General features: G+C 42.7%; 1 protein-coding gene across 1 annotated transcript; it reads right to left on the minus strand.

Annotated features, from left to right (window-relative positions):
- Positions 1 to 24,989: 24,989 nt before the first annotated feature.
- LOC140467066 (uncharacterized) lies at positions 24,990 to 100,185 on the minus strand. Its single transcript, XM_072563126.1, has 16 exons — positions 100,051 to 100,185; positions 97,421 to 97,473; positions 95,326 to 95,398; positions 84,560 to 84,653; positions 82,497 to 82,569; positions 79,988 to 80,015; positions 77,038 to 77,178; positions 76,120 to 76,251; positions 74,437 to 74,584; positions 69,416 to 69,465; positions 63,147 to 63,197; positions 58,167 to 58,267; positions 52,248 to 52,373; positions 43,572 to 43,676; positions 40,528 to 40,650; positions 24,990 to 25,617 (listed from the first exon to the last, which is right to left on the minus strand). Exons 1-16 carry the CDS (start codon positions 100,183 to 100,185, stop codon positions 25,485 to 25,487), a joined length of 1,566 nt encoding a protein of 521 aa, XP_072419227.1. The 3' UTR covers positions 24,990 to 25,484.
- Between the last annotated feature and the right edge of the window lie 43,994 nt (positions 100,186 to 144,179).

Genomic DNA, 144,179 nt, shown 5'->3' on the forward strand with positions numbered 1-144,179 from the left:
AAAAATTGATTTTGAAAGCCAAACTTTGATTAATGGACCAACTCATAATCATCAACCATTTCAACTGCTAACCTTGCTGTATTAATTCTCTGCTCTTCCACATGAGTTCGCACTAATTCAGGAAGTGAATTTTTGAACTCCTCCAAAATAACCGTCTGAGAACGTCATAGGTTTGCTCTATTTTTAATGCCCTCATCCACCTATCAAAATCACTCTGTTTGATCCTTTCAAACTCAATGTAGGTTTGACCAGGTCCCCTCCTTAGATTCCTGAAACATTGTCTGTAGGCTTCTGGTACAAGCTCATATGCACTTAAGATCGCTTTTCTCACCTCTTCTTATGCGCCAGATACCTCCTCTGATAGTGAAATGAATACCTCACTAGCTCTACCTATAAGTTTTGTTTGGATCAACAAAACTCACATGGTCACTGGCCACTGCATTTGTTTAGCCACCTTTTCAAATGAGAAGAAAAAGGCTTCCACATCCTTCTCATCAAATTTGGGCAACACTTGAATATATTTCTCACCAGGCCTTTGGCTTGCTCATCCTCATTCTCTTCCCTCACTACCTCTGGCTAACCTCGGCCTTCAGCTCCATCCTTTTAAACTGCCTTTCCTGTCGAGTGTCAATGTCTGAACTTCAAACTCCCTCTCACTCTTCCTTTCCTCTATCTCCTTTCCTCTCTCCCTCTCGTTCTCTCTTTCGCTTCTCTCTCTCTTTCTCTCTCTTTTTCGTTATGTTCTGCTTGGGCCTTTCGTTCTTTTTCTCTTTCCTCTGCTTTTAATCATAATTCAAAGTGTTTCATTTTTGTTGCCCTTTCCTTGTCTTTTGCTTCCAACTCAACCTGCTTCATTTTCAACTGAACTTTAGTCATCTCTAAAGATTCTGATGGTGTTTCCAGCAATTTCAAATGCTGAGCTCTTGCTGTAATTATCTCTCATTTCCTCATGGAAGGAGGCAACTCCAACTCCAGATTGTCTGCTCATTCCAGCAGCTTGGCCTTTTCCAAAGCTCCCAGAGTCACTTCTTCCAACCCCAGAAAACTCTTGGTGACTGAAAGAACCATTACTACGCCAAGCACTGTTTAAACCAACCAATTTCAACACCTGGAACAAAAGACACTAACACTTACCACTCGCTGCCTTCGAGTCCAACCCCAACCTATTCCAAATTGGAACTATAGAACAAATCCAGCAAACATTCCCCAGTCTCTTATGGACCAGTCCAGACCCCCTCAAAATATTTCAAGAAAATAGCCCAGACCCTAACTTTGCGAATTGTTTTAAGCAGGTGGAAGATGGATATTCCAGGAGGGATACAGCTGGCCCAAAAACTTAGTTTTAAACAAAACAGAATTTATTAACAAGATTGCTGAATGAAATACAAACAAAGGAGAACAGAACATAGAATAATGTAACCTATCCGAAAACCCAACACATTATCCCAACTTAATGATGCTGTTCCAAATTCCTGCAACAATCCCCATAAACACCCATTGGCAAAAAAGGTAAACTCAAATACAAGGTCTTACAGGAGAGAGAGAAATGGCGGAGAGATTCAGCATGGAACACTTTCTTCCATGTAGCTGTTTCTTTGACCAGCAGCCTCAAAAAACTGACTGTTTTCTCTGAACAGCCAGACTGCTAAAACCCAAACCATACTAAACCAAACCAGAAAAAAGCTGAGCTGGGAGCACTGTCCACTCCCCTTTCCTTGTACAAGTGTTTTTTTTTAACTTAAAAGCTTCTTCAAGTAGATCAAGCCAGACATTTCAGAACCTGTGCCTGATAAAACATTTTTGAAAACAACCAAAGACAACACAACCTTGCTAAAGGAGCAGCATCATCACAATATCCAAATGGCTAGTTCTCTCTGTATTCCATGCGATCTAACCTTGCTAACTAGTCTACCATGAGGACGCTTGTCGAACGCCTTACTGAAGTGCAGATAGATCCACCATTCTGTCCTCACCAATCCTCTTTGTTACTTCTTCAAAAAACTCAATCAAGTGATTTCCCATACACAAAGCCATGTTGAGTATCACTAACCAGTCCTTGCCTTTCCAAATAAATGTAAATCCTATCCCCCAGTTCTCCCTCCAACATCTTGCCCACCACCGATATCAGGCTCACTAGTCTGTAGTTCCTTGGCTTTTCTTTACCACCTTTCTTAAATAGTGGCACCACGTTTGCCAACCTCCAGTCTTCCAGCACCTCACCTGTGACTATTGATGATACAAATATCTCAGTAAGAGGCCCAGCAATCACTTCCCTAGCTTCCCACAGAGTTCTAGGTTACACCTGATCAGGTTCTGGGGATTTATCCACATTTATATGTTTTAAAACATCCAGTACTTCTTCCTCTGTAATATGGACATTTTTCAAGATGTCGTCATCTATTCCCCCACACTCTATATCTGCCATGTCCTTCTCCACAGTAAACACTGTTGCAAAATACTCGTTTAGTATCTCCCTCATCTCCTGTGGTTCCACACATATATTATAAGTGAGAGATTTACATAGCACTGCGCTGCACAGCAATTTGTCCGTCCCCTTGACTGATGACTGCTGACAATCATGACAAGCTTCCTGCCTTTGTGCTTGCACTTACGAGCAAACCAAAACAGAAGTATTGTGTGCCTTTAATGTGTGGCTGAAGAGAGTAGTATTGGCTATTGAATTGGAGCTTTATTTTAATATACAAATTCTAGGCGATTTGATCCAAATATTGAAGCACAAAAATGATCATTGCTATGAGGTCACAGATGATAAGTAGAGTTTGATAAGAAGTCACCACAAGCAGAGACTGGAAACCACAGAAACAATGTTCATCTGATATATGCAGACATTGAGACAGATGTGGTTCCACTTGAACCAACTGAAAGCAGAGAGCATTGAGAATAAATCCAACAAATGATTCATCACAATCAGAAAAGAAATCAATGAAGAGCTGATTGAATCATTGGAGAAGGACTGAACAAAATAGAGTTTTGCAAAGAGATCGACTGTCAAACAAATAAATATAGACAGAGAGGCAGTATCATGTTAACTACAAGTTTGGGAGACTAATTAATCTAAACCAAACCTATTGGCAAGCAAAGATACAAAGATGGGGCTAGCTGATGTCTAGTCACACAGAATAAAGCAGATAAATATGTCAGTTAACTGTCAGAAGTTGGACAGATCCACATGCAAAGAGTAAGAGGAGGTTGAATGCTGACAATTGCTTTCTGGTGGGGGTGCTCAGAGTTTTAAACGATGGTAAAATGCATGAACATCGAAAACCTGAAACTGAATGGGAATTTAGAATTGCAGAAGAAATTAGTTCACTTCTGGGGTAAGCAAGATTACTCAACTAGCAAACTATTCTCGTGAGCTCTGCAATCTCTCAGCATAGATTAGAACTGAGATATCTTGCAGTTACAACTCTTTGAGGAGCCGAGTATCTTGACATTAACATTTCAGAAATTGATTTCAAGGATGGGAAATGACTGAGGAGCATGCCAGCACTGCAGAAGAGGTATAGTAAACATTTAATTTTGGAGTTACAGAGTTTCCTTCTCTAAGGAGCATCAGTATGCGTCATCTGGCTGGAAACAGAAGCTGGAAGCAGTTCATGTCTTTCAGGTCCATAGGTTGTTGAAGCAAATAAGGAAGATGCCTCGAGGCCTCCAGAAAATTTCTAACTGAGAGGCACCCACTCAGTATTTGGTCTACAAGGAATGAACTATTTACAATCTTCTCCAATTTCACTGAGACATTATGGATAGGGCTCTGCCTGAAGAATTTCAAATGACCTCATCTGATAGTGGAGGTCAAAGATTTCATTTTCAAATGCCAAATCACACCAACTGCACCACAGTGCTTATACAATTGTTGATATAGCACACTCCATCAATTACTGACCTACTCTATCAACCACAATTGATACATAGCATCTGAAAGCACCTCAACAAACCTAGCAATGCTGCAAGACTCACCCCCACACCCCACAATTGCACACATTACCAGTTATTCAGTCATAACAGACATATTACCCAATATATTGCAACTGGCACACATATATTGACTCACTTTCCTCTCCCTTGCAGGACAAGGTAGCACATAACTAAAAATATAAGAAGGTAAGCAGCAGGGGACAGGCAAGGCACTATGTGCTAACCCCAACAGAGGAATGGTGATCTCCATTATTGGTGTGGTTATCACTGAGACTATAACTGACAGTGAAAGGGCTGAAAACATTGAGACTGATGGTATCCTTATACCTAACTCTTCTTCTCAAATCCCACTTCCCTTTTATCCATCATCTCTTCTCAGTTACAAGTAGGTGGTTAAGCACCAACCTCTGATTTTCATGAATCACCTCTCACAGCAATCTTGTACACTGCTCCTTTCTGGTACCCAGTAACCAGGGCAGTTTATGGAAACCAAGAACTGGAGGAATAGGATATGATGATCAAGAATCAATACAATTCAGTTGCTCCTACACTGACAACTACCTGGTCAGATATTGGCATTGTGAGAACTTTAGGGGTTAGCGCAGAGGAGCAGCGCCTAAGTGTGGAGCCACTGGGCACGATCTGAAAGCATCTAGGGTAGCATATATGTTCAGTCCTTGTTGGAGTGAATTAAGGAAGAACAAGGAACATTTGGGGGGTGTACAGGGAGATTAATTCAGGGATGAAGGATTCATTTTGCATGGACAGTGAGAAATATGGCTGATTTTCCTTCAGGCATAAAAGGCCAAATGGAGACATAAAGTTTTGAAAAACATGAAGGGTTTTGATAAATTAAATAACTTGGATAAAGTAGAAATTGTCTCCAGTGGTTGAGGAATTAATAACCAGAGGATACAAATTCAAGGTGTTTGACAACAGAACCAGTGATGACAGGAGAATAAATATTGTAAGGTATTGAGTACTGTTTGCATGCATTTGTTGGATTAAAAATGTATAAATTTCTAATTTTTACAAATCTAATATAGTTTCCCATTAGCATTAAACTGAAATTTGCAGTTTAAACTCTGTCAGCCATAAGCAAGTTTTTTTAAAATAAAGTGCCCTATAAAAGAATTGATTAATTCAGAACTAGTTGTAGCTGGATCCTGGTGAAGTGAGCCATTTAGGTGTGAGGCATAACATCCTGTCATACTGAGGCTACAGGAGCAGGTCAGAGGCTAGGAACACTTTTGCTAGTAACTCATCTCCTGATTCCCCAAAGCCTGTCCACCATCTACAAGATACAAGTCAAGACTGCGATTGAATACACCCACCTTTGCCTGAATGAGTGCAGCCCCAACAACACTCAAGAAGCTTAATACCATCCAAGACAAAGCAGCTCTCTCAATTGGTACCACATCCACAAACATCTACTCCCTCCACTATCAAAGCTCAGTAACAGCAATGTGCCCTATCTACAAGATAAACTGCACAAATGTACCAAAGATTCTCAGATAGCACCTTCCAAACCCACAATTATATCCATCAAAAAGACCAGGGCAGCAGATATATATCAATACCACCACGTGCAAATTCCCTTCCAAGCCACCCATTACCCTGACTTGGAAATACATCACCATTCCTTCACTGTTGCTAGATCAAAATCCTGGAATTGCCTCCCTAAAGGGTCTACCTACAGCACACGGACTTCAGTTGTTCAAGAAGGATGTTTACCAACGCACTCTCTAAGGCATCTCGGGATGGGCAACAAATGGACAGTCAACAACAACCACATCTTGGGAGGTAAAGAAAACACTTTTAGGTTCAATTCCTCTCATTACAAAGGATAGTACGCGATCAGCCTTTTTGATTATGCATTGTGATTCAAGAACCGGAATACGTAAATCTCGCTGCACCTCAGAATTCTGCTGTTATTCTCCATTTAATGAATATTCTGTTTTTGTATTCTTCCTGCCAAAATGAAGGACTTTATGTTTTCCAACATCTGCCAGATTTTATTTCACTCATGCAACCTGCCTGCAACTTCCTCATGTCTTCTTCACAACATACTTTCCAAACTATTTTGGTGTCATCTGTGAATTTAATTAGAATGTCTTTCCACCTAAGTTTTTGATGTAGGTTGTAAAAAGTTGAAACCATAAAATAGATTCCTGAGGGACTCCACTCCTGCCAATCAGACAAAGGCCATTTAAGCATATTCTCTGTTTTCTATTAGTCAGCCAATCTTTTATCCATGCTAATATGTTACCCTCGACATCATGAGCTTCTATTTTCCACAATAACTTTAAATGACTATAGAAAACCCCAATGTAGTATGTCTACAAACTCCTCTTTATCCACAGCACATGTTATTTCTTCAAAGTACTCCAAAAAATTAGGAAAACCTGATTTCCTTTTGACGATACCATTCTGATTCATTCAGATTATCTTGAGTTTTTTTTTAAAGTTATCATTTCTTAAATGATCAATGGGAATACCATACCCGTGACAGAGAATCTAACTAGCCTGTTATTTCCTGTTTTCTACCTCCTTCCATTCTTGAATAGAAGGCTTAGATTTTATATCTTTCAATCTGATGGAAGCTTTTGAGATCTAGAAAATTCTGGAAAAATAACAGCAAACCATGTACCACCTCTTTAGCAAGCTCTTTAAAAACGCTAGGATAAGGTTTATCTGGACCTAGAGACTTGTTAGCCTCAGTGCATCAGTTTAATTAGTACCATTTCCCTCATGATGGTAATTTTGTTGTTACTTTCTCCTTTAAAACTCCTGATTTATAGCTATTACTAGAACATTTTTATTTTCTGTAATGAAGGCTGGTATTGGTTCAAAGTATTGGTTCTTTGAATTCTGCCATTTCATTATTATTGACCATAAACCTTTATTCAGAACCAAAACTCACTTTCCTAATTAAATACCTATAGAAAGTCCTGCTATTCATTTTTCCAAAGAAAATAGAAGCCCGACAGTGTGGAAACAGGTCCTTTGGCCCAACAAGTCCACACCTACCCTCTGAAAACCCAGACCCATTCTCCTACCCTACATTTACCCCTGACTAATGCACCTAATCTACACAATGGAGCACCCAGAGGAAACCCACACAGACACAGGGAGAATGTGCAAACTCCACACAGACAGTTGCCCGAAGCTGGAATCAAACCTGGGACCCTGGTGCTGTGAGGCAGCAGTGCTAGGTTATCTTCCTAGTGAGCATAAAAGTTGTGTCGTTTTGTTTTTCTGAACTTTGTGGACTGAAATGAGAAAAGGACTATTTTAAAATCCCTGGACACTTATAGTAAGTGCTGTTTACGCTGTTCTTTCTTGAACCAGTGAGGGAAGTTTAGTTGTCGATGAACTGGAGACAGGGAATATATGGAAAGGGAAGTAAGCAACCAATTGGTCTGTGGAGTGAGAATCAGTTGTCAATTACAAAAATCCAAAGGGATTTTACAAATACATTAAAGACAAAAGGGTAACTAGGGAGCGAATAGGGCCCCATAAAGATTAGCAAGGCCAACAATGTGTGGAACTGCAGAGTGAGATACTAAACGAGTATTTTGCATCGGTGCTTACTGTGGAAAAAGATAGAGTGTCGAGAAATAAATAGCGTTATCTTGAAATTGTCCATCTTACAGAGGAGAAGGTGCTGGACAGCTTAATAAAGGTGGAAAAATCCCCAGGACCTAATCATGTGTTCCCTAGACCTCTGTGGGAAGCTAAGGAAGTGATTCCTGGGCTCCTTGCTGAGATATTTGTATCATCGATAGCCACAGGTGAGGTGCCAGAAGACTGGAGGTTGGCTAACGTGGTGTTTAATAAGGCTGGTAAGGACAAGCCAGTGAGCCTGACATTGGTGGTGGGCAAGTTGTTGGAGGGGATCCTGAGGGACAGGATTTACAAGTACTTGGAAAGGCAAGGACAGATTAGGGGTGGTCAGCATGTCATTCTGTGCGGGAAATTGTGTCTCACTAACTTACCTGAGTTTTTTGAAGAAGTAACAAAGAGAATTGTTGAGGCTAGAGCAGCGGATGTGATCTACATAGACTTCAGTAAGGCACTTGATAAGGTTGCTCATTGTAGACTGGTTAGCAAGGTTAGATCATATGGAATACAGGGAGAACTAGCCATTTGGATACAGAACTGACTCAAAGGTAGAAGACAAAGGGTGGTGGTGGAGGGTTGCCTTTCAGACTGGAGGCCTGTGACCAGTGGAGTGCCACAAGGATCGGTGCTGGGCCCACCATTTTTTGTCATTTATATAAATGATTTGGATGTGAGCATAGGATGTATAGTCAATAACTTTGCAGGTGACACCAAAATTGGAGGTGTAGTGGACAGCAGATTAGGGCAGGATTTACTATAAGGAAGGTTTAAGGGGTACTGTACCTTTAAGAGAGTTGATAGCTAGCAATGACTTAGAGAAGCACAGAGGGTCCGGAACAAGGTAACAATGTCAGAACAGCTAGCTATGGCTGGGTTGCTACGAGACAAAAGCAAATTCAAATTTGACCAATCACTTTAAATTATGCCCCAAGATACCAAACTCCAATCAAAGTTAAAAATCACACAACACCAGGTTATAGTCCAACAGGTTTAATTGGAAGCACACTAGCTTTCGGAGCGATGCTCCTTCATCAAGTGATTGTGTGACACATCACCTGATGAAGGAGCGTCGCTTCGAAAGCTAGTATGCTTCCATTTAAACCTGTTGGACTATAACCTGGTGTTGTGTGATTTTTAACTTTGTACACCCCAGTCCAACACCGGCATCTCCAAATCAAAACTCCAATCAAGTTTGCATTTAATATTTTGATAATATTAAAACAATGAAACAATCCATGTTTTGGGGTATAAATATCAGACATTTTTGGACAGTTAACCAGAGCGGCAAAGATCAGCCAAAACAGCCAAGCACCAACAACTAGAGAGATACTGCTTGCAGAAAGATCTGCTCTCTTAAAGGTACCTTTATCTAGCATTGAACCATGAAGCACAATCCCTAAGAAGAAGAAAAGAAAACAGAGGAAAATCTACAGAGGACACTTGGCAGAGCTGACTGGTTTGGAAATGTGATTTTTTTTTTGTAATTCGCAATTGGGATTTTTTATCGGACCAATATTATAGAGGGGAAGGTAAAAGATAGGTTTAGAGAAAGGAGTTGTTTGTTAACATTCTCTGTCAGACTTAAAGAATAAAGTTCTTAAATTTTTTTTGTACTTTAAATGGTGACTTTGGGATAGTTCTTTGCCTCTCGAATTTTCACAGACTACAGCACAGGGTGAATCTTTTCTGTGCTGCTCGTTTAAATTAACAGAGGGGTTTACCCCATGTCACAGGAGTTACACAATTAATGGTAAGGTCCTGGGGAGTTTTGCTGAATGAAGCCAGCTTGATGTGCAGGTTTATAGTTCCTTGAAAGTATAGTTGAGGGTAGATAGGATAGTGAAGAAGGCAATTGGCATGCTTTCTTTTATTGGTCAGTACATTGAGTATAGGAATTGCAATGTCATGTTATGGCCACTTGGGACATTGGCTAGGCCACTTTTGGAATGCTGTGTGCAATTCGGTTCTCCCTGCTATAGGAAAGATGCTGTGAAACTTGAAATGGTTCAGAAAAGATTTACAAGGATGTTGCCAGGGTTGGAGGGTTTGAGCTATAGGGAGAGGCTGAATGGGCTGAGGCTGTTTTCCCTGGAACGTCAAAGACTGAGGAGTGACCTTACAGAAGTTTATAAAATCATGGGGGGGCATGGTCTTTTCCCAGGATAGGGGAGTCCAAAACTAGAGGGCATAGGTTTAGGGTGACAGGGAAAAGATTTAAAAGGATCAAAAGGGTAACATTTTTATGCAGAGGTTGGTGTGTGTATAGAATGAGATGCCAGAGGAAGTGGTGGAGGCTGGTACAATTACAGCATTTGAAAGGCAAATGGACGATATATGAATAGGAAGGTTTAGCCTCATACAACAAAAACAGACAAGGAAAATGTGACAAGATTGGCCCCACCCTCTAGCAGAATTGGACAGGAAAGTAGGCAAGAGTTGGTAGGGGCAGTTGAGCTGCCACTCCTAAAGAAGCAGTGGCAAGTGCCTCAACGAGTCCTCTACGAGATGGCATGAAAGGCTCAGAGGCAAACGGGTGGGTTATCTGACAACTTAGGACAGGAGCAAGAGAGATGAAGTTCAAGGAGTATCGAAGGGTTGGAGTTTGGAATTGGCAGGGGCACGTACCTGAGAGTGGAGAAGTGAACTAAGAAATAGAGTGTCTTGCAAAAAGTAAAAAGAAATGACGGTTAAAAAGATGCACTTGTGGAGGTAGATGGACGGGGCTTGGGTCAGACAACAGCCAAAATTCACAATGAAATGGACTCAGAAAGAGCTCAAATTTTTATTTCCATAAACACGAGTTTGCAAACATGAGAGTAAATGGGATACAAGAAATAGATCAGAAATAATAGCATAGAATCTAGAGTTTGATCACAGGACTCGTAGAGGGACACGGTGACATGGAAATGTAAACTGGAGTCAGAACTGAACATCATCAAATTATTGTCTGAGTTTAGAAGCAGGTAAAGTGCATGAAGTGCAGAAATTATTTGAGGGTTGAGAACCAGAGTAGACACTGATAGGAGTGTTTCTGTAGGAATGATGAACCTGCACTTAGAGTCAACTTGGAATAGAAAGATGGCGTGACTTTGGAGGTTGGTGTGAAATCTAAACACAGCAGCAGTTTGCTGTGTAACCCAAGCAGGTGATGTTCTGTCCATGGACAAAGTCAAGCTGGAAAACCAGTAACGCCAGGAGACTGATGTTTCTCCAGCACAGCTACCATATGGAAGAACTGCAAACTGAACTCAACATAGTCTCAATATTTCAAATGAGCAGCAGTTGACCGATGGAATCTTGCGATTTTCCAGAAGAAATTATTTTTAACTCAAAGCGCTTGCTCCATTTTGCTCCCATCTCATGCCAGCACCCACTGAGGACCCCTCGCACTTTCTGTTTTGATTTCTGATTTCTAACATCCACAGTATTCTGAAGAAGGGTCACTGGACCTGAAACATTAACTCTGCTTTCTCACAACAGATGCTGCCAGATTTGCTCAGTTTTCCCAGCACTTTCTGATTTTGTTCGACAGAATTTTGCTTTTGCTTTATAAAAAAATGAAGAATTCCATAGGGTGCTGACTTGAATCCGAACTAAGCTGGTGTCCTCACCTCTGGAATTCAGCTCCATTAACCATATTTGGAGCGAAAGTGGAGTAAGTGGATCCAATAGAATCCAGATCAATGAGCAGATGATTAGCAAGTGTCTGGTGAAGATACCTTCCCTCACTTTGTTGATGACTGATGTGATTAATTCACCAAATTGGATTTGTCCTTTTATTTTGAATACCTTTCCTCATTGTGAGTGTTGTAATTGGACTGGAATGGTTTGGCTGGAGGTATGACTAGTTCTGGAGCATTCATTCTGTCACTGGAATATTGTGAGGGTAGCAACAGACTTTAACATAACCAGTGGTCTTGGTGACAGGAAAGTCTTTGGGAAACCACTGCTAAAAAAATACCAAAAGATCTCATCAGAAAGATCAGAAATAACATTCTTGCTGCAACAATAACTGTGTGAATCAGTGATCTACTTCATTTTCTTCAGGAACCCCCAGGGAATGCCTGTTGTACGGGATCTGATAAAGGAGCAGAGGAAATCAGTTGAAATGATGGAAAATGGAAAATACAATGTCTTTGCCTCATTATTAACTCATTTTTACTTCACTTGCAAATGTTTGAACAAAAGAAATGGTAGCCAGCAATGTCATGGTGACTAACCAAAGTGGTTTCAAATTCAGTGGAAACTTGTGGATCTGAGATCCCTCTCTAATAGCATGGTGGACCTATCAACACAACATCGACTGCAGCGGTTCAAGAAGGCAGCTCACCAACACCTTCTTGAGGGCAACCAAGGATGGGCAATAAACGCTGACTGACCCAGTGATGCCCACATCCTGTGAACAATGAAAAACCCGATTAAATGGCATTCAGGAGTTTAAGCACAGACACAGCACTGATCCTGCTTCAGCTATTTGTCACCTTCTGTCACCTCTTGACAACTGTACTAAAACAAAAACCGAAATTCTGGAAAAACTCAGAGGGTCTGGCAGTATCTAAGGTGAGAAGGCAGGGTTCGCATTTCAAATCCAGTGATCCTTCTTCTTAGCTGTACTAAATTCACCCATTCTACCGTTTTGACAAATTGTTGCAACCACCAACCCCCAGGCACCGAAAATATAAATTAGCTTTTGATAGATTGAATCTGGGCTATTATTGGCAGCCATTCAAATCTAAGACACAATCCTGTCCTAGGTGTGACTGAGGAATTAACACAAGACATGAATTGACTCAGGTCCTGAAGGGTCACTGGACTCCAAACGTTAACTGTTTCTCTCTTCATAGATACTGCCAGACCTGCTGAGTTACTCTAACAATTTCTGGTTTTTGTTTCCGATTTCCTGGGTCTGCAGTTCTTTGTTTTACAAAAGGACATTGTAAGTTGGCCTTTAAAATGTGAATGTCAATTACACCCCTGGCCTTTTGTCACAGAAATAAAATCATAATTACCAAGAAGCTTGGTGCTGCAGTCAGACCTACAAATATGACCTGATGTACAGTTAATATATATTGCCGAACATGTTGATAGCTGTTTAGAATAACTTTGTGACAGTCCATTTGAGATTTGTCAGTGAAGAAGTGCTGTGTCAGGATTGATCTTGAGTCAGTCCACAGTGGGATAATTAATTACAATACAATTCATATGAGTAAGCTTGTTAGTCCCACTGACTCACTTGACATCTGTAAATGATGGCCTTCTTGCTTAATTCCATTGCATCATGTGATTGAGCAAACAATGTTTGTTGCTTTCCACAGGCGATCTTGCAACATATTCTCAGGGCCTGTATTTCCTGCCATCGCATTTACATCTGGATCAGGTTTTATCTGAAACTAAGCTTTTCTATTACCCCAGTGGTCAGAGTCCCACCAACGTCCTCTGTTAAATTCATCTTTTTCAAAACTTTGTCCTCTCCAAGTCCAGCGCACATTGACTCCCATTGGATCCAGATTCACCAAGGCAATGAATATAAAATTCTCATCCTTATGTTAAAATCTCTCCAGTTTAACATTTTCCAGCCCTACAACGTTCCAGGCTCACGGAACCCCTACATTTCTTTCCTCTTAAACATTCTCAATTTCTATCACCCTACCACCAGCAACTGTACCTTCAGCAAACGTAGTCCTTGGTTTAAGGATGCAGTCTCTGAATCGCATTGTTTCTTTCCTCTTTTAAGATATTCCTTAAAGCTTCCTCTTAAAGCAAGCTATTAATCACCTGTCCTTTTTATGTGGCTTAATGTCACATTTTGTTCCAATGAAGCACCACAATGCATCTTATTAGAATTAAAGCATTTTATTCTTATTAGAGATGTAGGCATCGCTGACAAAGATAATCTCTAATGAGCCTGGAGAGGTTTGAGCCACATTCTTGAACCACTGAGGTCTGTTTGTTGTAGGCACCCTGACACCGCTGTTCGCAAGAAAGTTTCAGAATTTTGACCCAGTGACAGTGAAAGGAGCATCAATATATTTCTAAGTCAGGGTGGTCTGTGGCTTGAAGGGAAACTTGTAGGTTTTTTCTCATTCGTAGGACATGAGCATCACCAGTGAAGCTAGCATTTATTGCCCATCCCTAATTGCTGGGGCAATTGCACAGAGCAGTAGTGTGGGTCTGCTAACTCTGTGATCTGACTGTATTACTCACAAGACAAAGCTTTTTACTGTGCCTCGGTACACGTGACAATAAATTCAATTCAACTCAATTCAATGTAGGCCAGACCCCAGGTAAAGATGGTAAAGCTCCTTATCAGAGTTGTGACATTACGTTGAGGTTGTACAGGACATTGGTGAGGCCTCTTCTGGAGTACTGTTTCCAGTTCTGGTTGCCCAGTTATAGGAAGGACATTAAGCTGGAGAGGGTTCAGAAGAGATCTGCCGGGCAGTTCTCGTGTTCGGAAAGTTTTGAATTTTAAGGAGATGCTGGATTGGTCAAGACATTTTGTTACTGGAGTGTAGGAAATTGAGAAGTGACCTTATAGACATTTATAAAATCAGGAGGGGCATAGATAGGGTTAATGGTAGGTGTCTTTTCCCAAGGTTCAGTGACTTCAAGGCTAGGGAGCACATATTTAAGGTGAGAGGAGAAGAATTTTAAAAAGACATGAAGAGCAATTTGTTTACACAAAGGATGGTTTGCGTGTGTAACAAATTTCCTGAGGAAGTGGTGACTGCAGGCACAGTTACAATGTTTAAAAGACACTTCAATAAGTACATGAATAGAAAATGGGATGGATATGGGCCAGGAACAGGTGTGATTATCGTTCAGATTTTGGATTATTTTCGGCATAGATTGATTGGACAGAAGAATCTGTTTCCATGCTGTATGACTCTATGACTCTATAAGAGCATTAGTGACTTTTTTAAACTATCAATGGACGGTAGTTACATGGTTACCATTAGACCAGCTTATTATTAAACTCAAACTTCACCATCATTCTGGTGGGGTTTGTAGCCAGATCCCCCCAAAATTAACCATGTGCGCTGAATTACTAATCCAGTGACACTACCACTACATCACTGCATTAGGAATGCTTCCTGCATTTCTTTCTAATAATATTTCTTCTTCATGTCTAATATTCTTCCAAATAATAAAAAAATTATTCAAAGAAAATGAAAAACAACAACTATTTTCTGCCCTCGTTGCTTGTAGCAGTATCAAAAAAATTAAATCTTAATTTCAGAAGCCCAGGGGCAGCCCTGGTAAATTGGAATGCCACTCTTGTATATACACAGTAATAATCTATGCTATCTGATTTGAATGATTACCGATGTTTTACATTGTTTGCCTTATCACTAATTTATCCGTTCAGAGACAGAAAGGGGCCCTCACTTTCTGAAGATCCAAGGGTGGGGCAGAGGGCATGTTGAGGCAGGGGGAGGAGGCCGGAATGTGTCAAGACTTGAATTCCTCACGTCAGCTTTAGTAGCAAGAACAGAAACAATCATGAATCATTCTTCTGTGTCACAAGTTAGGCAGAAGATTAGAGGCGTCTGTTAAAAAAAATCATCGAACATGCCATTATGCTCAAACCTAAATGAATTCACCCTCCTGCCACCCAGAATCACACCTGCATGGTGCTGAGAATGTACCTCCCCACCTTAATACCCTGGAAACTCACCATCTCTCTCTTCACCTCATTGACTGTTTCACATGCATTTACACTATAACCATTGGCATATCCCACTCTTCCCCACCCCACTCTTACCGTCCCTGGCAATTTCCCACTCTGCCCCACTGTAGAATTATTTTATCTGTAGACAGGATGTGGGCATCACTGGCTGGGTCAGCATTCATTGCCCATCTCTAGTTGTCCTTGAGAAGATGGTGGTGAGCTACCTTTGGAACTGCAGCAATCCATTTGGTGTAGGTCAAACCATTAGGGAGGGAGCTCCAGGACTTTGACTCAGTGACAGTGAAGGAACAGCGATATATTTCCAAGTCAGGATAGTGAGTGATTTGGTGGGGAACTTGCAAGTGGTGGTGCTGCCCTCATCCTTCCAAATGGAAGTGGTCATGGGTTTGGAAGGTGCTGTCTGAGGAGTTTTAGTGAATTTCTATAGTGCATTTGTAGATGGTATACACTGCTGCTACAGAGCATTGGTGGTAGGAAGAATGGACATGTATGCCAATCAAATGGACTTGAATATGTCTTAAATTTCTTGAGTGGTTGGAGCTGCCGTTGCTTGACTCAGCTGTCAGGTATTTTCTCCTAATGTTAGCCCTCATCTCCAGATGTTGATAAGTAGGAATTCGTACTGTAAGTATGGCTTACCATTGTCATTTCAAGTTCCTTGGTCAACATCAGCTGGTCTGTCCCTTTAAGGCTTTCGAGCAGTTGATGTATCATCTACTATGGCAGGATTCAAACACAGGTCCCCAGAACATTACCTGAATCTCTGGATTTACAAGTCTAGTACCAACACCATTATGCCATCACTTTCCATCGGAAAAACACTAAGAAAATGAGCTAAAATTAGACTCTATCAGTAAGTGCCACAGGATCTCTGGCGAATTATTCTGCTCTCTACCAGTAAATATCAGGACCGATGCGGACAGGAAATCTTTTGTTGTTTTGTGTTCAGAGCATCAGTAGGTGGCGCTCACGGTTTAACATTGCAGACTGTTAAACACTGGTGAAAACTGATAGTAAATGGCAAACAAGTCATTCTCAGTCTATCGTCACTCCCAATAACAACAAACTCATTTTTGTCTCGCCCTCAGGTTTTGAAAAGGTAATCAAAGATCTAATAAAATTCCTCAGGTCAGTTTCCCTGACCTTCAGGATCCACACACCGGCTACTGTTTTAATGGCTGCAAACTTGGCCACCTATTATTTCATTGATCAAGTGATGTGGTGCAGTAGCTCAGCGATTATCTCACAAATGCCAGGGACCTGGGTTCAAATTCACCCTTGGGTGACTGCCTATGTGGAGTTTGCATGTTCTCCCTGCGCCCGTGTGGGTTTTCTCTGGTTTACTCCCTCAGATGGGAGGCCAGGTGGATTAGACATGGGAAATACAGGGATGGGATGCTTTTTTGAGGGTCAGTGTACATTGAATGGGCCAAATGGCCTGTTCCACACAGTAGCGATTCTATGATCTCAGTCATCACTTCCAGTTGCTTAGATTCGGATGCTCTTCTCTCCAAATTTCCCTACTCCTTTCCCATGGCAGTGATTTCCATTTGGGACCCAGTACAGCCTCTCAAGGTTCAACCAGGGGCCATTCTTCATGTTTCAGAATGGATGGTAGTGGCAGTGAGCTGATCAATCAGGGGAGTGGGGGGGGGGGGGGGGGGAGCGGGGGGGCATCACAAGAAAGCTGATGTCCTTCTTGGCCAATGTTAACACAACCTGCATGGTGCACACACACACACACACACACACTTTTAGTTATGCCTGGTGCTGCTCCTGGCATGTCCTCCTGCACTCTTCACTGAACCAGGGCTAATTCTCTCGAGCTCTCGCACACAGTCAGTGGATTGAGGTTCATCCACGTTCACTTATTGCAGTGCGATTCAATTGCCAGAGATTGAATACAGAGTCACACTAATGTTCCTCTGGATTTGGAAAGCTGAGAGTTATTTAAGACCACCTGATATAAACAATACTTATCTGGGAAATAGTTCACTCCCATGTTGAGGCTGATCCTAAATGGAAGGCTTTTCTAGCACATTGGCATGTAAGCCTGGAAATTATGCTGTTGGCTGTTAATGTATGCTCAAATCATATTCTGTTCTGAGACACTTTAATGTGATTGATTGTCCTTAATTGTACCGTACTATTTCTAGGTTACACAATTTTCTTTCCACTTAGATTCCTTAACTTTTCTTAGTTATCTCCATCTCCTAATATCTGGTATCTAATATTAAATTTATACTAATATTAATAATATCTAATATCTACTGCTTAATAAAAGATTTAAGTTTGTCAGTGATGTTCCTCAGAAAGTGTGCATAGATTACCAAGCGAGTCAGAAGTGATAGGGTTAGAGAATGAGATTAGCCAGTGAAGACACGATAGGTCAAATGGCCTACTTCTGCACTGTAAAACCCCATGTTTCTATGAAGTGCTGAGTCTGCACTTGGAGATCCGCTCAAAACTGGGGGAGCAAGTAATAACCCCATGCTCCAATGGATTGCAAGCACTCTCAACTCATTTTGCTACAGATATCCTTTCCTTTGCTGAGATTGACCTGCATGACCCTAAATTCTTCAATGAGAAGGGGGACATATCTGTGATGTTCCTTCTGGCCAAAATGTGTTGATACTCACTGACTGGGCTCATACTTGAAGGAAGCTCACCAGAAGCAAATACAGGCTAGTCACCAGGGAACTGTAATTCAGAGGAGAGCATTGATTGGTTGGGAGGGGGGGCAAGAGATAGAGGGAGAACAGTTTTAGGGTAGGGGCAAAGTATATGGTGTGCCCTGATTGGACTTCAGCTTGGATCCTTAAATATGCAGTTGTCTACCTACAATTTATGCTTCTCTTTCAACTCACCTCCACTCATATGGTTAGGATATGTTGATAGAGAGTCAAAGAGGGATGTGGGAAAATTTGTGTGGAAGATAAACACATGATGAGTTAAATGTCCTATTCCTGCATTGTAAATGGTTTATAAATATTTACCAAGTTCAGTACTCAACAGCCAGCTGAGCATGGGAACACACATCATAGGACAGCCCAAAACTCAACATAACAACAATCTGAAAGCCAATCTTAGAGCTTGCAAACAGGATCCCAAATATATAATGAACAGTACGACCTTGAGAAGCACCAAGGAGGGAAGGACCTTCATGTGCATGTACACCGGTCACTTAAGGTATTGGAGCTGTTGGACAAAGTCGTTAAAAAATCATACACTATACATCCCTCGAAGCATAGAGTTTAAGAGCAGTGAGGGTTTGCTGGAATTCTATAAAATGTTAGAGTGTTATGTGCAGTTCTGGAATCCACCTTGTAGGAGGGATATAATTGCACTGGAGAAGGTGCAGAGGAGATTTACCAGGATGTTGCCTGGGCTGCAAAGTTTCCGTGATGAAGAGAAATTGGACAGACTGAGATTGCTTTCCTGACAAGAAATTGAGAGGGGACCTGATTAAGATCTGTAAAATTATTAGGGACATAGACAGGGTGGAAAGGAAGAAATTATCCCCCTTGATGGAGAGATGAATGATCAGGGGGCATGGATTTAACATATGGAGCAGAAGGTTTTGATTTTGATTTGATTTATTATTGTCACATGTACATAGATACAATGAAAAGTTTTGTTTTGTGTGCAGCACAGGCAAATCATACCAAAGTGCACTAGGGTGATAGTACAAGGCGAGGAATACAACGTTATGACTTCAGAGAAGGCGCACAAAGAGTGAGATCAACATTAAATTTGAAATTTGAGAGATTCATTCAGAAGTCTAATAACAGTGGGGAAGAAGCCGTTCTTGAATCTGTTGTTAGAACATAGAACATAGAACATAGAAGAATACAGCGCAGTACAGGCCCTTCGGCCCTCGATGTTGCGCCGATCAAAGCCCACCTAACCTACACTAACCCACTCTCCTCCATATACCTATCCAATGCCCGCTTAAATACCCATAAAGAGGGAGAGTCCACCACTGCTACTGGCAGGGCATTCCATGAACTTACAACTCGCTGAGTGAAGAACCTACCCCTAACATCAGTCCTATATCTACCCCCCCCTTAATTTAAAGCTATGCCCCCTTGTAATAGCTGACTCCATACGTGGAAAAAGGTTCTCACTGTCAACCCTATCTAACCCCCTAATCATCTTGTACACCTCTATCAAGTCACCCCTAAACCTTCTTTTCTCCAATGAAAACAACCCCAAGTGCCTCAGCCTTTCCTCATAGGATCTTCCTACCATACCAGGCAACATCCTGGTAAACTTCCTCTGCACCCGTTCCAGTGCCTCCACATCCTTCCTATAGTATGGCGACCAAAACTGCACACAATATTCCAGATGCGGCCGCACCAGAGTCTTATACAACTGCAGCATGACCTCAGGACACCGGAACTCAATTCCTCTACCAATAAAAGCCAGTACGCCATATGCCTTCTTCACTGCACTATTTACCTGGGTGGCAACTTTCAGAGATCTGTGTACATGGACACCAAGATCCCTCTGCTCTTCCACACTACCAAGTAGTCTACCATTAGCCCAGTAATCCATCTTTTTATTACTCTTACCAAAGTGAATCACCTCACATTTAGCTACATTGAACTCCATTTGCCACCTTTCTGCCCAGCTCTGCAGCTTCTCTATATCCCACTGTAACCTGCCACATCCTTCCTCACTGTCTACAACTCCTCCGACTTTCGTATCATCCGCAAACTTGCTCACCCAACCTTCTAACCCTTCCTCCAGGTCATTTATAAAAATGACAAACAGCAATGGTCCCAAAACAGATCCTTGCGGAACACCGCTAGTGACGGCACTCCAAGATGAACCTTTGCCATCAACTACTACCCTCTGTCTTCTTCCAGAGAGCCAATTCCTAATCCAAACCTCCAACTCACCCTCAATGCCATATCTCTGTATTTTCTGCAGTAGCCTACCATGGGGGACCTTATCAAACGCCTTACTAAAATCCATATATACCACATCTACCGCTTTCCCCTCATCTACCTCCTTAGTCACCTTCTCAAAGAATTCAATAAGGTTTGTGAGGCACGACCTGCCCTTCATAAAACCATGCTGACTATCCTTGATCACATTATTCTTATCCAGATGTGTATAAATCCTATCCCTTACAATTCTCTCTAAGACTTTGCCCACAACAGAAGTGAGACTCACTGGCCTATAGTTACTAGGATTATCCCTACTCCCCTTCTTGAACAAGGGAACCACGTTTGCTAGCCTCCAGTCCTCTGGCACTACTCCTGTAGACAAAGAGGACACAAAAATCAAGGCCAATGGCTCTGCAATCTCCTCCCTTGCTTCCCAGAGAATCCTAGGATAAATGCCATCAGGCCCAGGGGACTTATCTATTTTCACCCTTGCCAGAATTTCCAACACCTCTTCTCTACATATCTCAAAGCCATCCATTCTACTTATTCGTGCCTCAGTATTCATATCGACAACAATTCCCTGTTCCTGAGTGAATACTGACGAAAAGTATTCATTCAGTTCCTCCCCAATCTATTCAGCCTCCACACGCAACTTCCCATTACTATCCTTGATTGGACCTATTCCTTCCCTAGTCATTCTTTTATTCCTAACATACCTATAGAAAGCCTTACGGTTTTCCCTAATCCTACCAACTAAGGACCTTTCATGTCCCCTCCTTGCTGCTCTTAGCTCTCTCTTCAGGTCCTTCCGGGCTACCTTATAACTCTCAATCGCCCCTATTGAACCTTCACGCCTCATCTTTACAAAGGCCGCCCTCTTCCATTTAACAAGGGATTCCAACTCCTTATTAAACCACGGCTCCCTCACACGACCCTTTCCTCCCTGCCTGATAGGTACGTACTTATCAAGGACACTCATTAGTTGCTCCTTGAACAAGTTCCACATATCAATTACGCTCTTGCCTTGGAATCTACTTTTCCAATCCACACATCCTAAGTCATGCCTCAATGCATCATAATTTCCCTGCCCCCAGCTATAACTCTTGCCCTGTAGTACACACTTATCCCTCTCCATCACTAGAGTAAAAATCACCGAATTGTGGTCACTGTCCCCAGTCCCCACTGTCCCCACACTGTTCTGTGTGTTTAAGATTTTGTTATCTTCTGCCTGGCAGAAGAGGTTGGAAGAGATTATAACTGGGATGGGACATGTCTTTGAAGATGTTAGGAGACAGCTGGAAGTGTAGATGGAGTTAATGGTTTGTGTGATGGACCAGTGTTCACAACTCTCTGTAGTCTATTACAGTTCTGAGCAGAGCAGTTGTCATACCAAGCTGTGATGCATTCGGACACAATGCCTTCTGTAGTACATCTATAAAAATTGGTAAGAATCTTAACAAAAATACCAAATTACTTTAGCCTCCTGAGGATGTAGAGGCTTAGAGGGGATGTCAGGAAAAATTGTTTCACCCAGATGGTACTGGGTATGTGGAACTCCCTGCCTGTAAGAGTGGAAGAGGCAGAAACCTTCATAACGTTTAAGAAGTAGTTAGATGTGTACTTTTGATGCCAAGGCAATCAAGGCTAAAGGCCAAGTGCTTGAAAATGGGATTAGAATACTCAGGTGGTTGTTTTTGACCAGCAGGCATGTGATGGGCCAAAGGGCTTTGTGCTGTAGACCTCTATAACAGGAGAAAAAATTAGCTTTGGACAGTCCAATTAGCTTTGGAGAAGTCTCTCTTATTGAGGGAGTTCTGACATTTGAGAAGAACAAAGCTTGGTGACTTTGGGACAACTGAGCATAGCACAAAGCTCAAACCTACCTTGCAACATTGACTTTGTGTGCAGTATTTACAATTGGTCATGCAAATTCAGACTTTGGTCTACCATTGCACAGGATAGCATCAATTTACACTGTAACTCATTTTTATTAGTGAATACTCATCTGTCTAAGTGGCAAGAGAATCCATTAACTACTTTATCCCAACCAGCATGTTATTCTGGATTTCTGCTGGAGTTAGTTTTGAGGCAGACTAGACAGTGACCTCTTTCTGACCCTGTCAAGACCATTAATAAACAGTAAGAACTACAGCCTCCAAGCTAGTGAATATTCAGTGAACTAAGATCTCAATGAATATTTCCACTTGAAGTCTCAGAGACTGTCTCAGTAACAGTAAGATAACAAGATCTCTTGGTGCCAGTCAGAACAATTCAGCTTTTATTTCATTGGCGCTGTAATAGCATTTCTAAAAGTCTATTTGGCCTGTCATAAAATACGTACACCACCTATGTGTTTAATGGGGCAATCTTGATAATACTGCCTCCAATGTACATAGATCCATCCCTAAATATGGAGGTCAGAACAATGCCCACAATATTCCAGCCATGGTCTCTCAAAGCCTGATAGAATTGTAGCAAGACTTCTTTATTCATTTGAACCAATCCCTCACAATAAAGCTGAACATGCCATTTGCCTTTCATGTTGCTTATTGTCTTTGCATGCTGTTTCTCTGTGTCACTTGTATGAGTACAGTCAAATGAATTTGGCTCAAAATTTGCAAGTTTAATACCTTTTCAACAATATTAGAGAAGACCTGTTTTATGCTTGCTATCAAATTATTCTCCTGTTGTCTCTGTGACTTATTTCCTTTCTCTGCTCAACTTCATCTCTCTTATTATTTGAACCATCGAGTCCCTACGGTGCAGAAAGAGACTGTTTGGCCCATTGAGTCTGCAGAGCATCCCACCCAGACCAAGCACCCCATTCTATCTCCATAACCCCACATTTCCCATGGCTAATCTACCTAGCCTGCACATCTCTGGACACTATGGGCAATTTGGCATGGCCAATCTACCTAATTTATATTTCTTTGGACTATGGGAGTAAATAGAACAGTTAGAAGTCCATGCAGACAGTGGTGGACTCCACACAGACAGTCACGCAAGGGTGGAATTGGATTTGGACTCTGGTGCTGTGAGGTAACAGTGCTAACCACTCAGCCACAATGTCCCTTTACAAAGATGACATTTGCCCACTTCTTCCTCATTCTACTTCTTAATTCCTTTGTAAACCATCCAGGGAGAGCCGGATTTCGTTATCTCCACTTAGACGCCACCATCTTTAAAGGATAACCATGACTTTGTGTTGTTTTTGCCTGCTGACCTTTGACTCCAACTGATCAAGGTCAGATCCCTCCTTACAACACACCCTCCTGAATTTAGGTTTAGTATTATATTCCAAATATCTCCTTGTTCCTCTCCTTGGCTAATTTAAATAAAATGGAGTCCAAAATTATTCACAGTATTCCAAGTGTGATTTAATCAAAATTTAATATAAGGTGAACATAATTGCCTTATTTTACAATTCTATGTTTTTAATATGTTCCTTTTAAAAGCTCTTATTAACCTGTGTCATCACTTTTAGTAATTTGTGAATGAGTAATCCAGATTCCTATTCTCCTTTATTTTCTTCCTACTTCTCCTTTCTAAACTGAATGTAGCCTCTTTACGTTTCCTGGCAAACTACAATTCTTGAAGAAGGGCTCATGCCCGAAACGCCGATTCTCCTGTTCCTTGGATGCTGCCTGACCTGTTGCGCTTTTCCAACAACACATTTTCAGCTCTGATCTCCAGCATTTGCAGTCCTCACTTTCTCCTCAAACTACAATTCCTCATAATTTTCTGTATTGTAATTAAATTTGCCAGTTACCTGCCATTGTGTGAAACTGATTCATCATGGATATTTTTGGAGGGCTTTATTAATCTCAATATGTGCAAGATATGATCCCAAATGATCTATCCTTTTGTAAGGTGATATGTTAATTTAGGCCTTACAATGGGTGCGAGTGAGGTGTATCAGGGTGTCACCTGGGATGAAGGCCTTCAGTTATGAAAAGTTAGGACTGTTGTCATTATAATAGAGAAGGTTAAGCGGTTACCCACTACAGGTTCTCAAGATAAACAAGGTTTTGATAAAACAGACACAGAAGAAATATGTTTTCTCTTAGCACGTGAGTCAAAAACTAAAGATCGTAGATCCAAAATGATTGACTAAAATTCAAGAGGAGAGACGAGGCAAATTGTTTTCATTCAGACAATTGTCAGAATCTGAAATGTTCTCAAATAAAAAAGGAGACTCATATTTGAACCATCACTAAAGCTGTCTATTTCCAATTCTGTAACTTCACCTTGCTTCTATGCCTCATCACCTGCTGAAGTCCTCATTTGGACTTTGTCAGTCTAGGCTCAATTATTCCAACAGACCCCTAGCTAGTCTCCCCATTCTAACGTCTATAAACCCAAAACCATTTCAACTCTGTTGCTTATGCCCTTACATACAAGCAAAGTCTTGATTTAAAATTCCCATCCTTGTTCTCAGGAATTTGAACAGAAATGTGATGGTGCAACATTTACAGAATAATGGAAAAAGAAACAGAAAATGTGGAAGTTGTTTTTCAAAGGGGCTTTCATAGGATTGATGGGCTGAACAGCCTTCTTCTGTGTTGATAGGTTCTATGAATTTGGAGAGTTACAATTCTAATTTCAGTGAGCTTGGACATACAGATACATGGGAACACCACCCCCTGCAAATTCCCCTCCAAGCCACTCATCATTCTGACTTGGAAATATATCGCCACTCCTTCGATATTGCTGGGTCCAAATTCTGGAATTCTCTCCCTTAGGCCATTGTGGGTCAACCCACATCACATGGTCTGCAGCAGTTCAAGAACGCAACTCACTAACACCTTCTCAAGAGGAAACAAGGGATAGCAAAATCCATATTCCATGAGCAAATAAAAAAAACTGAACTGGCAGTGTAATTAAGAAAGCCCACTGTTTGCCTGATTTGGAAGTCTGTAACAACAAGTACAATAGAGGTGTTCTCCTTGAGATGTTGGGAGGAAGCACATTGTTGAGTCAGTGTAGAGGAAGCTCTAACCGTGACATATTAGATGTGATTGTGTTCAATGCTAATATTAAATGCCCTCAGTTGGAAAGTGTTCTGTAATTCTAGCAGTACCATCCCTCTACTTTCAGATCTCAAACTTTTCCCTCACCAAAAGGCAAACAAAACCTGGTTTCATTTTGAATTTTAATGCATGCCTGACTCTGATGGACCAAGGAATTCTTTAGATGCTGTGAATTTCTGAATCTGCAAATCAAATGTTTTTGTCGTTTCTTTTAGGTGGAACCTTCCCGGCGACTTCTCAATATGATTGGATGGGGCTGGGCTTGTTGACAGCTTCACTTTGAGGTTCCATTCAGACAATGTCTCACGGCCAGAACCAGAAGGATGTTGGCTGCAGTAGAAATGCAACAATGAGGGTCAACACAACAGAGGTAAGTATCTTCTGGTAGCTATCGAGGAAGCAGAACATCCCAGATGATCGTGATTGCTGCTCAAACCTAAGGAAAGAAAGGAAGACTTACTTTTCTAAAGGACTCATGATGGTCAGGACTTACCAGAGTGCATTATAGCCCCCAATGAAGTACTCTTGAACAGTTCACTGTTGTAATGGAAACGTGACAGTCAATATGCACACACAGCAAAGCAATGGGATGATGACCAGCTAAGTGTTTTATTGATGTGTGTTGAGGGACAAATGTTAGACAGGACTCCGGGAGAATGTCTCAGTTCTTCTGAGCACTTTTGCAAAATTTGACTGAGGATGTGATTGATCTCTCATCTGAAAGATGATGTCGTAAATAGTGCAGCATTTCTTCAAGATTGCTTGGGAACATCACCTTGGATTGTGAGAGATGGGGCTCAAACCCCCCTAACAATCTGGCTCAGAGATAGAGTGCAGTCACAACTGATGAGAGAAACTGATACACACTTGATATATACTTGGCCCTAAAGAGTTGTATCTGAGGAGAAACTGACACTGAAACTGAACTGAATCCTTCTAATATTGGTCAAAGTCTCAATCCAAACAATTTCACAAGGAATAGTCAATTTATAGTGAGCCTTCTAAGAATGTTAACAGAAAGTGTTGGTCCAAACTACCTCAGTTTCTCAGTTAAGTGTAAAGAGCTGGGCCTAGTTACTTTAGAGTAATATAGATAGGGAGACAACCTGATAATAGTCTGTAAGATGATTCAGTGGCTGAGTTGCTTACCTACGGGTAGGTTTTGCCAATCTAATCGCTTGGCCAGAGTACAACGTACATGTCAACTACACCCAAGAACAGGATGGCACTGGATATTAATCAGGTTCTTCACTTGCCAGAAACTGAAGCGAGGATTTTGACCAAGACCACGGCATTTCTGCTGATTTACTGTATTCAAAACGAGATTTGGACATTTCTTTTATGCTGGGGCATGGATCTCATTATACATAATGGAAGTGGATTAACAGTTAATGTAGATGTGGCCCAGTGATTCCAATTGCCAACCTTTACTGCCCATCTGATCTGAAGTGAGCTACTTTCTTGAACCACTGCAGTGTTTCAGATGTAGATGTTTTCACAGTGTCGGTCGTAAGAGAGTGTTCCAGGACTGTGATGTCAGAGTTTGAGGTTACGAAATCCAGGTACGATCTGGTCCTCTGCTACTGACTCTGCCTCCAGACAGTCCGTGCCATTCTTAACCATTAGGTGGAGGGAAGATCATTGATGTAGCACCACCAGATGAAGTAGTTGGCTTCAATAACTTCAACAAAAGTGCTAGGTTTCACTCCAGCTCATGGAGAGTTTCCCCCATTACTCCTATCCATTTTAATTTTGTTGGGTCTCCTAGACATCACAGTTAGACAATCTCTTGATATCAAGATCAATCCCTCTCACCTCATCTCTGGTATGTAGCTCTTTTGCTCATGTTTGGTCTGAAGCTGCAATGAGTGTGAGAGTACTGTTCCTATCAGAGGGATGTATTCTGTGCTGTTTCTCTTACAGGCAGGTGTTGCCATTGGTGACAGAGTGTCTTCATCAGAAATAGTGGGTAAACAAGCCCTGAGTGTGTTCTTTTTTCAATTAGACAGAAGAAGCAAGAGTGGGTGGAATCAGGCTCACACACACACCCAGGCTTTTAGGTTTGCTTTCAGTTGAAGTTAAAGTTGGGGTCTGAAATTGATCGAGAACAGTTCTCTGTCCTGCAGCTAAAATGGCTGAGTTCGCTATCTGCTGCTGGATTGTTTCTTTCAGTGTGCCGTTCTCCAGGATTGGCGACAGCACATGAGATAATCTGTTTTGCTGAATTCGCCTTTTCCAAGGATGCGTTTATAGAAAGCTGCATTTTTTTAAAAAATATTCATTTGTGGGATTTGTGGGTGTTGCTGGCTGGGCCAGCGTTTATTGCCCATCCCTAGTTGCCCTTGAGAAGTTGACAGTGGGCTGCCTCCTTGAACTGCTGCAGTCCACTTGCTGTAGGTTGACCTACAATGCTCTTAGGGAAGGAATTCCAGGATTTTGACACAGTGACAGTAAAGGAACGGAGATATATTTCTAGATCGGGATGGTGAGTGGCTTGGAGGGGAACTTGAAGGTGGGTAGTGTTTCCATGTATCTTCTGCCCTTGTCCTTTCAGGTGGAAGTGGTTGTGGGTTTGGAAGGTGCTGTCTCAGGATCTTTGGTGAATTTCTGCAGTGCATCTTGTCGATAGTACACACACTGCTGCTACTGAGCATTGGTGGACGAGGGAGTGGATGCTCGTGGATATAGTGCCAATCAAGCAGGCTGCTTTGTCTTGGATGATGTCAAGCTTCTTGAGTGTTGCTGAGGCTGCACTCATCCAGGCAAGTGGGGAGTAGTCCATCACATCCCTGAGTTGTGCCTTGTAGATGGTGGACAGGCTTTGGGGAGCCAGAAGGTGAGTCAGTCGCCATAGTATTCCTAGCCTCTGATCTGCACTTGTAGCCATTGTGTTTTTGTCGTGAATACAGTTGAGTTTCTAGTCAATGATAACTCCCAGGATGTTGATAGTGGGGGATTAACTGATGGTAACATCTTTAAATGTCAAGAGGCAGTGGTTAGATTGTCTCATATTTGTGATGGTCATAGCCTGGCATTTGTGTGGCACAAATGTTACTTGTCACTTGTCAGCCCAAGGCTAGATATTGTCCAGATCTTAAACAAAAACAGAAATTGCTGGAAAAGCTCAGCAGGTCTGGCAGCATCTGTGCAGAGAAATCAGAGTTAACATTTTGGTTCCAGTGGCCCTTTCTCAGAATGATCTTGTTGCATTTGAACATGGACTGCTTTAGTGTCTAAATGGTGCTGAACATTGTCCAATCATTGGCGAACATCCGACTTCTGATCATATGCTGTAGGGAAGGTCATTGATGAAGCAGCTGAAGATGGTTGGACCTAGAAACACTACCCTGAGGAACTCCTGCAGAGATGTCCTGGAGCTGAGATGACTTACCTCCAACAACAACAACCATCTTCCTATGTGTCAGGTATGAATCCAATCACCAAAGAGTTTGCCCCTGATAGCCATTGATTTCAGTTTTGCTAGGGCTCCTTGATGCCACACCTGGTCGAATATGGCCTTGATGTCAAGGGCTGACACTCCCACCTCCCCTCTGGAATTCAGGTCATTTGTCCATGTTTGAACCAAGGCTGTAATGAGGTCAGGAGCTGAGGGACCCTGGTGGAACCCAGACTAGGTTTGCAATAGTTGATGATTAGTAGTTATTATGTTAAATATTTCCACAGAGTTAGAGTTTTGTGTTTTAACTGTGATGGAAAAATAAAAAGGTCTATTTTGCTTAAAGCCTAGTAATTTGATTAATTGAATCACATCTGGAATGCAGTACCTCACACTTGCCTTTAAATATGATAAAAGTCAGGATCCAGTCTCTCTCCTTGATATATTTTGAGAGGTTTAGTCAGGTCCATAAAATCAGATCAGGAGCTGAGTGGTCCTGGTGGAAATCAACTGACTGTCAAGTAGCTAGGTAAGTGCTATTTGATATTACTGTTAACAATCCTTTCATCTCTTTACTGATGATTGAGAGTAGACCATTAGGATGGTTGGATTTATTTTGTTTTAGGGGGACAGGAAAATGCTGAGCAATTTTTCACATTGGTGAAAAATGAAGAGAGGGTAAACCATCCACTCAATAGTTCTGGCTGAAAATGTTTCCAAATATTTTAGCCTTGTCTTTGGTACCTCTTGAGCTTCGGCCTCCCATCAAGGATGGGAATGTTTAAGGAACCACCTTCTCCTTCTCTTTAGTTGTTTATTGGTGCACCACCATTCACTAGAAGCAACTGAGAAGCTTTGGTCTGCTCTGTTGACTACAGGAGCATGTAACTCAGTCTAGAGCATTCTACTTCCATTCTTTAGTATGTTGACCCCCCTCAGGCCGTTGTTGGCTACTCTCCCAGCATTCCACTCTCTGTGAACTTCAGGTCATCCAACACTCTGCTACCTGTCCCAGAACTCACAGAAAGTCCCTTTCTCTATCACCCTGTGCTCGTGAGCTACATTGGCTCCCAGTCAAGTAATATCTTCATTAAAATATGTTCATACTTGTTTCCCTGATCTTTCCACTCCACTTCTACCCACCGTAATTCTAGCCTCATGTATATTTCTCATTACAATTGGCCTATTATTGGCAGCTTTAGAATCCCTAAAGTACGGAGGCAGGTCATATTAGACAAAAGAGAGGACTGCAAATGCTGGAAATCAGAGTCTAGATTAGAGTGATGCTGGAAAAGCACAGCAGGTCAGGCAGCATCCGAGGCCACCTCACCCCAGTTCCAACCTTCCAGCCCAGCACCATCCTCATGACCTGTCCTACTTGCCAAGCTTCCTTCTCACCTATCCACTCCACTCTGAGCCATCACCTTCACTCCCACTTCCATCCACCTATTGTACTCTTTGCTATCTTCTCCCCAGCCCCACCCCCCATCCCATTTATCTCTCCACGCCGGAGGCTACCTGCCTTCATTCCTGATACAGGGCTTTTGCCCAACACGTTGATTTTCCTGATCCTCAGATGCTGCCTGACCTGCTGTGCTTTTCCAGCACCACTCTAATCTAAGGCAGGCCGTACTGCCCATCAAATCTATACTGACCGTCTGAAAAGCATCCCACTCACCCCCAACCCTATCCTTTTAACTGTACCTTTTCCCATGGCTAATCTACCCAATCTACACATCCCTAGACACTACAAGCAATTTAGCATGGCCAATCTACCTAACCTGCATATCCTTGAACTATGGGAGGAAACTGGAGCAAATGCACACAGACACGGGGAGGATGTGCAAACTCCACACAGACAGTCACATGAGGGTGGAAACGAACGCAGGTCACAGCATTGTGAGGCAGCGTGCTAACCACCTCACATTTATTTTGAGTTTGCCTCAGCCTCAAGCTCCCTCCATATATACCTTGCTGCCTCTACTGCACTCGCCACTAAGACACTCCTTAAAACTTCCCTTTTTGACAAAGCTTGTGGTCCATCTGACGTAATAAACCCTTGTGAGATTCAGTATCATAGTTTGTTTTTAATCACCCATGAAAGATCATGCAAGTGTCATTCCATTCCATCCCATCAGCTGAGCTTAAAAACATGAACATCTGCAGCATCTGCGCTGGAGTTGAATCGCTAAAGACCCAATAAGCATCTGTTTCATTTGCTGATTTTTTGCCTCCATCTACACTTCTCTCCATCATTTTAGACTAACAGTCGCATGCTGCCTTTAAGTAGCGGAGTTGGGAGAGACCAGTTTGGGCCAGCGTTGTGCCCATTTGCTGTCACTGCCTGGGAAACCCTAACATAAATGCAATAACGGCAGCTGTGCGAAAAATGTCACTTATACACTCCCTGTTGAAACTTTTTACAATGTTCTGCTGCTCTACACTACAGGGGAGCAAACCTGAAAGTTCAAGTGCAGGCCAACTTGTCCTGTGGCCACTGTGAGAGAAGAGAAAGGTTGATCCGATCAGGTCTATTCCAGAAACTGGGATTCAAGTAGTGCAGAGTTGAACATAGACGCCAGCTCACATTTCTAAGTGAAGATGTTTGAGCTGAATGAACAAAATGGCACCACTTGCTGACTGACCAGAAACAAACAAAAGATCTTCGAGTCATGAGGTATATTTGAGAATTAATGTCCACATACTGCATCCAGAATAAAACATTTTTGGAGTCAGCTACGGAGAGTGGAATAAAGCTACCAAATGCCATCATTCCAATCTTATGGACTTGGCAACATATTAAGTATAAACTGTCCATTTCTGGCATCTTAATGCACACCAAGTCCTGTTTACTTATTACTGATGAGTTTGCTGACCTACACCTGCTTTCAGGCAACACCTCCAGTTAGAAATTCTTGAGTTCAAATCCCTCTATGGCCTCAATCTTCCATTTTTTTTAAGTTTTCTCCAGCACCTCAACCCTCAGCTCTTTGCATTCCTCTGGTTAGTGCTGATCACTTGTCCAGCCTTTGCCCTATCATTGGCAGCAGTGCTTTCACCTGCCTAGGCTCTAAGCCTTGATGCTGCTTGACCTGCTGTACTTATCCAGCAACACACTCTCGACTCTAGACCTTGTATTCCACCCCTAAAACTTCTCTTTTAAGACCCTGCTTAAAACCTGCCCCATAGCCTCCAATTTCTGTACTGCTATCCATTGTTAAGTGACTAAGCTTTTGTGAAGTACCTTTGAACATTCACTATGCTAAATGTACTACATAAATGTATGTTGCTGCTGACACTGAGAGCCAGAAATCCCTGTGAAATTATATAGGATTTCTGGTACTCAGCCTTAGCACAGCTCACTAGTTTCCACAGAAATTGCCATTGGATAGGAAAGGACATGACTATCTAGAGGAGGTGATATTACTGTTCCATTAAAGCCGAGCTAAAGAAAGTATAGTCTTTCCAGAAACACAAAATGTGATTCTATATTAGCAAACTGGAAGATTGCATCCAGACACCGGGAATTGGACACAAAAATTAAATACACAGAAGATGTATATAAAGACCACCCAAAAAATTGTCAGATGGCTCATTTCACTGGAGCTCTCTTTCAGAAACCGATTCACTTGAAATGCACTTTCCTGTTGCAAATATTAATCCAGGGGTTTGTGAACATAACTTCTATTCCTAAAATAGAAGTTTCAATTATGAAGAATACACTTGGAAAGCTGAAGAATTCTAGAATGAATGCAATTCAAAAAGGCTTGGAGCTTGTCACATTTAAAACGTTGGGATCATATTCACGTAAGGAGGTGAAACGTTAGAAAAGCAAGATCATAAAACATGGGAGGATACGATTGGGGATTGAATAATGTGGATCAGGGAAACAACAGATAAGTTAAATCAATATTCTGCATTGGTCTTCATGGTTGAAACCACTAAACACCTCAAGGATAATAGAACCTAGGGTGAGGGAGTTCAGAACTAGAAGGCATATTTTTAAAAGGCGAGAGAACAAAGACTTTTTTTTAAAAAAAGGAACATGTGGGGGCATATTTTTTAAAAAACACAGGGACTCGTTTATATGTGGAATGAACTGCCAGAGGAAGGTGTGGATGCGGATACAGTTACAACATTTAAAAGACATTTGGATAATTATGTGAATAGGAAAGGTTTAGAGAGATATGGTTCAAGTGCAGGCAGGTGGGACTACTTTAGTTTGAGAACATGGTTGGCATGGATGAGTTTGAACGAAGGGTCTGTTTCCATGCTGTATGACCCAATGACTCTACAAATAAGATGTTCATAGAAAGATACATTTTGCCAGTCTGTATCATGAAAGACAAAGCATTTGACAAATAAAATCAGACTAAAGAGGAAGACAAGTTACCAAGACCTAATGAAGGTTTTAAAGGAAGTGGCTGCAGAAATAATTGAGGTGTTGATCAGAATATTCCAGAACACAGTTGATTCTGGGAGGTCTCCAGTAGATTGGTGAGCCATTAACATGACACCTCAATTCAAGAAGGGAGGGAGTCAGAAAAAAAAGGAAACTTAAAGTTAACTTAAACAATGTCAACATGGTTTTGTGAAAGGGAAATCACATTTGACAAATTTGTGCTTTGTGAGGATATAACAAACCGTTGATAAAGGGGAACTGCTGGATGTGATGTATTTGGATTTCCAGAAGAAATTTCATAAGGCGCTACATAAAAGATTGCACAAGGTCACTCCATTATGTATTAGCACAGATTGAGAATTATTTAACATACAGAAGTCTGATTAATGGATCTTTTTCCAGGTTGAAAAGGTAACTGGGAGTGCCACAAGTGTCAGTTTCAAGTCTCAATTATCTACTATCCATATTAATGACTTGGAAGAGGGGTAATCCATCCAAATTTGCTGATGATACAAAAATAAAAAGGTAGTCATGCTTTCATTAAAGTAAATTTTCAAGGTGATGTAGATAATTAAGGGAGTGGGGGAAGACAGGGCAGATAGAATTCAATGTGAAGTGAGGTGTAGGGAGGTGCCAGAGGACTTCTAACATTGTCCCATTATTTTAAAAAATGGACTAGACCAGGAAATTCCAGGCTAATTAATCTAATCCCATGTGGTGAGAAGGTTACTGGTAAGAATTCTAAGGGTCTGAGTATTATTGCACATGGAGAAACACAGGCTAATCAGGGATACTCAGTATGGATTTGCCAAGAGAACGTTGTGAATAACAAATCAGACTGAATTTTTGAGGTGGTAAACTGGAGTGTTGGTGAGGCTAATGTATTTGAAATGGTGTACCTGGATTTTAGCAAGGCTTTTGATACAATCCCTCATGACAGACTGGTCAAGAAAGTAAGAATCCACGGGATCCAAGGCAAAATGGCTCAGTAGATCCAAGATTGGATGAGATGCAGGAAGCAAAGGGTGATACTAAGGGGATGTTTCTATGACTGGAAGTCTGTTTCCAGTGAGATAGTGCAGGGCCTGGTGCTGGGGCCCTTACTGTTTGTGATGCAACTTCGTCATTTGGCATAACGTGTAGAGGATAAATTCTAAAAGTTTCAGCTGACAGAAATTGGTAGCACTGTAGGTATTGGAGAGGATAAGCATTAACTGTAGGAGGCTATCAGTGGACTGGTCAGTTAAGCAGAGCAGTGGCAAACAGAATTTAAATGGAGAAGCGTGAAGTAGTGGAGGGCTAACTAGACCGGGGATTACAGCATGAATAGTGGGACCCTGAAAAGTACTGAATATCAGCAAGACTTTGGTGTGCGTATCCAGAGACAGCTAGATCAGGTATACTCTGATGAAGGGTCACCTGAACTCCAAATGTTAGTTTGCTCTCTCTCCATGGACGCTGTCTGGCCCTGTGATTTCCAGCATTTGTTGTTTTCAGGTGGATCAGATGGTTTGGAAGGCACCTGATAGTTACCTTTACCAGCTGAGCACTAATATAGAATTAGAACTAGGTTTTATTGTTATATGTGCAGGGATACAGGAGCACTGAAACGTATACAAAACCACCATTTCCAGTGCCGCCTTAGGTACAAATGTGCCTAGGTACAAAATCTTAGGTATAAATTAGAAAAATAAAGAATTAATGCTAAAAGTTTCAGCAGTACACAGTCCTTCTAAAGCAGAGAAATAGGGAAAAAAGTAAAAGCAAGTCTGCGCTGGGCTTCACCTCAAGGCCGGGAGGTCGCACTGGGCCACATTTACAGACCGCACTCACTCAATAAATTGCCACCAATTCCGTCTAAGGACAGGAGGTAAGTAGAAAGGAAAAACCAAACAGATTTTTTTTAAAATGGAGAAAGGAAACAGATGGAGCAGAGAAGCTCCAGCTCAGGAGCCCAAATCTGCCGCCATCTTGAATTTGCAACACCATGAAGGTTATGTGAAACTCTAGTTTGGCTATAACTGGAGTGCTGTGCGCAATTTCTGGTCACCACATTATAAGGCAGAGTGTGCTTGCAGTAGAGAAGGTGCAGGAGATTAATAGGACACTATCTGGGCTGGAGGATCTGAGCCATGAAGAAAGCTGGGATAGACTAGAATTGTATTCCTTATAGCAGCAAAGGAAAAGAGAGGACCTGATAGAGGTATACAAAATTGAGGGCATAGATAGGGTGGATAAAAAGGAACTTTTCCCATTTAGCCAATAATTAGGAATCATAAATTTGGAGATAGAAAGTAGAGGTTAAAGGGAAGAGGTAAGAACTTTTCTTTGGCTTAGAAGGTAATGGGAGTTTGGAACATACTTTTCTAAAAAAAAAGATATTTGACTTAAAAGCTCTTGTAACATTGAAGCAGTATTCAGACATTAATTTATCATGCCATGGATTCTGGGACTATGGGCCAAAAGGCTGAAATGGGATTTGTGTAGTCAGAGTTTTGGTGACCTGGATGGACATGGAGTGAATGACCTCTTTATGGGCTGTGAGCATCTGTGTCTAAGAGTCTGAGAATTAGGAAAGTGTGAGGTCATGCACTTTGGTCAGAAGAATCAAACGTTGACCATTCCTTCAATGGAGACGAGGTCCAAAATGTGGAAATGGGAGAGATTTGGGAGTTCTTGGACTTGAAACATATAAAGGTTAGCATGCAAGTGCAGCAAGTAATTAAGGAGGGATGTACAGAGGCTCTTTGGTACAGTTGTAGTGTTTCCACCTTTGGACCAGGAGTTTAGCCTTTATTGCTTGGAAGTTGAGTTTAAAAATAGGGGAATCTTGTTCCAACAGCATGGGATGTTGTGAGGCTGCACCTGGAGTATGTGCACAGTTATGGTCCCTGCTTTTAAGAAAAAGAATATACTGGCATTGGAGGCAGTTCAAAAGACCAGGCTGATACCTCGGATGAAGGAGTTGACTTCAAAACAGGTTAGGTCTTTGGTTCTTAGAGATGAGAAGAATTGGGGTGACCTCATTGAAATACAAAATTCCGAGTGGCCCTGACAAAGTGAATGTTGAGAAGCTGTTTCTACAGGAAGGGGACTCTCAGACAATGGGACATAGTTTCAGAATAAGAGAACAAGCATTTAAAACTGAGATACAAAGGAATTTCTTCTCCCATAGAGTCATAGAGATGTACAGCACAGAAACAGACTGAGGGCAGTGAATATTTGGAATTGTCTGCCCCAGAGAACGGAATCTAAATCCAAAGTATTTAAAGGAGATAGATTTTGAAATATCAGGGAGTTGCTGGCTATGAGGAACTGAGAGAGGAGTTGATGCCCAAGGAAGATGAGTCATGATCTTTTGGAATGGTGAGGCAAATGGAGGGGCCAAATGGCCTCAGTCTTATGTTTTGAACAGCAGTTGGGTTTCCAGGCGACTGACCTATTTCCACAGTGTAAGTAATCTAATCTAATCTAATCTTACCAAAGAACTGGAGGCATTACTGGAAGAATAGAAAGACAACTTATTATCTAAATGGAGAGAAAATTCAGAATGCTTTGATGCAGAGGAATCTGGGTGTCCTTGCGCATGAATCACAAAAATTAGTATGCAGTTCCAGAAGTACAAAGGAAGGCAAATGGAATTACTTACTAAGTGAGAACAGTATAAAAGTAGGGAAGTGTTGCTGCAGCTGTACAAGGTGCTAGAAAGTGATTGCATCCAAAATATACTGTACAGTTTTGGCTCACTTAAGGATGGATGTAGTGCATTGGAAGCAGTTCTGAGGATGTACCCTAGAGGGATGGTTTATATTATGAAAAACAATTGAGCAAGTTAGGTTTATACTCTCTGGAGTTTAGAAGAATGAAATCTTTATACATGGGAAATCATGTCTCACTAACTTGATTGAGTTTTTTTTGAAGAGGTGACAAAAAATGATGAAGACAGAGAGGTAGACATAGTCTTCATGGATTTCAGCAAGGTGTTCAACAAGGTTCCGTATGGTAAACTTGTTAGCAAGGATAGATCCAAGGGGATCTAGCAAATTGGGTACAAAATTGGCTTGAAGATAGGAGATATAGGGTGGTGGTAGAGGGATGTCTTTTGGAGTAGAGGCCTGTGACCAGCAGTGTGCTGCAAGTATCAGTGCTGGGTCCACTGCTTTTCATTATTTATATAAATGATTTGGTTATGAATATAGGAGGTAAGGTTAGTAAGCTTTCAGATGATACCAAAATTGGTGGTTTCGTGGACAATGAAGATTACCACAAAGCATAATGGGATCTTGATCAGATGGGCAAATGGGCTGAGAAGTGTCAATGGAGTTTAATTTCAATAAATGGGAGGTGTTGCATTTTGGTAAGGCAAACCAGGGCAGGACCTATTCAGTTAATGGTAGGCTCCTGGGGAGTGTTGCCGAACAAAGATCTTGGGGTGCAGGTGCACAGTTCATTGAAAGTGGAGTCGCAGATAGACAAGGTGATGAACAAGGCATTTGGTACACTTGCTTTCATTGGGCAATGTATTAAGTATAGAAGTTGTGGCTGTACAGAATATTGGTGAGGTCACTTTTAGAATACTGCATTTAGTTCTGGTCTTCCTACTATAGGAAACCTGTTGTTAAACTTGAAGGGATGCAGAAAAGATTTAAGGATGTTGCTGGGATTAGAGAGTTTGAACTGTGGGGAAGAGGCTGAATGGGCTGAGGCTTTTTCCCTGGAACATCAGAGACTGAGGGATGACCATATAGAAATTTATAACATCATGAGGGACATGGATAGGGTAAATAGCCAAGGTCTTTTTCCCAGGGTGGGGGAGTCCAAAACTAGAGGGTATAGGTTTAAGGTGAGAGGGGAAATATTTAAAAAGAGACCTGAAGGGTACCTTTTTCACACAGATGGTGGTGCATGTGTAGAATAAGCTGCCAGAGGAAGTGGTAGAGGTGGGCACAATTGCAACATTTTAAAGACATCTCGATGAGTACCTGAATAGGCAGGATTTAACAGGGATACGGGCCAAATGCTGATAAATGGGACGAGACCAGTTTAGGAAACCTGGTTGGTGTAGACGGGTTGGACCAAAGGGTCTGATTCCATGCTGTATAACTCTATCTAACAGAAGTATACAGATACTAAAGGAGATTGACAAAGTAGATATAGAAAGATTGCTCCACATGAGGAAATGATCTAGAATAAGAGGTCATACTTTTCAGATAAAAGGTAGCAGATTTAAAGAGATGAGGAGAAATTACTTCTCTCAAATGGTTATGAATCTGTGGAATTCACTATCCTAGAGTATGGTGAATGCTAAGACACAATGAACTTGACGATAGGTAAGTTTCTAATTAGTAATGTGTTGAAGGATTATGGAGAGTGGGCAGGAATGTGGAATTAAGGCAGAAATGAGGTCAGCCATAATTATATCAAATGGCACAGCAGGCCTTGAGGCACTGAACTGTCTTCTGTTCTTCATTCCTAAATTCTTACAAAATCTGCATTCCTTGCCGTAAGGGCATTCCTTTGAGAGGTGGTCTTATTTACGGAGTTAGTGATAAATTGTTTTGAGTGGGCTTTTGGAAAACCCAAAAGGCTTTTGAAGTCCATTTGTCTTCAGGTCAAAGAAAGCATTCTAAAATGAGGAATCATGGGTTTCCTCCCGGGTGCTCCAGTTTCCTCCCACAGTCCAAAAAATGTGCAGGTCAGGTGAATTGGCCATGCTAAATTGCCCGTAGTGTTAAGTGCAGGGGAATGGGTCTGGGTGGGTGCGCTTTGGCAGGTCGGTGTGGACTTGTTGGGCCAAAGGGCCTGTTTCCACACTGTAAGTAATCTAATCTAAATAAAATTCTGGTTAACCTGGACGTCTGTTTGAGAACATCCCAGGGCACGCAGTTTGTTATGGAGATGGTAAAAGCTGAGGGAGATTTTCTGGTTTCAGTTTCAGTTTATCTGGGTGTTTGCAAAGAGTTTTAATTGCAGCTTGGATTTTCTGTATGGTGCAGCTGACCAAGAAAGGCCAGCAAAGGTAAAAGCCAATTAGTTAGCTATGAACTGCACACGTAGAAGATGACAACTTCATCATTTGTCATGTAGAATATGTATAGGCCTTATTCCCAGTTTGAAATCTCATTAGGAAAATGAAGGAGGCTGAAAGATTGCCTAGTTTGAAGCTGGTGGACAGACTCTACACAGTGGTCCTCACAGAATCTTGTGACTAAAGAAAACAAACCGCATATTAGCTTGGAAGGATTTCAAACATAACCAGAGCAATGGATTCAGGCATCCACAGTTAAGAGAAGACAAATTAAAGCTCTAATTCTGAGAATAATTGGAATTGAGAATTAAAGCAGTTTCCAAAGAATTGTTTCATAGTTATGAATAGCTCCTACATGATAAATAACTTAAAGGTTGATATGGCCAGTTTGGTAGAAGCAAGATGCAAAACCAAGTGCCAAACACTTTCAGGTTAAGATTGCTTGTTTTGCTTACTTGTCTTAAGGACAATAAAGTTTGCAGGTTTTGTTGGTTGAAAAATGTGGAATCTTGTGACATAATACACTTGTTGATTAATTCTGACGATTCATATTGCTCTAACCATTAATGATCTCAAACTGGATTGTAAAAATTTCTTCTTATGGAATCGCAGAATCATACAGCACAGAAATAGACCATCATTCCAAACATTCCACACTGAACATAATCCCAAACTAAACTAGTCCCATATGTTTGCTCCTAGCCCATACCCCATCAAACTTTTTCTATTCATGCACTTATCCAAAAACTTTAATGTTCTAATTGTACCCACATCCACCACTTCCTCAGGAAATTCATTCTACATATGAACCACCCTCTATGTTAAAACATTTGCCCTTATGTCTGTTGTAAATTTCTCTCCTCTCACCTTAAAAAAACCCCCTAATCTTGAAATTTCCAAAGCTAGGGAAAAAAACCTACCATTAACCCTATCTACACCCCGCTGATTTTATTAACATCTATAAGGTCACCTCTCAAATTCCTATGCTCCAGAGGAAAAAAGTCCCAACATATCCTTCTATGCCCATCAAGATCCTGGTAAATCTTTTCTGAACCATCTTCAACTTAATAATGTCCGTCCTATAGCTAGATTTTGTGTATTCCCAGTTTTCATTGAACTTCTGGACAATTAACTTAGAACCCCTTAGGTGTGAAAATAGGCCATTTGGCTCAACAAGTCCACACCAACCCTCCAAAGAGTAACCCATCCAGACCCATTTCCCCTACCCTATTACTCTACATTTACCCCTGACTAATGCACCTAACCTGCACATCCCTGAACACTATGGGCAATTTAGCGTGGCCAATTCATCTAACCTGCACATGTTTGGATTGTGGGAGGAAACCGGAGCACCTGGAGGAAACACCATGCAGACACAAGGAGAATGTGCAAACTCCACACAGAGAGACAGTCACCCGAGGCTGGAATCAAACCTAGGTCCCTGGCGCTGTGAAGCAGCAGTGCAAACCACTGAGCCACCATAATTGTACTTGCTGTTGCCCCAGTTTGTGTCACTCACATCGATGAGGTGTCACTTGTTGTATCTGAAGTATATTCATCTTCACTCTCACTCTCGGTCTCTGGCTCTCCGTTCACCGTTACATTCTGTGTCGGACCACACACTTTTTGTTCCTGGTTTTGCCTGAGGGTAGAAATTAGAAAGGGGTGGGGGGTAATGTCAGTCAAGTGCTTCCCTCTCAAACAGCACCAAATGCCTTAAGAGTGAAGGGACCACCCGGCTGAACTAAGATAAGGAGAAATTCCTTCAGCCAGACGGTGGTGAATCTGTGAATCTCATTGCTACAGGAGGCTGTAGAGGCCACGGCATGAGTATATTCAAGAGAGAGATAGAAAAGGTTCTTATTAGAAAGAGGATCAAAGGTTACAGGGAGAAGGCAGGAGAATGGAATTCAGAAACATATCAGCGGTGACTGAATGGTGGGCCAAATGGCCTAAATCTGCTCATAACTTAAGGTCTTATTTTTTCTGCTCATCACTACTCTCCTGATTTCAACTAATAATGATGGAGACTTCACTGGATTGACCGCACAGTTTTCCCATTGCAATCACCTGAACTGAATAATAGTGGGATAGTTCAGCTGGTAGCAACATGATTAATATCTCTCTCATGGCTGTCAGCATGGGCAGAGCATAAAAGTCCTGGAATGCCTGGACTAAAGCTGGAATAATCTGAATAGACCCTTAAAAGTTAATAAAAACACTGATATTCCAACATTAAAGGATACAATAAGGCATATGGACGGGCTGGACCAAAGGGTCTGTTCCATGCTATACATCTCTATGACTCTATGATTACGTTCGATCTGAAGTAGAACTCTCATGGTAAGTGCAAAATCATTAAATTTAAACATTTGATGTCTGAATTTACTTAACTACATTTGTTTAAACTAATTGATTGAAATATAAATCACAACTCTGTCAATATTCTTTAAGTTCAGTTTCAATACCACCCAAGTCTTTGTGTGTGTGTATTAATGCATTGTGTGTACGTGTGCAGTAGGACCCATCATTGAGAATAGGAGAGAGTGAGGACTGCAGATGCTGGAGATCAGAGTCGAGTGTGTGTTGCTGGAAAAGCTCAGCCAGTCAGGCAGCATCCAAGGAGCAGGAGAATCGACATTTCGGGCATAGGTTCTTCATCAGGAAGGAGGCTTGTGGGTCAGGGCTGAGAGATAAATGGGAGGGGGTGGGGTTGGGGGGAGGTAGCTGGGAAAGTGATAGGTGGATGAGGTGAGGGAGCAGGTGATAGGTCATAGGGGACAATGATGGATGGGTCCGGATGGCAGTGCCCAGTTGGAGGCTTGGGACTGGGATAGTGTGGGGGGGGAGGGGAAATGAAGAATATTCTGTCTTGGGACCCTGTACCCACACAGGATAAATATGGATTTCAACAGCTTCCTCATTTCCCAGCTACCTACTCCTTGGATGCTGCCTGACTGGCTGCGCTTTTCCAGCACCACACTCTTGACATCATTGAGAATGGTGTGTTCAGATCAATGATGTCAGTGTGTTTGTTTCAGCTAAGAATTTTCACAGGTAACTTAGATTGGAATTCTCAACTGATAAATAAGTCAGACTCAAATTTGTCATGTTCTTAAGATTCAAAGATCACAGCTGAGTGCGTTCAGAACTAAACTGTTGAAATGTAACACTGAAAAGAAGCCAATTTTATACAGCCTAAAGATTTAGAAATTTACAGACCAACAGGTAGCTATTGGCCCATATGCCTGTGCTAGCTCTTTGAAAGAGCAATCCTGCTTGGTTCAAAGTCAGCAAATTTGATCCATGAGCCTGTAAACAGCCAGTCCTCAAGTGTATGGTCAACTCTTTTCAAAATAAAAAATAAATCAATTTCACTTTCACAAATACAGCTTTCACAAAAACCTGTCATCTCCCTGTAGATACTTTGCCAATGCTTTTAAATTGTGGGTTTTTGATTATTGGCTCACTGGCCTGAAGGATCCGGCCTTATTTAATTCTATCATACCCTCTTATTGTCTTCATAGAATCCCTACAGTGTGGAGACAGGCCATTTGGCCCAATACGTCTACACCGAACCTCTGAAGAGTACCTCACCCTATCCCTACAATCCTCCACCTTCCATGGCTAACCCACCTAGCCTGCACATCCCTGGACAATTTAGTATGGCCAAATCACCTGACCTGCACATCTTTGGACTGTGGAAGGAGAAACCAGAGCACCCAGAGGAAACCCATGCAGATACAGGGAGAATGTGCAAACACCACACAGAAGGTCACCCCGAGCAGGAATTGAACCTGTATCCCTGTTGTTGTGGGGCAGCAGTGCTGACCACTGAGACACCGTGCCATACCAATTAAACCTCAACTCAGTCATCTCTGAGGCTTCTGTGTTCCAAAATTAACAGTTCTAACTTTCTTTGTCTCTTTAAATTAATTGACTTGATCTGTTTACACTGCCAGTCATAAATTCAATAAAAACATTTTATTAACATTACAGGGATTATTCCAGGCAGCAACAATAGAGATTGGGAGGGTCATGGATTCAACTCGATGCCTGATTTAACCAATTTATAAACTTCGTTAGTGCTTTACAACTGCTTACAGTATCCCTGGTCTTCCACTCCTGAGAGCTAACTTGTGCAGAACATAATAAATGTGAGGAATGGGCAGGGTCAAGTTTGTCTTGAAGTCTTCAATTTTGGGATGAGGCAGAAACAAATCCAACCTAGACCTGACAGTTTCATGGTCCCAGCAACATCGGAACCAATATACTCCACATGTGATGCAGTATCTTTACCTATATGTTACCTGCAATGTGATTTCTAGCCAAACAGTCATCTGGCACATATCTGAAGATAATACTTGGAATAGTAATCGCTGTTAGGCAGAATGCTTTCTCGGCTAAGATTCTCAGCTCCCTTAGAGAAAGGATCTTAGGTCCTTGCCCCCAACATTTTGGCTTTAACTCAAAAAGATTGGTAGGCCTGACTCTTGCCTTGCTCCCACCATCTGGGCAATCTGCTATTCCTACCCCTGAGCTCAGAAAAGAGTCCAGGTCTACCTCAGGCAGGGGCATTGCGATGTATTGGAGACGGAAGTTGGTGCCTCTCCTGATCTTGAGAATTTCCCGTTTGCTTTCTCTTTCAATTTCTGCTTGCTTTGTGATCTAGAAAAAAAATATCAAAGATAATACACAAGGCCAGAATTTAATGTTGACAGCATTAGAAGATACATTATTCGTTCTGTACTTTAACCCAGTTGTAAACATTGAGAAGGCTTTCCATTTTGGGGAGTTTAAGTGTCCTTTCATTCAACCGTCAGCAATTATCACTGAAAAATAGGCACCTGGTTATTTAATTATTCACTGTTTGAAGGAATTTGCTGTGATCACATAGTGAACTAAAAGAAAATGGCTGGCTCACCCAGAAACCACCTTTTCGACCTTGAAGAATGGAGTACAAAGGTAAGTACTTCTGGGAAACCCCTCATTGACAGCTCCACAGCCGACTGAGAAGGGAATAGGCCAGGTCGCTGCCAGAGGCTGGGCACTTGCTCAGTGCTAGGCTAGGTGGCATCAATAATCATGGACTTGCCCCCACACACACAGGGTGGGATAGGAACAGCAGGCAAAATGGCTGCAGCATGTTGGGCGACTGTCTGTCTGCCTCCTGGACAGATTGGCAGCTGCCCTAGAGAGTGTGGCTCAGCCCCCTCAGGGTCTGCTAGAAAGGGGCACACACATATATTCCATTGGACTGGTCCTTAGAACTGAAGGCAGGGTGAAGGGGGGTGGTGGGGGACCCAGAGCTCACTCCAGCTGCCCCTTCCCCACAATGAGACAAGGCAGTTCCGAGGAGGCCTTCAGCAGGGAGGAATTACACACAGGCCCCTCAGAGGTCTGCTCTCAGGTAAGTGCATTTCCCATGGCTAACCCACCTCGCCTGCTCATCCCTGGACACCACATGACGATTTAGCATAGTCAATCCAACTAACCTGCACAGCTTTGGGCTGTGGGAGAAAACCAGAGCACCTACAAAAAATCCATGTAGACACAGGAAGAATGTACAAACTCCACATAAATAGTCACCAGAGGGTGGAATCAAACCCAGGTCCCTGGCACCATGAACAAGTAGCACTAACCACTGAGCCACCATGGTATTAATCAGGAGATGAGAGAATAATGAAGCATGAGCAGAGTTACCATGAGTGACTTCAGTCCGCAAATAAATTAGGTAAATCATTTGTGCACTAAAGCTTTGGAGGAGTGCAGGTTCATGGTTCCTTGAAAGTGGAGTTGCAGGTAGATAGGATAGTGAAGAAGGCATTTGGTATGCTTTCTTTTATTGGTCAGAGTATTGAGTACAGGAGTTGGGAGCTCATGTTGCAGCTATACAGGACATTGGTTAGGCCATTTTTGGAATATTGTGTGTAATTCTGGTTTCCCTCCAATAGGAAGGATGTTGTGAAACTTGAAAAGATGTGTAAAAGATTTACAAGGAACTGGATGTAGGTTTGATCGCTAAACTGGAAGGTTCATTTCCAGACGTTTCGTCACCCTATTTGGTAATATCTTCAGTGGGCCTCCAGGCAAAGCATTGCTGATAACTCCTGCTTTCTGTTTATATGTTTGGGTTTCTTTGAGTTGGTGGTGTCATTCCCTGTAGTGATGTTATTTCCTGTTCTTTATCTCAGGGGGTAATAACTGGGGTCTAACTTGATCTGTTTGTTGATAGAGTTCCAGTTGGAATGCCATGCCTCTAGGAATTCTCGTGCGTCTTTCTGTTTGGCTTGTCCTAGAATGGATGTGTTGTCCCTGTCAAAGTGGCATCCTTCTTTATCTATGTGTAAGGATACTAGTGAGAGAGGGTCATGTCATTTTGTGCCGAGTTGATGAACAAAGACATGCACGAGAATTCCTAGAAGCATGGCATTCCAACCAGAACTCTATCAACAAACACAGAGTTAGACCCCATCTACCAACCCTGGAGAAAAAGAACAGGAAATGACATCACCACAGGAAATGATATCACCAACCCAAAGAAATCCAAACAAATAAATGGAAAGCAGGAATTATCAGCAGTGCTTCACCCGGAGGCCCACTGAAGATATTACCTGGTAGGGTGATGAAACTTCTGGAAATCAACCTTCCAACTCAGCAAGCAAACCTACATCCAGAACCTCAACCTGCGCTACAAATCTTTTCAAAACTCAGTATTTACAAGGATATTGCCAAGATTGGAGGGTTTGAGCTATAGGAAGAAGCTGAATAGCCTGAGGCTGTTTTCCATGGAGTGTTGGAGGGTGAGCAGTGACCTTATGGAGGTTTGTAAAATCAGGAGCAGCATGGATAGGATAAACAGCATGATCCCTAGGATGGAGAGTCCAAAGCTAGATGGCATAAGTTTAGGGTGAGAGGGGCAAGATTTAAAAGGGTCTTAAGTGGGCAATGTTTTCATGCAGAGGGTGGTGGGTGTATGTAATGAGCTGCCATTGCAAATGGTGGACATTTATATGATTACAAGATTTAAAAGGCATCTGGATGGGTATATGAATATGAAGGGTTTAGAGGGATATGGGCCAAGTGCTGGCAAATGGAACTAGATTAATTTAGGGTATCTGGTCAGCATGGACAAGTTGGACTGAAGGGCCTGTTTTTGTGCTGTACATGTCTGACTCTGATTGATTTCTGGAGTGTCTTAGGGATGGTTTTGTAGAGCAATATATTGAAGAGGCAACTAAAGGACATACTCTATTAAAGATCGTATTATGTAATGAAAAGGGGCTAATTAACAAATCTTGCTGCCAAAAACCATTCAGGAATGAATGGCCAGAAAATGACAGAATTTTACATGATGTTTGAAAGTGAGGCAGTTAATTCTGAAGCAGGGTGTTAAATTTGAATAAAGGAAATTATGAAGGCATGAGACCCAAGTTGGTTGAGGTGGATTGGAAAAACACATTATAAAAAAGGACATGAATGTACAGAGGCAATGGATAGTCTTTAAAAAAAAAACTATTACATGGCATACAGCATTTGGACATTCCTTCAAGTACAAGAGTCAAAAAGACAATCACGGCTAACAATACAAGTTCAGGATTACATGTGATTACAGGGAAGGGTCTAGAGTGTACAAATTGGGAGGTTTATAGAATGCAGCAAAAGGAGAGCCAAGAAACTCATAAATAAGGCGAGAATGTAGAATGCATATAAATCTAGCAATGTAAAAACAGATTATAAAAGCTTCTGTACATATGTTAAAAGGAAATGTTTTGCCAAGATGAGTGTCAGTCCATTTTAGGCAGGGTCAGGACAATTTATGTTGGGCTCAGAGAAATTTATAGAACATAGAAAAGTACAGAACAGAACAGGCCTTTTAGCCCACGATGTTGTGCCAAGGATTAATCAATAGACAATAGACAATAGGTGCAGGAGTAGGCCATTCTGCCCTTCGAACCTGCACCACCATTCAATATGATCATGGCTGATCATCCTTAATCAGTATCCTGTTCCTGCCTTATCTCCATAACCCTTGATTCCACAATCCTTGAGAGCTCTATCCAACTCTTTCTTAAATGAATCCAGAGACTGGGCCCCCACTGCCCTCTGGGGCAGAGCATTCCACACAGCCACCACTCTCTGGGTGAAGAGGTTTCTCCTCATCTCTGTCCTAAATGGTCTCCCCTGTATTTTTAAGCTGTGTCCTCTGGTTCGGCACTCACCCATCAGCGGAAACATGTTTCCTGCCTCCAGGGTGTCCAATCCTTTAATAATCTTATATGTCTCAATCAGATCCCCTCTCAGTCTTTTAAACTCAAAGGTATACAAGCCCAGTCTCTCCAGTCTTTCAGTGTAAGGTAATCCTGCCATTCCAGGAATTGACCTCGTGAACCTACAAGGTAAAAACAATGACTGCAGATGCTGAAAACCAAATACTGGATTAGTGGTGCTGGAAGAGCACAGTAGTTCAGGCAGCATCCAACGAGCAGCAAAATCGACGTTTCGGGCAAAAGCCCTTCATCAGGAAGGGCTTTTGCCCGAAAAGTCGATTTTGCTGCTCGTTGGATGCTGCCTGAACTGCTGTGCTCTTCCAGCACCACTAATCCTCGTGAACCTACACTGCACTCCCTCAATAGCCAGAATGTCTTTCCTCAAATTTGGAGACCCGAACTGCACACAGTACTCCCGGTGTGGTCTCACCAGGGCCCTGTACAGCTGCAGAAGAACATCTTTGCTTCTTTACTCAATCCCTCTTGTTATGAAGGCCAGCATGCTATTAGCCTTCTTCACTACCCACTGTACCTGCATGCTTACCTTCATTGACTGGTGTACAAGAACACCCAGATCTCTCTTGTACTGCCTCTTTACCTAAATTGTTTCCATTTAGGTAGTAATCTGCCTTCCTGTTCTTGCCACCAAAGTGGATAAACATTTATCCACATTAAACTGCATCTGCCATGTATCTGACCACTCACCTAACTTGTCCAGGTCACCCTGTAATCTCCTAACATCCTCATCACATTTCACCCCGCCACCCAGCTTAGTATCATCAGCAAATTTGCTAATGTTATTACTAATACCATCTTCTATATCATTAACATATATTGTAAAAAGCTGCGGTCCCAGTACTGATCCCTTCGGTACCCCACTGGTCACTGCCTGCCATTCCAAAATGGAGCCGTTTATCACTACTCTTTGTTTCCTATCAGCCAACTAACTTTCAATCCAAGTTAGTGCTTTGCCCCCAATACCATGCACCCTAATTTTGCTCACTAACCTCCTATGTGGGTCTTTATCAAAAGCTTTCTGAAAGTCCAGGTACGCTACATCTACTGGATCTCCCTCGTCCATCTTCAGCGTTACATCCTCAAACAATTCCAGAAGATTTATCAAGCATGATTTCCCCTTCATAAATCCATGCTGACTCTGACCTATCCTGTTACTACTATCCAGATGTGTCATAATTTCATTCTTTAAAGTAGACTCCAGCATCTTTCCCACCACTGAGGTCAGACTAACTGGTCTATAATTTCCTGCTTTTTCTCTCCCACCTTTCTTAAAAAGTGGTCCAACATTAGCCACCCTCCAATCCGCAGGAACTGATCCTGAATCTATCGAACTCTGGAAAATAATCACCAACGCATCCACGATTTCTCGAGCCACCTCCTTCAGTACCCTGGGATGTAGACCATCAGGCCCCGGGGACTTATCAACCTTCAGACCTAACAGTCTCTCCAACACCAATTCCTGGCAAATATAAATTCCCTTAAGTTCAGGTCCTTCAGCCACTGTTACCTCAGGGAGATTGCTTGTGTCTTCCCCAGTGAACACAGATCTGAAGTGCCAATTCAATTCTTCTGCCATTTCTTTGTTCCCCGTAATATATTCCTCAGTTTCTGTCTTCAAGGGCCCAATTTTAGTCTTAAGCATTTTTTTGCCTTTCACATACCTAAAAAAAACTTTTACTATTCTCCTTTATATTATTGGCCAGTTTACCTTCGTACCTCATTTTTTCTCTGCATATTTCCTTCTTAGTAATCCTCTGTTGTTCTTTAAAAGCTTCCCAGTCCACCGTTTTCCCACTTATCTTTGCTATATTATACTTTTTCTCTTTTAACTTTATATGTTTCTTAACTTCCCTCGTCAGCCACGGCCACCCATGCCTCCTCCTAGGATCTTTCTTCCTTTTTGGAATGAACTGATCCTGCATCTTCTGCATTATACACAGAAATATCTGCCATTGTTCCTCCACTGTCATCTCTGCTAAGGTATTGCACCATTGAATTTTGGCCAGCTCCTCCCTCATAGCTCCATAGTTCCCTTTATTCAACAGAAATATTGTCACTTCTGATTGTACCCTCTCCCTCTCAAATTGCAGATTGAAGCTTACTGTATTATGGTCACTACTTCCCAATGGCTCCTTCACTTCGAATGTAAAATAAACCTAATGTAAAATAAAATAACTTAACCTACACACCCCTCAATTCACTGCTATCCATGTGCATGTTTAAAGGGGGAGGTATAATGATGCTGCTCGTTTAACAAGGTTATGTTGTCCTTAGTTTTTTTTCAGAGGGGTGGTAAAGTTCTGATGTGTCTGGGCTTTTCTGCTTGAGAATGCTTTTAAGTCTTTCTTTCAAAACACACGTACAACGGAAGGGGAGTGGCTAGTTCTCCCAGGGTTTGGTTTGGTTTTAGCAGTTTGCTTTGTTTGCAGATGCTGGTCAAGTTTTAGCTGGGGAACCAGAGAAGTTACTGGGGACCCAGAAGAACTGCTCCATTCTCCGACATCTCTTCTGTAAGAACCTGTGTTTGAATTTACATTTTTGGTCATCGGGCTGTTTAGGGGATGTTGCAAGTATGTGGAACAGCATCATTCAGTTGCGATAGAGTCAACTGGGTTTTCAGATAAATTACATTATTCTATATTCGGTTCTCTTTTGTTCATGTATAAACAAATGCTGTTTTGTTTTAAAACTGAGTGGTCGGGCCGGCTGCATCGCTCCTGGAATATCCACTTTACACCTGTTTAAAACAACTAGAAAAGGTAGGATCGAGGCTACCTTCTAGAAATGTCTTGAGGGGGTTTGGCCTGGTCCATACAACTTTTGATAAAGTGCCTTAAAGGAGGCTGTTTCAAAGAAAACACATGAGGAAAAGCTAACAGGAGGCACTACAGAAATTCATCAATGTTTCTAAGGCAGCCCCCAAACCTATGACTACTACTATCCAGAAGAACAAGGGCAGCAAGTACATGGGAACACCACTACTTGAAAGTTCCCCTCGCTATCCTGACTTGGAAATATATCACCATTCCTCAGTGTCACTGGGTCAAAATCCTAGAACATTCCTCTAACAGCATTGTGGGTCTACTTGCACCAAATGGACTGCAGCAATTCAAGAGGGTAGCTCCACCACCACCTTCTTAAGGGCAATTAGAGATGGATAGTAAACACTGACCCAACCAATGATGTCCACTTACTGTTAGTGAACAACTAGCATGGATTGATTGATTAACAGATGGAAAACAGTAGGAATAAATGGGTCATTGCTGCATTGGTAGGCTGTGATTAATGGCATGTCAAAAGGATCAGTACTTGTCCCAGAGTTCAGAAGTATATCAATAATTTGGAGGCAAGGATAAAGTGTAATATTTCCACATTTATGGATGATACAATGCTAGGTGAGAATGTGCAATGTTAGGGAGAAGTTGGACAGCTCCAGGAGAACTTGGTCAGGTTAAGTGAATGGACAAGAACATGGAAGATGGAAGATAGTTGTGGATAAATGTAAAGTTACCTTTATTTGGAGACACAGACATGCAGAGTATTTCTTAAATAGCATAACATTTGGAAGTGGAGATGTACAAAGGGAACCAGGTGTTCCTGTTGATAATTTGGTGGAGAATAATATGCAGATGCAGCAAGCTGTTAGGAAGGCTAATGGAATGTTATCACAAGAGGATTTGAGTAGAGGAATAGTGAAGGCTTGTGTTAATTATACAGAGCTTATATGGACAGCACTTGGAGCAGTGTGTGTAGTTAAGAATCATAGGACAAGTGTTCTACAGCACAGAAATGCCTGTTTGGTCAACTGAATCTATACTGCTCATGTCTTTGGCTGGTATTGTACATCCAAACACTTCAATGTGATGAGGGTTTCTGCCCTTACCCTTATAGGCAGATTAAATTCCAGATTCCCACCATTGTCTGGGTGAGAAACAAAAATCCTCACATCCCTTCTGCCCCTTACCTTATAAATCTATGCCCTCCCTGGTCACTCAGCCCTCCATCAAGGGCAAAGTTTCTTCCCATCTAAGCACCTCAAGTTTCTACACCTCAATCTGGTCACATCTTAGTCCACTCTGCTTGAGTCTTTGAAATTCTTTTCTGCGGCAAGCAGTTAAAACTGAGTAATTGAGTATATTTAAAGGCAGCATTAGACTGATGATTGATCTCCAAAAGAATCAAAGATTATATGGTACCAACAGGAAAGTAAAATTCAGACAATAATCAGATTGGCCATGTTCATATTGAATGGCAGAGCAACTCAATATTTTTATTTCTGACAATCTGAAGAAATGTAAACACTTTTGGTTCAAGGGACAAGCATGTTATCATGACACATTGATGAATTACAGCACACTTGGAATATGTGCATTTTTAAAAGTACAGAGTTTTCTCACAGGATGATAGTCACTTCGTAAAAGTTTTGATGTTGACATGGAATCATACATGAGAGAACACGAAAGGAGACCGTTTTGCCCATTGTGCCAACGCTCATTCTATCATTGAGTTAACCAATGAATTCCTCTGCTCTTTCAGTATAGACCTGTCAATGTGTTTCCCTTCAAGTGTTTATCTTGTTCTCTTTAGAATGTTACTTCCAAATATGCTTCCACCACTCTTTCAGGAACTAGAATCTAAAAACATTCCCCCAGAAGTACAGCAAATCTTATAGAAACTTAGGTGCCAATGCTGATAAGAGAACTATTCAGGCCTCTTTCAAGGAGATAATGCCTCTGGAGCATTAGAAAGAAGCATGAATCCTATTCTTTGGCAGCTAAGTGCAAGAAATATTCAATGATTTTACTAGAATGCTAATCACATTGGCTACTTTACTCTGTTAAAGTCTTTAAACAATAAAAGGCAGAAAAGAAAGGTATCAGATTATAATTCTTCACCAAAGAAGATGAGATACTCCTCCCCCCCACCCAGTGCTCAATAATCGCCATCTTACCCATAAATCATGCTGTCCGCAGATTCAATCTCACAGCGTTGACAAGGCAGCATACTTTGAGCTGACTCCGAAGCTAGGCGCTGTCCATGGTTCCCAAATGAGTTCTCATGAGGCTGTTGTTGCCTGCTGCAAGATAGGCAACATAGGCTATTAGCAATGCAAAACCAAATCTTTCCTCAACTTGCTCCATTCCAAATGTATCTAGTCCTCCTCTCTATTCCCTCTTTCCTTTCACTCTCAGGACTTTAAGAAAATTCAGCCCATAGATTCCACATTAGTTGGAGAGTTGAAAAATCAAGACAGATGTGTCTTTTACTTTGCTCAGAAGGTTTATTGACTTCCTCAGTCTTCATCCTCTCATTCTACACTATTACAGGTGCTCCATAAATACATGAACTCAGACAATTCCTAGTTACCAGCTTTTTTTTTAAACTTAAATACGGACATTCCTAATAAATCTTATTATGTGATTAACTAGACATTAACAAACTATGCCTAGCTAGGCCTTTTGATGGTCCTTAACTCAATAGTGATTATGTTTGGTGCAATCTGAGCTACGTATACTTATACAAGGTAATGGCTTGGTGGTGTTATCACTGGTTGATTAATGCACTGGTTTCAGGGTTCGTATGGCAGATAGAATGTGAAATCAATAAAAAATCTGGAATTAATAGTCTAATAGTGACCATGATGCCATTGGTGATTGTTGGGAAAACCAAATCAAATTCACTAATGTTTTTGAGGAAATGAAACTGCTGTCCTTACCTGTGACAATGTAGTTGATTCTCAACTGCCCTTTGGGCAATAACTGCTGACCTAGCCAATGGTACCCCAATCCTCTGAATCATAGAATCCCCACCGCATGGAAACAGGCCTTTTGACCCATCAAGTCCACACCAATTCTCCGAAGAGTTTACCACCCAGACCTAACATATCCCCGTAACCCTACATTTCCTATGACTAATCCACCTAGTCGGCACATCCCTGGACAATTTAGCATGGCCAAACCACCTAACCTGCACATCTTTGTATTGTGGGAGGAAATTGAAACACTCAAAAGAAACCCATGGGGAGAATGTACAAACTCCATATAGAGGATCAGCCAAGGCTGGAATCAAATCAAGTTCCTGGTTCTATGAGGCAGCAGTACTGACCACTGAGTCACTATGCCACCCTTATGGATGGATAATAAAAAATGTCACTTGCCTGCATTTTCTTCATTTCTTTTTTTGTCCTCACTATTGCAAAACCTATCAATTCCTCTTTTGAAAGTGCTCAGTGATTGAACTTGCACAGGCCTCTGGGTTAAAGAATTCCAAAGGTTTACCACTGAAACACCCATTACTTGGGCGTACGCATCCCAAAATTGCTCCAGCCTGACTTTGTGACACCGTTAGAACAAAATCAGTCCACCAAGGACTTAATCATCCATATCATTACTCAACCTTCCTCCTCACCTCCACTGTAGTCTTAGTTTTACCATCCAGTCAGTAAATCATCTTCAACAAACCATGAAACACATCGCCTCCAACACCTAGGAGGGTGTTAAAGACCATAACTTTTTTAAAATTTATTTTTCTGTACTTTCAATTGTGGACTGAAATGGGAGAAAGGTTTGTTTTAGAAAAGGATTGCTGCAGTTTTTAAAATTCACCCAAAACTCAATAGAAGCACTGTTTACACAACTGCTAGATCAAGGAGTAGTAGGTAAGCTGCAGCCAAGGGCTGTGAAAAATTGAAAATTCAGCCAGCAACAAGTAGCTGATTGATCAGTGGACTAGTGACCAGTTATAGATGACAAAGCTTTTCTGCCTGTCAACAGCTATGTGATTGGTTGCCACGTAGCTGAACACAGCTTGTGGCTCTGAACAAGAAGCTATCAGATATCTGCAAGGCAAAGAGCTGTCTCTTTTCTTCTCTGGAAGAACCATCTTAAGCTGAAAAAAAATTTCCCCCAGCGGTTGCTAGAAGCTGTGGCTCTTAACCATTAAGCCAGAGACTTCATAAATGTGAACCAGCCACCTCTTGCAAACAAATAGATGCTTCCAGGGAAGGATGTGGACAGCATACCCTGACAAGCCAATTGGGTCATCTCAGCAAACCCTGTGGACAAGGAGCATTGAAATGCCTACCCTTCCAACCATGACACCAATGTCTTTTCGGTCTGTCTGGATGTATATATAGAGAGGCCGTTTATAAGGGTGCTGGAGTTCTAACTGTCAGAGTCATATGTCAAAGTTTAATAATTAAACGTTTTAGAGTCACAGAGATCTACAGCACAGAGAAAGGTTCTTCAACCGATCAAAACCGACTATCTAACTATCCCAAAACCATTTTCCAGTGCTTGGCTTTGCATGCTTTGGCATTGCAAGTGCACAGCTAAATATTTCCTAAATATTTCAAAGGCTTTTGCCACTATCATACAAGAGGTAGGTTCTACATTCCCCACAACAAAGCTTCTCCTCATGTTTCTACCCCTTACCTTACATCTATGCCCCCAGCAATTGATCCCTCCACCAAGGGAAAATATTTCTTCTTTTCTACCCCATCTATGTCCCTCATCATTTTATACATCTCAGTCATGTCTCCACTCAGTCTCCTCTGCTCTAAGGAAAACAACCTCCGTCTGTCCAATCTCTCTTGAAAACTAAACCTCTCCAGCCAAGGCCTGGTAAATCTCTTTAAAACCCTCGCCAGTGCTATCATATCACTCCTGTCATGTGATTTCCAGAACTGTGCACAATACTCTGGCTGTGGCCTAACTAACATTTTATACCTTTCCAGTACAACTCCCTTGCTTTTAAACTCTGTGTCTCGGCTGAAAGACAAGTAGTCTATATTACCTTCTGAACTATTTTATCCAAACATCCTGATATCTTAAGGGACTGATATCATGCCCACCTGACCCTAACCCTATCACAGGTCCCTCTGATTCTTGGTCTTTCCCAGGGCCCTACTGCTCACCAGGTACTCTCTTGCTTTGTTTGTCCTGCCCAAGTACATCAAAATTGGACAGGGGACAGTGAAGAAGGTGATCTAAGAGTAGAACAGGATCTTGATCAATTGGGCCAATGTGCAACGAATGGCAGATGGAGTTTAATTTAGATAAATGTGAAAGTGTTGCATTTTGGTAAGACAACCCAGGACAAGGCTACACAGTTAATGGTACGGCCCTGGGGTGTGTCATTGAATAGACAGGGGTGCAGGTATATAATTCCTTGAAAGTAGCATCACAGGTACACAGGGTGGTAAAAGTGGCAATGGCACACTTGCCTTTATTGATCAGAGCATTGAGTACAGGAGTTAGGACATTATGTTACCGCTGTACAAGACATTGGTGTACTGCATACAATTCAGGTTGATCTGGATTTATTCAACTAGCAAGATGGAAAAGAAATGTATATGATGTTACCAAGACAGGAAGGTTTGAGTTATAAGAAGTGGCTGGTTAGGCTGGGAATGACCTTATCGAGGCTTATAAAATCATGAGGGGCATAGATAAGATGCATAGCCAAACTCTTTTCCCCATGGGTAGGGACATCCATATTAGAGCATAGGTTTAAGGTGAGAAGGGAAAGATTTAAAAGTGACCTGAGGGGCAACAGTTCCACGCAGACACTGGTGTATATATGGAGCAAACTGCCAGAGGAAGTGGTAGAGGACGGTACAATTGCAACATTTAAAAGGCATTTGGACAGGTACATGAATATGAAGGATTTGGAGGACTATGGACCAAACCCAGGTAAATGGGACTAAGTTAGGAAATCTGGTTGGCATGGACGAGTTGGACTAAAGGATCTGTTTCCATGCTCTATGACTCTATGACTCTGTCACCTCACATTTAGAGTCATAGTCAGAGAGATATACAGCACAGAAACAGACCCTTCGGTCCAACTTGCCTGTGCCGACCAGATATCCCAACCCAATCTAGTCCCATTTGCCAGCACTTGACCCATATCCTTCTAAACCCTTCCTATTCATACACCCATCCAGGTGCCTTTTAAATGTTGTAATTGTACTAGCCTCTACCACTTCCTCTGGCAGCTAATTCCATACATGCACCACTTTCTGTGAAAAGATTGCCCCTTTAATCCCTTTTAAAGCTCTCATCTGGAATGAGGGGGTGCCCCGAGGTGGCTGAGATAAATGGGAGGGGGTGGGGCTGGAGGAAGGTAGCTGGGAATGCGATGGGTAGATGCAGGTGGGAGGGGATGATGGTGATAGGTCGGAGAGGAGGGTGGAGCAGATAGGTGGGAAGGAAGATAGACAGACTGGCCAGTTCAAGAGAGCAGCGCCAAGTTGAAAAGTTGGAACTGGGATAAGGTGGAGGGAGGGGAAATGAGGAAACTGGTGAAATCTGCATTGATCTTGTGTGAAGGGTTGCAAGGCAGAAGATGAAGCATTCTTCCTCCAGGTGGCCATTAGTTAGGGTTTATCAGTGGAGAAGGCCCAGGATTTGCATGCCCTTGATGGAGTGGGAGGAGGAGTTAAAGTGTTCAGCCACAGGGTGGTAGGGTTGTTTAGTGTGCGTATCCCAGAGATGTTCTATGAAACGTTCTGCAAGTTGGCAACCTTTCTCCCCAATGTAGAGGAGACCACACCAAGAACAATGGACACAGTAGATGATGTATGTGGAAGTACTTGTGAATCTCTGCTGGATGTGGAAGGATCCTTTGGGGCCTTGGATGAAGGTGAGGGGGAAGGTGTAGGTACAGATTTTGCACTTCTTGCCGTGGCATGGGAAGGTGCCAGGAGTGAAGGGTGGGTTGGTGGGGTTGTAGACCTAACAAGGGAGTCGCGGAGGGAATGGTCTCTGCGGAATGTGGATAGGGGGTGGAGAGGGAAATATATTCCTGGTGGTGGGGTCTGTTTGTAGGTGGTGAAAATGGCGGAGGATAATGCGATGTATGCGGAGGTCGGTGGTGTGGCAGGGGAGTTCTGCTCTTGTTGCAATTGAAGGAATGGAGTTCAAGGGAGGAAATGGGGGAAGTGAAGGAGATGTGCTAGAGGGCATTGTTGACCATGTGGGAGGGGAATTTGCAGTCCTTGAAGTAGGAGGCCATCTGGGCTGTTGTATGGTGGAATTGGTCCTCCTGGGAGCAGATGTGGCAGAGGTAGAGAAATTGGGAGTAAGGGATAGCATTTTTACAGTAGGCAGGGTGGGAGGAGGTGTAGTCCTGGTAGTTGTGGGAGTCGGTGGGTTCGTAGTAGATGTCCATGTTGAGTCGGTCACCAGAAATGAAAATGGAGAGGTCCAGGAAGGGGAGGGAGATGTCCAAAATAGTCCAGTTGAACTTAAGGTCGGGGTGGAAGGTGTTCGTGAAGTTGATGAACTGTTCAACCTCCTTGCAGGAGTATGAGGTGGCATCGATACAGTCATCGATGTAGCAGAGGAAAAAGTGGGGAATGGTGCTGGTGTAGGTGCGGAAGATGGACTGTTCCATATACCTGACAAAGAGGCAGGTGTAGCAGGGGCCCATACGGATGCCCATAGCTACCTCTTTTATCTGGAGGATTGGAAGGAGAAATTGTTGAGGGTCAGGACCAGTTCAGCCAATCGGATGAGTGTGCCACTAACACTTTTTGACTCTGCTCTCCAGCATCTGCAGTCCTCACTTTCTCCAAGGATATCAAGTGCATGGATACACCAAAGTTTACTGCAAGGAATACATCATTCCAGCCTGACGATATCCCACTATTCCCTCAATATCAATGGTCAAAATCCTGAAACTGACTAACCATCAACACCTTCACCCCACACACACACATACCACAATGCTTCAAAAAGTCAGCTTCACCAACATCTTCTCAAGGGACAGTCATGTACGCATAATAACTGACAGCCTTTTTTGACCAATGAGATTACAAAATATCGAGCGACCTGACAATCATCTACTTAGGTTCAAGTTGTGCTTTTACCTGTTTTGTGGTGGCACGTTGTGCCTGGAGATCTTTGTAGAGCTATAATCCATCTTGCACTCTTCACTGTCAACTGTGTTGGAGTCTGTATTGTGAAAAATCTATTGGAACAGAGAGAAGGAAGAAAAGTCAAAAGAAAAGCAATGTGGAAATTAAACTTAGTATTTAAACAGTAACTCACGTGAATTAAGGATGCCCCAGTACACATGGCAGCTAATTAAATTAATCTTTGTGTAATATAGTCAGTGTTGTATTATGAATTGCTAATTTGTGCTCCCACTAGCAAATCATCAGACAATCTTGAGAAGATGTTTGAGAGAAAGATATTCAGGTGGACATTGGGAGAAGCTCCCTTACTCTTCCATAGTAGAGTATCTTGTTATCTTTTACGTTGACTGAGAGTGGACAAAGTTCATCCGAAAGGCAGTATTTCCAACAGTACAGCACCCCAACAGTACTGTGCTGATAGGTCAGCTTAACTAATGTGCTCAGGTCTTGAAGATACAACCACTGACTCAGAATCATGGACTCTACCGCTGAGCCACCAAACACATCAAGTCTACTGTAAGGATTAACAACAAAAACTTAACAAGACAGTCCATTTTAATATGATTACATGTTTTCATATTTTAGTTGGCAGAACTTGAATAGGTTGTAAACATATTTGTTCACCCGCTATGAGAATTAGGGAGACTATGTTGACTTGGGCTGGCATCTCCAAACCATGATGCTCAAACATTGCTTACCTGAGCCAAGTGATGTCACTCTAGTCCCACCGAATCAAAGGGCTGCTCTTCTCATAAAGAGACACGGCTTCTGGTGAATTTAATCTGAAGGTCACCACACCTCAAATAATGGGTGGAGTTGTGAAGCCCCAGCCATGTCTTGTTTGTGTCTTGTTAACTTTGGTCTCAGCAGAGTGGTTGTATTTTCACAGGTAACATTTACATTTATTTATTTTACTCCTTGACTACCATCAGCACAGCTTTGCCTTTTGCATTGGACACTCTCACCATTTGCTCCACTTGCTCCTCCTCACCCTCTGACTTTTGGCAAACCACCATTTTCCAAACCCTTTCAGCTCTGTAGAGCAGTCGTATCAGAAACTTTGTTTTTCTCTCCACAGGTGCTGCCAGACCTGCTAAGTTTCTCTAGCGTATTCCCTTTTAACTCTGGTCACTAAGTTTAGGTACTCTCCTCTGAGATATAATGCAAGTCCCTCCCAAAACATGTACAGTTTTCATGGCAGTCGGGTGCTCTTTAAGAACTGTGGCTGTAGGGAATTATGCCTCTGACTTCAGAGCTTTTGAAACACATGACACGCAGTGTTCTCAGAGCGCCAGAAGTTGATATTAATAGTTCATAATTGAACCACAGGCCAGTTAAGCCTTTTGAAGCAGAGAAATTGCAGACATCCAGTGCCATAGGTCCAAACTCCAAGCCTTCTTGTCCTTGAATCTTGCAGAAAACGTAGAGAATCCAAAGTAAACGAGCTAGCTAAGGTAAGGTAATGACATGGATAAATGAAGAAGGTGCCAAATTGAGAACAGCAGCCATAGGGAGATTTATCTGTTGCTGATATCTCCATATCAACTGGTTGTCAGACAGATGCAGCCAACAGCAAAATACTCAGTTGCTGACTGACATTCAGACTATACAACTGACATATGAGGTGCAATGTGCCAAACACCGTGAAATGGATATCCCTCTATGGAAAACTTTCTCCCTGTATAAACTGAAACTTGTACTCCAGCCAGGTGGCTCTCAGCGCTCAGTGCTGAAAGGATTATGTAATGTTACAGGTTTTAGGAGCTTCTAGTAAGACATGGAATAATCATGACAGTCACTTCCATAATCAATTCCGAGCCCTAAAAAGAACATATGTATAAACCGCTTCTTGAGAGATTAGAACTCTTATCTCATTATGAATATATGGAAGTAATTACATTCACCTGACCAAAGTTTTTCTAATAGCAACTACGTAACCATTGCTGATTATCATTAAAATGATATCTAATTCACTAAGGTCCATTAGTGAAGGAAATCTGCCATTGTTACCTGGTCCAGCCTACATGTGACTTCAGAGCCAAAGCAATGTGGTTTACTCTTAAGTTAAGAGTTAGGTTAACTCATCACCTTAGTGACACCCACATAATTTAATAGAATAAAAATAATTCTATAACCTGTGAGAGACAGAGATGAGTCCATGTCCCACATTAGTTGGACCCACATGGAATTGAAAGAGATGTTGGCTATTAATTATAATCAATCATCAATAAGGGGGCATTTATAAATGATACTGAAACTGAAATGGTGTGTTCTCAAAACCTCGAAGTAAGTGTTAGACTGAGTGGCACCAGTACTTTCCTTCACTAGCTGGCTTACTGGACCAGAACATTGTGCTCCAGATGTAATGTCTAACAGATAAGGCAATCAGCATACATGAGATTCCTGATATACTAGCTGTCAATGCTATGGAGAGAGTTCAAAGAAGATTTAATCGAGTGCTGCAAGGGATCAGAGGTAGTTATGTGCAGAATTTGAACTGCTGGATTATGAAAGAAGAGAAGGTTTGAGGGAGGGTGTTTAAAATTGTGATTTTGATGGATTAAATGAGGATAGAGTAAGTCCAGTGGCAGAGAGATCAGCAACCAGACGACACAGATTTAAGGTGATTGATATAGAAGCTTGAGATGACACAAGGAAACAAATTTACATAATGATTTGTGATATGAAAAATGGCCATGACAGGGAGGCAAAAGCAGATTCAGTAATAATATCCTACAGAGAAATGGGAAATTATTCAAGGAAAATAATTACAGAGCTACGGGGAAGAGCTGGTGAGTAAAATTAGATAGCTCTTTTTGAAACAGACACAAAGCGCCAAATGGTTTTATTCCTCACTGCATTCGTTTATAATTCTATGAAATAGATGGATCCTTCAAAGTACTATTACCAGCCTCCTTCTGTGTTGTATGGTGCTACCATTCCATACCAGGGTCAGGAACTTTACCACTTGATGGTGACCATGAGCAAGAGAAGGCTCCTCACTTTTTCAGGGTGCTTGCCATCCCAACTCTATAGCCATTAATTGACTAAGCCCATATGATCACTTTACACCAATAAGGTTACACCTTCTTGCAACTACTGGCAACAATTGTGCTAGTCTGCTCATTGTAGCGGGGGTGGGGCAGAGGCGCTTGCAGTGTGTGTGACCCAACAAGTATTGAGCTAGATCCTCTGGAATCAAAATGTCAGTCATGATCCTTGTTATCTCCTGCACAGGCATTACAAGTGGCTATCTATAGGGCAAACCTGAATTCTGTGTCCTATTTTCCTACATCAGGAGAATCTACAATTGGCCTGTAGCCTTAATTCCCTGGCACTTGGCCTGAGGAGTGCAATTCTATTTGTGTTTTTTTAATTGTGGCTTGGATTTCTGATTCCTGATTGTGCTGTCTGAACCTGGATGGATGTTGTTGATGCTAGTGATTGTAATGAAGAAGATAACAACATGAGATCGACTCACTTTCATTGGTTCATGGATTCCACTTCATATGAATCAAGATAACGGCTGAGTAGGGTTCCTGAGCTGGGACTCATCCACTCCAACTGCTCGTTTTTCCTTTCATCTTTTCTCGCTTTTTTATTAGTTAGTTTTTTTTGTGTCACCTTACTTTCTGAGGGAGCTCGGTTATGGAGGCAACGGGGACAGTAGCAGCTTTGGGCCTGGAGCAAGTCATTGGCGCCAGGCGGCTGGTGCAATGCTGCCATGGATTCTTTTAAGTCTGGAGTGCTGATGTGGCTTATGGGCTCAGTGATGACCCAGACTGGGATTCTGGCGATCTGTGGTGAGGTGGCTGGTGAGCTGGTGTGGACTTGTAATGGTCAGTGGCCAGACAGAGTTGTGCGTGCCCAGTGCAGGGGAGACTGCTTCACATGAGGAAGAGATCAAGCCCTCGTGGGGAAGCCCAGTGTAGAGCATCTGCAGGCCCATGGCTAGAGCAGGACTGTAATTCTTTATTTTTTCTACTTTATTCTCAGAAGGACTGTGATATCTTACATATAACTTACAGTCGGTTCTGATATAACATGATAGTTCCATTCTCCTGTGATCTCACGTTGTAAGAAAATTGCTCAATAGCTGCGCCATTTAAACTAATGGGGCCGAAATCATGTTATAGCCAATAGATTTAAGGAAAGTTCACGTTCTACAAATAATGGTCTAAATCCTTCAATCACGTTAATGTCAATTTGCGTTGAAGAAACACATGTTATTAGCAGAACCCACTGTAGTTCTTTATTTTTCTGCTCTGTCCTAAGATTTTGTATCTAAAATGGTGCCGGGTGTGGAGACTTTTCACTGGGCTCCTGTATCCCTGTACTTGAGTACACGTGACACTAAACATGTTTCTAATTCTAATGTGACTCACCATTCCCACATCTATCCACTCTACATGGAGCTTGGAAAACAATCTCCAAAATAACAAGCTGTTCACTGTTTTGAGTATACATTAGAGTGGTGCTGGAAAAGCACAGCAGTAGACTGATTTCCAGCATCTGCAGTCCTCACTTTTGCCTTGTTCACTGTTTTGAGTTATCTCAATCTCATTCCTTAAAATGCTGTTGTTTCCCAAGGTGCAATAACTACCCATCCTTCACATTGGCCTTAGTCCCAATCTCCGGGGAGACGCTTGACTGCTTTCTGGTCAGTATGGCTTTTTCCATTTCTCTCATGAATCGGTCATGTGGAGTTAGGGATCGGGTTGAATCACCACCAACCCATTTCACGGAAAAGCTGACTTCCTACTTCCTACATTGAGAGGAAACACTCACCTCAGCATCGTGGCCTGTCCGACAAGCCAAGACTCCAGAGATGAAAGACCCAATTTATCCACACACTGCCTCTAAAGGTAGGTAATTAAAATGATCTAAAGCAGATACAATGCAAAAAAGTGAGAAATTGGATTGTACACTTACCATGAGCTGTTTTGGAATGACAGCAATGCTTACCCTCCTGCGAGCTGTACTCTGGTAAATAAGAACAAATAAGGGTTTCGTTTAAGTGCCGTTTCAGAATGGATCCATCTACCATAACACAGGGAACAATTCACTATTACCATTCTGCATAGCAATGGAAGAGATAGCTTTTACCTGTCTTGCCTTAGTAATGCACCACTATATTGAAATTCCTATCCAGAGAATCATATCAAGATCCACATAGACTGGCTGAAATATATCTGAATGCCCCATCACTGGAATGCAAAGTTCAAGAATATAGACCTGAACCAACTTCAAGGTATCCTTACTGACTCACAGCTTGGTCCCTGATAGTACACATAGACAATGGACTTCATTGCATTACAACAGAGGTTCCAGTGGCATGCATTGCTTCAAGTGATCTAAGGGAGGATAGATTGTGAGACCTGTACACCCTAATATTACATGCTTTGACACAGTGATGTTCTCATGTGCTTGTTGAGTTGAATCACAGTTATTTAACTGGACTTCAAGAAGGCCTTTCATAAAGGTGCCACACAGTAGGCTACTGAGTAACATAAGGGCTTATGGTGTTAGAGGCAAGGTGATAGCATGGATAGAAACTTGGCTGTCTGGCAGAAAGCAGAGAGTGGGGATAAAAGGGTCCTTCTCAGGATGGCAGCTGGTGACAAATGGTGTTCCTCAATGCTCAGTGTTGGGACCATCAGTCTAGATGAAGGAGCTGAGGGCATTCGAGCTAAGTTTGCAGATGATACAAAGATAGATAGAGGGACAGGTAGCATTGAGAAGGCAGGGAGGCTGCAGAAGGATTTGGACAGGTTAGGAGAGAGGGCAAAGAATTGGTAGATGGAGTTTAACATGGAAAAGTGTGAGGTCATGCACTGTGGTAGGAAGAATAGAGGCATGGACTATTTTCTAAATGGAGAGAAAATTCAGACGCCTGAAGTGTAAAGAAACTTGAGCGTTCTAGTCCAGGATTCCTTCAAGATAAACTTGCAGGTTGAGTCAGGATTTAGGAAGGTATACAAAATTATGGCATTTAATTTGAGAGGATTTGAATATAAAAGCAGGGATGTACTTCTGAGGCTCTGTAAGCTTCTAGTCAGACCATATTTGGAGTATTGTGCAGAGTTTTGGGCACCATATCTCAGAAAGGATGTGCTAGTCCTGGAGCATGTTCAGAGCAAGTTCATGCGAATGACCCCAGGACTGAAAAGCTTAATGTATAAAGAATGTTGAGGATTCTGGGTCTGTACTCGATGCAGAGAGTGAGGGGGGATCTAATTGAAACTTACAGAATACTGAATGGCCTGGACAGTGGATGTTGGGAAGATATTTGCATTGGTAAGAGAGACTATGACCCGAGGATACAACCTTACAGTAAAGGGAAGACCTTTTAGAACAGAGATAAGGAGAAATGTCTTCAGCCAGAGAATGGTGAATCTATGGAATTCACTTCCACGGAAGGCTGTGATGGCCAGGTAATTTGGTATATTTAAGACAGAGATAGATTCCTGAATATCAAGGGTTACAGGGAGAAAGCAGGAGAATGGATTTGAGAAACTTATCAGCCATGATCAAACCGCGGAGCTGACTTGATGGGCTGAATGGCCTAATTTCTGCTCCTATGTCTTATGGTCTTATGGTCTCAGGCTGACAGACTGACCATGAGACATAACAGAATACTGTGACTGTGTCAAAGTCCTGTAACTCACGGCACAGCAATACAATGGGAATATCTAAGCAGCTTAGACTGTAATGGTTCAAAAAGATGGCTCACCACTTCCTTTTCAAGGCAAACTAAGGATAGGCAGGAAATGTCGACATTGCATTGATGCCCAGGAACAAGGATTTATTTTCAACAAACTCAGACACGGTTCTTTTAGAAACTAGTTTATGATTACATTTTCTTGCTGATATCCGAGGAGATGGTTTAACGAGGTTAAGATTAACTTGCAGGAAGTAGTGAATCAAAGTGGGAGCCAAAGAACTGACGTTTGAAGTCCACCAGCTTGTGTGACTCACACATACAACCTGCCAGCTTTAACTACATTGTGATTTCTGACACGAATGGATGCCCTAAGGTATTGAGGCTGCCATGGAAACGAGAATCTTCCACCAATAACAGCACTCACCAGAGACGTGGGATTAAATTCCCGCCATTCTGCAAGCTCAGAGGCAGACACCCTACACCATCACCAACACACATTTCCAGGGTGGTCCTAGACTGAGTGAAATGAACAGTTTTGTGGATAACTTACAGACCATTCTGTGGCATGTTGCCAAATTATGCTCAGTGATAGCACGGGAAAGACTGACATAATTTCAAGGTTTTATTGAAATCTTTATTAAATTCTGACATGAATTTATTTTTCAGAGATATGTTTCTCCTTATCAGCAGAGGGCTTTTAGCTTCTTGCAGGCTATGACCGAGCAGGAAATAGATAGAACATAGAACATAGAAAAGTACAGCACAGAACAGGCCCTTGGCCCACGATGTTGTGCTGAGATTTAATCCTAATGTAAAATATATTAACAAACTACGCACCCCTCAACTCACTGCTATCCATGTGCATGTCCAGCAGTCGCTTAAATGTCCCCAATGACTCTGCTTCCACCACCACCGCTGGTAACGCATTCCATGTATTCACAACTCTGTAAAAAACCTACATCTGACATCTCCTTTATACCTTCCTCCTAATATCTTCAAACTATGACTTCTCATACCAGTCAATCCTGCCCTGGGGAAATGTCTCTGGCTCTTGACTCTATCTATTCCATTCATTATTTTGTACACCTCGATCAGGTCTCCTCTCTTCCTCCTTCTCTCCAGAGAGAAAAGTCCAAGCCTATTCAACCTTTTTTCATAAGGCACACCCTCTAGTCCAGGCAGCATCATGGTAAACCTTCTTTGCACCCTCTCCAAAGCCTCTGTATCTTTCCTATAACAGAGCGACCAGAACTGGACACAATATTCCAAGTGTGGCCTCCCCAGGGACTTGAGGAACTGCAGCAAAACCACACAGCTCTTAAACTCTATCCCCCTGTCAATGAAAGCCAAAACACCATATGCTTCCTTAACAACCCTATCCACTTGGGTGGCAACTTTGAGGAATCTATGTACTTGCACACCCAGATCCCTCTGTTCCTCCATACTGCCAAGAATCCTGTCTTTAATCCTATATTCAGCATTTGAGTTTGACCTTCCAAAATGCATCACTTCGCATTTATCCAGGTTGAACTCCATCTGCCATTTCTCATCCCAGCTCTGCATCCTGTCTATATCGCGCTGCAGTCTGCAGTAGCCCTCTATACTATCGACAACACCTCCAACCTTTGTGTCATCTGCAAATTTACTAACCCACCCCTCAACCTCCTCATCCAAGTCATTTTAAAAATTACAAAGAGCAGAGGCCCAAGAACAGAGCCCTGCGGGACCCCACTCAACACTGACCTCCAGGCAGAATACTTTCCATCTACAACCACTCTCTGGCTTCTGTCAGCCAACCAATTCTGAATCCAGACAACCAAATCTCCCTGTATCCCATACTTCCTGACTTTATAAATGAGCCTACCATGGGGAACCCTATCAAATGCCTTGCTGAAGTCCATATACCCCACATCCACTGCTCAACCATTGTCGACCTGTCTTGACACCTCCTCAAAGAACTCAATAAGATTTGTGAGGCATGACCTGCCCCAAAGCCATGCTGATTCCTTTAATCACACTATGCTTTGCCAAATAGTTATAAATCCTATCCCTCAGAATTCTTTCCAAAACTTTGCTGATCACAGACGTAAGACTGACTGGTCTGTAATTGCCAGGGATTTCCCTATTCCCCTTCTTGAAAAGAGGAACAACATTCGCCTCCTTCCAATCCTCCGGTACGACTCCCGTGGAGAATGAGGAGGCAAATATCCTCGCGCCCAGTGACTTAGCAACCTCCTTTTCTCGCTTCCCAGAGCAGCCTAGAATAAATCTGCTCTGGCCCTGGCGACTTATCAATCTTAATGTTTTCCAAGATTTCTAGCACATCAACTTCATCAATCTTGATCTGGTCAAGACTGTATCTCAGCTCCTCCAAGTTTTCATTTACAACAAATTCCCTTTCCTTGATGAAATCTGAAACAAAAAACTCATTTAGGGCTTCCCCTATCTGCTCAGACTCCACGCACAAGTTCCCTCTGTTATCCCTGATCAGCCCTACCTTCTCCCTGATCATTCTCTTATTCCTCACATATGAGTAAAATGCCTTTGGGTACTCCATAATCCTTCTTGCCAAGCCTTTTTCATGCCCCCTACTGGATCTCCTCAGTCCAATTCTGAGCTCCTTTCTAGCAAGCCTGTAATCCTCTAAAGCTGTGCTAGATCCTTGCTTCCTCCACCTTACATAAGCTGCCTTCTTCCTTTTGATGAGAAGTTCCTCTGTTCTCGTCATCCAAGGTTCCTTAATCTTACCCCTTCTTACTTGCCTCAGAGGAACAAGTTTGTGCATCACTCGCAACAACTGCTTCTTAAACAGTCTCCACGTGTCTGCTGTGCCCTTTCTGTGGAACAATTGCTCCCAGTCTATATTTCCCAACTCCTGTCTGATCAAGTCATAATTTCCTTTTCCCCAATTGAATATCTTCCCTCGGTAATTGCTCGTTTCACTTTCCAAAGCTATGCTAAATGTGAGCTGAAAATGTGTTGCTGGAAAAGCGCAGCAGGTCAGGCAGCATCGAAGGAGTAGGAGCCCTTCTTCATGCTAAATGTGAGGCAGTTGTGATCACTGTCACCAAAATGTGTGGAGGGTAAGAGCAGGAAGGTGAAATCTGATCTCAACACACTGGGTTAGATACAGATCTGATGTTCAAAGGGTAGCCTTCAGGCCTGGACTGATAAATAGCATGTAACATTCGCACCATACAGTGCCATGCAACAGCTGTGTCTACCACAAGGGCAGCATGGTGGCTCAGTGGCCAGTGCTACTGCCTCATAGGACCAGCAACTCAGATTCAATTCCAGCTGTGGGTGACTGTCTGTGTGGAGTTTGCACATTCTCCCTGTGTCTGCGTGGGTTTCCTCCAGGTGCTCCGGTTTCCTCACATGCTCCAACGATATGCAGGTTAGATGGATTGGTGAGGCTAAATTGCCCCATAGTGTCCAGGGATCCGCAGGCTAGGTGGGTTAGCCATGGGAAATGCAGGGTTACAGGAATTGGATGGGGTGCTCTTCAGAGGGTCGGTGTGGACTCGATGGACTGAATGGCCTGCTTCAACATTGTAGGGATTCTATGAAGAAAGAATCTAACAAACTCCAGGTATTACCATCACTCAATCTCCTATTATCAACATCCTGTGCTCATCAACGGCAAGAAACCTTACTGCACCAGCTACATAAATACCAAAGCCACAAGAACAGCTCAGAGGCTGTGGATTCTGCATCAAATAACTCATCTCTTGACTTCAAAAACCTGGTAGGCACAAGCCAATATTGTAGTGGAATGCCTAGATGAATACAGCTCCAACAACGGTCATGAAGCTACACTCTACATAGGACAAAGCTACCGACCAATCAACTTCCAACATTCACTTCCTCCACCACTGTACTGCAACAACTCACTCCAACCTCTCAGACAGAATCTGTGACCTTTCTCACCTAAAAGGTAAAGCAAAGTGAACAGCGTGGAATATTGTCACCAGCAAGAACCCCAGCAAACTATGCACCATTCTGATTTGGAACTATCTCACTGTTCCTGGGTCTAACTCATGGATCTCCCTTTCTAATAGCACTGTGTGTGTACCTGTAACAGATGGACTGCAGCAAATAAGGAAGGTGGCTCACCCCTTCCTCCTGGGGATTTAGGGATGGTGAACAAACACTGACTGATTGCCACATCCCATTGAGAGAATTAAAACTGAAGAAACTGCACCCTAGCTGTCCACCAGGTGATGTAACAGGAAACCTGATAGAGCTAGATGACATAATGGTCTGGCACAAGCTGAGATCCCCTTTGCAATATAATAACATAGGAAAATCTTCTAAATGCAATTTGAATGAAGTCATCAATTCAATGGATGAAAAGTTTATTAGAATCACACATCCGTATGTCAACCCAAAATAGTCTTATACGAGCTAGGAGGAACAAATAAAGGTCAAATTTGCCATTCTCCATGAATATCATGATGAGAAATATGATTATTTCTTCATAAATATACAATATTTGAGCTATCTGTATGTTAATGAAGACACAATGTTGAATTACCTGATGCATAGCTCTCATCATTTGATGCTTAGTCTGAAAGTCGGCATCATCTGAAAGAGAGCACATTGCAACGTTTATAAGCCTTGATGTTTTACTGTATCCATGTTACTGAAGAATAAGGTTGATCCAAAGTTCAGGAGTGCCTTATCTAAGTTAATTGTTCTGACAGGAGTTAATGTTTATGTTATATTTGCTCCTTTGTGTCTTCTGATGTTATATACAGTCAGTGGGTGAAGACAAAATATTCCACTCCCACTTACAAAGGCAGGTGCTGGACTTGGGTGGACAAAAGTCAGAAGTCACATGACACTAGTTTATAGTTCAACGGGTTTATTTAAAAATCACAAATGTTTGGAGCATAGAATATTCGGCTGTGATGTGTGCATAGGATACTCTGACAGTCTGGATCAAAGGTCTTGATCAATCTGTTCAGTTGACGGGTGTGTTATTTGGTCAGATCGGCAGTGAGTTGTCTGTTGTGTTCCTGGTTGTTCTGTTGTTGGCATGCTTCTTTGCAATAGTCCATTCTATTTTGTATGATAATGGCTCCTCCTTTGTCTGCTGGTTTGATGACAATGTTGCAGTTAGTCTTGAGAGTATGGATGGCATTTGCATTGTGCTTGGGTGACATTTTGCACTATCTTGTGAGCACAGTTTATGAATCTGGTGTTGACACATCTCCTGATGGCTCAAGCCTAGGGCAGCAGCCTTCTGGAAGGGTCGAATCGACTCTTTCTTTTTTGGTCACGGCACCACGTATCTCTCTGTTGACCATTCCAGTTCATTGGTTGTCTCAGTGGCTCACTGCTGACGTCTTGGAGTTAGTGGAAGAATGCTTGAGCCTCATTTGTCTGATGAATTTCTCTGTGTCTGACGAAAAGGCTACACTCCAAAAGCATGTGATTTCAAATAAACTTGTTGGACTATAACCTGGTGTCGTGGAACTTCTGACTTTCAAAGGGAGCAGATGTACCAGCTCCCTAAAGTCTCAGTAATTATGCTTGACCAAATGAATTTGAACTCATCACTATCATGCAACAAGCCTTGGTATTATCAAACGTCAGTGCCTCTTCTGTAGATACTCTAAGTTGTTATTGTTTTACTATTGTCATGAGATGAGCTCAAGATAAAGCAAACACAAGGAGAACTAGTACCAGTGAATTGCCTCAAAACAACCATTATCCAGTACCACACACTGGTAGGGGAGGAAGATACCACAGCTGTCAGAAATAGCCATCTGCCAGGATTGAGTTTTTTGAAGAAATGATGAAGAAGATTAATGAAGGCAGAGCAGTGGAGATTGTCTATATAGATTTCAGTAAGGTATTTGACAAGGTTCCGCATGATAAACTGGTTAACAAGGTTAGATCACATGGAATACAGGGAGAACTAACCATTTGGATACAAAGTTGGCTCAAAGGTAGGAAACAGAGGGTAGTGATAGAGGGTTGCTTCTCAGATTGGGGGCCTTTGACCAGTGGTGTGCCACAGGGATCGGCGCTGGGTCCACTGCTTTTTGTCATTTATGTAACTTATTTGGGTGTAAATAAAGGAGGTGCAGTAAGTTTGCAGATGACACCAAAATTGGTGGTGTAGTGTTCAGCAAAGTAATTTATTTGGAGTACAACAGAATTTTGATCAGTTGGGCAAATGAGCTGAGGAGTGGCAGATGGAATTTAATTTAGATAAATGTGAGGTGCTGCATTTTGATAAGGCAAATCAGGGGAGGTTCATAATTCCTTGAAAGTGGAGCCACAGGTAGACAGGATAGTGGAGGCAGTATTTGGTACACTTTATTGGTCAGGATATTGATTATAGGAGCTGGAAGGTCATGTTGCGGCTGTACAGGAAATGGGTTAGGCCACCTTTTGAATACTGTGTTCACTTCTGGTCTCCCTGATATACTAAGGATATTGTGAAACTTGAAAGGTTTCAGAAAAGACTAACCAGGATGCTGCCAGGATTGGAGGGTTTGAGCTATAGGGAGAGGCTGAATAGGCTGGGGCTGTTTTCCCTGGAGCATCAGAGGCTGAGGGGTGACTTTTAGAGGTTTCTATAATCATGAGGGGCATGGATGGAGTAGACAGCCAAGATCTTTCTCCCAGGGTGAGAGGTTCAAAACTAGAGGGTATAGGTTTAATATGAGAGGGGAAAGATTTAAAAGGACCTATGGGGCAACTATTTCACGCAGAGGATGGTACATGTATGAAATGAGCTCCCAGAGGAAGAGGTGGAGGCTGGTACAATTACAGCATTTAAAAGGCACCTGGATGGGTATATGCACAGGGAAATGGACCAAATGCTGGCAAACACAACTAGACTAATTCAGGATATCTGGTCAGCATGGACGAGTTGGACCAGGGAGTCTATTTCCATGCTGTATGACTCTATGACTATCCGAGAAAATACTACAAGGACTTGAGCTGGTAATTTTAAAGAATGTATCAGGTTTATTGTATGATATTGAATGAGCAGCCCATTTTCCAGAAGTCTACTGCATTTTAAATATGGATTGGCATCAAGCAAGACTATCAGAGTAATAAATAATTGTTGATCTGTTACTAGGAAAAGTACCTACCCACATCAGCCTCTAGTTCTGTTGTTTTTGCTTGATCAATCATATCATCGAGCAGTTGACTTCATTATTCATGTAAGCAGATGATTGTCAGAAAAAATAGGTGCAAATAGGTGGCCTAGGTAGCATCACCCATCTTTGAGAACAATTTTGACTTTGTGAAATTTGTAAGGGTTCAGAAAAGATTTGTAAGGATGTTGCCAGGGTTGGAGGGTTTGAGCTACAGGGAGAGGCTGAATAGTCTGGGGCTGTTTTCCCTGGAGCGTTGGAGGCTGAGGGGTGACCTTATAGAGCTTTATACAATCATGAGGGGCATGGATAGGATAAATAGATAGTCTTTTCTCAGGGGTGGGCAAGTCCAGAACTAGAGGCCATAGGTTTAGGGTGAGAGGGGAAAGATATAAAAGGGACCTGAGGGGCAACCTTTTCATGCAGAGGGTGGTGTGTGTATAGAATGAGCTGTCAGAGGAGATGGTGGAGGCTGGTACAATTACAACATTTAAAAGGCATGTGGATGGGTATATGGCAGCACAGTGGTCAGCACTGCTGCCTCACAGCGCCAGAGATCTGGGTTCAATTCCTGCCTCAGGCAACTGTCTGTATGGAGTTTGCATATTCTCCCCGTTTCTGCGTGGGTTTCCTCCCACAATCCAAAAATGTGCAGGTTAGGTGAATTGGCCGTGCTAAATTGTCCGTAGTTTTGTGGGAATAGGTCTGGGTGGGGTGGGGTGCTCTTTGGCGGGTCGCTCTTTGGCGGGTCGATGTGGACTTGTTGGGCTGAAGGGCTTGTTTCCACACCATAAGTAAATAATCTAATCACGAATAGGAAGGGTTTAGAGGGATATGGGCCATGTGCTGGCAAATGGGACTACATTAGGTTAAGATATCTGGTCAGCATGGACGAGTTGCACTGAAGGATCTGTTTCCATGATGTACATCTGTATGACTCTATAAGGAAACTAATTTGACCTGCCATGCCCATCCCAATCTTTACTACCCATTCTATTTAAGTATCGGTCCCAGGGCGCCCTGGAGGTTTATTCACTCTGACCCTTCACTTTCTTGCACAGTTTGTATCACACAGTCCTCCTGGTTGGTCCACCAACCCAATATTACAGCAAACATGACCCTGTTAGAGTTCATCAGGTAGCCATGGTGATTCCCTGTGGAATTGATGCTACCAGGCTGCATGGTATGAGTTCTAGAATCCCAATGGTTGTGCACAGGCCCATTGCTGGAGATAAAGCTGGACAACTACATTGGCAGAATCCTCCTTGAGAGTCAACATGTCCAGAGCAGGAACTGAGGCCTGCAGAACAAGGCAGAAAGGTGGGGGAAGGAAACACAATGAGGTGCTAATCCTTCATCGAGGGGAACCATGGGAATGTTAATCCTGCCTTCTGACATCATATTATTCTTGCCCAATGGTGATCCTGGCCATGATCAAGGTTCAGTCCAATAAAAATTAGATGGTCGATCCATATGATCTCATCCCATTTCCATTTGAGTGTGAAGGTGTGGAAGTGTTTACTCATGGGGAAGGGTCTCAAGGCTGCACTCGCCAAATACCATTCTCGTCCGATATCAGAAGAGAGGAATCAGAATGGAGAATTCAGCTCAATAAATTATACAGTCTATGTACATTCCCTCTTCAAACTTTGAATCAAAGACTAGAATCCTTACAGCATGGAAGGCCCTTTGGTCCATTTAGTCCACACAAAACCTCTGAAGAGCATCCCCCCCACCCCCACACCTACCCTATTACTGTAACCCTGCATGTCCCATGGCTAATCCAATTAGCCTGCGCATCCCTGGACATGATGGGCAATTCAGCATGACCAATCCACCTAACCTGCACATGTTTGGACTGTGGAACGAAACCCACACAGACACAGGGAGAACATGCAAACTCCATACAGACAGTTGCCCGAGGGTGGAATCAAACTCAGGCTCCTGGCTCTGTGAGACTGTGAATGTGTCCTCTGGACGACAACTGAATTAGAAATAGAATTAGGTTTTACTGTCACTTGCACTCAAATACAGGATACATGAGTACAGCTGAAAATGTGTTGCTGGAAAAGCGCAGCAGGTCAGGCAGCATCCAAGGAACAGGAGAATCGACATTTCGGGCATCAGCCCTTCTTCAGGTGCCCGAAACGTCGATTCTCCTGTTCCTTGGATGCTGCCTGACCTGCTGCGCTTTTCCAGCAACACATTTTCAGCTCTGATCTCCAGCATCTGCAGTCCTCACTTTCTCCTCCAACATGAGGACAGCAAAAAGTTTACAATGTTGCCATTCACAGTGCCATCTTAGGTCCAAGGTGTAAAATCTTAGATGAAGAGTAGAAAAATATTACAGTTCTTGTCAGTATAAAGTAATAAATAAGAAATAAAGTTAGAAGTTCCAAATGACTGTGCTTTCTGTTGGATGAAAAACGGTCCTTACCTCTCATGTCTCCAAACTGTCGGTTCCTGGTGCTCTGCTGAATGATCTTCTTCATTTCCTGTAGCTCTGCGTGTTCCTTGGCGTGCAGGCTTTTCAGATTGGCCACGTGTTCCATCATTACTTGCACACCCCGACTTATCCGGGCTTCCTGCAAAGGCATATCACACACAGACATCTCGTATAATGATCCTTTCAGTTAGGAATCTGCCAGAGTGAATATGTGTGGGAGGCTCATGGATATAATATTGTGGTCACATCTCTGATCCAGGCTCTATATGAAGGCTTCTTCCCTAGGGAAAGTGTAGGAATGTCCAAGACACGCATTCATTATCCTTCTTCCAAATTCTAATTTTGACACCAGTTCAAATTATTGTGCACATGCTGCAACAATGCGCTCTGAAACGCTTAATGTTCAGATCAGGAAAGATATTGAATTGTCATGAAATAGGGAAAACTTGGATAGAGCTCAGAGGCAATCCTCTCTGCCCAACTCCAGTAAGTTCAGTGCCCTTTTTAACTCCCCAGTCTCAAATGCATTGAGCTGTCTCCAACCCGAAACCTGTGGGAATGTTATGCATGCGGTGGTAGAAATTTCTTTTCTCATGATCTTCTGTTAACTAGCCAGGGCATTTGAATCTGAAGCAGCAACTAAAGGTGGGAATCCTACAAAGGGGCTGTGCTGCAAATTTAAAAAAACACAATGCTCCACAGTAGATGGTTTGTAAGTAAGTGATCTAAGTTGACAGGTTGAAATGGGAGCCTGGTAACAGCATTGACAATAGTACAGGATGCAAATGATAGTCCAGCATATAAACTGGTGGTGATCAATGCTACAAAGACAGGAACTGAAGTTTGACTAAGTTGTTAATAGGATTCCTGAGACTGACAATGGTACATGCCTATTAATAGGAGCCTGCTACCAATATTGACAATTTTAATATTGTGACCCCCTGCAGCTACAAATTTTAACATGTATAAGGCATTGGTGAGACCACACCTGGAATACTGTGCCCAGCTTTGATCGCCTTACTTGAGGAAGGGTGTGCTGCTACTGCAGACAGTTCAGCAGAGATTCATCAAGTTGATTTCAGAGATGAAATGGCTGTTGTTTGAGGAACAGACTGAATAGTTTGGGATGGTACTTGCTGGAGTTCAGAAGAAAGAGGGGGCATCTTATTGAGGATATAAAATGCTAAAAAGGATTGATAAGGTGGAAGTTGAATAGACAGTCCTTGAGGGACAGTCTAGATCAAGAGGTCACAGGTAGAGAGTAAGTCGGTTCAAAACTGAGATGAGGAGAAATGACCTCTCTCAGAGGGATGTGAATCTATGGAACTCACTGCCTCAGAACGCAGTGGAGGCAGAATTGATCAACAGATTCAAGAAAGAAAGAGAAATGTTTCTAATGTAAAGCAGAATTACGGGCTTTGGGGAGCAGGCAGGAGAGTCAAGCTGAGACCAGGATAAGACCTGCCATGATCATGTTAAATGGCAGAGCGGGCTCGAGGGGCTGAATTGCCTATCCCTGCTCCTAATTTCACTGTTCCTATGTTTGTTCCTATACCTTTTATTAGTATTTGAATATTGCACATAAATTAAACAGCCCTAAATGTTGATGATGAATCATAAATCTCAGAGAAGTAGAATGCCCTCCAGAGTGATGGCTAATCTGAACACACATACCTGGTGTACGGCACCCAGTATCTCGGAGTTGTTAGTCACCCGTGTGATGGAAGCTTCCACAACCTGAAGGTTGTACTCGAGCTGCTTTAGAGTCTCCCGCCTCTGCCTGTCTGAACAAGCTGCTTTCAGTTTCTGCACAGAACCAGTCACGACCATTAGGTTCGGAACATCACAGCAAACCCTCCATTCCCCCCTGTCACTGGATGAGAGCCCTACAATGCAGGCTAATGTTCTGGGGGCACAAGTTCAAACCCCACCTTGGCAGATGGTTAAATTGGAATTAAATTTTTAAAAAGTTGGAATTAAAAGCTAGCCCAGCTGTGTAACCATTGATGATTGTCATTAAAACCTGTCTGGTTTACTTACGTCCTGTGGGGGTGGAAACCTGCTATTCTTATCTTATCTGGCCTCCATGTGACTTCAGAACCAAAGCAATTTGTTGATTCTTAACTGCCTTCTGAAATAACCTAGCAAGGCACTCACTTCCAAGGCAGTGAGGAGTAGAGGTAAATGCTAGAGTAAAACCCAAGTCCCATGAATTAATAAAAATAAATACTTCACACATTTTGTTATGTTCAATGGCTCAATTATTCTGTGTTTGATTGTGCTAGTCTGTTGACTGATCTATGCTTACTGTGCTTCATAGTTTAAGTCTTAGAGATAAGTAAAGAGAAATCATGGAAGCTCCCAGAAATTGAGCTGGGAGGATATTACAGATGTTTATGGTCTAGAATTCTACACTCTCAACAACTACGATCATCTCTGTATAAATAAGAGACATGAAATATACTGTACAGCAATTCCCAGATCTTGCCTCCATTTCTCCTCTATCTCTAATGCGAGTTTGCATCCCTCCTGAACAAGGGTCCAGTTTCCAGCAGCGACAATATTGCTGTCTAATCTCCATGACTCCATTACCTGCAGTATTACTCTGCATCCTTCCAGCTCCTTCTGGATGTTTTCCTCAGCCACATCCTGGGCTCGTTCCTCCACTTCAAGTCTTTGCTTCAGTGTGAACATGTCAGATTTAAAAGCGAGAGACAGGTGGACGAATGCAGACTTGGAAGGGGGAGAAAGAAAGAGAGAGGAGTCTCCAGTGTCAGAAAAAGGAACTCAGTGTGAATCTGAACTGAGCGGCCATTTGGCCTGTGCTCGGCTTCAAACACCTACTGTCATAGTGCTGGTCACATGGGTAGCACTCAAAGCATCAAGCACAACACCTTACTGTGCAAAGGGAGAGGCTCCAAGTCCAGAGAAAAAGCGCTGGGTCAATGGCCCATAGAAACAGCCCCTTTCACCACTTCTGGCTCTCCCATGCCACTTTTCAGTCAATGAAATATTTTTCGAAGTACAAATGCCATTGTAATTTGGAAAACATAATGGGCAAGATTCCACAGCAAGCAATATGATAATGGCCACCGTTTTTAGTCATCTGCTTTAAATGTGAAAACACTCCTGCCCTTTTTTGAATAGTACAGTGGGATCATAAAGTTCAACCTTAGAGAATTGGTGGGGCCTCAATTTAACATTCTGTGGCCGGGGGCTGCTTACTCACAAAAACAGCACCTTGTGAACTCAAGTAATCCAAGCCCCAGCCAGTGGCTTGTGGTGGGCAGAACCAATTGGAACTCGTTTAACTCAGAGGAAGGCAAGGGAAGTGACGTAAGGTATAAATGCCTATTTGGTGGGAGAGCAATGAGGTAATTCTCCAAGCGTTCTTGGGCCAGAGCCTATAATGAAAGGTTCAGTAAATGAGCCAGAGCTAGTGAGAGCAAGGCACCACAGTTTGGGAAGATATGGAAAAGTGATAAAAATTAAGGATTTAGGGCATGCAAGCAGTGAAAACTCTGGAGACCAATCTTCTCTGAAGTGGAGGACCCTGTGTCAGAAGCATGGAGACTTGATAGAGGACTTGGATGGCCAGCGTGGATGGCTATTAGCCTTTACATGTGTGACCGTTCAGAGAATGCTTGAGAAACGTAATAGGTGTGTGCATACGTTTTAGTCTTGTATGAATTGTCTGCCTATTTTTAACCCTTTCTTAACCAAACAGTGTGAATTGTATGCCTGTTTTAACTCACCGATAAAGCCAATTGTTGGTTGATACGGACTTAACTCTTTTCCTTTTTGTGCCGAGTCAATAAATTATTGTTGAGGGCGGTAACCAGCCAACAATTCCTTGCCGGTTGGTAATATCATAGGTTGGCCATGATTTTCTTCCCAATTTATTTACCATTTTACTGCACAATTGACTACTTTTAACCTCAGTCATTACAACAACAACTTGCATTTTGTTGCACCTTATACTCAAAAACAGTGTCACCTCAGAAAGCCATAAATGGAAATGGTTGGGAGAATGGAGAAAGAGCTGGAAGATAAGGTGGGTAGAAATGGTCATAATGGATGATAGAGGAGCATTGGGCAGGCTATCCATCAGAGTTCAGAGGAATAAGGAATGATCTCATTGAAACCTGCAAGATCCTGAAGGGTCTTGACAGAGTGCCTGCTGAGAGGGTGTCTCTTCTGTGGGAGAGACAACAGTTAGACTTCACAGTTAAATAAACATGGTCTCCCAATTTAAGACAGAGATATAGAGTCATAAGAGTCATGGAGCTATACCGCAAACAAATCCTTCAGTCCAACGCAACCAGGCCAACTAAATTAATCTAGTCCCATTCACCATAATTTGGCCCATATATCCCTCTAAACCAGTCCTATTCATATACCCAGATGTCTTTTAAATGTAATTGTACCAGCCTACATCACTTCCTCTGGCAGCTCATTCCATACACTCACCACCTTCTGCATGAAAATATTGCCCCTCAGATCCCGCTCTTAAATCGTTCCCCCCTCACCTTAAACCTATGCCCTCTAGTTTTGGACTCCCCCACTCCTGGGAATAAGACCTTAGCTATTTATCCTGTGCATGCCTCTCATAATTTTATAAACTTCTGTAAGGTGCACCCCTCAGCCTCTGACACTGCAGGGAAAATAACCCCAGCCGATTCGGCCTCTCCCTATAACCCAAACTCGCCCACCCTGGCAACATCTTTTCCTGCACCCTTTCATGTTTAACACTATCTATCCTACAGCAGGGAGGCCAGAACCAAATGCAGAATTCCAAAAGTGGCCGAACCAAATGTGGAGACATGTCTTCTCTCCAGAGAAGGGCAGAGGTTGGGTCATTGAACAATTTAAGGTTAAGTTAGATGGCTTCTTGACTGTCAGGGGAGTCAAAGGAAATTGGGAGTATAGTGGAGGCACAAGCAGCGAAGTGAAGTTGAGACCACTATTAGATCAACCCTGATCTTATCAAATGGCAGCGCAGATTAGCCTAAGCGTGCTCCTAAATTTGTATGTTTGCACAGAGACAACTGAATAAGGGGAGGTGTTTAAGGAGAGAAATTGGACAAGGCATCAAAGAATGTCTCAGTGACATTGACTGAAGAGAAATGGGAATGCACAAGATGAAGGGCTGAATGGTGTCGATGTTATTGCAAGGGCGATGAGAAAGGTCATAACGTTGAGGTCATGGATCATATTGGGGAACAGTTACATGTTCAATGTTTAAACTCAAAGGATCACCTGATGTTCAGATCCCAGAGGCAGTGTCAGACTGATCCAAAGATATTTCCAGGGCAGTGGGAGGGGTCTTCATTCCCCTGACACAGCAGTTGGAGCAATTGGCCTCAGCGCCTTTAATGTTGGAGTAAGGAGCGTGGAAAGGAGTTCCCACACACTCCTGGTCACTAACCATTGACACCGGCTAGAAGGTACATGGGCAGATGATTTGAGAACAGGATTGATTGTAGTTATTTTATCCTTTACTGTTGAACATTGACAGAAAACGAAAGGATGCTGAACTTACCTCGACCTCTTTCTCAGTGTAGAACTCTCTGTAAAATAAGAATACGGATCATTTATTAAAATGGCACATTTGCCTCTCTCTGGGGTGTTTGATTTCCAATAAAAATAGCTACAGTTGTGGACACCATTTTAAATGCAACTTTGATGTTAACTTCCTGGAGGGAGAAACTCCAGGCTATTACCTTTAATTGTACGGCATTGTGCATTAACTTGTGTAACATGTATTTCTCACAGATAATGGCTTCTAGCACAAAGTGAAATTTTGTAAAATGGTGGTAACAAATTTAATATCAATAATAACAACAACTTGGATGTTGACCATTGAGACAGCCCTGTGTAGAGGCACAGTCACTATCAAGCAACAATCTCCATGGAGGGGGAGGGGTGCGGGGTCACTACCCCCACTACTGAAAGTAAAGCCTGGAATTATTATCCATGCTACAACCTTCAGGGCTGATCATTGGCTCCATGTGAGCAGTGAGAGAACTAGAACAAGAGCCCTTGCTCGATGAGGCCATTAGAGGGTAGCACTAGAGGTGTCAGTTTTATTGAAATAACTGATATCCAGCTGTTGCCCTGCTCCAAGGCAAATGTGCAAGTTTGTACCTGAACCATGCAATACTGAATGAAAAATGCTTTGCCCCACAACCTCACATAGACTGGTCAAAGAGGATACAGCACAAGTGTATTGCTGAGTTGGGGAGAGGGCTCATTTTAAGTTTGGCTGATACTGCAAAACAAGCCATGTCAGATCAGTTATCTGTCATACATTTCTCCCAGGTTGCCTTTCAAATGAAGTCAGTATGTCTCCTGATTTACACAATATATTAACTGATCTTTGCTGTTTATATAATGTGTTTATTGGCTGCCACAAACTAAAGTCAAAACTCTTACAGCAGAGTTACAGTTCACATGAAGACAGCAACCCAACTCATGTTCCATGTACAAATGCATTTCTCTAAACAACCACCTTTTATAAAACATATTCCTGCACAAGTTATACATAGCCACCAAAGAGACTTATATGCGATTATTGAAATGGTGGTAATTCTAATCTGTCCCACATTTATCAGTTTTTCCACATGCTTTTCATCCATTACCTTTAAAACATTCAGGACCTTTAGTAATATGCATGTGGGTTGGTGCTAATTTGCCTGGTATCTGCTCATTCCTGAGGTTACTTGCCTTCTCTCTAGTTAGCACTTTACAAGAGCAAGACATTTGCCTTCAGATTCAGTGTCTCTGCTAGGTTGATGAGTCCCAGAACAGGTTGAGCTGTTATTACTGGCTTATGATTTCAGTGAAAGCTACTACTTTTTCTGTGCTCCAACACTGCTACATATGCTTAGCAGTGAAATGTTCACACGCTGATGACAAATTAGGCAAGAACTTTCCTACTTAGTTCAACAATACAGCATACCACTTTCACATCAATTAGTCACTCCATCTCTGCTACAGATCTCACTGTATCAGCAGCCCTTTGAACTCCTGGTACTGTTAATATATGAGCAAAGTACCAAGACTTCAGGCATTGAATCCTATCGAATCCACACCAACCCTCCAAAGACCATCCCACCCAGATCCAACTCACCCCAACCCTATCCCTGTACCCCTGCATTTCCCATGGCTAATCCATCAAGCCTGCATATCCCTGGACCCTATGGTCAATTTAGCATGGGCCAATCCACCTAATCTGCACATCTTTGGACTGGAAGAGGAAACTGGAGCATGTAAAAGAAGCCTACTCAGTCATGGAGAGAATGTGCAAACACCACACAGACAGTCGCCAGAGGGTCCCTGGCGCTATGAAGCAGCAGTGCTAACCACTGAGCCACGGTGCCACAGCATGTAGCACTTTTCTCAGAGTTGTAGAATTACAATGCCATATCAGTAGTTCCTCAAACTTTTCTGAAACTGTGCTGATTCCCTAATACTAGATGTTGCACTAAGTGATTGAGATGGATTCTGACAAAGGTATTTCCACAGTGAGGTGAGGAGTGAGATCCCATCCAAATTGTCACAAGATTGGACAGTATTATACACAGGTAATAGGCAAGAACTCTTTCATAGAATTCCTACAGTAGAAACAGGACATTCAGCTCATCAAGTCCACACCAACCCTCTGAAGAGCATCCCACCCAGACCCAACCCGATCCCTGTATCTCTGAATTTCCCATGCTAATCCTTCTAGCCTGCACATCGCTGGACACTGTGGGGAATTTAGCCTGGCCAATCCACCTCAGCTGAACATTTTTAGACTATGGGAAGAAACTGGGGCACCCAGAGGAAACCCAAGCAGACATGAGGAGAACATGCTAACTTGACACAGTCGCCTGAGGATGGAATCAAACCCAGGTCCCGAGCACTTTGAGGCGACAGTGTGAACCATTGAGCCACCGTGCTGCCCATGTTCTGCTTGAGAGTTTTGGGTGTTGTCAGGACTGTAAGAGTAATAGAAGCCTGAATTATGATTCAGGAGAGAAGCATGCACAATGGCTATTACTGCTTACCTCTGAATGCCCAGCCTTTTCAAAATGGAGATCTCATCCATAGAATTGTTCAGTGGTTCCTCAGGAGTGCTGTCTGTATAAGAACCAGGACAGAGTGAGCAAAACACTACTCATAACATTACAGGAGAGGTGACTACACTTACAACTTACTTCTCCAAATAATAGTAGCACTGCAATATTAAATGTTGCAAATTTAATAAACATACAACAGTATTAATATTGACAAAAACGAAATATATGCTCAACAGTAGCAGTAATGACAAAATTAAGTCAGTGAGGAATTCATTTATGTAGTGCCGCTTCAAGTGGATGCTATGCTGGCCTACATCATTTCCCACATGTAGGTACTGTAGCTGGGGAGGTAGTGGTGAAGTGGTAATGTTGTAATGTCATTAGGGCTAGTAATCGATGGAGTCCAGGCTAAAGTTCTCGGGAAATGGGTTTAACTGCTGCCCTGAAACATTTTTTTAAAATCTGGAATTAACAAGCTACACTAATAGCAATGATATAACTACCAGGGAATTCTTGCAAAATCTGACCTGGTTTAATAGGGATGCTATCCTTACCTGGGCGGCATAGTAGCTCAGCAGTTAGCACTGCTGCCTCACAGCACCAGGGTCCCGGGTTCAATTCCAGCCTCGGATGATTGTCTGTCTGTGTGGAGTTTGCACATTCTCCCCGTGTCTGCATGGGTTTCCTCCGGGTGCTCTGATTTCCTCCCACAGTCCGAAGATGTGCAGGTTAAGTGAATTGGCCATGCTAAATTGCCCATGCTGTTAGGTGCGTTAGTCAAAGGGAAATGGGTCTGGGTGGGTTACTCTTCAGAGGGTCAGTGTGGACTGATTGGGCCAAAGGGCCTGTTTCCACACTGTAGGGAATCTAATCTACCTGGTCTGCCCAATATGTGACTCCAGACCTCCAGTAATGTTCTCAATTTCCCTATGATGTGGCTGAGTAAGTTATTCATTTCACAGGTAATTTGAGATGGGAAACAAATTTTAAAAAAACTTTTTCCTTCAGTTTTAAAGATTCTTTTCATGGAATGGTATAATTTTTCAACTCTCAGACAGATCATTTCAGGTCTTTCATACCTCTTTCCCTTTTGGTTTATATGCTGTCCCTTCTTCAGCACTAAGCAACTCATTAAAGCTTTCGCTGTTAATTAGATTTATTGTCTAATCTGACCATTGCTTTTAGTTGAGTCTTAATTTCACATCCTACTTACATAGCAGCCTAATCCCAACACCCACCCACTCCCCCACCACCCTCCCATCCCAACCAATCTGACACACCGCCCTCCCAGCACCCTCACCTTGCACTTACTTATCTTACGTACTTCCCCTTTCAAGGCAGCTGTCAGTGTCAGGATTTACAAATGCCAGGATCCAGCAGCTAACTGCTGTGAAAAGGGGTGTGGTTTTCATTCCCACACTATCAAAGAACTGTCAGAATGGATTTCTGAGGGACACCCGAACAGAATTTCTTTCTCCAAAATGTGAAGCTCCTTTTTTGTGAAGAAGGAGGTCTGAAATGGCGATCTGTGTGAGATTGCCACTCTTCTGAAAGCCCAGTCCAAAGACTGAATGTTGAAGGATAAAGATAAATCAATGGAAGTCGGAGACTTCAATGTTTTCACCTAAGCAACCCCTACACCGAGCTGCATTTGGAAAAGGAATTGATTTGGGAATGAGAAGTGAATGGAAGTTGTTAGGAGAGGCTGAATGTCTCTGAGCCTGAAGAGAAAGTGAACTGGGATAAGATTGGGGATTGATTTTCAAACCTAAGAGATCTGGACATTTTGAAACAACTAAATAAGAACTCATAAAGTCTCCACCATGTTTGCAGAAACCTCCAACTTCCCAATGATCCTGGAATGAGACGATTAGCTCTCAGGTATCATCCCATGACCGTGCAGACCTTGAAGCTAGCATTGGTCAGATCTAGAGTAGAATTGGCACCATCATATGTCTACAGTGGATATAGAAAAAGGGGCGATGGAAACAAAAAGATCCAAGCACCCCCACAAGAGATGATAAGATGTCCAAACATGGTCAAACACTTACCTTCTCCACTTTCATCGCTGTACCCTATTTGTTCTTTTGAAGTTTCCCTGGAATCATATTGTTCATTGTAATGTTCTGCAGTTATATCAGATTCCTGCAATAGTTAATGAGAACATGTTATTCTATGCATTAAGAAATATTTCGAATTCCAGGAAGATTCTGGGAAAGGTGCTCAAATTGGTATCAGATTTGAAGCATTTCCAATGTGCTTCCTGTTATAGAAAACATCCAATTTTCACTTCACAGGAACACAGAGGATTGTAACAGTGCAGAAGAAGGATATTATTAAACTGGAGAAGATTCAGAAAAAAGATTTACCAGTATTTGCTGGAGATGGGGGGCTCGAGATATAAAAATAGATTGGAAAGGCTGGGACATTTTTCACTGGAGTATATGAGGTTGAGGTTTATAAAATCATGAGGGGCATGGATAAGATGAATAGCAAAGGTCTTTTTCCCAGAGTGGGGGAGTTCAAAACTAGAGAGCATATTTTTCAGGTGAGAGGAGAAAAGTTTTACAAGGACATGTGAGACAACTTTTTTACACAGAGAGTGGTTCATGTGTGGAATGAGCTGTCAGAAAAAGTGGTGGATGCAGGTACATTTACAATGTTTAAAAGACAATTGGATAAGTTCAGGAATTGGAAAGATTTGGAGGGATATACCAAGCGCAGGGATTAGTTGAGGATAGGAACATGGTCAGTGTGGACTAGAATAGAATCCCTTACAGTGCGGAAACAGGCCCTTCGGCCCAACAAGTTCACACTGACCCTCCAAAGAGTAACCCACCCAGACCCATTCCCTACCCTACTGTCCTATATTTACCCCTGACTATTGCACCTAACCTACACATCCATGAACACCATGGGCAACTTAGCGTGGCCAATTCACCTAACCTGCACATCTTTGGATTGTGGGAGGAAACCGGAGCACCTGGAGCAAACCCACACAGATTTGGTGGACCAGACGGTGTGTTTTCATGTGGTATGACTCTATGTGGCTCTATCGGGCCTACAACAGGGCTCGGAATGAGCATTTCTCTTGGGACAATTCTTCTACCTTCTCCCTGTATTCCTACACATTGCTCCTGTTTCAAATAACTATCCCATTCCCTTTGGAAGGTCTCAATTGAACTTGTCTCCACCACACTCTGGAATGGTGCATTCTGTTTGATTGATTGGGAAAGGCCTGCCGAGAGAACAAGGTGGAGAATTCTCCTGTCCCTTCACATTTCGGTGTTTCATGCAGGATCTGAATTTTGAGACACTGAGACAGGCCCACTCCAACAGTTGTAGGCTAATCTGTACATTCCTAACTCCAATACTACTACAGTAGCTCTAGTCTCCTTTCCTGTGGCTCTGAACAGCAATGCAGCCCTTACATACCTGAGCATCCCCATTGAGATTTAATACCACTCCGTGGAACAGCAGCGAAAAGCAAAGTTAAAAGCCAGGGCTGTCATATTTGCCTCTCACCAGTGTAACGGACCTTGTCAAAACTGGCTGTTCAATAAAACTAATGGTCAGAGCTCTTCTCTCTATTGCTTTGTAAGTGTAACAGGCACTTGAATAGCACATTCACAGTATTAAAATATTCCAAATCATTCTGTAGCTAATAAAGGATACTTGAAGTGCAGTCACTGTTGTAACCCAGAGAAGTGGGAGCCAATTCATACACATTTCCCACAAACAACAAGATTGAATCATCTATTTTTAGACATGTTAATTAAGGAATGCATTTTGATTTGGAGCAAGAGAAAACCATACTGCTCTTCTTTGAGCACTGCCGTGGAGTCTTCCTGCTCCATCTGAGAGGGACAAACATGGCCTTAGTTTGTTTGTACGTGGCAGTCCCTTGGAATTGGGGTGATGCTAGCTCATGACATGATTCTTTCAGCGTGGCTGTTGTCTGCAGCTACCACCTGGCTCTGATTCTTCATGACACTCTCCTCTTCTTACTGCATGCCTTAGACACACTACAGATCGATGAACTGTGTGTTTGACCATGTTACAACATATCTACCAAGGTGCTAAGTCTTTTCACCTTCTTTACTCTTTTGTGGGAGGTGGGTGTCGCTGGCTAAAGCAGCATTTGTTTCCCATCCCTCCTTGAACTGAGTGGTCCATTCCATATGGCTGTTAAAGGTCAACCACATTGCTGTGGTTCTGGAGTCATGTGTACACCAGACAAGGTAAGAACAGCAGTTTCTTTTCCTAAAGGGACATTAAAGAACCCAGATGGATTTTTACACCTATTAATAATGCTTTCATGGTCTTGCAATCATTGAGACTAAGCTTTTAAATCCAGATTTAATAATTGAATTTAAATTTCACCCACTGTTGTGGTGGGATTTGAACTTTTGTACACACAGCAGTAAACTAGATTACCAGCCCAGTGATATTAACATTGGTGATATTACCAACAGTGATCTGAATCCAGAACCTCTGACCTGGTGGCACAGTGTCACAAGACCTCCTTCTGGCTCGAGATTAATGTCTTCCTCCGAAGTTGAGTCCTCTGAAATCGGAGCACTGGCGTTTCAATGTCCGATTAGTGCTCAAGCCCCTGACGGGGGTCAGAGCTATGATGAGGCCTCACTAAAGTGTTAACTTGCCAACTACCCAGAGCGGCACAGTTAAAATCAAAGACTCCTGATGCAAGTATAACAGGTGACGATCTAGTCTCCATCTTGATGTTTACTTAAAAGCAAGCCAAACCCAGTCATCAGGCAAGGGACCCTGACAAAATGCAGTGACACTTTTGTTTAGGGATGTGTTGCATGTTTCCAGTGTTGAACATGGAGGATGCTACTTAAGAAGGTTGTAACGCGATCAACAAAAGATTGCTCTCAGATGCAAGCATGAAATGTCAGCAGTCTGTACTCAAATTGGGACCTCGAGTCTGTGATCCTGTATGAACTTTATGGTAAGGCCTTTACAAGGGATTTAATGAAGGCATACAAGGACTAAAGGAAGGGTGAAATTAGCAAGAAAACTAGGAAAAGTTTTATAAATAAATAAATAAAGAACAAGAGGTTAGTTAAGAAAAGAATAAGACAAATGAGAAACAAAAGTAGTAACTTGTGTTTGAAGGTGGAAGATATGGGCTTAAAGAAATAGGCTGGGGGCATGGGTATTGTTGAGAAGGTGCATGAAAACTAGATAGATAGATCCAGCAACATGTTATAGCATCCTTGAAAGTGGATAGATTGTCAGGTCCAGATGTATTGGGCTCATATGAGGATGTAGCGGGGACACTGATCATTATTTCCAGCCTCTCTAACTCCAGCCATGGTGTCAGGGCTGTACATGTTATATTTTTTTTAAAAAGGGAGGAAACTAGACTGAATAATTACAGGCTAGTCATTATTTGACAACATATTGGAAAAATTCAAAGGGACGGCGTGAGTCATCATTTAGAAGGGCCGAGATCAGTGAAGGAAAGGCATGGATTCATAAAGGAAAGGTTAGGTCTAACTAAACTGATGGAATTATTTGAGGAGGTAATTCAAAGAGGAGTGTGTTACATTTCACTGGATGAATCCGACTTACACTTTTTTACATATGTTGGTCTGGAGCTATGCATAACAGGATTCTAATCCTTTTCCCTCATTGGCTGAGCAGGAATCACTGGATTAGTGGTGCTGGAAGAGCACAGCAGTTCAGGCAGCATCCAACGAGCAGCGAAATCAACGTTTCGGGCAAAAGCAGGAATCACTGCCAGTCTTACTGGCTGCCTGCAGTGTGTATTGGTAGGATTTACACGCTGATGATTGACTTGATGGTACGAATGCACCTTCCTTGACCATCAGGTCCTGAAGATGACTTGAATCCTGAGATTCAGGCTCAGTGGAGGGGGATGCAATCACAACACCTCCTAAATACTCAATATAACCTACATCATATGGTTGGTTGAAGGAGCTCTTTTCAAATGAGTAATTAGAACCACATCTCGGCTAAATTATTGTGCTCCTAATATAAACATGCAACATGTAAAGTCAAGATAATTATTAGAGTGTCAGTTTGACAACACTTTCACAGATGTAGAAAATGAGAAGACAGTCCAGACAAACCATAGACGAAGGGTAAGTGGAACTCTAATAACCTTCAAGTCGATGCTAATTCTGCTGCTTTTAATGGAGTTAAAGTTTACCTGTTAATAGCATTAGTATACACATCACATTGAAAGCAGAGCTCTTGCTAAATTACAAACATCAGTCATCTCGCTGTCATTGATTTGACATGCTCAACGCAGATTATAATTCCACTACAAAGTCCTCACTCACTTGAATGTGACATTCCTGGAAATATTTTACAAACTTGTGAAAAGCCAGCTCAGTGTCTGGATACTGTTTAATCATTCAAAAAGTTTTGCATTTTTTTTGTAACAGAGTGTAAGATTTATGTAAGCTTTTCTATGATTCCAGAATCAACTCAACAAGAGATGAATGCACACGGGAAACACTGAAAATTATCAGCAGGCTCTGCTGCATGAGAGTGGTGCTTGCTAAATGCATGAATCCAAATTGAATACACACTTGTGTATCTCAACAATAACTGGTCTCCCACGTCCCCTCCACTCACTACTGAAAACTATACCATCACTGTAAAGGAGGCTAAGGTTTGGGGAGCTTTGTGAGTGTGGGACTAACACAAACTATCATTACTTTATACAAAGTGGCTTGTTTTATTGACCTCCCCTCGCTTATATTTTTTTCTCTCCTCTGCTATAGAAGCTATTTTTGGACACCCTACAGGAGTCCACTAAAGGAGCCTCCCTTCCACTAGGTCAGTAACTCTGGATTCGAATCCCACTGCCAATGCTTATTGGCAATGGAAGGTGCATTCATATCCTGGGAAAACAAGTTGCACAATCACCTGTAATGTCTTCCAATACGTCTGATGGCAGGAAGTATGATGGAGGGAGTCTCCTGGTCAGCCATCCTACAGAAGGCAATGGCAAATCCACTGCTGCACTATGCCAATCAGCATGCCACAAGCCTTATAAAAAGGGTAACTAAAATGTCAGACATGGATCTTAACTAGGTCTCAAACAACAGACCAGTAGAAAATTTAATAGCCATGGGATTCAAGTACATGTGGCCAATGGGATCCAAAATCGGTTCAATGGTAAGTACAAGGGGTAATGGCTGACCCGTCTTTGTGTGACCAGAAATGTGTTTGGCCAGTGGGTGTCTGTGAAGCTCAGTGTGAGAGATTTCAGATCTTCCATGGTATCTATCAATTGTTTACACTTCAATGTAGGGAACATCGTTAAACAGTTTGCAAATGGAGTAGAAATTTCGTCACTCCTTGAGTCGGTGAAATGCTCTCCCCCAGAGACCAAACTATTGAATGTAGTCAAGAAGGATTTAGACATAGTTCTTAGGGCTAAAGGGATCAAACGGTATGGGGAGGAAATGGGAACAGGGTACTCACTTAGATGAGCAGCCATGACCTTACAGGATGACGGAACAGGCTCAAAGGGCTGAATGGCCAACAGTTGTTCTTATCTACATGAAATTGAGTGTGAGTGATAATGCTGTAAACTGCGGGAAGTTGTGAATGGACTGGTTGGGTGAGCAGATAAATGAATCGTTAGCATAATTCTTTACACAATCAGAATTGTTCAACAAATGTTGCCAAGTTGTGGAATCACATCTAATATTGGAAACTGTTGTGAGTATTGCAATCATGGACTTGTTAGATATGGGTCGAAAAGTGTAGTGCTGGAAAAGTACAGCAGGTCAGGCAGCATCTGAGGATCAGGAGAGTAGACATTTAGGACAAGTCCAAGTCCAATTGTGAACAGCCAATGAGATTTGCTCTTTCTGCCTGTACCACATTTTCAGGCAGGGTGTTCAAAAGTGAAAAGTTAGTGTTTTGTATGGTTCTAGCTCTTAATGCCTAAGGAGTAAAGGAGACTATCCCGATATGCCTTTTTAACCACCTAATCTACTCCTCTCATTTATCATGTTACCAGGCAATGCCAACGTTCAGCACTTTAAAGGTGGTTCTAAAGTGCCTTGTGAGGTGCTATAGAAATGCAAGGTCTCTTCTACAGAGAAAGAAATTCACAAAAGGGATTTTTGATCATACTTAGCTATTCACAACCTAAACGTTGTATAGGTGGTGGAAGAAGGGAGAAGTGGGATAGTCCATGAAGTCTTTGAGTGTACCGGGCAATTTTTTTTTGGGTGCGTTTCGAGAGTGGATAATAGGTGCAGGAAACAGAAGGCTGCAATGTTTTCTATCCTGGTCACTTGATGCTGTCCCATTGTAGTCTGACTGTCCCCAGTCGGTCCAGTCACCAAAAAACCTGGACAGCACAGTGAAAGGTCAACCATCAGAGCTCACTTGACCATCTGCAGTGGGGCCTTTGGCTGATTCATGGGCAAATCAAGCCCACTAACAGTAGAGCTCTAAATCAATGCTGGCTGACCCCAGCCAGGACTGAGTGTGGAGAACAGAGGAGGAACAGGCTCTTGTTCTGAACAAGATCCAGTTATGAGGACGATCAAGGAATAAGCTTTTAATTTCAGGACAGGATGTTCAGAAGAGGAATTGTGTGGCAGACAGCGAGAGGATAATAAAAGAAGATAGTGGTGGGAGACAGTGGCATAGTGGTAATATTACTGAGTGAGTAATCCAGAATCCCACTGTGGGCGTGTGAACTTTGAATGGCAGATGGCAAGGTTTGAATCAAATTTTAAAAATCTGAAATCAAAAGCTAGCCTAACAGTGACCATTTAACCATTGTCAATTGTTGGAAAGACCCTTCAGGTCCATTGATGTCCTTTAGGGAAGGAAACTGCCATCCTTACCCAGTCTGACCCACATGTGACTCCAGACCCACAGCAATGTGGTTGGATCTTAACTGCCCTCTGGGGCAATTAGGGATGGACAATAAGTGCTGGCCTAGCCAGAGACACCCACGTGCCATGAATGAATTAATAAGCACAAAAAAATAAAGTTGAGTGAAGAATAAAGCGAATGACAAGTTTTGAGCTGAGAGAATTCAGTGTACATCTGACTAATTTGTATGTGGCTGAATATTTACACCTTCAGTAATTCTTGTATAAGCTTTGTAGCAATGATTGATGATGCTGTCCTCAAAGTGTAATGTTCCCTGGTGTTAGAGTGTTGTTTAAAATGGAGAATTTTATTTTCAGACACTGAGGCCATTGATCAGTGATACAATAAGCAGGGACTGGACATTGCTGTGTCATTCCAGTTCCAGCATTCATTAAGTTACCGCTGGCAACTGTTTACTCCAGTCGGAGATACTGCCCTTATTTGTCCAGTTCATCCAGTGCTCCGTGGATGAAGAAAATGTGCTTAAAAAGATTGTTGAGACAATGAGGTAGCGACATAATGAGCAGTGGGCAGCACCGTGGCTCAGTGGTTAGCACTGCTGCCTCGCAGCGCCGGAGACCCAGGTTCAATTCCCGCCTCAGGCGACTGACTGTGTGGAGTTTACACGTTCTCCCCGTGTCTGCGTGGGTTTCCTCCGGGTGCTCCGGTTTCCTCCCACAGTCCAAAGATGTGCAGGCCAGGCGAATTGGCCATGCTAAATTGCCCATAGCGTCAGGTAAGGGGTAAATGTAGATGTAGATGTAGGGGTATGGGTGGGTTACACTTCGGCGGGGCGGTGTGGACTTGTTGGGCCGAAGGGCCTGTTTCCACACTGTAAGTCATCTAATCTAAAATGGCAGCCCTACTTTTCAAATCAGCATGTCCACAAGCTCACTTTAAAAGGGGCTTGATATTGGCTTTTTTGAAATGGGAGCAACAACAATAGTTTGCATTTATATAGCACCTGAAATGTCGTAACACTTCCAAAGTGCTTCACAGCAGTGTAATCAAACAAAATGTGACAACCTAGCCACATAAGGAGAATATTAAGTCACATGTCCTAAATAGAGGTCAAGGGTAGGTACTGGTGGACCTTCAAGGAGGAAGATAAAAAAGCTAAAGAGGTTTAGGGAGGAAATTGTGGGATATATGACCTTGGTGGCTAAAGGCATGGCCACCTAAGGTGACTGATGAAAATCAGGGCTGTGATTAAGGTCAAAACCAGGGCGCCATGGTGGATAGGTAGTTAATACTGCTGCCTCACAGCGCCAGGATAGAAAGTGAGGTCTGCAGATGCTGGAGATCAGAGTTGAGAATGTGGTGCTGGAAAAGCACAGCAGGTCGGGCAGCATCCGAGGAGCAGGAAAATAGACAGGAATTCCTGTTGAAGGGCTTTTGCCCGAAACATCGATTTCCTGCTCCTTGGATGCTGCTTGACCTGCCCAGCACCACACTCTCGACTCAAAGTGTCAAGGACCCAGGTTTGATTCCAGCCTTGGGTGACTGTCTGTGTGGAGTTTGCACATTCTCCCCGTGTCTGCGTGGGTTTTGTCCAGGTGCTCCAATTTCTGCCCACAGTCCGAAGATGTACAGGTTCAGTGAATTGGCCATACTAAATTGCCCATAGTGTTCAGGGATGTGTAGGTTTGGTGCATTAGTGAGGGGATATGTGGAGCAATAGGGTAGGGGAATGGGTCTGGGTGGGTTACTCTTTGGAGGGTCAGTGTGGACTTGTTGGGCCCAATGGCCTGTTTGCACACTGTAGGGATTCTATGAACACAAATATCTCAGAAGGCTGGAGGAGGTTTTTGGTAAGATTTCAAAACAAATTCCAACTCCAACAAGAGAGAATCTAACCATGTCTCCTTGACATTTAGTCGCATTACCATCACACAATTTCTGGGATTTACCATTAACCAGAAAGTGATCTGGACCAAATAAATATACCAGCTGAGAGTACTGCACCTCCTGACCTCTCAAGGCCTGTTCATTATCTACAAGGCACAAGTCAGGAGCGTGATTGAATATCCTCCATTTGCCTGGATTTGTGGCATTGATAGTATCAACTCCAATCTGATTGGCCAGCTGCACGAGAACTGAGTAGTGGTCATTGTGGGAACTGCGGGTGGGTTCCTAGAAGAAGGGAACATGGATCTGAGAGACAGGGATGTCAGGGGTATTGTAGGGGGACGGAAGCTGACCAAGTTAAGAGGTAGCTAGCCTGGAAACAACAAGGCATGAGAGCGAGCCAAATATCTTGGAGGGAGTGTCCCATTGTGTCCAACACACCACCTGAAACTCATAACCCTCCCTTTCATGTCTTTGAATCACTTGGCTTAGACAATGGTCTTTCCAACAGCTGCCTGCTTGACCATGCTAACCATCTTATGGCGTGGACAGTGGAAGACCTAGGTTAATCAGATTGTTAATCGGCTGGATTGCCCATTTGTTATTGTTTAAGATGACAGCTGGATTGCCAATTTCAACACTTACCCAATTACATTCTAATGGGATGGGTAGATGAGCAAAAGGTCACCCACTCACTCCCAGAAAACATGCTCAGGAGGGTCGTACTGAATAATCCTGGAGTATTAGTTCAGATCTTTGACTTACTCATCAAGTAACATAAACACTGCATTAACAGGGATTTTGGCTTCTGAATGATAATCAACCAGGGTCAGTATATATCCATGGTCCATTCTTTCTAATGGTCCCAAGGATTACACATATCTACGACAATCAGTGCCCGATGGCATCATCAAATATGATTCATGACTGTTGACCAATTTCCTGATCTCACACAGCTGGTAAGAAGTAGCAGAGTGTCTGTTTAAAACTTCTGGCTCACCAAAACCAGAGAGTGAAAAATGAGGAAGAAATCAAATTCTCAACTGCAAAATGTTTACAGCTTGTAATGAGTCATAATCTGAGTCATAGAGTCATACAACACAGAAACAGACCCTTCGGTCCAACTCGTCCATGCTGACCAGATGTCCTAAATTAATCTAGTCCCATTTGCCAGCATTTGGCCCATCTCCCTCTAAACTCTCCCTATTCGTATACCCATCCAGATGCCTTTTAAATGCTGCAATTGTACCAGCCTCCACCACTTCCTCTGGCAGCTCATTCCATACACACTCCAGCCTCTGTGTGACAATGTTGCCCCTTAGGTCCCTTTTAAATCCTTCCCCTCTCACCTTAAGCCTTTGCTGTCTAGTTTTGGATACTCCTACCCCTGGGAAAAAGACCTTGTCTATTTATACTATCCATGCCCCTCATAATTTTATGAACCTCTACAAGGTCACCCCTCAGCTTCTGACACTCCAGGAAAAACAGCCCCAACCTGTTCAGCCTCTCCCTCCCATTACCCTCCAGTCCCAGCAACATCCTTGTAAATCCTGTCTGCACCCTTTTAAGTTTAACAACATCCTTCCTATAGCAAGGAGACTGGAATTGAACGCAGTATTCCAAAAGTGGTCGAACCAATGTCCTGCACAGCCACAACATAACCTCCCAACTCCTATACTCAATGCATCTTGGAGACATAAATTTCCATTCTATTTGGGTTCATGTCACAGAATGATGCTGTGGGTATTTGACTAAGTATTGTATTGCAATTTTGCTGTATTACAGTATGTGAGCTGAAACAAGCTGACTGTGTCAATCCAGGAGGACAGAAATTTCTTGGAATTGTCAGCAGTGTAAAGATTAACAGCTCTTCCTGTTAGAAGTTCTGTATAGAACCAATGGACTTTTATCACCTTTGTTCAAACGGCCCATTATAAACACCAACAGGGAATTGCAATTCTGGTCTCTATAACTCCAAAATTAGTCATGTACCAGGATTTATAGATACAAACCAAAAATCAGAAACAGTCTCCTTGCCCAGACCCAGAAAATGAGAACACCTTACCTGCACCAAAGGTGGAGGCTGTGCTGAGATGAGACCCTCCAGCTCCGACTGCTGTTGCTTCAGTTCTACCTTACTGCGAAAAAAAAAGAAGCGCCTTTACTCCACCTTGGTATGTGACCTCTGTTATCCCAGAACTCCAATCACAGGCTCACAAGGCTGCTCAGTTAGTTATAGTTGGTCAGAAACACACTATCCCAAAGTAGCCTTTCTTCATCAATCACCAACAGAGGCCTGGAGATGGAGACCTCTGGCCTCATTCTCACAATTTCTCACGTTATTTGAATTTCCAAATCTCACTCCAATCTTGTGCTCCCTGTATGCCAAGTCCCTCTGACACCACTGTTACTATAATCAGTACCAGGAGGAGACACTTAAGTGGGCATAAACTTCAAGCTTAGGAACCTCAGCTGGATGGTAATAGGGAAGACGGATACAGTAGAATGATCAGAGTAAATGTAGGAAGGCCCTCATCCATCCCCTCTCACTTGATTAAACACCACCCCACCAGAAATCTCATTATACGGAAGACCATGTGATTGCACACTATTAAACACACCCTGGTGCGGCAGAGACCAGACCCTGTATTCAGGAAGCTATAGAATTCATCATAGCTACAGTTCTGCTGAGAATACTGTGTAAAGTAATTTGGTTGTTTTTAATCGGCTGTTGGGAAATAACTTTTCTTTAGTTTGCTGTAATTTTTGCTTATTAAATGATATTCCGTCAAGTTAATTTTTAATTGTTTACTACCATAAAGTCTCAATGTGAATTTTTATATAATACATTACAGCACAGGAACAGGCCCTTCAGCCCACCAAGCCTGTGCTGATTCCTAATCCTTATTTAGACCCACTACTTATTGCCTATACACAGTTTCTATCCCCATGTTCACCTCACATTCACGTGTCTGTCAAGACATGCCTTAAATGTTGCTAATGTGTTTGTTTCTTCCACCTGCATTGACAGTGTGTTCCAGGCACCCACCACCATCTTTTCCTACAATTCACTCCTAACCTTTCCCCCTCTCATCTTAAACCTTTTGTGATTGACCTTTCCATCCTGGGAAAAAGCCTCTGACTATCCACCCTATCTAGGGCTCTCATTACTTTGTAGACTTCTATTGGGTCGCTCCGCAGCCTCCATCTTTCCAGTGAAAACAATCTGAGCTTATCCAAGCCTCTCCTCATAACTAAAACCCTCCTGAGCAGGCAACATCCTGGTGAATCTTCTGTGTCCTATCCAAAGCATCCATGCCCTTCTGGTGGTGTGGTGACCAGAACTGCATGCAATATTCCAAATGTGGCCTAACTAAAGTTGTGTACAGCTGTAACATAACTTGCCAACTTTTATATTCGATGTCCTTGCCAAAGGGGAGTGTGCTCTCTGCCTTCCTGACCACCTTATCCACCTGCGTTACCACTTTCAGGGATCGGTGGACCTATACGCCCAGATCCCTCTGAATGTCAATACACCGAAAGGTTTGGCCATTTATTGTATAATTCACACCTGAATTTAACCTTCCAAAACATATCCCCTTGCATTTGTCCAGATTAAACACCATCTGCCATTTCTCCGATTCTGTTCATTGGTGACCAGGGAATTCACATCCCTTAATAAAGTTACCGGTTTCTTCAGTGATCATAACACTATATTCTCTGAATCAAAATTGCTCAGAAAATATCCTCAATATCCTAAAAGGTAAACAGCCTAAATCCCCCTGGGCAAAGATAATGAATATTTTCTATGACTGTAAGGCTATTGGTTTCTGCCCAATGAGTTGTGACTGAAGATGTGACACTCCCAAACAGGGAGGAAGGCAGAATTTTGCTTCTATCCCGTTTCCAGCTGCTGTATCAATGTCGTTCTGCTCGTCTTCCTCTTGAGGTCCGACCTGTTCGAATTTGATTCAATTTAAAGTTCGGGGTAGGTTCTCCACACTGTTTTAATGGCACCACACTGATTTAACGTCTCCACCTTCTCACCAAGCACCCATCCTCCTTTGTTCATTCCCATGGGCTCCACCTTCCACTGAGTGTGAACAACGTATGTCAGGTGTGAAGATGACACTGTAGCTGGAACAGAAAACTCCTCTCACCTCAACAGAACGGAACCTTCCTTCGGTCCAGGCTGCTGCTCATTGAACGTGACCTACAAAATAAAATTGAAGGGAGCTGAAAAAGACCATGAGGTGTCTGATATATCTGCAAATGGGTAGGTATAACATTAACTGTGCCTCAGTAATATCACACATTCCTCACTCCAGGTACTGGAAGCTGTAAGTCCAGCCTGTTACTCCATTGCAGAACTGAAGTGCAGTGCACTGCACTCTCCTGCCGGAGAAGCTGCCTTTCAATGAGGTATTCAATTGTCCTACCTGCCTTCTCAAACAGGCGTGATAATATCTCACAGCATTATTCAGAGAAGAGTGGGAGAAAAGGGAGTATTCTCCCTGGTGTCTGGGTCAATATTTTCCCTCGGTCAATATTACTGAAACAAAAGGCCGAGTCATTGTCAGATTATTGGTTGTGAGCTATTTGGATGTCTCATTTCCTAAAGAACCAGAGTGATTACGCTGCAAAATTATTTCATTGGCTGCATATTGCCTCAGGGAGTGTCCTTAATCATGAAAGGTGCTCTTGAAATGCAAGTTCTCCTTTTCTTTCAACTCTTAATGTTGGCAGAGATGTGACAGTGGAGAGGACATTGCTCAGTAACCAGCAAGGTGATAAAGGTTCCCACATCGGAGGCTGCCAGTTGGAAGCCCTGCTCAGCAGGAGGCTGCTGTGGAGAATTGACACAGCAGTGTGGTCCCCCTCCCTCCTGCAGAGGCTGCCCACAGGAGTGGAGGCAATTAGACCTCCTGAACCTCAGCCACTCCGACGGTCTTTAACCGACTGGCTCTTACTTTGCGAGTCAGCAGTGTGAAACTTGCGGAGCAGTGAGCGGGGTGTACCAAGAGTTCCCTTTCAGGCAGTTTCATGGTTGGTGGTGGGATTCACAGCAATCTCTCCCATTACTGCCATCCCCAGTCCACACGTCATTCACAATGAGTCTCTCTAGTTGTCTATTGCACCTTTGGAACATAAACATTACCAATAGACGGCAATCCCTCCATTTAGCCCAGCTTTACAGGCTAGACCTGTTAGTGATTACAGCAAAGCAGACACCATCTGCCATTAAATGGGGCTGGAGGTTAGACCTCAGAATCTCACCTCTGGAGTCTGCTCTGATTCTGAACCATCCCAAAGGCTGGACGGAACAATCAACATTGATGTGGAAAAGACTCAACCCAACATCTGGCAACTTAGACAAAAATAGATACATTCAGCTAATTTTTCAGTGATTTTACTTGGGATAGCAGGTGAACCCAGAGTCCATACTGCCTTGATACACATTATGAACTCATGTCTGTTTTACATTCTTGCCAGTTAAAAGTTCAGCTAAATAGAATCCCGACAGTGTGGAACCAGGCCCACTGAGCCCATACCAACCCTCTGAAGGGTATCCCACCCAAACCCCTTCCTCTACATTTACCCCTAATTAACGCACCTAACCTGCACATCCCTGAACACTGTGGACAATTTGGAATGGCTAATTCACCCTAACCTGCGCACCTTTGGATTGTGGGAGGAAACCCACACAGGCACAGGGAGAATGTGCAAACTCCACACAGACAGACAGTCACCCTAAGGCTGGAATCAAAGCCAGGTCCCTGGCGCTATGAGGCAGCAGTACTAACCACTGAGCCACCATGTCACCCTAGAGTTTTAGGGGACTGGACAATACACATGTTAGGATGGACTTAGCACAACAATAAGTTTGAACAAGCGTGATATGCAGTGATGCTGCCCTCCATTATTTCCATTGCTGTATCCCTGCACGCTGTTACTTTGCCTCTTCATGGCCCTACCAGACATTGTAGGGATTTGATGATCTGAATTTTCAGTTTCAGTGCTAACATGTTACATTCCAACCACTTTAAACAGGACACTCAACCCGGAGAAGGTATGAACACATGCAATGAAATGTTGCATCATGGTCTGACAGGGGTTCTTTAGACAATCCCAGACGTTATTGTTACATAATATTTATTGGACGTGATGGTAAGGTTACACAGGCCAATGCTCTGTGCCTGTACAAGTTCCAACCTGCTCGCAGAGTACTAGCACATGACCTCTGAACTCATAGTTACATCACAGCTTATATCAAAGGTTTATCCGCATATTCATTAAACATGGACAGAAGGAAAAGAGGAGATAGCCAGAGGATCATGATTAGGCACTTTCTAAACGTGTTCACCCAAATCCCCAAATTCCCCTCCTCCCACCCACCACCTCCCCAATTCCTACAAACATCTCGTCTCCTGGCAGCGGTGGAAAATGCAGAGGAGGAAAAACAGGGCCAAGAGTGGAGAAAGTACCCTGGACAATTTCTCTCGAATACTCTTAAAATTGAATCAGTTTGGGCATATACAGGACCAAATATTAACAGTAACTGAGTTCTGAGGAAAGGTCACTCGACCTGAAATGATAACACTGATTTCTCTCCACAGATGCGACCAGACCTGCTGAGCTTTTCCAGCAATTTCTGTTTTCGTTGCCGATTTATGGCATCTGCAGTTCTTTCGGTTTCTATTATCAATACACCACTTGGCTGCCAAATCCTGCAACTAGCCATGACTGACACATTGAGGGGCAGAATCTGATAGTGACTAAGCCCACTTACCTCTGAGGAAGGGAGAATGTCCTTCAGCACCAACTGATTTAGGGCATTATCGCCGGGCGGGGTGGGCAATGGAAGGAGGGAGGAAGCAGACAGGGAGCGCTGGAGGGTGACTGACAGCTTTGGCAGAGAGCTCATCTTCCTTCACAATCCTGTCAGCAAAACAACACAAGATTTAGTACAGAACAGAATAGAACCAGAAAAGACAGTTCAGCCCCTTGCATCTGATACCTCAGAAAGCTGAAATTGAGAATGTTGGTGAGGAAAGCCAAGGGTGAGCTCTTGTAAAATCTTTATTTTTGAACGGATACGTTCAGAGATTTTGTTTTAAACGCTGTCAACACTGGGTCCAGGCAGGTCAAGGACAGGACAGTGCCGAAAGTTGGAAAGTATAGAGCTACTCTGGAGGGAGTCAGTATGCCATGACTCAACGTTAGCATTAAACTAGATCATTGAGTCTGATTGAAGAGTCCTTGAAATGCTGGTATCAGTGAGATCTACAGGCTCCCTGTACTATCAGGGTCAGTGCTACACAGTACAAACCATTTACCACCAGTCCACTGGAGAGGCACTGACCATAGGAAAGGACAAAGAGTTACAAGATATGCTTCAGATTATCAGGGAAGGAAGGAAGAAAATGGATGCCTCCGAGTGAAGGTGGAGAGAGTGAGTGTGTTTCAGACAGTGAGCGTGTTTCAGAGTGACAGTGAGGATTAGATTAGATTCGATTACATTACAGTATGGAAACAGGCCCTTCGGCCCAACAAGTCAACACCCGACCCGCCAAAGCGCAACCCACTCATACCCCTACATTTACCCCTTACCTAACACTACGGGCAATTTAGCATGGCCAATTCACCTGACCCAGCACATCTTTGGACTGTGGGAGGAAACCAGAGCACCTGGAGGAAACCCACGCAGACACGGGGAGAACGTGCAAACTCCACACAGTCAGTCGCCTGAGGCGGGAATTGAACCCGGGTCTCTGGCGCTGTGAGGCAGCAGTGCTAACCACTGTGCCACCGTGCTGCCCACAGAGTGAGTGTGTTTCAGAGTGACAGTGAGGAGAGTGAGTATGTTTCAGACAGTGAGGAGAGTGAGTGTGTTTCAGACAGTGAGGAGAGTGAGTGTGTTTCAGACAGTGAGGAGAGTGAGTGTGTTTCAGACAGTGAGGAGAGTGAGTATGTTTCAGACAGTGAGAAGAGTGAGTATGTTTCAGAGTAACAGTGAGGAGAGTGAGTGTGTTTCAGACAGTGAGGAGAGTGAGTGTGTTTCAGAGTGACAGTGAGGAGAGTGAGTGTGTTTCAGACAGTGAGGAGAGTGCGTGTGTTTTGGAGTGTTAGTGTTGAGAGCGGAAGTCCTTTGTCTGTGTTCTTCATCAAATCCCTATAATGTGGAATCAGGCCATTTGGCCTATCAAGTTTACACCGACCCTGCAAAAAGCATTCCACCCAGAGCCCGCTCCCTTACCCTGTCCCTGTAGCTCTGCATTACCAATGGCTAATTGGGTCTGCACACACCTGGACACTATAGCACAATTTATCATGGCCAATCCATCTCACCCACACATCTTTGGACTTATTCTTAAAAGCCTGAGTAATCCATCCCTTTATCGATTGCCGTTTGAAAGATTTATGTATGCAACCATCTCACCTTGTCACCTACACTTTTCAAAATTGTCACTTTTATATTATTATCTTTCCATACTTCTCTCAATGGAGGACATCTTTTAACACATCTCATTTGATCTGTCTCTCTCTTGCTTCCACTCATTCTGCAGTCTATACCTAACCCAGTTAGTACCTCCTATTGGCCAAGTTTCTTATGATGTGTGAAACTTTACAACACCACCACCCACCCTCACATGAACCCATGAACGCCATTGAGAAAAATTGTTAGGAATACTGGATCCAAAACTCATTCTTGAATCTTCATCACAAGCCCTCAGTCTGAAAGAAACCACCCACTCCCACTATCTGCTTCCTGACACTGAGTTAATCCCATGTTCAGCGCGTGACGATGCTGTCACGTTTACAAGCTTATTTTGTCCTCAGCTTTTTTCAAGACACGCCATAAAAGGCAGAGGTGCCGAAGTGTCTGGATTAACAATGGCAGGGGAGTGGCCAGTTCTCCCAGTTCAGGATTTTTTCTAGTTTGGTTTAGTTTGGGCAGTCACAAGATACTAGACTCCATGGAGGTTTTGCCAGCTTCAGCTGATGATTCCTGACTGACTTTCTCTGAAATCTCTCTGGAAGTTGTTCCCTCCTGCCTAAAAGAATCTATGTTTCCATTTACCTTTTTACCCAGGTGGTGTGTTTATGGGATGTTACTAGATTGGAATGCTTCCTTGGTTAAGTTGCCTTGTTGGGTCGGTTAAGTTTTCCGATAGTTAAGTTATTCTAAATTCTGTTTTCTTTTGTTTGTGTTTCAACTACAGTGTTTAAATAAATTCAGATTTGGAGATGCCGGTGTTGGGCTGCGGTGTACAAAGTTAAAAATCAGACAACACCAAGTTATAGTCCAACAGGTTTATTTGGAAGCACTAGCTTTGGGAGTGCCGCTCCTTCATTAGGGGACCACACCTGGAATATTTACTTCACGTCTGCCTTTAAAATAAGAAAAGGTCAGGGTCTAAGCTGCCATCTTAAATTTGTTTGAGTGGGTCTGGGCTGGTCCATAATAAACGTTTCACTTCCCACTTAATACCACATGATTCCGTCTTCTTAACAAGTCTCCTGTGTGACACTGGGTTGAATACTTTCCAAAAGTCCACAAGTTTAGTACAGTATTCAATCTTCTCAAAGAATTCAATCAAGTTAGACAGACAATTTTGCTCTAAGGATCATAGTTGGCTTTCTTATCTTTGTTGAAACAAAAGCTTATTTTGACCTTGACAATTCTAATGTTAGGATGGAATCTGGCCCATAGTTTCCTTGTTAACCCCTCTCTCTCTCTCTCTCTCTCTCTCCCTTTTCTTCAATAGTAGTGAACATGCTTAGTTCTTGAAATAACTCCAGAGGTCAGTATCCTATCAGCAAATCACCACTGATTTACACCTGCATGGACTCTGACCAACCAATTCAGAGCCAGTCCCTCGACAAGAACTCCTGAGACTGTCAGCAGGAATGTCTGGGTGGGGCTGTTGCCCTGTGCCAATCAGGGAGCTCATAATCTATGAGATCCACCTGGCCAACCTCATTCCAATTCCTACATCCCACCAACCCCCCCCCCCCCCCCCACCCCCTCCCCACCTCCAATTCTGGACATATAGATCTGTTCTTTCTCTTGCAGCTTCTCCTAGGGCATTTTCACACCAGATCTAGTTCCTCTGAGTCTGACTCAGACACGCGCAGCCTATATTGGACAGTTTCCAGTTTCTTGCACCTGGACCATCTCAGAAGAAATACCTCCTCTTCAGGTGGTAATGGTATCGAGGCTGTGACATTGGCTGAATCCATCTTGGATTCAGATTTCTTCAATGCGAGATGGAGAGGGAGAACCCATGATCTTTGGCAGTCTGTTCTGAGCGGGGCTGGGTGTGTTTTGCTCCTGCCAAGTTTGCGTGGTAGCAGCTCTTCGCGTGATGCACATGTTTGTTCAGAACCACCTCACCGACCTGAGCTTCGTAAGTCACGGAACCTGACCTGGTTCAGAGCTTTCTCTCCATCAGCAACTCTGCTGGAGTTCTCTATAGATAAGGGAGGGGTGGTTCTATCATTGAACAGGAACCGTGACAGTTTGGTATCGAGTGAACTGTTGTTGCTTCTTTGAGCCTGTCTTCAATGTGTGGACTGCTCATTCTGCCAGACCATTGGCTGCTGGATGGTATGGATCTGTCCTTATGTGCCAAATGCCATTCAACTTTAGGAAATACTCGAATTTCCTGCTGGTAAATGATGTCCCATTATCTGTGACCAATATGTACGGGAGTCAGTGTATTGCAAACGATGCTCTGTTGCCAAATGAACTCTATGCATGTCCGACCACTTTAAAATGGGCATCCACAATGATCAGGGACATTGAGCCATGAGAGGACTGACACAGTCAACTTGTAACCAAGTCCAGGGATTATCGGGCCATTCACGAATATTCACGAGCTGCTGGCGGTAGGTTTTGTCCTTGTTGGCACTTTAGGCACTGCCCCACCAATGCAACTGTGTGGCTTCCAATCCTGGCCACCAGGCATAACCTCTCACCAACATCTTCCTTGTGAAAACCTCTGGATGACCCTGGTGGAGTTCAGCCAGTATCTGACAGCGACCTTTGCTCAGGACGATCACTCTTACTCCCAGTAATAGTACTCCCCATAATAATAATGTGATTTGGCCTCGGTGGATCCAAAAAGGTTTCACCTCTGGTTGTGATGATCATTCTGTTTACTCCATCACCATAACCGATTTAGTTTTACCAGGACGGTATCTGTTGGTGACCACAGTTGGATATTGTCAGCGGTGACCAGAAGGGTGTTCAGAAAGTTTAAAACCAGAATGGACTGTAGAGTACCTGCTAGTAGGAGACAGTTTAAGGCATCCACATTTGCCACTTGGCCTCCTTGACAGTGTTCCAACTTGTAATTGTACACACTTAGAATAAGGTCCCATAGCTGAATTTGACCTGCAGCCATGTCTTCTTTAAGTACCCACAGTTTGTGGTCTGTCACTATGACAAATCTCTGTCCATAAAGGTACTGGTGGAGATTTAACAAAATAAAGATGTCCGCCAAACCTTCCTTCCCTATCGGGGCGAATTTGCGTTCAGTGTCAGCCAAAGTCCGGGAAGTATATGCTAATCGGGTATTTCTTCCCATTGGGCCACCAGTGAGCCAACACTACCCCAATACCTTACGGAGAGGCAGCACATGTCAGCACCATCTCCCACTTAGGATCGGAGTGCAGGTTCATAGCTCCTTGAAAGTGGAGTCGCAGATAGATAGCATAGTGAAGCAGGCGTTTGGTATGCTTGTCGTTTTTGGTCAGAGTATTGAGTACAGGAGTTGGGAGGTCATGTTGCGGCTGTCAGTCCTCTCATGGCTCAATGTCCCTGATCATTGTGGATGCCCATTTTAAAGTGGTCGGACATGCATAGAGTTCATTTGGCAACAGAGCATTGGTTAGGCCACTGTTGGAATATTGCATGCAATTCTGGTCTCCTTCCTATTGGAAGGCTATTGTGAAACTTGAAAGTATTCAGAAAAGATTTACAAGGATGTTGCCAGGCTTGGAGGATTTGAGCTATCGGGAGAGGCTGAACAGGCTGGGGCTGTTTTCCCTGGAGCATCGGAGGCTGAGGGGTGACCTTATTGAGGTTTACAAAATTATGAGGGGCATGGATAGGGTAAACAGGCAAAGTCTTTTCCCTGGGATCGGGGAGTCCAGAACTAGAGGGCACAGGTTTAGGGTGAGAAGGGAAAGATATAAAAGAGACCTAAGGAGCAAGTTTTTCACGCAGAGGGTGGTACGTGTATGGAATGAGCTGCCAGAGGAAGTGGTGGAGGCTAGTACAATTGCAACATTTAAGAGGCATTTGGATAGGTATATGAATAGGAAGGGTTTGGAGAGATATGGGCTGGGTGCTGGCAGGTGGGACTAGATTGGGTTGGGATATCTGGTCGGCATGGACGGGTTGGACCGAAGGGTCTGTTTCTATGCTGTACATCTCTATGACTCTAAGTGTCTGCTTAAATGGTCACCTGCTTCTAATGGAGGTTGATGCCAGTGTGGCTGTATCTTTGGTTGCAGAACCAGTTTTTAACAAAATTCACCCGGGGCTCCAACCCTTCAGTTTGTGAAAGCCCTCTGCCAGCCTGAGTATGTATACCGGGGCACCTTCACAGATTAAGGATACAACTTCGGTTCTGGTCTTTTATGAAACGCAGCTGGTTCAGTTACCATTGATAAAAGTAAAAAGCTTGATGGAGTGAAATTGGCTGAGAAAGATTCACCTCAATAAGCTCAACATTTATCGATTAGAAAATGGCTGTCTGAGTGAATTAAAAACCCAGACTTTTCTCAGGAAGGTCCAGGGACTACCAAATGAGCCAAGGTCAACTTGCAGGTTGACCAGGAAGCATTCCAGGATTCTGCAAGGCCCACTCTGTGCCATTTGTCTTCCGGGCAAATGTAAAGGCAGAAATCAGGAGGCTGGAAAGTGGAGGAATGATCAAACCAATGCAGGTTGTGAAATGGGCAGCACCAGTTGTGAAGTGGGATAGGTTGGTTCGATATTTTGATCCCAATAAGGTCATCATCCCTTTCTTATTTCCCAATATCTTCCCTGGCTGTGTTTCTGAGAATATCCTCCCTCAGTACAGCTGTAATACTATCCCTTATCAAAAATGCCACTCCCCTTCCTCTCTCGCCTCCCTTTCTATCCTTCCTGTAACATGTGTATCCTGGAACATTAAGCTGCCAGTCCTGCCCATCCCTGAGCCATGTTTCTGTAATTGCTATGATATCCCAGTCCCATGTTCCTAACCATGCCCTGAGTTCATCTGCCTTCCCTGTTTGGCCCTTGCATTGAAATAAATGCAGTTTAATTTATTAGTCCTACCTTGTCCCTGCCTGCCCTGACTATTTGACTCACTTCTGTTCTCAACTGTACCAGTCTCAGATTGATCTCTTTCCTCACTATCTCCCTGGGTCCCACCTCCCCCCACCCCCCCACCTTACTAGTTTAAATCCTCCCGAGCAATTCTAGCAAATTTTCCTGCCAGTATATTAGTGCCCTTCCAATTTAGGTGCAATCCATCCTTCTACCCCAAAAGAGATTCCAATGATCCAAAAATGTGAATCTTTCTCCCATACACCAGCTCCTCAGCCATGCATCCATCTGCTCTATCCTCCTATTCCTGCCTTCACTTGCTTATAGCACTGGGAGTAATCCAGATATTACTACTCTCGAGGACCTCCTTTTTAAATTTCTGCCTAACTCTCTGTAATCTCCCTTCAGAATCTCAACCTTTTCCCTTCCTATGTCGTTGGTTCCAATGTGGACAATGACCTCTTGCTGGCCCCTCTCCCCCTTGAGAACATTCTGCACCCTCTCTGAGACATCCTTGATCCTGGCACCAGGGAAGCAACACACCATTCTGCTTTTTCTCTGCTGGCCACAGAAATGTCTGTCTGTACCTCAGACTACAGAATCCCCTAACACAATTGATCTTTCGGAAGCTGACGTACCCCTTGTTCATTAGAGTCAGTCTCAATACCAGAAACTTGGCTGTTCGTGCTACGTTCCCCTGAAAATCCATCACCTCCAACATTTTCCAAAACAGCATACCTCGTTAAAATGTGTATATCCACAAAAGATTCCTGCACTAGCTGCCCACCTCTCTTACCTTTCCTGGAGTTAACCCATCTATGTGACTATATCTGAGACTTTCCTCCCTTCCCTTACTTTGGTTCTGATTTGGACGTTGTTAAGCAAGTTATCTGTTCTAAACCAGATAAAGGGGGATTTTCCAGGGTGTGCACTCTCCTGGATACCAGCCAGTTTTCTTATTGAGGTCAGGCCTTGTCAGACTCCTTTGCCGGCTCAGGTCCATATGCCAGCAGTATCTACAATGGCTTGCTGGCCCAGATCCTGAAGAACTGTTTTGCCAATTGGTTGATGTTCAGCTTTATTTTGGGGTCTGCTGTGGGTTGGCCTGGGGTCCCTATGCTCTGCATATAACCTGCCTGAGACCCTGTGATTGCCTACATTCAAGTGGTATTCCCCATGCTCAGTCGGACTGGTGAGGGCATCCATTTCCATTGGCACGGCCTGTAGCTCCCATGCTCCACTTGCCACATTTTCTAATGATGAAGCCAGTTGAAATGCCTGTTTGAAGTCCAGTTGGGCTTTTGTATTGTTATGAAGTTGAAGGCCTGTATCTTTAAGAGACAGTGAATGCTGTTCTGAACTGAGAGCTTACAAGCACCAGTTGTATGACTAACTAGCAGTCTCAGAGTGTACTAGAAAATTGGAAATATGTAACATTTGGCTGTAAAATAGAATCTTGAGTTTATTGCTGTTTAGACAACAATTCGAATTTAACCAATCAGTTTAAATTATGCCCCAGGATACTAAAACCCAATCGAGTTTGAATTTATTGTTTGTGCCAACATCGAACCAATGAGACAATCCAATGTTAGGGATGTTAAAAAAAGGCAGGCAGTTTGAAATTCAGACAGAATAACTGCCATCAAGAGAGTAACTGCCATTGAGAGAGCAACTGCCATTTGAAACACTCTCTATCAAAAGTACCTTTTCATATGAAACATCTTCACAGTAAAAAAAGATGATCCAGGGAGATCTTCAGCTGGAATAAGAAAGGCACCAAAGATGGCAGCTGCTATATGGTTTTGAAAGTAAGCTGATGTAATTTTAATAAGTGTTTTATTGGAACAGTATATTGTTATAGAGTTGAAGGCAGGTAATCAGCAGTTAAGAGAAAGGAGGGCTTAGGGTTGTGAGTATTTGTTGTTTAATGTTCGCCTTTAGAGTCAAAGAATAAATTGACATTATTTTCTTTAAATGGTGGTTTTTGGGAGTTCTCGATCATTCATATTTTAATAGATTGAGGTGAGGTGAGCTTTTCTGGGTGTTTGATTTAATTAACAGAAGGGTTCACCGCTGGGTCATAACAGTATGGTTACATCATTAATCCCACATCCCAAATGGTCTCTCAGCATCTCATTCAGCGTTAACCCACAAACACATGCCTCTGCCAGTCATCATAACCTCGTCAAAAATCCAGATACTGATTCCTCTGGTTCTAGAACAGCTGAATAAAACTGATAACATCTCAGAATTAGAGGGGTTTTGGGTCATTACATTCCTCAACTAAACCTTTCTACTCTTGAAAGGTTATAGTGTTTGGTGCCTCAGGGAAAGTTAGGCTCTTAATAACTACCTTCTCAAGGGCAATAAATGCTGACCAGCCAGCGACGTCCACATCCCACAAATTATGTTTTAAAAAATGGTTCAAAAAAGGTCCACAGGCTGTCAGATGAATTACACATTGCTTTTCATTTCCCCAGTATCATTTGCCTGGATAAAAAAACACATTCCACACTGGGCCCAGTCTTTGATGGCAAGATCAAATGAATCAAGATCTAATAAGTCAAGATTCCCAAATAATGGCACAATGCCATAAATGCTTACCCAACTCAAAGAGGACTGTTGCATATGAATTTTCTTCAGGACCATACTGTTTACTCTCGTCACCAGTTAATTAACTCCATGGAGGCTGGTTTCTCATTACCAAGTCACCCTTTATTTATGTGTGCACAGTATATAGACTCTGACCAGCCAGCTCAGAGCCAGCCCCTAGAGTGAGGAGACTCTGTGACAGTCCTATTTATTTTTAAGGTGCACGAATCTTTATTCAGTTTCCACCACCAGGAAGCAAAGAAACACCCGATTGGCCAGTGACAAGCCAGTGCCCTTCACATCAAAGGGCAATGCTGGATGATCAATCAGTGAAAGGGAGGGCAGGGATTAAATCAAAATAGAGTTGGAGGGGGAAATAATGCACAGTCCTGTTTATGACTGTTAGCCAGGGCTCCCTGATTGGCCCAGGTTAACAACCCCAATCTCATAGAATATGAGATCCACCCAGTCAACCTCATTGCAAATACTACAGTTCTCCAGCCCTCCAATATCACTCCTGTAAAAGAGGAACAGAGATTTACTCTAATTGTCTAGATTGGAAATTAACTTTATTCTAATTGATGGGAAACTGGAAACAGTAAGAATCTAAAATATTTAATGAGATTGCTTCTACAGGAAGTTTTTGTATGCACATTTCTATCTCAGTATTGTAATTGATTACTTCCTCCTTTTAACGTCAATATTCTATTTATCATTATGTCGTCTATAATTTATGAAATCTCAGTCTGGATTTAAAGGACTTTCTTCCAGCTCCAACTTGGCACTGTAGGTACCTGCTAAACTGTCAGCCATAATGTAATGGAAAAAGGTGCAAAACTAAAACACAGGGATTAAGAGCGAGGAAAAGGAACCACATGAGTTTTATGCATTCTTCCTGGAGTTACAACAAGATTGAAAGATAACGACCAATCTCTCAGCTGTTTGTAGCTATTTGCTGTGAGCCGTTCTGGAACCCATATTGTAGGAAGAATATGATTGCACTGGAGAGGATGCAGAGGAGATTACTCGGCTTTAGAGTTTCAGGGTATAAAGAAAGATTGAACAGACTGAGGTTGTTTTCCTTAGTACAGACAACATGATTGACAACATGAGGGGCATAAATAGGGCAGACAGAAATGGACTTTTCCCCTTTGTGAAGGGATCAATGATCGGGTCATAGATTTAAAAGAAGAGGCAGGAGGTTTAGACCGGATGTGAGGAACCAATCTTTTACCCACCAGTGAGTGGTGGGAATCTAGAACTCACTGCCCGTAAGAGTGGTTGAGACAGAAACCCTCATCATATTTAACCAGTATTAAATGTGTACTTGTGATGCCAGGGTATACAATGTTCTATACCAAATGCTGGAAAGTGGGATTAGAATAACTAGATGGTTAGAACATAAAACACATTGCAGAACAGGCCCTTCAGCCCTCGATGTTGCACTGACCTGTGAACTATTCTTAGCTCGTTCCCCTACACTATCCCATCATTATCCATGTGCTTATCTAAGGATTGTTTAAATCTCCCTAATGTGGCTGCATTCATTACATTAAAAGACAGGGCATTCCATGCCCTTACCATTCTCTGAGTAAAGAACCTGCCTCTGACATCTGTCTTAAATCTATCACCCCTCAATTTGTAGCTATGGCCCCTCATACAAGCTGACATCATCATCCTAGGAAAACAACTTTCACTGTCTATCCTACCTAATCCTCTGATCATCTTGCATGTCTCTATTAAATCCTCTCTTAGCCTTCTTCTTTCCATTGAGAACAGACCCAAGTCCCTCAGCCTTTCCTCATAAGACCTTCCTTCCTTACATCCTGGTAAATCTCCTCTGCACCTTTTCTAATGCTTCCACATCCTTCCCGAAAAATGGCGACCAGAACTGTACACAATATTCCAAGTGTGGTCGCACTAATGTTTTGTATAGTTGCAGCATGATGTTGCGGCTCCGGAACTCAATCCCTCTACAAATGAAACCTAACACACCGTATGCCTTCTTAACAGCACTATCCACCTGGGATAGTGGCAACTTTCAGGGATCTATGTACATGGACTCTAAGATCCCTCTGCACATTCATACTACCAAGAATCTTTCCATTGACCCAGTACTCTGCCTTCCTGTTATTCTTCCCAAAGTGCATCAGCTCACATTTAGCTTCATTGAACTCCATTTGCCAACTCTCAACCCAATTCTGCAGTTTATCCAAGTCCCCCTGCATCCTGTAACATTCTTCCAAACTGTCCACTACTCCACTGACTTTAGTGTCATCTGCAAATTTACTAATCCATCCACCTATGCCTGCGTCTAAGTCATTTATAAAAATGACAAACAACAGTGGTCCCAAAACAGATCCTTGTGGCACACCACTGTAACCGGACTCCAGGCTGAATATTTTCCATCAACCACCACTCACTGCCTTCTTTCAGAAAGCCAGTTTCTAAGCCAAACTGCTAAACCACCCTCAATCCCATGCCTCTGCATTTTCTCCAACAGCCTACCATGTGGAATCTTATCAAAGGCTTTACTGAAGTCCAAGTATACCACGTCAACTGCCCTACCCTCATCTACCTGCTTTGTCACCTTCTCAAACAGAGCAAGAAGGTTTGTGAGACACGGCCTGCCTTTGACAAAACCATGTTGACCATCTGAAATCAAACTGTTGTTTGCTACATGATTATAAACCTTATCTCTTATAATCCTTTCCAAAATGTTTCTTACAACAGAAGTAAGGCTCACTGGTCTATAATTACCTGGGTCATCTTTAGAAGACATAACATTTGCAATCCTCCAGTCCTCTGGTACTAAACCTGTAGACAATGATGACTCAAGTATCAAAACCAAACACTCTGTTTTCTCCTCCCTAGCTTCCCAGAGAATCCACAGATAAATCCCATCTGGCCCAGGGGACTTGTCTACTTTCACTCCTTCTAGAATTGATAACACCAGTTCGTAACTAACCTCGATCCTTTCTAGTCTAATATCTCGCACCTCATTCTTCTCCTCTGCAATATTCTCCTTTTCCTGAGTGAAAACTGATGAAAAATGTTTGTTTAGCACCTCTCCGATCTCCACAGGGTCTACACTCAACTTCCCACATTGACTGACGTGGATACAGTGGGCCGAAGAACCTGTGCTATTGATCTCTGCAACTCTATGACTCTGTTGCAACCTTATTGTCAGCAACCTAAGTTACATTCCATCTGGATCAGCTGACTTAACAACATCTGGTAATGCTCAGCTTTATAGTATGCCTTTCTACCTACTACAGGCGACCACAGTATCCACAGAATCAGTTTCTGTGGTTTTAGTCACCCAAGGTTTACTGCAGCCTTAATGTACTACTGAATGTTCCAAAACCAGGGAACGGAGGCTGCCGGGAAGGTAAATTTCCCATTTAAATGAATGGTTTCACACCTTTCCGCGGTTACGGGCTTCCGCAGGAACGGTGGGACTAATGTATTGTCCTGTCCAATGTATTGTCTTTAAATGTAACCTGCAAATCAACCACTCCCTTCGTGAAGACAGATACATTTAATATTTTAGCCTCATCTTCTACCTCTACATGAAGATTTCTCTTTGGATCCATAACATTTTGACCTGAGCTGACCACTTACACTTTATATCTTTAGAAAACATTTTAATCGTTTCTCACAATTTCTCACCCATATTGACAGTTTTAATTCCCTCTTGTAGTTCTGTAATCTGCCAGGTTAATAATTGAATTTTTCCCCGTCATATGTCAAATACTTACTTTGTTCTACTGAACCTTTTATTTCCTTTGTCCTCCAGCGCACATTAGCTCTGGTTGATCTACCTTTGTTCTGTGAAACTATATGCTTAATTTATACCTTAGCCATCTCTCCCTGAATGCCCGCTATCAGTTACTGTTTTCCCATAAGGTAGATTTTTCCAATCCATCCTGTACTTGGCCCTACCTTTAATACAGAGAAATTAAGCATTCCCCAGTTGTGCATTTTTAACTTTTGATCTTTTACGGTCCTTCTTCATTATTACTTCAAACTGAAGTTTTGAATGGTCACTGTTAGACAGGACCACCCTACTGCAACACAACCATCCTGGACCATTTTCCAGTTTCAGTCTGAATTTGCTATTCCCCTCAATCTGGACCCTGTGCGATTTTGGAGGGATATTTCTAATTTTACTGCTGGTTACAATTTTCTGTCTTCTGATCTTATTGCTGCTCCTTTCTGTAATTTTCTGGTTAGTCTGTCCCTAGTGTTTGACAAAATTCCCTTTACATAGTTCAGATATTTTTCACTTTCCCTCCCTGTATACTCTATCTTTTTTCCTGTCGATATTAGGAGCATTAAAGTCTCGTTTTATTGCACACTTCTGACATTTGTCAACGTATTTACTCATCTGTCTCCTTCTCATTGTTTTGAGTTCTATAAAATATTCTCCGCAATATAGCAACTTCCTTTCTGTTTTCAAGTCAGCTCAGAATGATTCACTCCTAAAACTGCCACTCTCACATCCTAATTTGTCTGTCAAGAAACATTGAGGACTGTTCCTGGCTTAGTTTGAGTCATACCTCCATTACTGTAATTATTCTGCAATTCGTTGTCCCTGCAAACCTACACCAACCTTATTAGTAACAGTTGGCACATTAATGTACATGCCTGTTTGCTCCATCCTCAATCTTATCCCTGTGATTTTAGGGGATATTTCTAATTGCACTGGAGAGGATGCAGAGGAGATTACCAGGCTGAAGAATTTCAGTTTTAATTTCTTGAATTTTGCTGCTCATTATATTTTTCTGTCCTCTGATCTCATTGCTGCTCCTTTCTGCAATTTTCTAATTAAATTAGTTTACACTGTCTCCAACAGCACGAGCTCATCTGCCTATGAGAGCATTGGTCCTTGTTAAACGCAAATTCAAAATGTTCAAATTAACCCACTGCCCTCTTCCAAATGTCGCAACAATGTGAAAACCTCCCCCCTGCATTACTTCTCCCTCCATGTATTTACCTCTCCTCATTTCACCTCTACATTTAACTGGGGAGTAATCTGATACCACTGCTGACAAAGGCGTGTTTTAACAATCTTTTCCCAAATTCTAGAAACTCTCACTTCCAGCTGCTTGCTCTTCCCTGCACTTGTTTAGTTACAGAGGTAACAAATTATTTAGGAATCACATTTGCCATTACAGAAACACCTCTGAATGTCCATTAATGATCAAATCCCCAATAATTACTGCATTCCTACACTTTCCTTTACCGTTGCATCCAGTCAAATATCTCACAGTGCTGGGAGTTTAATTCCTCTTGCATTTCTCTGAGGTATCATCAACCTCTCGGTATTCAAACCTGAAATTGGTTTGTGAGAGCTCTTGAATTGGTGTATCCCTGCCCTGCTTTTGTCTTCATCCTACCCCATCTGTGGGTCACCCACGTCTGCTCTCCTGCACCTTTTCTAATGGTAGAGAGACCATCTCCTGGAGTCGAGATGGAGGACATTTTCAAACTCCCAGCTGTACTGCAGTGATTCCCAAGGGAACATACAACTGGTGACATGTCCTGCTCAAAAGATAGTCTCTGAAGTCTCGTGATATTTTCACTCTATCTCACCTCCTCCACCCTCACTGATACTCATTGCTGTTTCTCCTCAGGTTAATTCCCTCTGCTCTCACACTCTCTTTACCTCCCTCTCCCTTTTCTCTCACTATTCTTTTTCTCATTCATTCCAAATTTTTTCTCATTCTTCTATTCATTCACTCTTTCCTGTTTTGTTTTTCCTCATTGCTTCCTTCTTTCCTTTTAATCTCTTTCACGCTTTCTTTGTTTTTACTTTTGTCCCTTTGTCTCACATTTCCAAAAGCTACTTCCCTGCCTTATTTAGTTCTCTGTCATGTTTTCATTCTTTCTCTCTGCCTTTGCCCCTCTCTCTCTCTCTCTCTTCTATTTTTCATTGGCTTGCCTTACTCTCACTTACTCATTTGTCACTGTAACTCCCAAAGTCAGGCTCAATGGACAAAGTATTTGAATACCAGTATACAGGGATCATTTACAATTTGATATTAATTTTCACAAATCCCAACTACAAGTCTTAACGATTGTGACAGTTCTTCAGATGCAGTAAGAGATATCACATGAAACTCAATAGGATTTTACCTCTCAGCCAGTTGATTAATCATTCAGGGTGAAGCTATGGTATGAGGTCCAGCAGACACAACCTCCCTTTGAACAGTTTTCACCTGTCTACAGTGGAACAGGGCTTATAGTGCTTCTTGCTTCCCTCCCCGTCTGCACTGAATGTGATGTATTTGTTCATCTCTTTTTTTTTATGATGCATGTGTGTGTATGGTTTACCATGTGTTTATCTCCTGTCACATTCCCACAGCCTGCCTTTTCTCAGTGAGTGTATACAGTCTGTCAGCATTTAAAGCAACAACGGCTTTCCCGTTCAGTCTGGACCAGCACTTAGCCATCGGAAATGTCTCACTCACAAAAATACAACAGTTGTTTTATTATTTGGAAAGAGCGCTGTACAAATCGACCAGAACCAGGAATTCTCACAACACAACCTTGCAGTCCATCAGATCTGTGATGACTCTTTCGAGAAGTTTTAGCAGAAGGATGTTATTAAGCTGCAGAATGTTACCAGAATGGTGCTGGGAATGGAGGGCTCGAGTTATAAGAAGACACTGGCTAGGCTGGCATTTTTTTCACTGCAGATTAGGAGGTTAAGAGGTGTCCCCCTCATAGAGGTTTATAAAATCATGAGGTCCATAGATAAGGTGAATGCAGGGGTCTTTTCCCGAGGACGGAGGATTTCAAGACTGTGGGATACATTTTGTAAGTTGTGAGGAGCAAGATTTTAAAAAGACACGAGGAGCCATTTGTTCATGCAGAGAGTAGCTCACGTGTGGGATGAAATTCCAGAGGAAGTGGTGGATGTCGGCACAGTTACAATGTTTAAAAGACATTTGGATAAGTACACGAATAAAAAATGTTTGGAGGGATGTGGGCCAAATGCAGGCAGGTGGGATGAGTTTAGTTTGAGATTATGGTCAGCATGGACTGGTTGGACCAAAGGGTCTGTTTCTGTGCTCTCTATGATTCGATGAGCTGTCTAGTCACTATCATTTCTTCATTCTTTTCCCAAAGTATGGTAAGGTTCTCTGTTTTTCAAATATGCTTCCAATTCCTTTTTGAAATTTACTATAGATTCTGCTACCAATGACCTTCAGTAAGCACTTTCCAAATCTTACTAGCCGGCGAAATCAAAAGCCATGTCTCGTGACTGCTCTGGTTGTTGAGCTATCTGCCAATGGAAATCATTTTTCCCAATTGACTCTTATTGATATGCCTCACAGCTCTGAACATTATTAAATCACCTCCTGATCTTCACTGCTTTTCCACATGACTAAAGTCCCTCATCCAGAGGTAAAAACTTTCCTCAGCTTGGCCATCTGAAATTGTAGTGTCGGGCATGGACATATTATATTAGCAGCAGCCTAAACTGTGATAAATGAAGGTTGAGCATTTATGTCTTCAAGTGTCACTACAGGGGCTTTGCACAGTTAAAGGTGCCATCTTTGGGTGAGATGTTAAATTGAAGCTGTGCCTGCTCTATCAAGGAAGTATAAATGTTTGGTGGTTTTTTTGAGAATACTGTTTAAGAAGATTTCCCCAGTATTCCAATCAATGCTTAGACCTCAAGCTACATCACAAAACCAATTATTATGATTAATTAATTGATTGTTAACAGATTCATAGAAATATACAGCACAGAAACTGCAATGGGGTTTGCACTTGCTGGGGGACTTTTATAGGTTGGCCTAAAAGGTTTGGTCTCACAGAGGATTTCAGATGATGGGGAGACCAGGTCAGAGATGCATAGCACAGAACAGACCATTTGGTCAGACTCGTCCATGCCGACCAGCTATCCTAAACTAATCTAGTCCCATTTACCAGCATTTGGTCCATATCCCTCTAAACCCTTCTTATTCATATATCCATACAGATAAATGTTGTAATTATACCAGCCTCCACCAATTCCTTTGGCAGCTCATTCCATACATGCACTACCCTCTGCGTGAAGAAGTTGCCCCTTAGGTCCATATTAAATCTTTCCCATCTCACGTTAATTATCAGGCAGTTGCTTTGATCTCTTGTAGGACCATGTTGAGCATTAACTGACTGTTGCATTTCACGCTTGGCAATAATAGTTACACTTCAGAGATACCTCATTTGTAATAAAACTTTGTCATGGGGTCATGGAATGTGCTGCATTAATGCAATGCATTCTTGCTTTCAAAGGATTGAATAGCCTGTTTAATGTTACAAATTGTGTAATGAAATCCATTTCTATCCTCTGCACTGTGCAAGCCAAAATCAATACAAATCAGGGAATTTGAGTTCCAGTGTTAGTTACATTTGGTTTTTGTTTAGTGATGGGGCAGAGCTTGGTGCGAAGTTTTCAGTAGGTTACCCAAAACAGTTCAAGGGTCACGGGAGTGCAGTATAATGTAGAATCACTTGAAGTTGGTAAGATGGCTCGAGAGAAAGAATGAGGAACAAGGGAATAAGCTCCATGTAGAAAATGTGCTGCTGAGAAGTTGACAGGAATCCTTGATTCCTTGTAGATGGGATCAGGATGAAATTCAAGGATCTTAAAATATCTTAGAAGCCAGTATAGAATGATATAGTGTGGAACAGGCCCTTCGGCCCAACAGGTCCACACCAACCCTCCGAAGAGTAATGCACTCAGACCTATTCCCCTACTGCTCTACATTTACCCCTGACTAATAGACCTAACCTACACATTCCTGAACACTATGGGCAATTTAGGCATGACCAGTTCACTAATACACCTAACCTGCATATCTTTGGACTGTGGGAGGAAACCCACACAGAAACAGATAGAACGTGCAAACTCAACACAGATAGTCACCTGAGGCAGGAATCGAACCCAGGTCCTTAGCGCTGTGAGGCAACAGTGCTAACCACTGAGTCACCATGCTGCCCCACTGTCTGGCCTGTTAAATACTGGGGCTAGTGCTCAGAAAAAGGTCTTGGGAGCCTCGTTAGTCTTGGAAGAAGTCTGTGAACTGTTACAAATGTAGTGGAGCAGAGAGTGGGATGATAGAAGCCCAAAGGCAGTATGCTTCATGCATGCGAGCAAGCATAGATTTGGGGAAAGTCAGGGGCAGTGCTAGTTTGGTGAAGGCAGCAGTCTATGGAAAAGCTGGACCTGTGTCTGTAAGTAGGTGCTGGAGTACAGGGTCTAAATCTAGGAGAATGTAGCCCCTGAAAAGGAGACTGATTGACCAGGCTATGAGCAGTCCATGACAGAATGGCTTTGCAAGAATTTCAAAGCTAGATCGTCAAATGTCAAGCTTTGGAATCCCTTGTGAAAGTTTAATAAAACTTGGTTGACCCACAATGTCAGTAATACCTGAGGGGCAGGGGGATGCTGCTGAGAAATCTTTGGGACTTGTCTTAGTTATATTTGTCATTTGTTGTGCTCTGTGATGGGTTCGACTATAGTTTGTCTGTTACCAAATTTAACCCATGTTAATTCTGGATATTAGACTATAAGTTGTATATATAAATATATAGTAAATTGTTTTACTTCACTAGGTTTGTATAGTAAAGCTTTATTTTTGTTTTGTCAAAACTGTAGAGTCTTGTGGATTTATTCCCTTAGTGGCTTTTCCCACTTTGCCCACTTTAAAGAAAAATTACTGGTTCCCTGGTCTGGGATTATAACAAGGATTTCAAAAAAGCAGAATGAGGAATGCAGCCCATGCTGTTGCCTTTGAACAGCCATTCAGCACAATTATAATTCCCCATCTAAACATTTTCAAATACTTGGTCAGAACTTGCCATGACCAGTTGATGCTCTGGCATCCCACCAGGGCACCACTCCCAGGCCATTTTTATTCTGGTATGATGAAGGGGTGGGTGAGGGTGGGACAGTGTCAGCAGTGATGATCATCAACAAGGTCAGTAGCACAATAGACAAATTAGAAGGCCCACTATAGCCACTTACTGCCCACTGAATGGATCTTTACTAGTCAGAATCCTCCGCTCAGGCTGAAACACAACCAGGAGATGGAAGCAGTTCCAATCCAACTTGAAAATCCACTTCTCCCAACCACCATGGCCACCAGGTTTCAGAAGAGGGGAGGTTGTTTGACAAACTATGGCAGGGTTAATCCAATGTGATGAAGACCCAGCAACTAAGGGATTGGGATTTTTTTTTATTTTTAAACTTGTGAACCCTGACGTCAACGTCACATTTGGCAGGTCGACACCAATCGCCATGCTTGGAACATTGGAGCAGCTGCACGCAATTGTAACCATGCATCATGGGGAAATGTTGGCCTTGAGCCTTGGCTGTTCATTATCTATATCAACAACTTGAATGTGGGGAGTAAACATAATTGTTCTAAGTCTGTGAATGACACAAAACTAGATATGTCGTAAGGGTGATATAAAGAGGATTCAAGGGGATTTAGGCAGGCTGTGTGTGTGGGCAAGAACATGGCAGATGGCCAATAACATGGATACATGTGAGTTAGAGAGTCATAGAGATTTAAAGCATGGACACATCAGGTCAATTTGTCCATGCTGCCCAGTTTTCGCAACTAAATTAGCCCCATTTGCCTGCATTTGGTCAATATCCATCCATACCTATCCCATCCATGTACCAACAAAATATTATTGAATGGCCTGAGGACTTTAAAATTACAATGAGCGCAATTTTGTTTTTCCTAGTTATTTGATTTGATTTGATTTATTAGGGTCACATGTACCTAGGTACGGTGAAAAGTATTGTTTTGCATGCAGTATAGGCAGATCATACCATACAAAGTGCCTAAGGGCAAGAGAAGAGTGAGGAATGCAATGTTACAGCTACAGAGAATGTGTTCAAACAGCAAGATCAATATTAAATTTAAAATTTGGGAGGTCCATTCAGAAGTGTGATAACAGCAGAGAAGAAGCTGTTCTTGAACCTGTGGCTTTAAGCCTTTAAATCTTCTGCCTGACAGAAGAAATTGGAAGAGATTACAAACTGGGTGAGAGGGGACTTTGATGATGTTGGTTGCCTTCCTGAGGCAGTGGGTTGTGTAGGTGGAGTCAATGGATGGAAGGTTGGCTTGTGACTAGGCTGTGTTCAGTTATGGTAGTTTTGTTTTCATCATTGATTCTGGCATCAGTAATGCATATGTTACCACTTTGAAGTAAACCAAACTGAGGGGCACCAATATTGAAGACAACATCCTTAAGATTGTTTAGAAATGTAATTTTCAAAGGACCCAATTGCTCTCTGGTACAATGGATGCAGGAATCCTATGCAGCACAAATGTCTGAATTACAATATGAGGCCAAATATATAACTTTGCTTGAAGGAACTGATTTTGGCGGTGTGAAATCTCACACCTGGTAAAGGCTAGCTAAGTTTGGCTTGAGAATCGTGTTTATAAGAAACTTATTATGACATTGGTATTTACAAGCTGTTGTCATCCCAGACTAAAATAGATCCCACTCTCTTCATTGGAATGTAAATGGCAACCCAGAGATATTTTCTGCCTAATTTGGAACAGATAATCTCTTGAGGCTTCTTTGATTTACATGTGAATAGAACTTTTAATTTGCTATAATTGGTTGTTTCATCCAGTATCTTGATGTTCAGGCCAGATTTCTCTGTAGCTTTATTATTAAGTAGACAATGTGAGGGCTACAGAGCAACATGCTCTGAGCTGCACCATGTCCTGCTTCTGAATATGACACTAACTTATGACTAACGGGGTCAGAAGGCAACCAGGTTTATGTCAAAAACTCACTTTCATATTTATTAAATCCTGTCACAATAGCAGGCAGGCACATTCCAGGTACTGTATCATTGATAAATCAGACTGAGATTGGTAAACCAACTCTCAATAATCAAGAAATTCTGGAAAAACACCATTTGGCAAATGAAGTACAATGTAGGAAAGTATGAAAATGTCCACTTTGGCATATTACCTAAACGGTGAGTGTTTGCAGAGCTTTAAGATGCAGAGAGATCTGGGACCCCTAATGCTTGAATCACCGAAGGTGAGTATGCAGGTACAGCAAGTAGTCAGGTAAGCTAATGGAATGTTATAGTCTATTACGAGAGGAATTGAATGCAAGAGTAGGGAATTATGCTTCAGTTATATTGCATTGGTGAGACCACTTCTGGATTATTGCACAGTACTGATTACTGTACTTACAGAAGAATGTTAATGAATTGGAAACAGTTCTGAAGAGGTTTACTATATTAATACCCAGAATGAGGAATTGCCTATGAGGAAAGACTAGACCAGCCAGGCCTGAATGCTCTGAGGTTCAGAACAGTTACTTGGAACATAAGATCCTGAAGTGGACTCGATCGGGTGAAAGGATGTTTCCTCTTGTGAGAGAATCTACAACTGGGTGTCATAGTTTAAAAATAAGTGGACACCCATTTAAGAGTGAGATGAGGAAACGTTTATTTCCACAGAGGGTATCAGTCTTTGGACTTCCCTTCCTCAGAAGCCAGCGGATGTAGAATCTTTAAATATTTTTAAGGCAGAGGTGATTACCAAGAGGATGGAAGATTATCAAGGAATATGCAGGATTGTAGAGTTGAGATTAAAGTCAGATCATATATGATCTTATTGAATTGTGGAGCAGGATCAAAAGGCTGAAAGGTGTACTCTTGTTCTATGTTTGTAGTTTATAAATTCAGCGGGTCTGGCAGCATCTGTGGAGACAAGCACAGAGTTAATATTTCAAACCCGATATGGTTCTGATGTAGAGGTGTGGGTGTTGGACTGAGGTGGACAAAGTTGAAAATCACATGACACCAAGTTAGAGTCCAACAGGTTTATTTGAAAGTACAAGCTTTCAGACCGCTGCTCCTTCATCAGGGAGCGAGTGGGACAGGACACAGAGTTTATAAGTAAAAGAACAAAGTGTCATACAATTGATGCGATGTATTAGACAAACCTAGATGGCTTTAAGTCTTTAATCACTTAAAATGGGATGCAGGTTTCACCTGACTAATATGTAAATTCCAGAACTTCTTTCAAGTCACTGCCACAAAATAACATAAGATTTTATCAGTGGATTTAAAAAAGTGACATCTCAGCTCAGACAATGCATTAAAGGTGTGTTTAGAGTCAGTTTATGTCCCAACTTGGAGTCAGACTGGTTTTATTTCCAAAGTAGGAAGTTATAAAATGTCACATGGACTGACTGCCTACAAATTGTGTGTTTTTTGAACAAATACAAATCTGCAAATGCACATTCACCCCATAGACTTATATGTGTGTGTGTGAGTGAGGGAGTGAGGGAGAGGGAAAGTGTGTGTGTGTGTGTGAGAGAGAGACAGAGAGAAAGAGAGAAAATGTGTGTGTGAGAGAGAAAGAGAGAGAGTGTGTGTGTGTATAAGAGAGAGAGAAAGAGTGTGTGTATGTGTGTGTGTGTGAGGGAGAGAGAGAGTGTGTGTGAGAGAGATATGGAGTGTGTGTATATGTGAGAGTGTGTGTCTGTATTCAAGTGAGTGTGAGTGTGTGTGTGGATTCATGTGAGTATGTGTGTGTGTGCATGAGAGAGAGTGTGCGTATGAGGGTCTGTGGGAGTGTGTGAGCATGTTTGTGGGTGAGAATATGTGTGTGTGTGTAAATAGTATGGTGGGGTCACTTTGTAGTGTGACATGAAACCAAGGTCCCAGTTGAGGCCATGCTCATGGGTACCGAAACTTGGCTATCAGCCTCTGCTTGGTGACTGTGTGTTGTTCTGTATCCCAAAGTCCGCCTTGGAAGACATTTACCTGAAGATCCAAGGCTGAGGTACCTTGACCACTGAAGTGCTCCCCCCAGTGGGAGGGAACCTCACTGTTTGGAGATTGTTGCACAGTATCCATTCATCTGTTGTTGTAGCATCAGACTTGAAACATTTAATCCACATCATACTCAAAATGTTAACTCTTATTGTCTCTCTCTGCAGATCTGCTGCGTTTCTCCAGTATTTTCTGCATTTCTTTTATATTTCCAGCAACCGCAGTACTTTGCTTTAATCAAAATGGCCAGGCTGCTTTTGCATTTGACCCAGGATGAGGGTCAGGCAGAGAAAAATGAAAAATCAATCTTCCCACATCTCACACTTCATTAACTCCACTGAAATACATGGGCAATTTTCAAGTGAGCAGCCAAAGGTACCACTGAAACAAATTGGAGATTCATGAATAAACATGACATGCAATGTTATCTTACTGACAGACATTCAAATGTCAGGGGCAGAAGTCACACTTAGGAACATAAGACATACGTTCTAGGAACAGACAAGTCATGCAGTCCCTTGGTTCCACAGAAAGGTGGCATCTCTGACAGTGCAGCACTCCCTCAGTACTGCATGGTGTGTCAGCCTGGATTATGTGCTCAACACTCTACCACTAGTGGGTCTTGAGCCCATGATTGTCCGTGTCACACTCACCTGGTAATAGAGAGTCCATAATCATGAAGGTTATCTCTGAGGTGAAATGTGAGGTTGCAGTTCTTTGAGCTTTGTTTTAATTTTAGGGTGATTCACTTGAGGTTTTACCTTTTCATCCATCAACTGTTGGGGATTTGGTACCTATCCAGAGAAAACCTTTTAAGGAAAGCCACCTGGCACGGTAGCTCAGTGGTTAGCACTGCTACTTTACACTGCCAGGGTCTTGGGTTTGATTCCAGCCTTGGTTGACTCTCTGTGTACAGCTTGTACATTCTTCCCCTCTCTGTGTGGGTTTCCTCCAGGTGGTCTGGTTTCCCTCCACAGTCCAAAGATATGCAGGTTGGGTGGATTGGCCATGGAAAATTGCCAAAAGTGTTGAGGGATGTGTAGGTTAGGTGGATTAGGCATGGGAAATGCAGGATTACAGGGATGGGGCGGGTCTGGGTGGGATGCTCTTCGATGTGGACTGAATGGTCTGCAACAAGCAACCCCCAGAGGGTGTGCAACATCATCAAGTGAAAAATATTTGAGCAAGATGCAACCATCGACTGTGCCTCCTTCTTCATCGAGCAAGTGATTTCAGGAATTGCCTACAGAAGTGTAATTACTTGTTTAGCTTCTGACTTACTTAGAAGTTCTAGAATTGTCACAGAGTCATTGTCTTCTTCGTGATGTCCAAAATCAGAAAGTAAATCTTCCTGACGGTACCTTTTCTGATGCTATATTAATGCAATTACGTATTTTACCTTATGTAAAGATTTATATTGAGCTTTAATAGCCATTCTCCCAATCATTGCTGCTGTACTGGATAGTTTCCCAACCATGTTACAGATCTTGGTTATGACTCCCACTGGCTTCTCTATGTTTCCTGAAAAGGATTCTGTATTAGATCAGAGCTAAAAATCACACAACACCAGGTTATAGTCCAACAGGTTTAATTGGAAGCACATTAGCTTTCGGAGTGTCGCTCCTTCGTCGGGTAGTAGTGAAGGAGCGTTGCTCCAAAACCTAGTGTGCTTCCGATTAAACCTGTTGGACTATAACCTGGTGTTGTGTGATTTTTAACTTTGTACACCACAGTCCAACACCGGCATCTCCAAATCATGACGTATTAGATCAGGGTTGTATACTCCTTTACAATGACCAATGCTTATCTATTTTAAGTGGCCTGTTTCCCCAGCTGTTTGCTCCTGAGATATGTGAGATTTATTTGTGTGCCTCTCCTAGTTTTCTTTTCCAGTCACGGTACCTTTATGTGCTATGATGCCCTATCAGAACTCCAACCTTTATTTAAATTTCTGTCCTTTCGATCTGAATTACTGCACTTTTTAGGCTTCCTGCGTTGTAGGATTTCACTCACTTCTCAATGTCTGGTCAGCTCAATGGCTTAACTCTGACTAGGGATCACTTCTACAGACTGATGTATCACAAGGCAACCTGTACCTCTACCTCAGAGCAGCAGCTTTCCTTGGTTCTTGTGATATCTGGAAAGTATGAACTGCTTTCTGTATCATTCTCTAAATTATTCTTCTGTGCTGGATTGCATGTCTCTGTATAGTTCACAGGAAATCAGACCCTGCTATTCCTGGATTTGTCACAAATTTTAAAAATACATAAAATTCCTAATGTTTAGGAAATTCTAATTAGACTGGAAAGGTGGTTATGCTCATCCATACAAGATCACTTTGGGCTTGAAGGAACCCAAAGTTGGCAGAAAGTACAGACCAGTTTCTGTACTTAACAAGGATTACTATTTACCACAAGTAATTAGACTCTCACTACAGTAAACAGTTACGAACTATATTAGAATAGATGTAAAACAACTCATTAAGATGCTAATCCCTTTATAAACTCCCCAATACATGCGCACATACACAAAAACACAAATACAGTCATGGACAAGTAAAAATTATGGGTTATGTATGGAAGGACAAACTGGGATAGTAATTTAGTGGTTCCTGTTTGCAAGGGTGATTCTTATGTTTTTTGGAACACTGTTTCGCAATCATCATTCTCCAGATATATCCACTGGTTTTCAACAGGCAGAGGGTGCCTGGTGCACTGTTAAATTGACCCTGATTTATCAATTGAAAGTCACAGCTGACAGTAACTGCTAAAGAAAAGATAGATTGATTTTCTTCAGGCTTAAAGTGGGTTTTATTGCAGAGAACAGAGATCTCCTAGGCTGGTCGTGGTCTCAATAATTTCTCCGTATCTTGCTCACAGCACCAAGCGGTTCAGCTGCCTGAGACCTATACATGACATTGGGAAGCAGGAGACCTTTGTCATTGGTAACTGGTCACTCATCTACAAAACATCTGCTATATGTCAATCAAAGCTCCATTTGTAGACAATCCTGCTGCTCCAATTTCTTTGCAACCACTGCTGTAATCCACAAGTGTGCAAAGAGGGCTCACAATGAATATCAAATTACCTCTTTCAAACCATGCAGTATTCCATGGTTTTACAACAGTTTTTTTTCACACTTCAGTCTTCAATTTTCAAAAAACTCAAAAATTGCATGTTACCACAAGGTTTGTGGGGCTTGGTATCTTCAACAATTGGCAGTATCTGTTTCACTTGGCACTTTCTGGAATACCAGCATGTTTGTTCTTTGCTTTTTCTTGAAGTCATGAATTCCAATTTCTCTTAGTTGCACTATTTAGAGGCAGTATTGGTCACTGCTGTGCACTATATAGTGGCAGGGGCCCACTATTGCTAGCTTGTGGTGCTTGTGGGTTCCTTCAAGCCCAAAGTGATCTTGTATGGATGAACATAACCACCTTTCCAGTCTAATTAGAAGGTCTTGGGATGGCTCAGTGGTTAGCACTGCTGACTCACCGCGCCAGCGACCCAAGTTAGATTCCAGCCTCGGGTGGCTGTCTGTGTGGAGTTTGCACATTCTCCTGTATCTGTGTGGGTTTCCTCTGGTTGCTCCGGTTTCCTCACACAGACCAAAGATTTGCAGGCTAGATGAATTGGCTAAATTGCCCATAGCATTCAGGGATGTGTAGGTTAGGTGTATTAGTCAGGGGAAACATAGAGTAATAAGGTAGGGGAATGGGTCAGGGTGGGTTACCCTTCAAAGGATAGGTGTGGACTTGCTGGACCAAATAGCCTGTTTCCACTCTGCAGAGATTCTATGATTCTGTGATGAACATCATGAAGTTTACAAATAGGTGTCAGCCATTTGTTGGTTCATTTCTCAGAACAATGTCTTGACCAATAAGAGTCAACCTGACTGGATTAAAATGTAATCTAAACCTGACTGTTTCCTGTCAATCATCATTAATTGGTGCATTCCCCACACCAACACCTCAGCCAATCAGGCTTCACCTGTTAGCTAATTAGCACTCTCCTCTTATGTGTCATAAATATTGGTTTTCCCTTTTAATTGTTATTCCTACAAATTGTCCTGATGAATGTAAGATGAAAAGTTTTGACAAAAATGTGTTTTGTAAAGATATACTCAAATATGAAGGTTATTGCATTACTGTGGTAGTTTGAGCTTTTCTTTTTGTCACAGGATGTCAGCACCACTGGCTAGGCCAGCATTTATTGCTCATTCATAAATACCCAGAAGGCAGTTAAGACTTAACCAATTGCCTTCGGTCTGGAGTCACATGTAGGCCAGGCTAGGTAAGGATGGCAGTGTCCTTTCCTGAAGGACATTAGTGAGCCACATGGGTTTTTCTGACAATGAATGATGGTTTACATGGTCATCATTAGTCTTTTAATTTCAGTTATTTTTATTGATTCCATCATGTGTTATGGCAGGATTTAAGCCTAGGTCCCCAGGGCAATACCATTGGATTTATAACTAGGCCATCACCTCCTCAAATCTGAATGTGACCTACATTACAACAGAGACTGTTAGGAGCACACTAGCCCCAGGTGCGTCTCCTACAAGTTCCTTTTTTGACTCAGATCAAGTCTGCACTGCACTCAGATATAAGAAAATACGAAGTAGGAGAAAATGTAGGCCATTTGGCCCTTCAAACCTGCTCCACCATTCAACAGTATCATGGCGGATCTGTCGTGTTTCAAGTTCCATGTTGCCATTGCCTCCTGAGAACCTTTGATGCCCCTGTCTAACAAAAATTCCTGTCTTAAAAATATTCAATAACCACTACCTCGACAGGCAGAGAGCTCTAAGATCAAAAACCCTCTGAGTGAAAAAAGAATTTTTTTCAAATGGGTGATCCTTAATTTTAAAATAGTGTCTTTGTCTGGACTCACCCACAAGAGGAAACATTAATTCCATATCCACCTTGTCAAGAGCATTCAGGGTCTTACAAACTTCACTCAAGTCATCCCTCACTCTTGTAAACTCCAGTGAACACAAGCCCAATCTGCCAACCTTTTCCTGACAAGACAACTTATACTAAGCATTAATCTAATAAACCTCCTTTGAATTATGTTTAATACATTTGAAACCTTCCTTAAATAAGTAGACCAAAACTGCACACCCAGACCCACCCTATCCCCATAACCCTGCATTTCCCATGGCCAATCTGCCTATCCTGCACACCCCAGGGCACTCTGAGCAATCTACCATGGCTAATCCACCCAATCCACACATAATTGGAGTATGGGAGGAAACCGGAGCACCCAGAGGAAACTCACACAAACACAGGGAAAGCGTGCAAACTCCACACAGTTGCTTAAGGGTGGAATTGGTCCCTGATACTCTGAAGCAGCAGTGCTAGCCACTGGGCCACCATTTATTTGTAATTAACAATAGTCTTTGTTCAGTAGAACAACCTAGTCAGTGGTTCCAGTTAAACTTGATTCCAACAGCCAGGTAAATCAAATACTGAAACCAACAAATGCTCAAATCGAGGACTTTGTATTAAATTAGGTCATTGGATAATTATTAGATGCTAAGATCATTAACGTCATAGCAGCCCCAGGAGTAGCGGAGCTTAAGAATTAATCCATTTTTCCAAGTGGCTCGTAACATTTTCCAACAAGGTCAACTAACTGCCTTTTACTCTCATTTAAAAAAAGGACCATGCTAAGTGAGCTGTCTCTCTCCATCCAGGTCAGTATTGGTGAAATCCAGGGGTTGTGAACAGAATACATACCAAGATTTTCCAGTGAAACTTCAGGTGGATAACATGTGTTCCAGGACTTGTTAATCCTAGGATTAACTTCAGATAGCTTGCTACTTTAAACAGGACAACTTGTACGCCAAACACATATACAGTAAGAGATGGACAGAGCTCAGTAATCCCACAAACAGTGGATCAGATCTAAGCTCTGCAGTCCTGCCATATCCAATCATGAATGGTGTTGGACAATTAAACAACCCACTGAGGATATTCACAATATCTCCATCATCAATGATGGAGGAGCCAAGCACATCAGTGCGATCGATAAGACTAAAGCAGAAGTGTAATTGGATGATCCATCTCAGCCTCCTCCAGTGGTCCTCACCATCACAGATGTCAGTCTTCAGCCAATTCGATTCACTCTATGTGATATCAACAAACAGTTAGAGACGCTGGATATTGCAAAGTCTATGGGCCTTGACAACATTCTGGCAATAGTACTGAAGACTTGTGCTCCAGAATTTGCTGCTCCCCGAGCCAAGTACAGTACAGTTACAATTCTGGCATCTACCCAACAATGTGGGAAATTACCCATGTACGTCCTATAAACAAATGAAGTATTAATCCAATTACCGCCCCATCGGTCTACTCTCGATCATCACTAAAGTGATGGAAGATGTCATTAACAGCGCTATCAAGCAGTACCTACTCAGCAGCTTGCTTAGTGATGCCCAGTTTGGGTTCTGCCAGGGCCATTCAGTTCCTGGCCTCATCACAGCCTTGGTTCCAACATGGACAAAAGAGCTGGATTCCAGAGGGGAGGGGAGAGGGACAGCCCTTGACATCAAAGCAGTAATCAACCCAACGTGGAGTCAAGGAGTCCTAGCAAAACTGGAATCAATGGGTAGCACTCTCTAGTGATTGGAGTCATACCTGGCACATAGAAAGATGGTTGTGGTTGTTGGAGATCAGACACCTCAGCTCCAGAACACCTCTGCGGAAGTTCTTCAAGATAGTGTCCTAGGCCCAAACATCTTCAGCTGCTTCATCAATGACCTTCCCTCCATCGTAAGGTCAGAAGTAGGGGTGTTTGTCAATGTTCTGCAGCTTTACCAACTTCTCAAATACTGAACTAACTGAGGTTCAAATACAACAAGATCTGGACAATATCCAGCTTTGGGCTGACAAGTGGCAAGTGACATTCACACCATACAAATGCCAAATAATGACCATCTCCAATAAGAGACAATCTAACCACCACCCCTTGACTGGTGTTACCATGACTGAATACCCCCCTAACAATATCTTGGGGCTTACATTTACCAGAAACTCAACTGGATTCACCATATAAATACAATGGCTGCAAAAGCAGGTCAGAGGCTAGGAATACTGTGTTGGATAACTCACCTCCTGACTCCCCAAACCCTGCCCACCATCCACAAGGCACAAGTCAGGAGTATGAACATTGAACATAGAACGTTACAGCGCAGTTACAGCCCTTTGGCTCTCGATGTTGCACCGACCTGCAAAATTAATCTGATGCCCATCTAACCTACACTGTTCCATTATTATCCATATGTATATCCAATGCCCATTTAAATGCCCTTAACATCAGCAAGTCTACTACTGTTGCAGGCAGGCTGTTCCACACCCCTACTACTCTCTGAGTAAAGAAACTACCCCTGATATCTGTCCTAAATCTACCACACCTCAATTTAAAGCTATGCCCCCTCATGTTAGCCTTCAGCATCCGAGGAAGAAGGTTGTCACTGTCCAGCCTATCTAACCCTCTGATTATCTTGTAAGTCTCGATTAAGTCACTTCTCAACCTTCTTCTCTCCAATGAAAACAGCCTCAGTTCCCTCAGCCTTTCCTCTTTAGACCTTCCCTCCATTCCAGGCAACATCCTAGTAAATGCAAGGTTTGTGAAGGTTTGTAGCTCAGGTTGAGGTTTAGGGCATAGGTTTGCTCGCTGAGCTGTAGGTCTGATATCCAGATGTTTCATTACCTGGCTAGGTAACATCATCAGTGGCGACCTCCAAGTGAAGCGAAGCTGTTGTCTCCTGCTTTCTATTTATATCTTTCTCCTGGATGGGCTTCCTGGGTTTGTGGTGATGTCATTTCCTGTTTGTTTTCTGAGGGGTTGATAGATGGCATCTAGATCTATGTGTTTGTTTATGGTGTTGTGGTTGGAGTGCCAGGCCTCTAGGAATTTTCTGGCCCTCGTAGCCCTACACATGGATGAAAAAAACCACCATTTTGACTGGTACAGGCTAAGCAAAGACATGCCAGAGAATTCCTAGAGGCCTGGCACTCCAACCACAACGCCATAAACAAACACATAGATCTAGATGCCATCTATCGACCCCTCAGAAAACAAACAGGAAATGACATCACCACAAACCCCAGGAACCCCATCCAGGAGAAAGATATAAATAGAAAGCAGGAGACAACAGCTTCGCTTCACTTGGAGGTCGCCACTGATGATGTTACCTAGCCAGGTAATGAAACGTCTGGATATCAAACCTACAGCTCAGCAAGCAAACCTACACCCTAATCCTAGTAAATCTCCTCTGAACCCTTTCTAAAGCTTCCACGTCCTTCCTATAATGCAGTGATCAGAACTGTATGCAGTTCTCTAGGTGCTGCCTTACCAGTGACTTGTACAGCTGAAGCATGACCTCATGGCTCCGAAATTCAATCCCCCACCAATAAAGGCCAACACACCAAATACCTTCTTAACAACCCTATCATCCTGGGTGACAACTTTCAGGGATTAATGCATCTGGGCACCGAGATCTCTCTGTTCATCTACACTGCCAAGAATTTTACCATTAGCCCAGTACTCTGCATTCCTGTTACTTCTTCCGAAGTGAACTACCTCACACTTTTCCGTATTAAACTCCATTTGCCACTTCTCAGCCCAGCTCTGTATCTTATCTATGTCCCTTTGCAACCCACAACATCCTTCGGTACTATTCACAACTCTGCCTACCTTAATGTCATCTGCAAATTTACTGACCCACCCTTCAATGCCCACCTCCAGATCATTTATAAAAATGACAAACAGCAGTGGCCCTAAAACAGATCCTTGCGGCACACCACTGGTAACTGAGCTCCAGGATGAATGTTTTCCATCAACTACCACCCTTTGTCTTCTTTCATAGAATCCCTGCAGTATGGAAACAGACCATTTGGCCCAACGAGTCCACATCGACCTTCTGAAGAGTAACCCATTCCCCTACCCTATTACTCTACATTTACCCCAACTAATGTACCTAACCTGCACATCTTTGGACTATGGGAGGAAACTGGAGCATCCACACAGACACAGGGAGAATGTGCAAACTCCACTCAGTCACCTGAGGCTGGAATCGAACACAGGTCCCTAGCGCTTTGAGGCAGCAGTGCTAACCACTGAGCCACCATGCCGCCCTAGTTAGTGAATTTCTGATCCAAACCGCTAACTCACCTTCAATCCCAAAACTCCTTATTTTATGCAATAGCCTACCGTGTGGAACATTATCAAATGCCTTACTGAAGTTCATATACACCATATCAACTGCCTTACCTTCATCAACTTGTTTTGTCACTTCTCAAAGAACTCAATAGGGTTAGTGAGTCACAACCTACCCTTCACAAAACCATGTTGACTATCCCTAATCAAATTATTCCTTTCTAGATGATTATAAATCCTATCTCTTATAACCGTTTCCAACACCTTACCCACAACCAAAGTAAGGCTCACTGGCCTATAAATACCAGGATTGTCCTGACTCCCCTTCTTAAACAAGGGAACAATATTTGCTATCCACCAGTCTTCTGGCACTACTCCTGTCAACAATGAGGACATAAAGATCGAAGCCAAAGGCTCTGCAATCTCCACCCTGGCTTCCCAGAGAATCCGAGGGTAAATCCCATCCGGCCCAGGGGTCTTATCTATTTTCAGATCTTCCAAAATTACTAAAGCCTTCTCTTTGTCAACCTCAATCCCATCTAATCTTGGAGCTTGTATCTCTGCATTCTTACTAACATTTCCCTATTCCAATGTGAATACTGATGAAAAGTATTCATTATGCAACCTTCCCCTATGTCCTCAGATTCCACACACAATGTCCCACTATTATCTTTGGTTTGCCCGAATCTTACTTTAGTTATTCTTTTATTCCTGATATTCCTATAGAAGGCCTTCGGGTTTTCCTTGATCCCATCCACCAACTACTTCTCATGTCCCCTCCTGGCTCTTCTGAGCTCTCTCTTTAGATCTTTTCTGGCTAACTTATAACTCTCAAGCCCCCTAACTGAGCCTTCACGCCTCATCCTCACATGAGCCTTCTTCCACTTGACAAGAGCTTCAACTTCTTTAGTAAACCATGGCTCCCTCTCTCAACAAGTACCTCCCTGCCTGATAGGTATATACTTATCAAGAACCCCCAGTAGCTGTTCCTTGAGTAAGCTCCACATTTTCGAGGAGAAAGTGAGGACTACAGATGCTGGAGATCAGAGCTGAAAAATGTGTTGCTGGAAAAGCGCAGCAGGTCAGGCAGCATCCAAGGAGCAGGAGAATCGACGTTTCGGGCATAAGTCCTTCTTCCTGAAAAAGGGCTTATGCCCGAAACGTCGATTCTTCTGTTCCTTGGATGCTGCCTGACCTGCTGCGCTTTTCCAGCAACACATTTTTCAGCTCTAAGCTCCACATTTCAAGAGCGTCCAACCCCTGTAGTTTCCTTCCCCATCCTATGCATCTTAAATCTTGCCTAATCAAATCATGATTGCCATACCCCAGTTACACCTCTTTCCCTGGGGTATATACCTAAACCAGCCCATTGCTACTGTAAACATAATCGAATTGGGGTCACTATCACCAAAGTGCTCACTTACCTCCAAATCTAACACCTGGCCAGGTTAATTCCCCAGTATCAAATCCAATATGGCCTCACCCTTTGTTGGCCTGTCTCAGTACTGTGTCAGAAAACCCTCCTGCACACGTTGAACAAAAACTGACCCATCTAAACTACTTGAACTATTGTATTCCCAGTCAATATTGGGGAAGTTAGAGTCCACCATAACAACTACCTGTTACTCTTGCTCCTATCGAGAATCATCCTTACTATCCTTTCCTCTCCATCCCTGAAATAGTTTGGAAGCCTACAGAGAACTCCCAACAGGGTGACCACTCCTTTTCTGTTTCTAACCTCAGCTCCAACTACCTCATTGGATGAGTCCTCAAACTACCCTTGATTAATAATGCCACGCACCACCCTCTTTTACCATTTTCCCTGTCCTTGCTGAAACATGTAAACCCCGGAATCTGCAACAACCATTCCTGTCCCTCCTCCAGCCATGTCTCTGAAATGGCCACAACATCGAAATCCCAGGTACCAACCATGCTGCAGGTTCACCCACCCTATTCTTGATGCTCCTGGCATTGAAGTACACACATTTAAAACCAACACCTTGATTGCCAGTGCCCTCTTGTGACCTTGTAAACCTATCCCTGACCTCACTACCCTCAACCGCCTGTACACTGGAATTACAATTCAGGTTCCCATCCCTCTGCTGCTTTAGTTTAACCCCACCTGAAGAGCATTAGCAAATTTCCCCCCAGGATATTGGTACCCCTCTGGTTCAGGTGAAGACCATTCTGTTTGTAGAGGTCCCACCTACACCAGAGAGAGACCCAATTATCCAAGAATCCAAAACCCTCCCTCCTGCACCATCCATGAAACTAATTGTTCAGCTCCACTCACTCCCTATTCCTCGCTTTACTAGCATGTGGCGCCAGAGATGATAACTCTGTCTGTTCTAGCTCTAAGTTCCAGCCTAGCTCCCTGAATTTTTGCCTTGGATCCCCACCTTTCTTCCTAACTATATTGTTGGTGCCCATGTGACCACGTCTTGGGGCTGCACCCCCTCCCCCTCAAGGATCCCGAAAACATGATCATAGACGTCACGAACCCTGGCACCTGGGAGGCAACACGCCAATCGTGAGTCTCTCTTGTTCCCACAGAACCTCTTATCTGTCCCCCTAACTATGGAGTCCCCAATGACTAAAGCTCTGCTCCTCTTCCCCCTTCCCTTCTGAGCAACAGGGACAGACTCTGTGCCAGAGATCTGTGCCCCACTGCTTACCCCGGTAAGTCGTCCACCCCAACAGAATCCAAAATCGGATACTTGTTGAGGGGAATCACCACAGGAGATCCCTGCACTGCCTGCCGGTTTCCTTTCCTACCCCTGTCGGTAACCCATCTACCTTCTTCATGTGGCTGTGGAGTAACTACCTCCCTGTAACTCCTCTCAATAACCTCTTCCGCCTCCCGAATGATCCGAAGGTCATCCAGCTCCAGCTCCAGTTCCCTAACACGGCTCTCAAGGAGCTGGGGTTGGGTGCACTTCACACAGATGCAGTCAGCAGGGACACAAGAGATGACCCTTACCTCCCCCATACTGCGAGAGGAACATTCAACTGCCCTAACCTCCATACCCACTATCTAAATTCAAAAATAGACTGCTAAAAAAAGAAATGAAACACAAAAGGAAGTATTTGTCACCTTACCAACACAAGCACAGAACGTCTCCTTTGTTTCGAGGAGGAGGAGGAGGACAGTGGGAGAGGACACTACCTAGTAGTGTTTCAGGTAAAGATGGAATATTCCCCACTTGCCTGGATGGGTGCAACTCCAACAACATTCAAGAAGCTTCCAGGAGAAAGCAGCCTGATTGATTGACACCACATCTACAAACTCCCACTCCCTCCACCACTGATGCTCACTAGCAGTAGTGTGTATTATTTACAAGATGCACTACAGAAATCCACCAAAATTCCTCAGACAGCATCTTCCAAACCATCAACCACTTCCATCTAGAGGGACAACGGCAGCATATACCTAAGAACACGACCACATGTTCCCCTCCAACCTTGATTTGGAAATATATCACCGTTCCTTCACTGTTGCTGGGTCAAACTCCTGGAATGCCCTTCCTAAAGGCATTATGGGTCTACTACAGTACGTGGATTGCAGTGGTTCAAGAAGGAAGCTCACCACCACCTTCTCAAGGACAACTAGGGATGAGTAATAAATGCTGGCCCAGCCAGGGACATCCACATCCCACAAATGCATAAAAATATTCTATATAGAGTTCAGAGAGAGCCCGTCCTGCATCAGTCATTGGGGGAAAGGGATCATAATAGATTCTTAAGCAGTAACAGATCAAAGCATGCAGGGAGAAGGCAGGAGAATGGGCTTGAGAAACATATCAGCCACGATCGAATGGCAGAGCAGACTCAAAGGACCAAGTGGCCAAATTCTGATGTAACCACCACAGAGGGACTTCAGCAGTATAAGAAGGTGGCTTACTGTCTCCTTCTCACAGAATTAATGATGACTAACAAATACTCACCCAGCTATCAACACTAACATTCTAAGAATGATTGAGTTTTTATTTCAAAAGTTCAAATTGTAATGCATAAGTCCCTGTCTCCTAAAGTCACATATAATGAAAGGTATATGTGAGACTTTGAACCACAGAATTAATAATGAATTCGGTTGCAACTAACAAGCTCACTGACAACACGAACTGATTAATTGAGTAAGTTCTTGCCTTAAATCTGATTTCAGTACCTACACATGAAGATAAGGGGGAGAAAGCTGTTGTTACCTTTATCATCGATTTTGTATCGTTTCCTGAAAGGCCATTAACAATCCCTGGATATGAAGAGTATATTATTTCAGCAGTTAGAAGCCTAGAGGGGTTAGCTCATGCAGCATTTCTATCACATCTCATGATTGCTCTGAGCTGTGCAGTAGCCTTTACAAAGTGAACTTGGACAGAGGTGGATCTCTGATTCCTCGCAGACGTTGCAGTGTTCCTCATGTCAATGTTCCAGGACCGCAGGTATAGATTAATGAAAGCAGCTTTCAGTCAATATCATCCCATTCTCTCTCGTCGAGACTCCTGCTAAATGCACTTATAGTGTATGCAATGCAATGCAGACCAGAATGGTTCCAGATGCTATCTCTGCTTGTTTTCTATTCATTGTTGAGTCTAGGGAAGGGTGACTATGCTGAAGAGAGTTGTTGACGTTCTGGCCAAGTGTCCATTGTTCACATGCAGCCCAACTACATGGAGAATCCTGCCTGAGACTGTCACGTAATCCAGATATGAAATAGCTCATTGAGTCTGCTCCACCATTTGACAATGGCTGATACATTTCTCAAACCCCATTCGCCTGCCTTCTCCCCATAATCCTTGATCCCCTTTACTGATAAAGAAGCGATCTACCTTTGTCTTAAAGATACTCAATGACTTGGTCTCTACAGCTTTCTGTGACAATGAGTCCCACAGATTAACCACCCTCTGGCTGAGAAGACTTCCTCTCATCTTAGTTCTAAAGGGTTGTACCATCACTCTGAGGCTGTGCCCGTGGGTCCTGGTCTTTCCTCGTACTGGAAACATCTTCTCAATGTTTACTGTATCCAGACCTCTCAGTATTCTGTAAGTTTCAATCAGATCCTCACACATCCTTCTAAATTCCATCATGTACAGACTCAGAGTCCTCAACTGCTCTTCATACGACAAGCCCTTCATCCCCGGCAACATTCCTGCAAACCTCATCTGGAACCCCTCCACTGCCAGCACATCCTTCCTTCGATACACAGCCCAAAAATGCTCAGAATATTCCAAATGCAATCTGACCAGAGCTTACTACAGCCTCAGCAGTTATATTCCTGTTCTTGTATTGTCGCCCTCTCAAAATGAGTGCTAATGTTGCATTTGCCTTCCTACCTGCCAACTGAACCTGCATGTTAACCTTAAGAGAATCCCAAAATAGGACTTTTAATTCCCTTTGTGCTTCAGATTTCTGAGGTCTTTCTCCATTTAGAAAATAGTCTACATCGCTATTCTTCCAACAAAATGCATAAACTCACACTCTCCTACATTGTATTTCATCTGCTACTTCTTTGCCCACTCACCTAGCGTGCCCAGGTCCTTCTGCAGCTTCCCCGCCTTTTCGACATTACCTGTCCCTCCATCTATCTTTGTGTCATCTGCAAACTTAGCAATAATGACCTCAGTTTCTCTGTCCAGATCATTCATGTGTAAAATGAGCAGTTGTGGTCCCTGCAGAACCCCATTACCCTGAAAAAGATCCATTTTTAATCCCCAATTCTGGACGCACTGGTTACAAAGGCCCAACAACGTCTCTTCTTCTTCAGGCAGCTGAGAAAATTTGGCATGATGGCGAACACCCTTGCCAACTTTTATAGCTGTGCCATCAAGAGCATTCTGTCTGGATGTATCACTACATGGTGTGGCAACTGTACCATTCAAGATCGGCAAATACAATATAATGTGGATAAATGAGAGGTTATCCTCTTTGGTTTTGAAAACAGAAAGACAGATTATTATCTGAATGGTGCCAGTTTAAGAAAAGGTGAGGTGCAATGAGACCTGGGTGTCTTGGTGGCACAGTCACTGAAGGTTGGCACGCAGGTGCAGCAGGTGGTGAGGAAAGCTAATGGCATACTGTGAGGGGATTTGAGTATCAGAGTAAGGATGTCTTGCTGCAGTTATGCAGTACAGGGTCAAGAGTGTGGTGCTGGAAAAGCACAGCAGGTCAGGCAGCATGCGAGGAGCTGGAAAATTGACACTTCGGGCAAAAATCTTTCATCATTCTTGCTCCTTGGATGCTGCCTGACTTGCTGTGCTTTTCCAGCAACACTCTTGACTCTAATGTCCAGCATCTGCAGTACTCACTTTCGCGCAGTTGTACAGGGCTTTGGTAAGGTCATACCTTTGAGTATTGTGTGCAGTTTTGGTCTCCTAGTCTGAGGAAGGACATTCTTGCTCCTGACGGAGCCCAGCGAAGGTTCACCAGACTGATTCCCGGGATGGCAGGACTGACATATGAAGAAAGGCTGGATTGACTGGGCTTGTACTCACTGGAATTTAGAAGAATGAGGGGGATATGGCATAGCAACATATAAAATCCTGATGGGACTGTACAGGAGGAATGTTCCCGACATTGGGGAAGTCTAGAACTGGGGTCACAGTCTGAGAATAAGGGGTAAGCCACTCAGGCTTCCCACTAACCTTCACCACATTGTATGTTTGGAGGGAGCTTTGAGTTGGTGGTAGTATTCCCATGCACCTGCTGGCATTGTCCTTCTAGCTATGAGTGGCCACAAGGTGCGAAGGTGCCTTGTTGTGAGAAACAGTATCTTGCGGATTCAGAGTCTGAGTCACAAAGAATCCAAGAACAGCATCAGTGTGCAGGAATGGAGACTTTATAAGTTTACGACAAATGAAAATATGAATCAAAAAGGATTTAAATCATTTTGATAATATTTTATGATTACAAGTGACCAGTTTTGACATTTATCCACTTGAGTCCGTTCCAATACTAACTGACCTAGGCATCACCCTTGGAGATACTGTTTAACATGCTGGCACCTGTCTAGATTTAGATTTTATTAATGTCATAGAGTAAGAGAAATCTACAGCACAGAAAAAGGCCATTTGGCCCACCACATCCATGCTGGTCAAAAACAACCACCTAACCATTCTAATCACATTTTCCAGATCTTGGCCTATAGCCTAGATTGCCTTGGAATTGCCTTCCCATTCCTGATGAAGAGGTGATTCTTAAAACGTCAACTCTCCTGCTCCTTGGATGCTGCCTGACAGGCTGTGCTTTTCCAGCACCACACTTTTTGACATTGCAAGGGCACATCTAAATGTTTAAATGTTTCTGCCTCTACCACCCTTATAGGCAGATTGCTTTCCGTATTCCCACCACCCTCTGTGTGAAAGATAGTTTGTCTTTACCTCCTGTTTAAACCTTCTGCCCCTTCCCTTAAATCTATGCCTCTGGTCATTGACCCATCCACCAAGAGTTTCTTACTGCCTACTCTATCTATGTTCCTCATAATTTTATACACCTGAATCATTTCCCCTCTCAGGCTATTTAAGGAAAACACTTCAATCTGTCCAATCTCCATTCCTAACTGAAACTCTGCAGCCCAGGCAACATCCTGGTAAATCTGCCCTGCACCCTCTCCCATGCAATCACATCCCTCCTATAATGTGGATTCCAGACAATACAGTAGCTGTGGTGTAAACAATGTTTTATACAGCTCTACTATAACATCCCTGCTCTTAAAGTCAAAGCCTTTGCTAACAAAGGCAAGTAACCCAAATGCCTTTTTGACCACTTCATCCACCTTCCTGATACCTTATTGGACCCACGTGCTTCTCTAACCTTGGACCACTACTGCCCACAGAAGATAGTCTCTGTCCCTAGTATTGTTAGAACAGCATATTCACAATGCTTACCTTAGTACATGATTTGGAAATGCCAGTGTTGGACTGGGGTGTACAAGGTTAAAAATCACACAACACCAGGTTATAGTCCAACAGGTTAATTGGAAGCACTAGCTTTCGGAGCGCTGCTTCTTCATCAGGTGGTTGTGGAGGGCTCAATCTTAACACACAGAATTTATAGCAAAACTTTACAGTGTGATGTAACTGAAATTATACATTGAGAAATTGATTGTTAAGTCTTTCATCTATTTGAATAGCATATAGTTTCACTTCTTTCATGTGTAAATCACAAAACCTTTTTTTTTAAATTGCATTCTCAGGTTAACTGTTAACAATGGGTGATAGCTAGACAATATGTTGAAGGTGTTAGCCCCCTGTGTTCTCTGTCTGAGAATGCAATTTAAAAAAAAAGATTTTGTGATTTACACATGAAAGAAGTGAAACTATATGCTATTCAAATAGATGAAAGACTTAATAATCAATTTCTCAATGTATAATTTCAGTTACATCACACTGTAAATTTTTGCTATAAATTCTGTGTTAGGATTGAGCCCTCCACTATCACCTGATGAAGGAGCGACGCTTCGAAAGCTAGTGTGCTTCCAATTAAACCTGTTGGACTATAACCTGGTGTTGTGTGATTTTTAACTTTGTACCTTAGTACAGAGCAAGCAAAGAATATATTTCATTTGAAGCATTCACAGTCTTTTTTGGCAATTGCTGTGTATCCCTATTCTTCCCAAATGTGTTCAGATGCAGCCATTCCCAATAATTTTACACATTACGCCACAAAAAACTCTGCTTCCCATAAGACTTCATCTAACCAATCCCAGCCTTTACTAATCGGACCGATTCGATTTCATAGAAAGCTGCCGGCTGGATAGAGGATTTTTCAATATTATGTTGACTTCCAGTCCTAACACCTGTCTAAACTTCTCCCACGGTATAATTAATGCTGTTGTCACACTAGTTATAGGAAAGGTTGAACTTCTGTCTATTTCCATGCTGGTAGCTTTCCGAGGAATTCTGCCAAGGTTAGCAGCACCACAACAGAGGCTGAAAGCTTTCGCTGAAGCTATTGTAATCCCCTGGGCTCCATGTACAAATACTGATGGAGCCTTGTAGAACAAAGTGCCTTCAGTAAGTGACAAACCAACCCTCTCAACTTTCAACGTGCTCTTTTAGTTTGAAGCTGAGATTTCTTCCCTACACCACACACCTCAGCTGTGCAATTAACAGGGGCATCGTCAATCTGCAGATTTTCCATACGTGACCAAGGAGTAGTGCACCAAAAGCTTGTGGTTTTAAATAAACCTGTTGGACTATAACTTGGCGTCATGCGACTTCTGACTTTGTCTACCCCAGTCCAACACCGGCACCTCCATATCAGGATCCCCATGGAATCAGCTAAACTACACAGAGCCTATTATTCAGTCTAATACGTACAGTGTTCTTTATCCACTATAATATATCCTGGTTCCGTCATTCAATCTAAAACATACAGGTTCCATCATTCATTACAATATACACAGAGTGTATCCTTCACTAAAATATACACAGAGTCTGTTATTCATTGCACTATATACATGATTTGTCATTCACTGTAACATATACAGGGTCAGTAATTCTCAAAATATATACAAAGCCTGATACTCACTATAATAATCACACCCTATCATTCATTATGCAGGGTTCATGGGAAAGTGAGTAACATCGATCAATCTGAGCCAACAGCCCTGGAACTAGGATTTTTTGGCTGAGAAAGGTATGCTCATTAAAAGACGAACTAGGCTATCCAATGCCGTTGACAGACAGTAAGAGTAGGAGCTGCTCTGGTGAGTTGAATGAAGGAAAGCATTTGGAACCTCTACTATTACTGTCCATAGCTTCAAGTTACAACATGCCTTTAAAAGTGTACATTGCCCAGCAATCCAGATTGCTGGGGGGTGGGGGGGCATCTGGTTGACCAGTGTGGATCAAATTAGTGCTAACAACATCATTTTGCTCACTGTCCAGGGATGCAGGTATAGCAGGCTGTGAAGGCGGCAAATGGTGTATTGCCTTCATAGTCAGAGGATTTGAGGACAGGAGCAGGGATGTCTTGTTGCAATTGTACAGAGGCCTTGGTCAGACCACGCCTGGAGTATTGTTTGTAGGTTTGGTCTCCTTTTCTGAGGAAGGATGCTCTAGTTTTGGAGTGAGTGCAACAAAGGTTTACCAGATTGATCCCTAGGGCGACAAGAGACATGCCTGAAGAGAGACTACATCAGTTAGGACTGTATCGTAATTTAGAAGAATGGGGGACCTCATAGAAAACTGTAAAATTCTAACAGGACTAGCCAGGGTGGACAGAGGAAGAATGGGAGTCCAGAACCAGGGGTCAGAGGTTAAAGATATGGGGTAGGCCATTTGAGACTGAGATAAGGAGAAACTTCATTGTCCATACAGTGCTCAGCCTGTGGAATTCTCTGCCTCAGAAAGCAGTTCAGGCCAAGCATTTAAAGTTTTCAAGAAGCAGTTAGTTCTTACAGCCAAAGGGACCAAAGGGTATGGTACAAAACAGGAATAGGTTACTGAGCTGGATGGTCAGCCATGATCATAGAGTATGAGACACAGCAAGCTTGCCAGGCCGAGATCAGATCAGCCATGGTTGTATTAAATAGCAGAGCAGGTGGTTGTCAGTTCCAGCTGTCCGCTGCAGTGGCCAGTATATTGGGTCCAGGTCAATGTGCTTATTGATTGAATCTGTCGATGAGTGCCAAGCCTCTAGGAGTTCCCTGGCTGTTCTCTGTTTGGCTTGGCCTATAATAGTGGTGTTGCCCCAGTCGAACTCATGTTGCTTGTCCTCTGTGTGTGTGGATACTAAGGATAGCTGGCCATGTCGTTTCGTGGCTAGTTGGTGTTCATGGATGCGGATTGTTAGCTGTACCCTATATACCGACCACTGCAACGGACAGCTGGAATTGACAACCAGAAGCGGCAGATTCAAACCACTACAAATGCCGGAGGAAAGATCACAGAAGCGCTTCACAGGAGGCTCCCAAGCACTGAGGATGTCACCCAGACAGGGGACGAAACATCTGCATCAGAAATTCCCAGCTCGGCGAACAGAAACACCCATCCAAATGCCACTTAAATGTTGCAATTGTACCAGCCTCAGGCACTCATTCCATACGTGCACCACCATGTGTTTGAAAAGTTGCCCCTTAGGTCTCTTTTATATCTTTCCCCCCTCACCCTAAACCTATGCCCTCTAGTTCTGGACTCCCCAACTCCAGGGAAAAGACTTTGCCTATTTATCCAATCCATGCCCCTCATGATTTTGTAAACCTCTATAAGGTCACCCCTCAGCCTCTGATGTTCCAGGGAACACAGCCCATTGGTCAGAGCATTAAGTATAGAGCTGCAACTGTACCAGACATTGGTGAGGCCACTTTTAGAATATTGTGTACAATCCTGGTCACCCTATTTTAGGAAGGATTTTGCTAAACTGGGAAGGGTACAGAAACAATTTATGAGGATTTTGCCGGGACTGGAGGGTTTGAGATATAAGGAAAGGCTGGGTATGCTGAGACTTTTCTCCCTGGAGCAGCAGAATGAGGGGTGACCTTTTAGAGGTTTATAAAATCATAAGAGGCATAGATAAGGTGAACAGCCAAGCTCTTTTTCCAAGTGTCGGCATTTCCAAATCTAGAGGGCATAGTTTAAGGTGAGAGGGGAAAGATTTCAAAGTGACCTGAGGGACAACTTTTCTCATGCAGGTTGTGGTGCATGTACGGAACGAACTGCCTGAGGAAGCAGTAGAGTCTGGTACAATTATAATGTTTAAAAGACATTTGGACAGGCACATGCATAGGAAAGGTTTAGAGGGATATGAGCCAAATGCAGGCAAACCTGCTTGGCATGGACGAGTTAGACCAAAGGTCTGTTTCTTTGTTGTGACTCTAATTAATTGAACCACTCCCATCTCCCACTACATGATAACAGTGACAATAAAGTAACTCTCTCCAACTATTTAATATTCTTGTTCAAAGTGGATCCTTCCAGGATCAGAACTGCAGTGAAGTCTTGATCTTCAATCTAAGGAAGTCAGAGGAAATTTATAGAAACATTTTCTCCCAAATTGACCTTGCTTTTTAA

This window comes from Chiloscyllium punctatum, chromosome 45 (assembly GCF_047496795.1).
Source record: "Chiloscyllium punctatum isolate Juve2018m chromosome 45, sChiPun1.3, whole genome shotgun sequence".
NCBI lineage: Eukaryota > Metazoa > Chordata > Chondrichthyes > Orectolobiformes > Hemiscylliidae > Chiloscyllium > Chiloscyllium punctatum.

Coding starts and splice junctions, on each gene's coding strand:
- LOC140467066 (XM_072563126.1), bottom strand. CDS start 100,185: ATGAGCTCTCTGCCAAAGCTGTCAGTCACCCTCCAGCGCTCCCTGTCT. Junction 76,252..77,037: donor GATGCAGAGTAATACTGCAG/GTAATGGAGTCA, acceptor GGTTCTGTGCAG/AAACTGAAAGCAGCTTGTTC. Junction 25,618..40,527: donor ACAAGTGACACCTCATCGAT/GTGAGTGACACA, acceptor TTCTTTCCTTAG/GTTTGAGCAGCAATCACGAT.